This window comes from Thunnus maccoyii, chromosome 5 (assembly GCF_910596095.1).
Source record: "Thunnus maccoyii chromosome 5, fThuMac1.1, whole genome shotgun sequence".
Taxonomy (NCBI): domain Eukaryota; kingdom Metazoa; phylum Chordata; class Actinopteri; order Scombriformes; family Scombridae; genus Thunnus; species Thunnus maccoyii.
In genome coordinates this window covers 33,729,235-33,832,757 of record NC_056537.1, presented here as the reverse complement: position 1 = coordinate 33,832,757, position 103,523 = coordinate 33,729,235, and the positions used below count along the sequence as shown (strand labels likewise).

Below are 103,523 nucleotides of genomic sequence, written 5' to 3'. Positions count from 1 at the left end.
CTTCAGTGAAGTCAGCATTTAAGGAATAATCCAGTATTCTTACTCAGAGTGAGATGAGAAAATTGATATGCAACACAGATGTGGTTAGCCTAGTTTAGCACAAAGACAGGAAGCATGGGGTAACTGCTAACCTAGCTTTGTCAAAACAGAAACAATGTACACCTCTCAGCAACGCCAAAGCTGGAATAAAGTAGAATTGTAAAACAGCACATTGTTAGTTGAGGAGCAGTTAGCATTGGAGCTACTTCTTGACCAATGACTGCACCCCAGTGATGCTACGCACATAATGAGCATATTTGTACTAAAACCCCTAAATGTGCAGTAATTTTGACAGTCTCCATGCAACTCAATTTGTCTGATTATTAGGTTTAAGCTTTTATTAAACCATACTAAGCTTTGCTTAGTATTGTTTACAGTACAAAAAAAAGATTTATAGTACAAAAATGCTAGCTTCCAAGCTAACTGGTTACGTTGCATACAGCCTAATTCAGCTTCAGAGTTGTTGGAAGGTGTATTTCTTCTTATTTCCAGTCTTTTCACTAAGCTAGGCTAACAACGTCCTTGATCTATCTCTATCTCTGTCTGTCTCTCTCTCCAGACACAGATGATATCCATCTTTTGGTGTGTGGATAAGAGCACAACAATATCAGTATATATCTCAAAACATCAGACTGTTCCTTTAAAGTAACCTGGGTCAGTTTGATACTAGTTACTGTGATGAAGTACATGTTAAACAAATCTTTAAAAAAAAGCTTCTCCCTCCACTACAGTCCTGCTTGGAACAAAATGGCACAGGTGGAAGATTTGTTATTTAGTGCTGTCAAATAGGATATTGCTCTACTTGCTGAAGTGTGACTTAACAGCCAATCGGTGCTCATGGTGGTCATGTTGCCAAACGCCTCATTGTTTTAACTCTCTCTATATGTAGCCTGTTTACGTCATGACAGCAGGACTGCTTGCAGGCATTTTGGATGGTCATGCAAAAAAAAAAAAAAAAAAGAAACAAGGATGTCCTCCCCTGACTGTACAAGTTTTTAGAAAACAAAGGAAGTGCCTTTTTGAAATAAGGATACTTATGTTTCATTGGATGTCATGTTTGGCCTGGGTACAGCAGGTTGTGTCAGATGAAGATGTTGGTGGACAGCAGGACTTTGGTTGCTGCCTGATAATAAAAGCTGTGCAGATGTGTGTAACCTGCACTGAACACACAGCTGCTTTCTATAGGAGTCTATAGGCCTGGATGTAACTAAACTGTGAATGTCATTTGGAGATAAAATATGATGATTATCAAATTATAATATTATGGTAATAAAGTATTATTAAAAGGCATACAGATTTGTTTTGTGTTCATGTTTCATCTTCTGTTTTCCCTACCATACTTCCCTCTCTTTTTTCTTTGTCTAACATTCCATATCTTCCTTCTTTCTTCCCTTCTTGCCTTATTTTTTTCCGTACTTTCCTCCTTTCTTTCACTTCTCACATCTGTCTTCCCTTTCTTCAACTGATCTGTATGATTATTTATAACATTTCCTCTTTTCTTTCTTCTCTCCCTCTGATTTTATCTTTCTTTCCCTTCTTTTTTTATCTTTACTTCATTCTTTCAGTTCTTTCCTCCCTTCCCACCATCACTGTTTCTGATTGACTGTCCTTCCATATTTTGTGTACTTCCTTCCTTTCCATTCTTTTAATGATAATACTTTTCTTTCTTTCTTTCTTTTTCTTTCTTTTTTGTTTCCATCCTTTCTTTCTTGCTTGCTTATCTGTATTTTCGAATCAATGCATGTCACAAATAAGTGACAGAGCACAGAACATAGTGCAGAGGTGTGATCAGAAGTGCACCAGGGGTGAATACTGGATGTTTCAGCCAGCAGAGAGCAGTACAAGCAGCAGTCGTACTTCTCTCAGCAAGTCCACTGTTGATTTCTCAGGCTCTACAGTCAATCTCATACCTGCGTAAGGTCATTGTGGGGTTAAATTCACACCTTGGTCTCTCCCAGCCTCCCTGCTAAAGAAAAAAAGGAAGAAATGTCTAAACTCAATCCAGGAGCGGCGCGATGAAACCTTCCTGGGTTGGGTCGGCCAGAAATGTGATCAGTCTAAACAGAGGTTATATCCATTACAGGATTAGCTAAACCAAGCACTGCTGCTGTTTGTTTAACTGAGGCTGTTTATATGGCTGGAGGAAGTGTGGCTTTGAGTGGTGGAGGTTGTGAAGAGGACAGAGAGAGGAACAGAGTGGTCACAGTGTTCAGATGGAGGTTCTCTGTCTTTAATATCAGCCGCAACTGTGCTAATGTGCTTTCATTTAGAGCTGCAACGATTAATATGTTCATTGAAAATGAACTATTTGGATAATTGGTTGATCATTTTGAGTCTTTTTTTTTAAAAAGAAAAATAATCCAAAATCTCTGATTCCAGTTTCTCAAATGCAAATATTTTCTGTTTTTCTTTAGTCCTCTATGAAAGTAAACTGAGGACAAAACAAGACATTTTAGAACTTCATGTTGGGTTTTGGGAAACAGTGATCAACATGTTTCACATCTTTTTGACATTTTCTGGTCTAAACAACTAATCGATTAATCGAGAAAATAATCGACAGATTCAGCAATAATGACAATAATTGTTAGTTGCAGCCTTACTTTCATTCATTCAGTAATGTGGTCTGTAACCGCTGGACATACAATTAGCATGTTTTATTTTTAGCCATGTTAGCACATGGCTCTATGGATGGCAATGTCTGACAGTCCAACACTTTGGTCCAGACTGAAATATATCAACAATTATTGGATGGACACATCCTTATAATTAAATGACCAAACAGGTTGATTGTATCATGCACTCCAGAACGACCCATAGGAGCGTTTTCTAATATACCGCTTCTACTGGTTCTTTCCAAAACCGTTAAAAAAATCACGTTTTACGGTGTGACAACACTGTAGTTAAGGTCTGATTAGGTTTAGGGAAACTTAAGGCAACCATCATCGTCATGGCAACAGTAAGCATCATGAGAATTGTAGTTATGGTTTTTTAAAAACTGTCCCAACTTGTAGTTGGAAACAGGAAGCAAACAGCGGTCTCCTGCAGCTAATTCTACTTTTTGCTACCATCTATCTATCTAGCCACATATCCAACCTGCCACCTCCAAGTATGGACATTTGTCACGTATAATAGACATCAACTGCCTCACTCCTCTGGGTCATAATTACTACGGCCACTAGATGGCGTTTGTCACTCAAACATAACTATAGGTCGTTTTTTGCTACTGAATTTACAACCTATACTGTTGTTTTTCTTGAGAGGACAGGCTGTTAAGAACTTTGGTGATCCTCTGACTATTACTCCAGTGCCACCATCAGGTCAAAATTTTAATTTGTCCTACACTTTGGTTTATGACCATTTAAACTAAGATGATCAATCTCAGAAAGTTACAGAAATGGCCATACACAGAACTCCCTAATCTAATGTCAGAAAAGTGAGGTGGACAGGGTTTCTGAAGCTATTCAACCATCTGACAAGCAGTTCTGACTGAGTATTCTGACCCCTTTAAACTCAGATTGAAGGTGAACACAGAAACTTTCCTCCTTCAACAGATGAATGTGAAAACAGACTCTGCACAAACATCATTCTGCACAGAGAGGAGAACAACATCCAACTGGAGGAACTAGAAGAAAAACATGTTTGAGTGGAGGGGGACTTTAAATATGTTAAGTGAGCAGTCACATATGGTGGTATTCAGTGAAGAAAGAAAGGTAAATAATAACACAGATGCTGGTGTTTAATATTTCTGATCATGATGTTTCACATCAGTGTTTTCGTCACAAATGTCTTCCATCCTAGTGAAAACACCTGCAGAGGAAAACAGAAGTATTTCTTCTTCTTCTTCTTTCTCCATACAACACAGCAACCCAGTCCTCTACAGTCTACTGCTGCCCTCTAGTGGTCGACATGAGCAGCCAGATAGATTGAGACAAAAAAAGATGTAAAGACCATTTTCCATCATTTATTCAGAGCAGTTCCTTCATTCAATTCTGTCTTATCTGTTACTTTATATACAGCCAGTTGAAATATGTACAAAGAACAGCACAGATATTTTATTCATGCATGGAAAAAAATACAAAGAGATCAACAGAACAATTCACTGAGGAAACTCAGCAAAATGAAGTGAAATATTTACAGATCCGATTACTGTTACAGCTGCTGAGCTGCTGATAGTCTGGTTGGGTTTTAGCACCACTTATGTCTCATCGTCCTGCTCGTTCAGTAGAAGCTGGACTCTGACTCTGTGTTATTCTGGAAATGTGTTCAGTGAATTGTTCAGTTTATCTCCCATGTTGACAGTACGACTGAGTGTGTCTCATCTCTCCTGCTGGTAGTGGATCAGGACTTTCTCTGAGCTCACGATGCGACTCGGTTTGCTGATCTCCAGCTGCCTTTGGATGCCTGCACACACACATGTGCACACACACACACACACACACGTAATGCTGTGAGTTCATAGTAACACATCTATGGTGCATTATAATAACTAAAATGCACATATTATGTCTTACTCAACAACACAACAATACACATATGATGTATTATAATGGTGTCTGATGGATCTGGATGCTTTGTGACACATAATAATACCTGTGATGATAAATAAATATTCAAATAAATATCATAAATTCTTTATTTTATCAAACCAAAATGAAGTAAGTGGTTTTTTATTGCTAACAATTGGATCAGATGGCAAGTAATAATCTCAAATATATACAGTATATACTGTAGGTGTACATGTAGATGCATGTATCACAAAACAGAAGAGAATGATGTAGTCACATGGTGTTTATCTGAGAGTCACAGCACTCAGTAGTTTCAGTTATATCAGTTGACCTTGGGGACAGCTTGTATCACAGCTTGTAAAAGGGAATCATTTAATGTCACTAATATCAGCTGACGTTCTGATAACAGCCAGACATTAACCTGAGAGGAACAGGCCTTCCACAAATTCCACAAAAGGTGACCATGTCATGCTCAATGTTCTTTTTTTCATCTGTGTGTTTGGCAAGTGGTAATACTGACAGCACCAAAGCACCTGACGCTGGAAGGAGGGAGGTTTGTCTGACTTCCGCTGGAGAAGAATCAATCTCCTCTACGGTGTTTGCTTGTGGTGCCATGATTCTGTGTTTTGGGGGAGGGACTTCAAAACAGCAATGCTCAGAAGAGCTTCTATTTGTTTCCTGGATGTGTGTGTAAAGGTCTGGAAAACACACTCCCACAACCTGTTCAGACTGACAAGAGAAAACAAACTATGGTTTTAGAGTAGCTGGACTTCGGTGGCATCTTGTGACGAACTGCTAAACTAGTATGAGGATCCATTTTTGGCAAGTTTATCATTGCAGTAGTGTAAACAATGCAGTACTTTAAATTGCATAAGTCCATGTCTTATGCATTATGAAGATGAATGACAGCATTGTCAGACTTCCTCTGGAAGAACTATATTGAGATCATGTTCTCTTGCTGTCCAGGAGGGTTTTCTCATATTCTGTATCCAATCATGGATTATAGAGATGCTCTGTCATCTCTTTACTTTTGACTATCGAATAAATACATAAAAATGTCCACCACCACCCCAAGGCATTAAAAAAGGCCATGGCAGGCATGTGACTGAAACATTAACTTATCTTTCACATTCTTTGTCACCTTTTAGATATGTAAAAAATGGATCCGATATTTTTTGCATCTCAAGTCATTTGTCAGTGTGTGTGTGTGTGTGTGTGTGTGTTTGTGTGTGTGTGTGTGTGTACGGAAGCCCTGAAAGGCAAGCGAGAAAAAAAAAATTCTGGAGATCCAATTTCTAAGTCTGATCTTGATTCTTTTCTCTCTTGTGTTCAAGAGTTAAGGACAAGTGAAAAAAAGGTTTTACCAGGATAATCTTTCTAAGTTCCATAAAAAAAAAAATTAAAAAAATTTTTTCATCTATGAAACAGGTGAAAAAAAAGTTTTGCCAGGTTTTTTTTTTCTTCATCATCTGTGAAAGTAGTAGGTGAAAAAGTTTTTTTTTTTGGTCAGGATTTTTTTTAAGTGTTTGTTGTTGTAATACTCATTTTGGCCACAAGGTCACAAGGGGCCACAAGTGCAGAGAAAAAAAAAAATTTCTCGCTTGCCTTTCAGGTCTTCCGTATGTGTGTGTATGTGTGTGTGTGTGAATTTTTTCCTTTCACACTGGTGATGTTCAAACCTGCACACGCCTTTCTGGTACATCACACTTTAAAAGCAGTAACCTGCTTACATGTAAAGTTGTTGTTACATGTGATATATAACATATAAAAAAGATATGAAGACACAACATTAGCATTCCTTTGGAGTCGTGTTTATGTCCACCTGATGAATTGAAGTCCGATATTTATTCTTTTAGTTTTGTTTTTGTCTCCACCAACTCTGGAGAAAAATATCTGACTCTTTAGCTGCTAAATGCTCCACTATGTTCACCAGCTGATCACTAAGTGTGTCTGTTTGCCATTTGGTGCTGAGCAGGTAGTGTACAGCTGAATCTTACTACTGGGAACAAAGTTGAAGAGAGCGCTGAGAGTGAGCTATACATTAAAAGTGCTGTAAAACCAAAACTATCTAAACTTCTCACATGCTTTCATTTCAATAAATGTTCAAATGATCCAATATTTCACCAAAAATCAAAGATTAAAGAAAAAGTCCAAAAACTGAAAACAGATTTGTGTATCAGAACTTTGTTTTTTCTTCTTTCCTCTCCCATTAATCATCTCACCACCCCTCAGATTTATCTGCTGACCCTTTGGAGGGGCCCGACCCCTAGGTTGGGAACCACTGGACTAAACTAGCTAACTGTATATAAAGTAGTGTAAACTAGCTCCACCTCCAGCAGCTACAACAGTAACATGCTGCTCTAACACTGATGCTTCACTATTAATAATCTAATGATGTCATATATAATAATATATCAGTCAGAGGGACCAAACCACTACTTTTACTGCAATACTTTAACTACATCAAGCTCATAATACTTATGTACTTTTACTGCAATACTAATAACTAATACTTAAATACTATTACCTACTGTAAGTAGGATTTTTCATGCAGGACTTTTACTTGTAATGGAGTATTTTTACATTGATGAATTGGTACTGAATGCTTCTTCCACCAATGACAAAAAGCTCTGTAGACCAGTAGTTGGTGAGAATTCTCTGTGCGTTTGTCACCTCAAGCATCACAACACTCATTAATATAGAAAGAATATTGATGAGTGAAGGAAACAAATCCTAAGAAAACAAACATTCTGTCTTCAATGTGAAGTGAAGGGAAGTGGATATGATAAGCACAGACGTATGATAATGAGAGACTGAGATGAAATTAAATCACACTATACCTCTGAGCACTGCATACCAGCCCTGCAGATCCTGCTTCAGTACACTGTTGTCATCCTCCGACACAAACCTCCTGCCATCTGAAAACAAGAAGACAAGGACTGTCTGAGATTCTGAGGCTCAGTTCTGTCTGCAACCAGTAGAACTGCATTTGCTCTAGTTAGACCCATACAAAACATAACTCCACATCCAGATGTTGTCAAATTATTTACAGCTCCCACAGCATTACAGAGCGTGAACTCTTCCAGATCTTCAAATTAGCTTTGTGGTCAATCAGGGTAGATATTCTGACAAACATTTTTAACACAAATTCCAACCAGAACTGGTCGACAGCATCTGAGGAGAAGTTTTAAGTTTACTAGTTTACAGATGTTGTATTTGACAGTCTACTTTCAAAGTTTGAGGAGACGTGGCCTGAAATGAAATGCCAGAACTTTGTAATCCTCATAATTCAGTTCAGGTTACTTGTATGTTCGTTCAGATGACAGCAGAGAGTCTGCTTCATGGCTTCAACTCACGTTTGCCCTTCAAATACATCATGGACTGAGGACCCCAGTGGATGTTCAGCTGAGGGGAAAAAGATGACAACAGTTTGCTTCGGTTTGAGGTTGTGTTGCAGAAAAAGAAAGCGGAAGACGAGGAGCTGGTGAGTTTTACCTTCTGTGCGTGACAGGACTCAACAACCAGGGAGATGAGCAGAGTGCACGTCCAAACAACTGTAGCTTTTATCTTCTAGAACGACACCAAGCAAATAATACTACTCATATACAGTAGCTGCATGCATCCAGCCAGGCAATGTGTATGTATACAAATACAGGTTTGAAAAGTGTACATTTGTAGTCTTGATAATAATCTAGAATAGTAATTTCATTCTAGAAACTGTCAGAGCTTCACAATATCTACAAACTCTTTATTACATCAGTACTCCTACCGTAAAGAAGTATGTCTTTAGTCACATCTTCATATAATTGAACCAGCTAACTCATAATCTCATCACCACTGTACTCAAGTACTTAAGTACTTTTTGGCTTGTAACTCTTGTGTGTAGTTGTGGCTCCTTGTCATGTGATGGATGATAATTGTTCAAGGCTCAAGGAGGTAAAAACTTCCCAATATTTCACAAAAAAGCAAAGTTTAGAGAGAAGTCTGAAAAACGAATCAGCCTTTGTGAAGCTGACATCAGTCACAGTCACAGCAGCCCATTTTCTGAAAAATGAGTACTTTTACTTTAACAGAGTACTTCTTCTACCACTGCTGATCACTAAAAAAACACATATTGTAAGATAGAATAAGTAATACTATAAAAGCAATATATTCTTACGGAAATAAATAAATACAATGTTGATATACCAAAACAAAGATGAAGACTTGATAGTAAAGTTAGATACATGTAGAGGTGGATGATAGAGACATAGGATTATATGATATGATCATTTGTCCATCTCCTTTTTGTGAATGTAGTTGGGGAAAGAAACAGCATTAGAAACAGCTGCTCAGTGTCATGGAGTCAAAGTGAAGTCAATTTCATTTATATAACAAAATATAACAAATCACAGATTTGCCTCAAAGGGCTTTAGGATCTGTTCAGTGTAAGACTCAAAACCTCACAGACTCAATTCAGATGAGTAAAAAATGAGAGAAAGCTCAGTCCAACACATGAGTACACCACCTCATCATTATTCTATTTCTCTTCAAATATCAGCATCACATGAAATATAGAGGTCACTTCAGAAATACATTCATTTACTTCATTACATGTTGTCAAGATTCATCTGAAAACACATGACTGACAGTGTCAAATCATTCTTTTTATGTTTTTTTCTCATGCTTGTATTTGATTGAATGTTCCATTGTTTTACATTTCTTTGACCTGCTTTGTTTTGTCTTCTTTGTCTGATGTTTATGATTACACTTTTCTTTGAATTTTTGAAGATTTTTTTTTTCTTTTTTTCTTTTTTTTCTTATCATAAAATAAATTTGCCTCATGGCTCTCTTCCTCTTCTACATCTTTTAATGTTACTATTGTATATCTTTTATATGATGTTTTAATTGTGCAAACAAATAATCTAAATCTAATTATGATTTAATTGCAGGTATTTGCTTTCCTCCTTTCATTTCATACTTTGGTTTTGTTTTTTCTTCTCTGTTCTTTCTCTTTGTTTTGTTTTTCAGAAAAAAATGCAATTTCAAGACATCATTAGGCTGTGGTCATATATGTTGTTGTTTTTTTTTTAATTTTACATAATAAGACATAATAATGAAAAAAAAAGTAGATGAATCAGTAGATAACTAAAGAAAATCAAACTAAAATAATTGTTAGTTGAAGCCCTGTCATTAATATTATTATTATCATAGCATTAGCACCAGAGAGACTGATAACAGTGTGAACTGCCTGGTACAATTCATTTGACCTAAATGAAATTTAAATATTTAAGTTGAATATATTTCAATTACAGATAGTTACTGTATATAAGTTAATGAACTTATAATAACTTTAACAAAACAGCAATTAAAGTTACAAAAATCATGCACTTGATTGCACTTACCATGTCTGCTGCAGTGAGAGCAGCCGGGCCAGTAGCAGCATGAGTGTGTGGATGTTCCAGGCTGCTTATATCCTCCTGCAGCAGCAGCAGTAACAGGTTCGATCCCGACTCCCTGTGAGGCCTGGCGGGACTCCTGTTTACTAGAAGCTAAAAAAACAGCACAAAAACACTGGCTGACGTCACAACCGTGATCTGCACTGGAGAACATCAATAGTATGGACCTGCTGTGTGATTCCTACAAGGAGTGGCGTGTATGTGTGTGTGTGTGTGTGATGTTGTCCCGGTGAGTAACAGACAGAGGTATTTCATGTCGCTGCTGTTTTTATTAACATTAGATGTTTCCTAGTATCAGGAAATGATTTTATTTCTGAAAGCTCTTACAGCTGAGCGTCACTGATTATCCTCACGCAGCCTTCATCATCCATTCTACACGCTCTAATAAACCGGCTGTTGTACATGCGGAAGCTATTAGATATGAAGCAAAACAAACAATTTTCAATCCACAAGTCCACTTTACCAGCCGGGTCATTTCCCCACTGGTTCTCACTAAACTCTCTCTAAAAAGCATCCTCTGAATGTCCAGCAACATCTTTCTGTTGATATGCTCATCTGTTGCCACCGATAACTGCTGTGCACTCACAGCAATAAGATTTAAGAATAGTGTATTTTACCTGGATTCAGGCTCTGCACTAGTGCTGGTGTTACACTGTTAGCTGGTGAGCCATCGGATCCTGTGACCTGCCCTGATATTCTTACCCTAACCATGTCACTCTTCATGCCTTAACCTAACCAACACTGCACCTTACAGAATCTCATGAGTCACCAAATACACTCTATCACCAGGAAGTGAATGGTGAATACAAGGTGTTGGCCTGACCATCAGGAGTAATTTGAGGTTCATTTTCTTCCACAAGGACACTTTAACATGTAGACAGGAGGAGGTGGGGGTCAAACCACCAACCCCATATGCATCCTGAACCACAGCCACTCAAAGGGAAGTTAGAGTGTGATGTTGCCTCAATATATCCTCTGAATAGATCAAACTTTACAAGTATTCTGGGTATTAGATGCTTTCAGGCCACAAGAGTGGAAGTAAAAGAATATGTTTCATTATCCTCCAAGAATATTAGGCAGGAGGCTACATGAAGCTGATAACTTAAGTTAAATTGGTGCACTTTGTGTTCCAGTCCATTCATCTCAGTGTCCCTGTGTCGCCTCTTTAACAATTTATTGTGACACTATTTCATATAATGAATCATATAGCATTGTTCACTGAACTGATGACAGTACATTGTGTCCAGTACAGCCTGATCACTGTGCTGTTGCTGTTCAGACTCAGTGATCAACATGAATTATTGGCATTTATGTCTTCCACATGCTTGCAGGTGATGTGCTGCTGGCTGATCAGTCTGCTATCATGCTGTATTCATTCACATTGTAGTTTTTCATTTGCAAAAAGTTAAAAAAAAAATCATGTTATCAGTTGAGCTAATGTATTGTGCTGTTGTCTGGCATGTGCTTACCTTACTGCTGATGTCCAAATGATAAATCTCTCCTGTATGGGCTGAACTGGGTTTGGGCATATTTTCCTGTGCTGGTTTGAAGTGATCAGGTACATGACTTATGGTTACTCACATCATGATGGGATCTATAGCTGAACTCCTGATGGTTGCTACTATGGTTAGCTTAAAGAGAGAAGAGGAGGCATGGCTCGCATAAAAGTGACGTGTTTCTCAACATAAAATATTTTCCTTGTATCAGGATACTATTAGTGTCTCACCGTATGCTGATCTGAGATTACTTAATATAACTGAGTCACAACTCAGGTGAGAAGAGCTTTACAAGCTTTACAAGGGAAATTCCAACATACCTGTTGCTTCACATCTGTATTTTAGTTTAGAATATTTCCCTTGACTCTGAATACTGTTAGTATCTTACTATGTTTTCATCTGAGGCTAGCCAGCTGTTTGAGCTTCATCTCAGATGAGAAGGGTTTTTCTAGTATTTAAGGGAAAACACAACATGCTGCTGCATAGATTCAGGACTGTGGATTGCAGTGGCTCTTCCTGTTAATACTCAATAAACAGAAAACATTTTGTTTTGTGTGATTGGCTCTCAGCTCTCTAAAGCTCAAACAGCAAAGCCTTTTCCACCATCGAACTGTCTGATTGTTTGCTTTACATAGTCATTTCCTTCATGTAATATCTCTGACTGAATTTAACATAAAAGAGTGCTCAAGTGATTTAATATTGCACTTTCATATTTGGGGGACTCACAAGAGACAGAAAACTAGTCACAGCTCCAAAAACACAGCATCACTACACTAACCATCATGCAGCCTGATGGCATCGTCCTCACACTCTTGGCCTGGTCATCATGCACCAGTAAAGCTATTTTGATGTGTAAAATTGGTGGAAGTCCTCTTGAAGTTTCAAACAGGTATATGCTCCACGCTGTAGCTGAACTGAAAACTTGACTGACGCACTTTGAATAGCTGAGTTGACAGTTGACACATGACTTGGCAAGACAAGACGGTCAACACCCAGTACACTTACACACTGTGCATGTGTGAGTGTCAGTGAGTGATGGATCACTGGTTACTAACATTTTCAGGCAAATTGATGCTTATAGACAGTTTCAATTATATTCTAGACTCAGACATTAATTCCAGGCAGGTGTGAAGATGCCTTTGAAACAGCATTTAGACCGTCATGTTGGGAATGTCGTCAAATACAGTTGAATAGTTAACAAAATAAATAAAACGTGAAACATACAAATAATACAAATCATGTATTTTTTGTGGGAGCATCTGAGTGAGAACAGTGCAGGTGTCTGAACCAAACTGTATCAGCTGACACAGCGTTTATGATACACATTGTTTTACTTTCAATGAAAAGGAATATGAAGTAGTGTGAAGTAGGTCTTACATTAAAAAAAACAAAAGCAAGTGATGACTGCTTTCTGGTTATGATTTATTAACCTCCACTACACACCAGATGCCAGAAGTATTACTAAATATTATTTTTATGTGTTCTTGTTCTGCTTATAAATGAAATCATTTTCAAGGTTAATCTAAAAATGAATAAACATATTGAAAAACAAGTAAGTAGTAGTCATTACAACCACAACTTATATACAGAAGAATAAATAAGTTAAATAATTTCCAGTTTTAAAATATTTACATTCATTCACATGTATAGATTGTATTTGTTATTTCACAAGGAAGGCAATGGAGTACACCTGAGAGTTGAATGCTTGTGTTTCACAACCAGAGCTGCAACTCTGCTCTTAAGAAATCAGACACCGAAATGTAACAGCACAAATAATCTCATGACACCTCTCCAGTGAACTGTTTGATATGTTCAGTATTAACAGTCAGAGTGAGGTGTGTAATACAATAACCTCTAAAGCTCCCCAAGAACACAATACTGAGCTGTAACACTATGCTGTAATTAAACTGATACACAAGTAGTAGTTAACTCAAAACATGTTAGCGTGAGTCTGGGTCAGAGTGTAACTCTGAGGTGTCAGTATGTGTTGTACTTGGACATGGCTTTGACAATCTGTGTCAGACAGTGTCCGAACTCGTCCAGGATCATGTGCTCAGCCTGGGCGAGGCTCTGGGCCTCCATCTCAGCCTCCTCAGCCTGGGCAAGCAGACTGGCACACACAGCCTCCACCACAGCAGGGGTTATCACCGACACGTCCCATCTGGACACAGAAACATGCTCTTAAGCCTGTTCCTCTGGTACTAACATCACACTAAACATGCATTAATGAAGCACGGCAGCTGGGACGTGACCCCTTGAAAATCAGGAAATAGAGAAATGGTCATTCACGCTCTGCCTCATGCAAACATTTTGCATTTTTTTCTTCTAAATCTCTCGATTTTGTTTCTGTGAGTTTTTCTTGTACAGATGTTCTTCGTCAGACTCTCTCATTTCAACCTAATAGCCACCTGTTACAGGATTTGATTGGTGATTTTCTTTATTTTTCTTATTGTCTACAAATCTTATGTTTGGAGCCAACTAAGGCTGCGTTCAGAACAAATCAGGTGGTGTAGTGAAAACATAAGTCCTCCCATTCATTTGAATGGGGGTAGTGCGTTTCGGCTCCATTTTGACCACTGCGGAGCCAGAGTCAACTTTTGGAGAAACGCAACATCACTGCGGCTGAAGGCTGCGGTAGCCAATGACAGCCGGAGATCAGACTAAGCTGTAAACTCTGCCATGAGAGAAGACAAAGACATTACTAGGACGAGGGGAGGACATTTCTCTTTGTTTGATAACATTAAAAGTAAAGTTAGACTTCGCTGACTGCCTCCTGACTCATTTTAAAAAAGATAAAAGAGAGAGAGAGAGCACCAGCGAGAGAGAGAGAGAGAGCGGTGATCGAGCGAGCTAGAGAGTGAATGAAGAGAGGGAGCGCTGGTAGCGAGAAAGTCGGTGAATCAGATCAATAAAACGTTATTTTCTAATTGTTTCACAGCCATAAAGTTCTAGAGCACAAATAAACACACCCACACCCCCACACACACCTCCACTCAACCCTGATGCTGAACGCTGCACCGCCTGATTTAGTCTGAATATGGCCTAACAAGTATTGCATGTGTATCTAAAGCCTGGTATATCTTTATACTTCTGTCCAAACACTATTTAGGATTAGGGCCACATGTGAAAAATCAATTTGAGTTCTGAGTTTAAAGTGAGAATTGTGAGAAATAAGTCAGAAATCTGAGTTTAAAGTTATAGCTCTAGCCTGCTTCTCTCTATGTTAACCATCTGCTCACAAGTAATGACAACACAGCTTGAACACTACAATCAGAAAAGTTAACAAATGTGTTGACATTAGTTTTAGTATGAAAGAGCTGCTGGTACTGCTGATCCCACAGACAATCAACTGGCAAGTCAGCAGCCACACAGCTCATTGATGTCACTCAGTGGTCACCAAAGCCAGAACAATTCTACTCCATATCCAAAAGCTGCTCTCCAGGTGATTGTACATTACCTGCCTGGCAGAAAGTTTAAGTAAATGTCCAATAAAGTCAAACACCAGGCGAGATGCAGATATTTTTGGGAGTTAGTAGATCCAACCACAGCTAAATCACAGCTGAATACTTGGCTTACATTGGTCAGGTGGCCTGAAAGAAGCCTCCTACGGCAGTCACATTGTTTTGTTTCTAATGGATGTGTAAGGAGGTAACTTTGCTCACTCCTCACAGTGTCTACACAGCCTGCTCAGTGAAAGCAACATCTGCAGAGCAGCAGCAGCAGCGTCAGTCTTCTGTCAGTATGTCAACTCTGTCTCCCAGAAATTATGTTAATATACAACTAAATCACATTCCCAATTATGTTTGCTGGCTAAATCACAAAAAACTGTTGTTCATCAATGTGAGTAATTGTTGTTAATGAACGTATGAGTGAAATGTTCACATATAGATCTTTTCTTTTTTTCACCAAAATATCTGATTTTGTAGTACAATATGTGCTAGTTTGATCATGGTCTTGGTTTAGTACAGTAAAAAGTCTGCAGTGACTTGAAGCACAACATTATTAACATTTAAGCGAAACGACGATCTTTCACTCGGGTTGACTCAGGATGCGGACCCCCAGAACCTCCTCCCTCTGACTTAAGAGCAATATATAAATGTTACCTGTGAATATAATCCACGCAATGATTATGCCTTCAGAGCACAACTTATAATCACTGTAGTTATGCATATAAAAAAAAACAAAATAGGCTTGAGGCTTAAAAATACAGTTCTGTTTGCGGAACATTAGTTTTACAAATCTAAAGCAGTCATAATGTAGTATGATGCACTGTGTCAAACTCCACCAACTCACTTGTCCTTGACATGTACAGCCTTCTCGCCGGGACACATTTCTGAGCCGTCGTCATAGTTTCTACAGCCGACACATTTACAGCTGGAGGTGCACATGATGTTGGCCTGCAAACACAGACAACAGTATAACTCACTCTGAACTAAACTGGTCTAAATGTTGCATTTCTACACTTGCATGTTATTTGAGGTCACTGATTTTCTACTTTTAAAAAGAAATTCAATACAAGCGTGTGTAGAAATGGCTGAATTTATAGAGACACATGCCCACATGCTTACATATTAATCCATTTGTGTTTCCAATACTGCATTAATTCTCTGATTGGAGAGCAAGCAGCAACAACTGCACTGAGTACTGGAGCCTGACAGACCTGTCAGTCAAACAGCTGGAGGTGAAGTTAGCTAATGAGAAATGTGTTTATGTTGGACTGAGTGAGAGAATTTGTCTTTCAATGACTGAAACTAAAGTTTTAGCTTTGCTGGAGCCAACATCTAGCAACTCTTAGCAGAAATATAGCATAAGATCATGCTCACACCCACAACAGCACTGCACTGTGTGGACCAATCAAAGATGTGCAAGTGTCCAGTAAATTCTGCCTGAAAGAAGCTTAAAGTGCTGTGTGATTCCTCTGTGATACACCTTCAAACTGGATCTTCTGGTTCATATTTCATGTCCTCATGACTGTGTAGTGTTTCTCTAGAAGGCTGCTGTCTGTCTGAATCTGCTGATACTTCCAGTCTGGCTTCAGCACCAGGTCTTGGTGGTTGCTGCCTGGTTTATTTCAGTGCTTGAATCTGTGCAGAATATCTAAGTAAACCAGGTCACTTTGTAGGTGTGTGTGTGTGTGTGTGTGTGAACCTCATAGCACTCGCAGTAGTTCTTAAGGCAGCCAGAGCGTTTACAGTTGCAGCCTTTATTATGCCAACCTTTGACCTCTCCTGACTTCCCACCAGCAATTTTTGGCCTGAAGGCATCTGGGTTACGACCTAAACAGGACTACAGAATCACAATTACAGTAATGATTAGAACAAGAATGGGGAAGTGACTCATTAAAACTGTAAATATTCCTTAACCAATGGCAGGCAAAACTAGTGAAAAGTAAAAACATATAAAAATTAGATTTTTTTTCACTGCATCATTGTACACAACAGAGGAGAACAGCATGATAGACTCAATCATAAGGAAAGTGAAAGTTATTTCTTTCTTTGCATGTGAATCTGATGTTTTCACATCACAGATGGTGATCATCACTAGCAGCCAAAATAAGCTTCCAGCGCAGGGTGTCTGGGCTCAACCTTAAGGACAGTTTGAGGAGCTCAGATATCATTAATCCTCCTGTTGTCTTCCTGTCAACCACGCAACTTTTGTCCTCCCGGCTCAATTTTGACTCGGGAGGACAAAACCATCCATGTGATTTTCAGGTAATTAGATGAAAGGAATTCATATTTCTGATATTTGACCCGAAGACAACAGGAGGGTTAAGGATGAATAGAACTGCTGCTCCTTCACTTTGAAAGGACTTTGTCAAATGTCCCCACCAAAGAGTCACCTGTCACCACTTCCCAGGCAGAGGAGGGCGAATCAAACACTCCCACCTGAAAGGAACATCCCTCTCAACTGCAATCAACTTACTAAAGAGGCAATATATGCTGCCTTCCTCCCTTTGTTCTTCCTTTTTGACTCCATCCATGTGTTGTGTGCATCATGCCAGTGAGATTTATTCATTATTTGATTTTAATTAAACTCTCACATAACTTATATTCATATTTTGGTTTTGTTATCTATGCTTACCTGTTTTTTTTTTATATGATAGTCTTTTTGTTGTCTCTATGCAGAGCTTGCACCACATCTATCTGCTCTGGGTCTCTCACAGTCACTTCAGCCCAACCAAACATTTTAATAATAATAATAAGAGAAGATACCACTGGCAGTGCAGCAGTGTAGTGATGTCCTCCAACATGACAAACCACAATGTGAAATATCAGTCTCTGTATGTCTCCCCTTAAAATAACTTCTGACAAACATCTGCAGATTCATTCAAAACATTTGCAGTTTGTAAAGTTGCTGCTCAGATACTGAAAGCACATCATTTAATAACCCAGGTTATGATGAGCATGTCTCATTATTTTTAGGGATAATCTAAATTTGTAGATTAAAGATTTTAGAGAAAGTGGAAATATGTAAATATATCTCACATCACGTCAAAATATATCCTACCCGACCCGCTGTGAGAAAATCCTGCTCAGGGATTTTCAGCCTTACAGAAACTCATGCATTTTAACTAGATGAGGAATCAAAACTATCTAAATTTGGGTTTGATATTATCCCTGAGTTAGTGCTGTTATCTGTCCTTGTATAAAACTGTGTTAGGACATCACTATCTGCTGCAGCATCCCATCACTACAATTTATAATAATAAAGGGGTGTGTCGATTTGATAAAAGAAGTGAAGGATGGTCTCTCATTTCCTCATTCAAGACTCCTCCAGCCAGCCTCCAAATCACATCAGATCCATTTCCAGGTGAGGAAACATGAATAAGGTCATAAGAAGCACCGTGTTTCCCATGTGGCCTGAACACACCCTGGCTTCTCACGGGAGAGCTGGAGAACAACATCTGTACATACATAGTACAGAGTACATAGTACATATAATGTCCTCACAAGTGACAAAAATGAAAGTGTGTGTTTGAGACACACAGCAGAGAGTGAGGGAACATGTCTCCCCATGAGTGTTTTCCAGTAAGACTGCTGATGAATCAGATCCACTAATAGTGTGACACCTGTCACCCTGGCTGAAACACCAATTAGAAACAATCAATGCTGTCAGCCCAACTCACTGTGTACCCTCTGCATCAGCAACAATCCATAGTGTTTCAGCTGTTACTGATTGATTAGCCAGTCAGCTCACACAGCAGTCAGCCATCCTGTACCATCCCACAGCTGGATGATGCTTACATATATTGCTCACTATCAGTGCGCACTGCAAGCAATTTAATCGACGTTTTCTTTTGTCCTTTTCACTTCCTCTCTTTGTATCTGATACTCACTGTGCAAGTGACAAATTTCTAATTATTTCTTAAAATATTAAAATATTCCGTTTGTGCAAGACCAGTGTTTCAGTTTCTAATGAAAGCCTGGTGAAATCACTGAATACAGAGTGTTTACATTCACTTGATTCATGTCTTATTTCAGTAATAATGTCACAGCTTATTGATTCTAATGTAATTAGTCTATATGTTTTCCTTTGTTAGTCAGTGTGTGGTATTACTTAGTTGTTCAGCAATCTGGTGACAGTAGTATATCAACTACTCTACATTAAAGTAGTGGGAGTAATTATCTTACACAGTATGTACAAATCAGTACAGTTATTTGATACAGATAGACTACATGGCTTAGCTAAATTAACAGTGAATGGATCTAGACTCCTAGATGGTCTGGTCCTCATGGTGGACTTGCTATGTTTTCAAATGCTTGGACTGCCACATATTTACATTTACATGAAACCAAATTATACATACAATTAAGGGAGATTAAATTAAAATTAAACTAAATTAGAGAGTTGGAGTCTGCCAAATGTCCAATTTCATGATTGATCATCTGCTATATAAACATTGTGTCTTTTTCCATTGATTAAGTGACTTCATTTATTCTATTTCAATATGTTCTGATATTTTACAGGCACACTGTGAAGCACTTCACTAAACTGCCATAAAATGTGTTTGTAAAGTTGATGATATGAATGTGTTCACAGGAAGCGTCGCAAACCTTGATTGCTTTGTGACGCTTCAGCTCATGCTCTGCGTTGTTGTGACAGTTAGAACAGTCACAGTTGCTGCACATCACTCCATTGGCAAAACACTCACAGTAGCTGAAAGAGATAAAACACACACACACACACACAAATACACCGCATGACATTACAAGATGTAAAGTCTTCTGCTTCTCTTGTGGGTTTATGAGGAATAACAGAGTGAATTTGGGAGAGAGAATGAGACACAGGGATATTTACTAAGGCTAAAAGATGTTAATGAGGTCAGCTGCAGTTCATTTGATTTGCAGTAAGTGTTAAATAGGAGCTAAATAAGATGTGATATTGAACTGTGACAAAGCATGAAAGAACATATTTTCTGCTGTTGAACCTGGAAAATTTCTTGAAGAGAAGACATTTTGGGATTCACTCATTCAGACAATAAGATCAGTGATTGAATGACTCATGAAAAACAGGTGTGGGATATAGTTTTATATAGATTATAGCTGTAAACAGAAAATATCACGGCCTTCTAAATAAGTATTACTGGCTGCTTCAGTCATGTTGCACTGGACTGGAGCTGCTGCGAAACATTAAAAAACTCAGAATAACAGCAGGAGACAACTGCAGGAAACAGAAACACTACATCATACTATCAAGAAAACTAATGATAATACGAGGCTATACTCACAGTTTGAGGCACTGAGATCTGGTACAATGACAAGGTTTCCTGGACTTTGATTCACACAAAGTCCCAACAGTTCTACAGGAGTAAAAGGAGCAAATACACCTTTCAGTTTGAAGTCCATGTTAAATAAAGCTAAATGTAATACCAGTAATCTGCTACTGACCACAATGAGGGCTGAGGGTGCGTTGTTTTATACTATGTAGGACAGTGTACACACACACAGGCTATTAGTGAATGCAGCCTCACATTGTCAGCTCCAATACACTACTGACTCTCATTAGCTGAGACAAAACAGCAGTAAAAAACACTTGATCAATATAAATTAGACACAACTAGGATTGGTGCAAAGACCAACATTTCTTCCACTGCAAGAATCTTTTCATGTACTTGGGAATTAAGCTAATTTTGAAAAGGTAGCCAAATGTATTCAGCTGTCTTTTCCAACATAAAATCCTTGTTGACTGTGTCTCAGTTTCATATCTCAATACAATGCATAAGGACTGAGACATAAATTGTGCTTTTAACAATAACTGGATGGAGAAGGATGTTATTTTTCCATACTTTTAATCCACCATTACAATTTTCGTCATTGCAGTCTATTGTAACTGTCATGTATCAAGGTTGGGAATGCAATCCACAAAAAGCTTGAGATACTTTAGATACATTTTTCGTTGCCTTACGCTGTCAGTGCTGGACACGGTTCCACAGTTCTTACCGTGCTGGAGGGGCTTGAGGCTGCATGTTAGCTGTCTGATCTCTGGACTCATACAGAGGACAGGCTGTCTGGTGGTACTGGAGAAGGTATATATGAATGAATGATTCAATACAGGAAGAATCTATCAATCAATCACTGTGAAACTGGAGCTAGGGCTGGAGTTAATGAGCTTAAGTCCAACAAAGACTGGTGATCTCTAGATAGAAGAGGAACAAACTCTTTATTTCCCTACCTGGCTGGGAGTCCCCAAAACATCTGCTAAACACAAAGGAAAAGAGAATAATGGGCTAGCAAGTTATTGCTATGCAGTACACATTTTCATGTACTTCCTTGTTGGGATGTACAGGATCATTTAATCTGACAACAGGCAGGAGTTCTTCCTCTGTGGTGATTTTGTTCCGGTGCTTTGGTGGAGAGTCTCAGGAAAGAGACACTAAACCATGATCCATGTTCTTTCATTACCTACAGCACTCATTGATTTGTCTGACTTCATTCATTACCTGGCACAAAACTAAACTGAAGCTAACACATAACTCAGCCAAACTTGTCCTAACCTTTCCCCTGAATCTGCTCATCATGTCTTTGAGCTGGTGCAGACTCCAGGGTAAAGAACACAGGTCCTGGATCACAGGGGTTCACCAGCACAACCTGTCCACCTCCACTCACATTACACACCACCTATACACATAAGAGGAAGACTTTTATTAGGACAATTGAAAGAAATTTCATTACAACTATTTTGATAATTGTTTATGTAATTTTTCAAGCAGAAAGTATCCTCAAATCTGAGAATGTGTATTTATATCTTATCAGATATATCTAATAAGATGCATCAAACTTGCAAAGAAAAAGAGAGAGAGAGCGGGAGTGAGCAGCAGGTCATAAAATATAAAAGAGAGCAGAGTCAAAAGAGTGCAGTTAATGATGTATTGTGAAAGGTAAAATCAAGTTCATATTCAGGTTTACAACAACAAAAACAACACATCTCCCTGTTGCTTGTTTACTGTTTCAAAAATAATCACATATTGTATGTATGTAATGTTACTGTTCTCTAATTCTTCCTAAGAACAGCTGTTATCTATCTTTATAAATGTATGTATTTTCACATAATTGATTCAGTGCAGCTCTCTGGATGTTTTTGTGATGCGACTACCCTAACCCTAACCCTAACCCCCTCCTAACCCTAACCCTGTTTGATGTCATTGAGACTGCTGCTGAATAAAAGTAAAGTCATGTTTCTTTACCCACAGCAACGTTCCCCTTGTGACTTGTGTGAATTCCTTCTATTCTATTTATGCCTAACCCTAACCCTAACCCTAACCCTAATCCTGCCTAACACTAACCCTGCCTAACCCTAACCCCTAACCCTAACCCTAACCCTAATCCTGCCTAACACTAACCCTAACCCTGCCCAACCCTAACCCCTAACCCTGCCTAACCCTAACCTTAACCCCTAACCCTGCCTAACCCTAACCCCTAACCCTGCCTAACCCTAACCCTAACCCTAACCCTAACCCTAACCCTTACCCCTAACCCTAACCCTAACCCACATGTGGAGAATTTTCAACACAAAACTTACCATTGCAAATTGGGTAAAATTTTTATTGATTATTGTAAGGTTAATGTAACATTACTTGGACTAGCCCCCGACAGAGAAAAACAGGCAGGCAAGAACAGGAACATGTGAGTGTCACATAGTGCCCCCTGGGTAATGCAGTTTATTTGGGGCCATTATGAATCGCCCAGAGAACCTGATATGGAGAGGGCAGAAAAGAGAACCGGCAGTTTGTGAGAAGTGCCGGTGCATGTGAAAAAAGTCAAGGTACACCAAAGAGTAAAATGTAGACGTGCCGGTACTGCATATACTGCAAATAGGCTGTTATTGTGGGGCAATTCTCCACAATTTCTTTTTCCTTAAAAGACTACTCCACTGATTCAGCATTGCATTCCTACAACACTGTTGGACTCACAGTGGACATTTAGCATGACAAATATGAATGCAGCAGAACCAGAATTAATGTTGTTTTTAATTCCATCAAAACCTGACTCCGACATTACCCACAATGCATCTTGACCTGATCCACTCAACTGTACAGATTCAGGTGTATTATGCTAGTAGCGGCTAATGTAGCCTAGAGCTGCTAGCCTCAAGCGGAGATGAGGAGCAGCTACAGAGGTCTGGTAACCTCACTTCTTTCAGATTTTTTTAATTTTCAAACTTGTAGTCTTCAGCCCCACTGACTCAAGTGACATCATTTGAGGCAGTTTATCAGATTTCACACAGCTCGCTCTGGAGACACAAAAGGCTTTAAACACACTGAACTCCTGGAGACACACGCTGATGTGTAAAATCAGTGGAGATATCCTTTAAAGACATAATGGAAACAGATTGAAACTAAACTCTGATGAGATATTCTTTATTTTGAGTGGAATGAAATGCTAACAGTGGAACTTACAGGCTGTGTGATATGGGATGTGACTCCAGTCAGTCCATCCTGAAACTGCTGGTGGTCCATGGCCTGTGGTACACAGATACCAGCTACAGGGGCATGTAAATCCCCCTAAAAAACACACACACATAGAAACAAATGCACAATGTATGAACTCTATCATAATCCATATAAAAACGGTTGTATGTTTCTGAATGTTTGATCTCACCGGCATCATGCTGCATAGAATGGGTTCATTGGTAAACCAAGGAGCAGAAGCTGAGCTGTGATGGCTGCTGTCTGGTGGACCAGGTACAGGGCTGAGGAAACCAGGACCAACTCACGTCACCTTACAATTCCTAACACCAGCTCCAAAACATCATTACCCTCCCACATAGGCCTGCTACATACTCAGCATGGCTCAGACCCCCATGTCATTAAATCTACCACAGCTGCCACCACTACAACACAGGTTTATTTCTAATACTGAAATATATTATGTCTGTTCATTTACCTGATTTTGAATAGAGTCTGAGGAAGTGATGCAAATTAAAGTGATGGAAAGCATTTCACATTTTTTATACGAGTTTATACCATCTTTCAAATTAGAAGTTTCAGAAGTTTCATTGTAGAATAATGAAACAATCCCAGTAGGAATTGATGTATTTTATGTTGCTTTCATATGGAAGCAGAAACAGGTCATACAGAATTGAATCTTATGAGCAACTGAATACTTGATTATGAAATTTAACCATCACTGAATACTTAACGTTGAAATTTAAATGCCTTGGAATTTATGGCATTGAAATATTTTACTTTGAAAACCATCTATCTGAATGTATGTGGTTTGTTTTTTGTCATGTCAGAAAGTAGATTTAAAGCGATCTTTTTAGACAAATTCAGATAGAAAATTCAAATATCTACCGGACTGAGAATGGCGCCCATTCAGTCCTATAAGAATTGCTTGCCTGGCGCCTATGGCAAAAAAGGTTTCTAGCGTCCAGGTGTGTTGTGCAACCCACTGACTATGTTTCCCCTGCTTGGCACATAGACTCGAAGAAAGTTTTACAAATTTAAAAGCTTGATGGATCAAAATAGAAAATCATATTTGACCTTGTTTGCAGTTGGAGGTGTCCTGTCAACAGTTACAGACATCTCTTTTACAATGGTGGTCTATGGGGAAAATGCTTTTGGGCCACAGGGGGATTTTTCACTATAATACCACGATTGACCTCTGGGGAAAAATTGGCTGCAAGGCTGAGCAGCAGTGCTGTCTCTAGCTCTATAATACATCCTTGAGAAAAGTTCAGATGAACTAAAAGATTAGCTGGAAGTGCTACAGTATAAATTCAGTGATATTTAGATTTAAACATAAAGTTATTCAATGATGGTTACATTTTGCATTTAAGCATTCAGTTGCTTGGAAAATTCTAATTATTATGGGAACTTTTTGGTTCTATACTTTAAGCCCATTCATCTCAGCCTCTGTGTCAGTCTTGATATTGCCACCAGATGGCACCAAAGTAAGAAAACAATTAAAGCTTACACATACACATTTGCTGGAGGCAGCATATTTACTGCTACCTGACATTTGGTGTCACTTATTCTGTTAAAGGAACATGCTACAGTGGAATACAACCTATACACTGAAGTGAATTAGGACTTACCCAGTGAGGAGGTTATACTGGCTAGACTGGGGCTCTAGGAGGTAGTCTGGATAGGTCAGCTGACACTGAGAGGACTGATACAGACAGTGGAACCTGCAGTCAATCAATCAATTCATCAGTCTTTGCCCAGGAAAAATGTACATTCACCATATCTGTGTGAAAGCATGTGAAACCATGTGTATATTAGTCCTTTAGGACATGTTTCAAACATGTGGTGAAGGCAGGAGATGTGTATAATATAGTATAATAATGTATTTGGCCAGAGAGGCATTTGGTTATGGTTGACAGAGAAACAAAAAAAGAGAAGGTTTTCAAAGTAAACAAATGATCAAAGTCAGAAACGTGTTTGTGAAAGTGAATGATTGAACATTATACCTATAGCTGAGAGGATCCACCATTCCTGGCTGGGTGGAATGTTGGAGAGGTTGAGGAACCATTCCAGGCGGACTGACATCTGAAGGGGGCCCTGCCCATACCTGGGTCCCGACAGGGCCATGGGGGACATTACTGTCCCTCTCAGAGCCACAGTCATTTGAAGAAGGGTCATCAGCATCATTATTCTCCTCTTTGCTCTGAGTTGTGTTCTGCTCAGTCTCAGTACTGTCCATCCCGCCAGAGAAGAAGGCACCTGCAGAAATCGGTGAACATCAACGATGCCAGTCAGGGAACTGACAGAAATGTACTGTAACTGTCTATGAAGCCAATAAGATCTAACGCTAACTTTCAGTGAAGTTAACTTTCATTTCCGCATGACTTTTTTCTCCATATATTACGACGTTTTCTCAAATTATTATGATTTTTGTTTTTCTGGTGAAATATATAACTATATTCTCGGATTTTTTGCTAAATTTTTCATCAATTTCAGATTAGTTTTCCTCAACACTGGTATACGTTAGCTAACTTTATTAGCGTTAGCATTTGCCCAGTGTTAGCAAAATTGAAGTTATGTTAGTTAGCCAAATTTTAAAGCTGATTCAAATGTATTCATTTTAACTAAGGAATAAAAACATTATTGATTTACGTTACCAGTATTGATGTTTTTTTCCACACAGTGCTAACGTCGCTTGTTTTACGACTCCTTAGACCGAGCGCACTGTTGCTATGAACGACAGTCGGACTGATGCCTTCAGGGACTACGCAAGTGTAGAAATGACGATAATCTACATAGTAAAGCGAGAAAAGCAAGAGAAGACCGCAGGTAACTTCGGGACCCGATATGCTGACATGGGGCCTGAAGCACCAGCATGAACGTGTTTAACTGAAAAGGTCAACTCTATAGCACTCTTTTTAAAAACCGTTAGCTGTCACCTTGTCGTTTTACACTGTAAATTGGCTATTATGTTTCATATTGTCATATTTCTGTCTTTTGTTCTTTGAATAGCTCTTCCTTTGATTGGAAGGGGTTGAAAGGTCTGAAGAATTTAAATCAGAGCAAGGGTTTTAAATCTGTAGGCCTATGTCAAAGTAGTATGTGCTTATGATACACATTTCTCTTCTTAAATTATCTGAACATACAAACAAAAAAGCTGTTAAAACTTATAGCTCCTGTAAGCTTTACAAGATATGTATTTAATAATTTCTTTTTCTCTTTTCTTTTTCTTTTATTACAGCCTTTAGTCCCCCTGGCGTGTTTATAGACACAGGTTGTATACACAAGGTGCAGTTTACTTGCTGTATACTTGTCTCAATGAAGCTCTTATAAGAATAAAAATCAATTAAATTTTCTGCTGTAGCCGAAAACTCAGTTGTATTTAACCCATGAAAATTAGAGTCACTAAAAATCTATTTTCAATGGTGAATTTATTATTTCCGACAATACCTAAAGGCAACCTGATGCGTGTAAACTAAATACTTAGGTTTACGAGTATCAGTGAAGGCAGCATGCGCAACGTGTTTACGTTGAACTTCCAACCGTTACAGTTCAGTTGAGTAACTCGTGATAACTGTAGCTCGACATCCCTGCTCACACGGAGTCAGTGTGAAGATGAGTGCGAGTTTAAGGAAATGTCAATCCATTCTGATTACGGGCTCCAGCAGAGGAATAGGACTGCAGCTGGTGAAAGAGTTAGCTAAAAGCACCGACCGACCCGCTACGATAATAGCGACAGCCCGCAACCCGACTGGCTCCAAGGTAATGAATATCCACAGATGTCACTGTTTCAAATGTTGATCACCATCATCATGTCACAACCATAAAATGTATATAAACATCTTTATATACACCACACAGGCACGCGAGCTCCAAAATATTGTCTGTTTTGTCTCGTGAGGGACCGCGACACCAGACTCCTGTTAAAACTCAGTGAATTTAACGTCACAGCTACAGCTGAACGTCCTGAAATCAAAGTGTATATGTGTGTGTGTGTGTGTGTGTGTGTGTGTGTGTGTGTGTGTGTGTGTGTGTGTGTGTGTAAACACTCACTGGCCACTTCAGGTACAAGTGTGTAATGCTCTAATGCAATCCACTACAACAGCTCTGCCATAAATTCCACATTTACGAAACTTAGGCATTTTCAGTTTTTGTTGACATTGTCACAAAGTAGATAATTCTACTTTATGTTTATTATTGAGGTCGTAGTGGGTGACGGTGGTGTAATGGAGTGCATTAGATTGAATGGTGTTGCTAATATTTTGTCCTCTCCATTAACATACATGAGGAGGGCAAAATATAAGTAATATAATCACCTTAATGACAATGTCAACAAAAACTGAAAACGTATAAGCTTCATAAATGTATAATTTATGGATTGTATTAGATGTGTAGCTAGTGAGGTGGCCAGTGAGTGTACATGTATTTTACATACATACATACATACATATAAATGTGTGTATATCTATATATGTATGTATATGTGTGTGTATATATATATAGTAGTGAAAATGAGTTGTGCATCCAAACTATAAATTTATGCAAAATTGTCCTGAATAATCTATTCACTCAATTTCCTACTTAACTTAGGATCTGCAAGAGCTGTCCAGTGTCCCAGGTGTTCATATTGTGACACTAGGTGAGTCTGTATATACTGACTTATTGCTAAGATGTTAGGTATATCAGGTATATAGACCATGCATACAGTCTGTCATATCACTATAGTAGTTTTCCTTTTAAACAAATGATTGCTGAACAGTGGCATAATCTGTTTGAATGAACCTACTATACCAATACACATCTACCCATATTATTTATATCACTAATTCATTTTCTAGACTCACCGTCTGTTTAACTCATACATGTGATATTGCAGTATATAACATCTTTTGACAGTGTCAATCATGCTAACACTAACAATACTGATATTTACAGGGCTGAAACTGTAAATGATCTTCTGTCCTTTTTACAGACACAGACAGCCAGCAAAGTATCAGCTCAGCCTTGGAGGATGTCCAGTCCATCGTAGGAAGTAAGGGACTGAACTGTTTGATCAATAATGCTGCCATCAACATCTCTACAAACATAGACACTGTTACCCCGGAGGCCATGATGAAGACCTTCCAGACAAACAGTGTTGCACCACTGTTTGTCACAAAGGTACACCTGCAGTCTGCAAATGTGATACTGAGCATCAGACAGCGTTAAGCTTTGTTTACTTTGTTCTGTGTATCGCAACATTAAAAGAGTTGTTACAAAATTTTAAAATTATTTTGCTGTTTTGTTAGGTCATTTTCTGACAATAAGTAAAAGAGAACATGCGCTATAAAGACACAAAATGAACTACAATAGGAAGTTGTAGTGGAAGTAAAGGAAAGTAGGCTGCCTGGCAACAGTGGTAAACACCGATTTACCACCAAACATTGCATTTGTGTACTGTAATTACTGTCGCTTCCCTCCAAATTAAAATTGTTGCTCATCTCTCGATGTTTGATGGGACAGCCATCCCAGCTCCACCACTATCAGCAGGACCACTCACTTAGTGCTCTCCTAGTTATAAAAATTCAGAGGTGCACGACAACTTGCAGAGCTGGTTGAAAGATGCAAGGACACAAAAGATGCGATGACGTCATTTTCAGTGCATGCACCCTCTCGCTGGGGACACTGCAACAAGCATAAACCTAACTTCACGCTGATATTGGCCAGAATCACTGGATCAGGAACCTTTCCATCCCCGGGGGGGGGGGAAATACCTGTATGTTTCACTATCACTATATCCCCCAAATGATTACATTGCAGCCTGTTTCACAGCTGCCAGCTGAAGAGCTCTCACTCAATACTGGAACAGTTTTAAAAATTATTGTCCCCATTAGTCTCTTAGACACAAAATTATGGGAAATAGCGTCCAGGTTGAAAAATACTGAATTTTCCCTTTAATGCCTCAAACGCTAGCAGCAATGTCTAAAAGGCTTTTATGACTTCATGCAGTGTTTGACTGTGTTTTTTGCATACTGACATGCTGTACTGTATGTATGAAAGAATTACCGGTCAGTGTAATAATTCGTCCTCTCCACACTGATTATACTGTAAGAAATACTTGATCAAATCTACAAGTCCTTGTTCTGTATATCCCTCCACTGCAGCTCAGCAAGGAAACACAAATAAACACAAACTTTGCACTAAACAGATTAACATTGGAAGATACCCAAAGGGTAAAGGCACAGTAATGTACAGTAGTGTGCATCAACACAGTGCAGACTGCTGCAGGTTAGTCCAAGCAGACAAGTCAAGTGATGCAACACTGCCATCTGGTAACAATTCAACGTACCTGCACACTCACAGGTTACACACCTGTTCTTTTGTTTGATCATTTCTCACTCTTTGATCCTCAGCAAATAACAGATTCGACTGAAGTGTATTCCTCCCAAATTTGATATTTAATTTGTTTTCTCATGCACTGAGTAGTTGAAAAGAGAGGATCTGTGTTAATTGCAGGTCTGATCAACAAAAGAAGCATGAAAACTTTCTTCATTCATTAGAAAGATCTTTCTTCTCATGATCTTTTATTTCCCCCATGAACATTTATTATGGATAAATATTATAGTAGTCAGGTAGAGGACTAGATTTCCAGCAAGAAACACATTTTAATGTTTATTGTCATTTCTATTCAGTCACATGTGAGCCTGAAAATCTATGTGGGGCATTTGTGAGCACTGCTTACACACAGATCACAAATGTTGCCAGTTCCACATTTCACAAATGATTGTCACTCACAAATTGCAGATAAATTTGAGTCCTACATTCCTCTTGCATGCTCATGCAGGGGTCACCAGTAGATTAGTTAAACATGTCAAAATTAACATGAGAGGAAATAATTTCATGTTGCAAGTTGCAGTTGCAAATTTGGTGAAACACTACTGAGTATTGTGTGATATATTTTATTCCTCTAGTTCCCAACAACTGCACTGTTTCCTCCTGTTTGAGTAACATTTGTTAGAAACTACAGTGACCAGCTGTTTTAGGAAATTACTGAGTCTTTGAAAAAGTGAAACTATAAATTTGTTAGTAGTTTTCAAATATTTACATCTTCAGTAATACTGTATGCAAATAGTACTATTGATATATTTTTGTCAATGATTTCAATTAATATACTTGAATGTATTCGTCCAAATTATTTTCTACTTCTCTACTTTCTACATTCTTCCAAGCCTTGCTTTGTGATCTATTGACATCAGACTACATATCTGTAATCACCCCCAGCTGATCAGTTGTGCTTGTTGTGGTTCAGGCCTTCTTACCTCTGCTGCAGACTGCTGCACTTCAGTCCACGGGGATGGGACTGCACAGAGCAGCAGTGATCAACATCTCCTCCATCCTGGGCTCCATCTCATACACCTGTGGTGAAGGCGCTAGCTTTAAGAGCTACGCCTACCGCATCTCCAAGGTCAGACTCTCTCTTTTATTTTCTTTAGAGGCAATGTATGAAATTTTCATGAAGAATTTTGACAATTATGTGGTGTGTGTGTTTTTTTATTTCTGTCTCCACTTTCAAACAGTAGCTGAGGATGTAATGCTGGTATTTTTCTCAGCAAAACGTTGTTTTCTTATTGTGATAGGCGGCATTGAACATGGTGACGAGGTGTCTAGCTGCTGATCTGGGGTCAGATGGAATCCTTTGTATGTCTCTGCACCCCGGCTGGGTCAAGACTGACATGGGAGGGCCTCTCGTAAGTATCATTTCCTGTGGGTTAACAGGAAGTGGCATGTTGCAATGCAAATAGTTGGAAACATTTGGTATAATGTCGTTTTTAGACATTTTAATGCGAAATAGATACATATTAGAGCTTTCAGGCTTGAAGTTGTAAATGAGTGAGAGTGGTTGATGAGTTATTGAAGTCTTTCTGGGTCCATATTTCTGTGTGTTTCAGGCTGACTTGACAGTAGAGGAGAGTGTCTCTGGACTGCTGACTGTCCTCTCCAATCTCACAGATAATGACCATGGAGGATTCAAGGACCACCGTGGAAATGAATTACCATGGTAATTCATGAAACATCGGGTGTAAGATTGTAATCAAAAGTCTGCTCTGTTGAGGAAATATTCAAAGCAGCGTGTCCTGGTTTATTGTAAACAGATTGAAACAGAAAAAGTAGAATTTTTTTGGCTATTTCTCTTCTCCCCATCAAGAAACTGAACATATAGAGATAAAGGGCAAGCTGGTCATGAGTGTGTTATCACCGATGTCTCAAACATAAAACTTTTGTTTGATGAAGAAAACTGCTCAGCAAGATTTCAGATGTTTGCCCAGAGCGGAGCAAAATGTTGAGGTTTGCACTGGAATGTCAGTATTCTAAATCTACATGAATGTGTGATGTGTTTTTTAGGTCTCACCACATTTGTCCAATACATCTTTGACGTTTACATATTAGGCTTGGGCTGTATTAAGGTAGACCACGCTATTTATAAGTCCTAAAAGTATAATTTTCAATATCGTCCAAAACATATGCTTCCTTTTTCTTTTAAACTCAGAGACGTTCTATTAACATGATGTAGTGTAGTGCATAACACATGCCAACAGAAGTCAGTCAGTCATCATATAGGCAACTGATGGAAGAGGCAGACATCCGGACTGAGAAAGATGGTCATCATCTGTTGGAATGTTTTGTGTTCGGATCCAATGATGCAGGCGAGCCAGCCAACACAGACAAATCTCTAACCCTAAATCTAACCCAGATGAACATTAAAACATGTTTTTCTTGCTGTAATCATTCCTCCTGTTCATACTGACCATTAGAAGATCCCTTCATAATGACCTTACAATGGAAGTGATGGAGGACAAAATCCACAGTCCTCCTTCTGTGCAAAAATGTATTTAAAAGTTTATCTGAAGCTAGAATAAAACTTCAGCCGTTAAAATGAGTCAAATCAAGTAGATATCTTTCAACGTTACAGTCTTTTTGTTACTATACTTCCACCACAGCTCAACAGGGACACACTGTCTGAGGAAACACAAAGAGGAAATTTGATGCTAAAAAGACTGTAAATGTGGCAGATATCCACTTGATATGACTAACTCAGACTGATGAAGCCTCATATAAGCTTCACATCAACTTTTAAATGCATTTTTGCACTAAATGACTGTGTGGACACACTGTGGATTTTGCCCTCTATCACTTACAATGGAAGCACATTTGAAGGAGATCTTTTCATAGCCAGTATGAACATGTGGCAGAAAGGGGATGAGAAAAATAGAGCAGTATAGCCCTTTACATCCTGGAAGGAAAGGGAGGGGAAGTGGTACAAGAGAGGAGATAAATCAGACACACCTGTCAGCCAGGAGAAGGAGAAAACTGACAATAGCAGCATGGAGGAGAGCAGAGAGGACTGAGAGTGAAAGGGAGAAAATCAGTAAACTTAATCCAGTTTCTGAACAACCTGCCAAACCTCTTAAAAGAGAAATAGTGGACTACATAAAAGTAAAAGAGAGTGGAAGTAGTAAAAGAGAACCAACAACAATAATATTAAACAAGCTCACTACACGTGACTGTATACTCTGATGATATTTTGGAAGGTATCAAGGTATGAAAAAATAGATAAGGCCCAAGCATATTATGTATGCATACTGTATACTTTTAATTTCATCAAGTCATTATTCCAGCCAGACACTATCTGGATGTCATCATATCAATATCAATATTTTCATATCAATATTAAGACTTTTTAAAAACTTAACCATATGTCATTGCTTTTCTATATAATACAATGTATAATGTCATGAACTGTACTGTAGATTTACTTAAAATTGCAATAAAATCTGCTTTCTTATAAGTCAAATTTCTGCTTCACTTTGTATTGGACCCAATCCAGATTGGTGGTATGATTAATCTCTAACTGACTGTATTTTAAGAGGAAGATTTCCTTTGTCAATACAGTGATTTTAGAGCAAGCAGCCAATAGAAGAACTGCATATTATGACACCTCTGTATTAGCTTCAACATTTAGCCATGGTGGTTAAAGTGAGTATTTTGCTCCGGTCCAGAAGGTCCACAGCATCACAAGTCAGCTCTCGTTTAGTTGACACACTAACAAACTTTTATGGAAGGCCATTTCTGCCAGGTGTAGAAACAATGTATCGAAAGTTATGAGTGATGATAAGTCAAAATGACAAGATCTTCAGGCAGGATGTTTAGATGGTTAGTCACAATAAGGCTTACTATTTCTTTATACTATTTCATCAACAGTATTTTACTTTTGACATACCTCACTTTTCCTCTTTTTGTTTTCTTTTGCTGGCAGAAATGGGCTTCCATGTATTTTAGAGGCAGGGAAACAGACAGTAGTATGAACTTGAAGAAGTAATAGTGAATGAATACTGTATATAATCCACTATGATGTTTTCAGTGATTTTGATGATCAATATAATAGTCTTCAGAAACCTAATGATGAATCCAAAACGTGGAAAGGCTCTGAATAGATTATGAGATTATGAGTTTGAGACACTCCAGCATAGTTAACCATACTAGATAGTTGTGTTGCAATGATTAACTGATTCATAAGTTAGTTGTTGAACAGAAAACTATTTTGATAATTTATTGATAGCTGGTTCCAGCTTCTCAAATGTGAAATTTTGATGCTTTTGTTAGTCATATATGAAGGGAAACTGAATATCTTTGGGGTTTTGACCTGCTGGTCGAATAAAATGAGCAGTTAAAATACATCTTGGGATGTGGGAAAAATCATCACTAACTTCTTACATTTCATAGACAAAACAATTAATAGATGAATCGAGAAAATAATCAGCAGATTAATCAATAATGGACATAATCTTTAGTTGCAGGCCTAAACCAAAGCAAGTAGGTACAACCTCACTGTTCCCAAGGAAGTCTAACATTTTACCATGAAAAAACAAGGTGAAGTTATTGGGTGTGAAAACTTGTCATTTGCTTCTGAAATGAAAGCCATAAATATTGTGATTATGACTCAAGAAGAAATAAAATCAAGGTGTGAATCCAGTGCCATTTGTTTGTTTATTTCACTCCATTCTCTTAAATCAGGTGGTAATATATTAAGATGATAATGCAGTGTGGGGGATTCTGAACAGAGGTCCCTAATAGAACCACCTACAGTCAGTAGACTCTCACCCCGAGTCCCAGTGACTTTCAGTGGATGTAAAGTTTTATTTACACAGGAGCACAAAGATCTGATATTTATATTGAGGGACAATCAATCCCTGTCACAAAGAGTTAAAAAATCAGATCTTTGGTACCATGACAAATCCAGAGTCAGAATGTGAATTGAGCTACAGTAAGGTGACATTTAGGGCAGCAGGAGCCCACACAGCAGAAACATAGACTGGGGGGTAGAGGGAGAAGAACAGCAGAGAGGCAGACACATTAGGGATTGGCCAGTTCATCTGATGTCACAGAGGAAGGCAGGCTGTCCAAGGCTCCCATCTCTGCAACCACACACACAAACAGAGCACATTTAAAACTGTTTGTGTAGATATAACAGACTGGCAGTTTGTCAAATTCAATGATTAATGTTTTACTATAATATGCCTTTGCCCTGCTAACGGACAACATCTCAACAACAACTGGCCAGATTTCCATTCATGACCCTCTAAGGGAAGATTTCCGATCATTTTGGTGGCCTGCTGATCTTAAACTCAGAAAAATGCTCCACCTGTACACAATACATATCATAATCTAAAATATATATATATATATATATATCTGTAATAGATTTAATATCTCAGTCATCATCTCTTATGCACAAAAGTGAAAGATACAATTAGTCAATGAAAGCTATTTCCCCCCCTGCAGTGTGAAGTTAAAAAACCCTTACACAACCACAGTAGCCTAATAATCAGAACCAGCACACCCTCTCTGTATTTTCATTGATATCAACTGTTGAATAAATGAATATCCAGTGAAACATTTTACATCAATACAGCATGGGAGCGAATAGGAATTAAGTCCTGTCATTCAATGACTGTGCATGCAATGATAAGCTTACCTTTAAGTTTGAGGTACGACAGGAAGTCAATGATGGTGTGTATGATGTCTTCATCTGCTATTCTCAGGGCACCTGTGGAGGCAGAGCAACACAGAGTCTGTATTAAATGTCAAATCTACAGTTAGTGTTGTCTTTAACAGAAACTCTGGTGAAATATTCCAAGAAACCAAGATATCTTAAAGAATGCTTTAAAACATTTTGAGGAATTCAGAGATGTGAACTAGAGAGGAAACTGAACAGTAATGTATAATTAAGTAAATCAGCATTCTGTGAACTGACTTCAAGAAGAATGAAAAATGAACACTCATTAAAAATGGCTTTCCAAAGCTATTACGAGGTTTTCTAGGGTGTCACTAAGTTGCTGTAAGGGTTTTGTGGGTGTTGATAGGAGGTTGCTTTGATGATTCTTAGTGGTTTGCTAAGTTTCTTTTTCAAATACACTCCCAAATTCTGCTGGAACCCTCCTTCCAAGCATAGTTAAAAAATGCAAGAGTGGTAACTGTACTGTATGAGGCCTCATGCATATGTGATGTGGACACTTGACTGACAACAGCGTAGTGTAGCATTGATAGCAACATAAAGCTGGTAATCAGAGCTAACCAGCCATGAGCAGCTGCTGTCGGACTCTTTGTGTCTGCTGGAAAGACAGAGTCTGGTGGAGCTTTGACAGTCACTATGGCCCTTTGAGAGAGTTGCTGTTAGAGTACCTAAGGATGTTGTAGCTAGGCTAGTGGCTCTATTGTGAGACACTCTCCTGGTGTGTGTATGTGTGTGTGTGTGTGTCTGTCATCACAGTTGACTGTTCATCAACTACAATACAGTACAGTTATCAGCAGGCCCATGTGTTGTGTGTACTGCCTCAGAAGAGGAATAAATCTCTAGTTCATGTACATCATCATCTCTCCACCGTCACTTATCAGACTTGCTATCATTACCAGCAGCGACGTGTGAGAGGCACAATCTGAGGCTATAACCAGTGTTCCACTATGCACAGTTGGGGGGTCAATAGACAAAATAGAGTCTTGGCTATTACATCATAATTAGGGAGGGGCTAGTGAAGTTAGCTGAACTGAACCCTCAAATCCAATTAGACACATACATGCTAATTTGGCCAATATGCCAAAAAAAACATTTATATGAAGTTCCTCTTTAGTTACAAATATGATTTTGCTCAGTAGCACCCCAAACATTCCCAAATGTATTTCCATATTTCCAGGCCACTGCTGATATTTGAAACTCAATACAGCTCAGTTAAGTGAGCTGGAAGGACTCTCTGGATTTGGGGGCATTATTTGGGAGTTATATACTGCAACAAAATCAGAGAGTGTATCTGTTAACAGTTGATATCAGGAGTCCTGTTTCCATATGTAAGAGACAAACACACAGACCTGTTCTGAAGTCCTCCTCCTGGCCCATGTCTCTCTTGCCAGCCAGACCAGGCTTGTCTCCTAGTGTCCTGTGTCCATCTATGCCATCTGGACAATGAGGAGTGATCACAGCCGATACAGTCATACAAACAGCAAAGCATTTCATTCCACTTGGTGTAGCCCTAAGCTCAATTCACTTCCAATTCAACAATTTCATGATGTATTAAAAGTTAAACTGCATTTCAATGTGATAAAAGTAAGACAACAAATGTTTCATTTCAAGAAAATCATTTGCAGCTGCTTCAGGGTTTCCCTTGTTTCAGCTGTGTATGACATTCTTTATTTGTTTGAATTGAAAATGTCTATTTACAATAGAAACTGATGTGTATTTACCAGGCTTTAATTACTGAATTAATTGAAACATAACATAATAACTAGGGTTGGGAACAGGGAACACATACATTTCAGAAATATCTCACTGTATCAGAAACATCGTACTTTAGACACACATACATACACAGTGCACACATGGCACACCTCTACCTACAGTAGTTCTCGTAAGAAGGGCTAAAGGACATTGTTGTACACTCAGGTGGTTATTTCAGCATGGTGTTTTGTTTGTAATTGTTTGGTTCAATTTCCAAACTAGTACAGACCACCTGCAGGGCTTGGCTCATGGAATTGCCATAAGACAGAGATTGGACTGACAGAAGAAATGAAAAAAAGCACACATTTAAAGTAGGATGAGGTGAGTTTTTACACACAAGGAAAGGCATTAAAATAATATTTATGATAAAAATAAAAAACAGTCAAGCAAAGTGTTTTGCTTAGCCATAATGATGGATAGTTCATTAGCTGGCAACTTGTTTTTATAAGTGGTGTATGTATTAAGAGAATGCTGCTGAGATTACATGTCATAGTTTTTTTTAACTGTCCTCACCATTAACATACATGAGGGGGGCAAAATATTAGGAACACTTTTCAATATAATGCACTCCATTACACCACCACCGCCCACTACAACCTCAATAATAAACATATAGTAGAATTGTCACCTTTCTGACAATGTCAACAAAAACTGAAAATGTAGAAGCTTCGTAGAAGTAGCATTTATGGGAGAACTGTTGTATTGGATTGCATTAGATTGCACAAGTGTACCTAATAAAGTGGCCCGTAAGAATATGTATAAATATATATATATATATATATAATTTTTTTTTTTTTTTTTTTTTTTTTTTTTTTAAAGCAAATCATAGTGGTACTAATTTCCATGTGTCTTGAGCGCTCTGATGTATAACTGACCAGAACACACAAGAGGAAATAAACATGGCACCAATAAGGGTTTTTGAATGGCAATATGAGAATGCTGAGCTTAAAACTGAATATTTCTTATAATTTTTAAAAGAATATTTTAGAATTTTTGCTTGTACTCAGTTGAAAGATATCAGGTATGGGTCATTTTGTTGCATAAAGGGTCTAATGTATCAGAAAATTCTATCTTTTTCTCTCTGACTGAGACAATTGTAGGTCTGGGGTTGGGTTGTGTCTCAGATTTGGCAGTACCAGTCTGCTGTAGTTGGGTTGGGGTTTTAGTTTTTGGCCTGTGCAGAACTGTAGTGTCCAGTACAGTCTGATATTTATGTGCTTAGCCTTGCTTAGCACAAAGACTAGAAGTAGGGGGAAGGTGCTAGCCCAACTCAGCCAAAACGGAAATAATATGCCTTCCACAAATCCTAAACTGCCATATTTAGGCTACATTTGGTATCTGGTTAACTAGTCACCACAACATCTAAGAGTCCTCTGTGTTTTCCGACATCTGGAAATACTGAAGCTCAAAGGCTAACTGATTCTAAAACCACTATATCTTGTTTACTACCATCTCCAGTTTGTTACAGTCGAGTCACAGAGCTAAGGGGAAGGCAAAGATTTACACAGAAGGTTCTGAGGTACAGTATTTATGTATGTAGGAGGATATACATTCACTAAAGAAAATATCTTCCTTATCAAACTGCTTTCTTTGACTTTGCATTACTCACCAGTCTTTTTCAGGTATGCATCTTTAACTTTTAAATTCACGCATCAGTTCACCACTTGTCTCTATGAGAGGTCATGATCTGTGATTGAGGAGGAGGGACATTAAGTGGTCGAGATTGTTTGAGTCATCTCAGGAGCTTCCTCATTAGTTAAAGTAGTGCTTGAACTGCTACGCTCTGCACCTCTGTGTGCGTTCAAATATAAGCTTAAGAGTCCAATTAGAATATATGACATTGGAGTGACCCCCAAGAAAAAAATAATGTGTTTAAATGGTTTTCTCTTTCAGGTATAAATGTCTCCTGCTGTCTATATGTCTATATGCCTTTGGTGATTCAGTCAATATTTAATATTCTTCAACAATTAGTAGTAAATGGAATGCATTTTTATCAAAAATGTATGTAGTAAATATTTAAAAACTTTGTGAAACTTATTTTACAAAAGAGTGCAGTGGAAATATGGTTTATTACTATGTTAATTTTGTTAATTGCTGTAATAATTCACCATGAAAATATCCTGTTATCCAAGTATAACACAGGTTTTTGTTTTTGTGCTGTCAGCTTTGAGATTCCTGAATGCTCCCACAGAGGAACTATCTATCCATGTTTTCTGTCTGGCCAGATAATAACTATATGTGTTCAGCCAGCTTTCAGGTGAAGTGCAGTTGCTCCTGAAATTAGGATTCGGAGGATCACAATGGAAATAACACATCAGGCTTTATTGTGATTTGATCTTTGGTGATTGTAACTACAACTGTGCACAGTTATTATGCTTTTTTAATCAATTGATAAAACTATGACTATGAGTTTAGCCTGACTGCTGGCTTTCAGTTTTAAGGATCATGGAGGGTGTCCAGTGTCTTCTGATGTCTGCAGATCATAATCATGTGCTGGAAAGTATTCATAACCACAGATTCAATATAATGACTATTTAAGTTTATGTTTATTTGTCCAATTACTTTCTGTTTTCTAGAAACAGGGCTCAATTCCTACACTGTTGTTCTGATATGGAAGCGCCCTCAGCTAAAAATCAGAGTCAACACTAACCATTTCAAATCCAAAGCGACTCCGACTACCTGACTTTACGTAGGTCTGTTACACAAAAATACATGCAACAACTCCGAGGATGACATGAGGTGTCTTTCTCGTACTCTTATGTTGCAAACATTTCACAAAAACAACAAAACAAAAAGAATCACATAGCAGTTTAAGTGTAGGGACATTAAATTAAAATCCTACAACTCATGAAGAATATCATTTCCTGCGTAAATGAACAGTTTCATGGGGAATATGCTCCATATTTTGCATTCTTCACCTATTTAAGATATGTATGCATTCTTTGTCAAGACTGGCTTCATGCAGTGACAGAGAATGTATGTAATGTGTTTATAATAGTATTTATAGATAGCTCACTATAGCATAGTTTCTCCCTAAATTAGTGGTTTCTAAGCTCAAAATGAACCCACAGGAGTTGATACACACACATTTTCTATGTCAGCAGAGAGCCTATGTCCAGCACACGTCATATCTTATTTAACACATGCACAGCAATATGAAGGCATGACATGGTGGTTTAAGTTGCAAGATTACTAACTAAGATAATACAATATTATAAGACATCTTCAGAGTTGGTGGAAGGGGTATTTTTCACATCTTATTGAACTAGGCAGTTTTTACTAAGCTAGGTTAAACACATCCTGGAGTATATGTCTAAAAATGGTTTACTATTCATTTTTGGTAGATGAGTTGTTTAAAATATCTTCTGCATCAATTTCTGGTATGTTTTATGATATTTTTTAAAGACATCAAGGTCTGATTTATACCATGTTGGTTTCATTTCGTCAGTGGTGGAAAGTAACTAAGTACATTTACTCGAGTAGCTACTGTACTTTACTACAATTATGAGGTACTTGTACTTCCATTTGATGACTTTATACTTCCACTCCATTACATTTCAGAGGGCAATATTGTACTTTCTACTCCACTACATTTACTTCAATAAATGTTCAAATGATCCAATATTTCACCAAAAATCAAAGATTAGAGAAAAAGTCCAAAATCTGAAAACAGATTTGTGTATCAGAACTTTGTTTTTTCTTCTTTCCTCTCCCATTAATCATCTCATGATCCCAAAGATTTACCTGGTGACCTTTCGGAGGGGCCTGAACCCTAGGTTGGGAACCACTGGACTAAACTAGCTAACTGTATATAAAGTAGTGTAAACTAGCTCCACCTCCAGCAGCTACAACAGTAACATGCTGCTCTAACACTGATGCTTCACTATTAATAATCTAATGATGTCATATATAATAATATATCAGTCAGAGGGACCAAACCACTACTTTTACTGCAATACTTTAACTACATCAAGCTCATAATACTTATGTACTTTTACTGCAATACTTTAACTACATCAAGCTCATAATACTTATGTACTTTTACTGCAATACTTTAACTACATCAAGCTCATAATACTTATGTACTTTTACTGCAATACTTTAACTACATCAAGCTCATAATACTTATGTACTTTTACTGCAGTAGGATTTTTCATGCAGTACTTTTACTTGTAATGGAGTATTTTTTACTTAAGTAAAGGATCTGAATACTTAATACGTAATTACAAGCAACCCAATCGCAAAAAAATGAACTGTAATAATCTAGAACTCTGACAGGGATGCTATGATATCTCCCACTTGATCAAAATAACTACAGAAGTGTCAACAAATCTGCAGTAAGATAAAATTAGTTACTATCATTTATACAATTCAACTAATTTAAAAGGAGCCACACACTCATTGCATGTGTTTTACTTGTTAACTAACTGCCACAGCTAAATTAAACAACTTAATCTGGTGTGACTGGCTGGCAACGGTTGTTAACATCTTGGAATAATGTAAGAATGGTCCCAAGTAAAAGTCATAGGATGTTTTCCTCTTATTCCCACTCAGCTTGAGATCAACATGAGTTTCTTAGCGTAAAGCACACATAGAAATGCAGTGTTTGGATGCATAAGCACAGACAGCAGCAGGATGACAGGCGTCCTCTAAGCGACAGAAGCAGCTAAAAGGCGGGATGTTTGGACAGAGCAATTCCTGGCCTGACACCAAGGCCCTGCAGCAGCCGTATGTTTCTATCTTACATTGAGTGACCAGCTCGTCTCTGCCTCTGGCACTGGGAGAATCCTTTATCTGAATTAGGTGATCAATACGACCTGAAACACAGGATGAGGCAGGAGCAACCTTTACCTGGGCTTCACACACACACACACACACGTACACACACACACACACACACACACACAAACATACAAAGGGACAACATTTCCAGGGGCCTTTGTTCTGGAGTGATTTGAACCCCACAAATTGGTAAGAACATACACACACATGCACACACACACACACACATCTGGATACTCAGTGTTCACTTAATATGTCCTCTATAGGTAATGAGACCATCTTTAAATTATACTAAATTAGCTGACACAGTGGAGACAGCGGACAGGACAAAGAAAGATAACAACATTGATTCACAAAAGATGATCATCTCTTTTGTAAGTCATGTTACATAGGCAACATTTTCAAGCAATACATGTGAGTTCTGGAGTCAGAACTAGACACCTAATAAGCATCGCGAGGTCCTATCAATTCCCCACTCTCAGTTAAAGCTGCAGTAATCAATATTTTGATATTAACTATGGATCAAATTAGTGTGTGACCTGAAAGATGACACACGTCATGACAAACCCACAGTGAATTATCACCAATTCTGCAGTTCCCCTCAGCCCTACAGAGCTCTGTTTTGGTTTTCAGGCCCGCAAACTACACTCTCATCAACCTGGCTTTCAGCAGCGGCAGGCAGCTGTTTTCAATGAAAAACTCTGATAAACCCACTGTACTCTACCCGCTCAGCACCAAACAACAGACACACACAGTTAGAGACTAGCTGGTGAACTTAGTGGAGCATTTAGCAGCTAAAAAAACAGATATTTAAGAGCCAGGAGTTGGTTGAAACCAAACAGTGCTAAAAGAGAGTGAATATAGATTTTCATATACAAACACAACTCCAAATGAAGGTTAATGCTGCTCTGCATCTGCTGGATATGTAAATGCCCAATTATCAAAATCAGCTGTATAAAGGAGATAAATCAGATTTTGTGGTCAAAAAATCAACTACAGCAGCTTTAACCGTGAGAGAAGACTGTGATTAAAGGGCCAAACAAACTCTGAAATTCTAGTTTCCACTGACCATGAGAGCTATCATCTTACAATGTTCAGGGAAAGACTTGAAAATGTATTTTAAAAAAATGACTGCATGTGTTATGAATATTTAGAAATATTCATACATATTTTGTCAGGACTATGAAAAGTTTTGCAGCTCCAAAACAACATCATATCTACATTTATCTATCGTCACATTTCCTCCCGTCAGCCATTCCAGTGTTATCCTCTGTGACTCTCCTGAAGGTAATATTGCCTCTAAATGCTGCCAGTGTATCATCACTTTCATTCTAGGTTTTTCAGCCTAAAAGCACAGGTGTATAGCCTTCTAAGCCCCAGTTGTTTTTACATGTATATCAATCCAAATCCTTTTCCATCCACTACAATGCAGAAATTTGGTGCACATCAGCAGGTTTGTACATTTTGGTGGTAAATGAGATTAGCTTCTGGCACTTAATATTAACTTAGGGTTTCATCAGCTTTTATGCTTGTTTATATGAGGCTCAAAGACACAACAAGACAAACCAGATGCTGTCTGAGCACACAGTGGCAGAATGGAAGTGGTTGTTGATACCAGAGTATGTGATGAGGTTAGCGGCTGGCTAGAAAACAATGAGACCATCTTCTTAATAATAGTTTACAGTTTTCTCCAATGCTGGAAGTGTAATTTAGGACAAACACTAAATTAATGTGGGTTTTTTTTTTAAGGTGAATGCTGATATTTTAGAATAAAAGCTACAAATCAAATAAATTTGTTTTAACTTTTGATGCTCGCATGCCGTCATTGTGCACTAAAAACATTGACAGTCAGGAAAATAGTATAATGAACTATTCTGTATAATGATCTAAGCAAAGAAATAGATAATTTATACTTATTTGCATTGAAAAATAGTCATTTTATCACCATATATACTGTGCATCAATTTGGTAATTTACCTAAGTAGGTACAGTATGTTACCAATTCTGTTATTTGAAAACAAAAATGCAAAATTTGTGATATGTAAAATTTGTGGGTAATGACTGAGAATACATCATGATTTTTTTTAAGCGTGTTGTCCTAAACTACGTTTCCATCCGAGCCACATTGGAGCTGATTAGTGATGCAGTGTAACAGCAGGCTGGTCAGTGTGTGCACTCAGTACTTACGGGGACCTAACAGGTAGCCAGCGCTGTTCAGAGTCCAACCACGCTTCTCCTTCGCCTGCAGGATGAAGAGACAAAATGATCAGATCATGACAGGCTAATTCTTTACATTCAAATGTTGTCAGTGAGTGTTTTTGATTTCTTTTGCAACCCAATATCATTCTGCTACACTTCAGACATACGCATACGGTGTACAAACCCATGACACAACTTTTAACCAGACTGTCTAATATTATGTCAACCCAACTCCCATATAAATAGTGCTTCCTGACTTGAATTAATATTTATTCTATTGTTAATGTTGTGAGGTGCTGCCTGCCTTATCACCAATACTCTAACCCCTTTACCCCCTTTCCTTTCCTCAGACAGTGCTTCCCTGTTGAGCTGCAGTGGAAGTATAGTAACAAAAAGAGGGTCTTTAAAAAAGTCTGAAAAGATTGTAACGTTGAAAGATATCTGCTTGATTTGACTCATTTGGACGTTGAAACTTCATAATAGCTTCAGATAAACTTTTAAATACATTTTTGCATATAAAGCACTTACATTGTAAGGTCATTATGAAGGGATCTTCTAATGCTCAGTATGAACAGAAGGAATGATTACAGCAAGAAAAACATGTTTCACTGTTCATTTGGGCTCCTGACTGTTGTTTTAAGACAGACTTGAAATATTTGGACCCGTGCTTTAAGATTTCTCTTAGTCAAACTATTTCCAAGCGCAAAAATGATTTAAACTCGCCTTTGAGGGATTTTTGTGTCAGCTATGATATCAACTTTGTTATCAACCGTATTTCTTATATCTGCTTACAACCTACATTATAGACCGCTATAAGCTATTTATGAAGTGTTTATATATAAATAGTGCGCGGTTAAAGTAAAGTGTGACCGATATTTGGCCTCTTCTGAATGACTTGGCAACTGATCGGACATGCAGCTGCAATTTGGTTGTCTCTCGAATGTTGAACTGCAACAAAAGAACTGGAACCCAGTTAATAATTTAGAGCTCGTGCAACAACTTACCGCAATGACCAACCCGATGGTCTCAGAGAGAGTTGCGCAAAAGATGAGCGACACACAAAAAATCCCAAAGCACTTCTGCATCTAAGAAAGAGAGAAAAGAAAACACCAACATCAACTGAAAAGTATTGGAAACATTTCTAATGGAATTGAAATTCATCCGCGAGCACTTCTCCCCTCATGAGTCTAGTTTTTATTTGAACAAAACCAACTTTTCCAGAGAATAAAAATAAAAACAACATCAACTCTACAAAAGTAGTAACTTACCTTTGTTATATGACTTTTACACAACGTCTGTTTCTCTCTGAAGTCAGCAGCAGAAGTTGCTCGGTGTTTGCAGCACTCAGTGGTTCGGATGAAATGAGGACTCCATCCACCTTTTATTGTCATTCCAGCCCAACCCTGCTGCTGCCCGCCCGCGTCAGCAGCCCCTCCTGCAGACAGGATGGGCAGGTCACGAGGAGAACATATAATGAAATTCAATAATATCATATAATGCCAGCACCAGATTTTTCATTGTCGCCCTCGGAGACATGGGATTGGATTTAAAAAGGAGGTAAAAAAAAATGCGTCTGCGCTATTTTTCCGTCCTAACCTGATCTATGACCTTAACATGTTTATTCTAAATGCTTCAGAGGAGCAGGTCACACATTATTCTTCATGTTTCTGATCACCAACAATTTATGGTTTATGATCTTTATGATTTTATTCCTTTTTTTGTTTGTTTTATGTTTCCTTCTTGCTTTATATTGCGTTATTTTATTGAATTTCTGTATTTTATTTCATAAAAAGCATTGGTGACTGTAGCTGACCAATAATGCTGATACTGTATTTAACAAAGAGGGTAGAATAGGCTTATAATGATATCAATGTCTTTGTACCAGCCTAATATTGAATGCCTTAGCACATACATTAATACTTTACTAGACTGGAGTAACTCTCATGCCTTCAGTCTCCTCAAGACAAGAGGTGTAGAAAGATGCCAAAGGACTCCAGGGAATCACATTCTAAAAATCCTGTTTCACAGGAGGACATATTTGCTTTTATTGTCTCATGCAAGTAAACTCCACCAAGAAACCACCAGGAAGCTGTTGCAACAGTTCCAGAGACATACAATATATGATACAGCCTAATTAGTTGCACTATGAGATCTCTTAGGATTTCTGGACTGAGGCATGAAATAGCCTCAGTGTCTTCTTTTTAAAGGACAACTCACATTACAAGTACTGGCCCATATAAGCCAAGATGAAGGTTCAGGACTGTGGACAGAGGCAAACAGAGAGGGGGCTCAAACTTAATGATTAGTACCATGGACAGAGCGAGATGCATGGACAGGTTGCGGTGGGAAAACCTAAATGTCCACTGCTCACAAACTCAGACACCAGTGTCTGCCTTGAAGAACTACTTCTTTCGAGAGTACTTACTCACCACTTACTTACTCAGTACTTACTCATCTGCTAGGCACTTATGTTGAGGCAATTAGTCTTGAAGGCTTCTCTGATCTACTGTAGCTTGGATTGTGCCTCATTCGCTTTGGACAAAAGTGTCTTTCAAATGAATAAATGTAAATGTAATTAAATGTTGTAAATCTGCAGTCACAGCAGTGTGGAGAAAGTACAGTGGAGAGGAGCAGTAGCTGAGTGTTTACATGGAGAGGTAAGAGGCCAGTTTGTGTATAGCCTCTCATTCAGGACTGAATGAACTGAAAGAAAAAATCATCCTGAACGAATAAGAATTCGCTTTAGACAATTACTTACATACACACACCCTCCTTTGATTACTTTTGTTATTATAGAAAACACACAAATAATATGAATATATTTACCATCAACCCACTGCTCTGTCTGCCAGTTGTCCAACATGTGTTCAAGTGAAATATGGCGGTTCGTACTGTATAATAGGATATCATGTAACATTCCCTACTTTATTACAATACCAGTTTGTTGGCAATTCTAAGGGAACTTCCTGCTGGTTGTGTATTTAAGTATTATTTACTTCGTCAGTTGACCAAAACTACCTGAAAGCACAATTAGCGTCGGCCTCTATGAGGCAAGTGTTATTTAGTTATTTTTGTTATTTATTGTGGGGGTAATGCAGCCTCACCCTTGGGTCTTCAAAGGATACATTCACACAATTGAAATGATGTGACTCTTGAATTTGACATCAGTTTGAGATGTGGCCTTGGTTCACAAGATTAATTTGCAAAGCACCAACTCTACCACCACCTGTGTGATCCTCTGTATGTGGCTTGTGCGAATACAGTATCGTTATAAGCCACACAGACATTAATATAGATTACATAAAGATTCAGTGAATGGCTGTACAGTATGTTTCTGGAACTGAGACATACTATATATTCTGTAAATTAAGATTTGTGCAAGAGCAGATTTCAGCACCTTGGACAGCTACTTGCTTCTGTTACACTTTGTCTCGACTTCTCATGAGGATGAAGAATGAGAAGAGTTTAGCCTTTCAGTCACAAATAATCCAGCCATTGAAAGTCAGTGAAAACAAGATTTCATGACATTCCAAATCTTTCAAAACAACATCTGTAAACTGTATGTTACAATGTCATTTGATTTTACAAGCTCTTTCTTCCTCATAATTCAAGATTTCAGAGGGTCAAATTGATGATGTGGAAAAAATCCTGAATAGCTAAATGTACATGTCTAATTCCATTCTATAAGTGCATGTTTATTCTGGACAGGACAAGGTTTATGATAAAAATGACAAAGCATGACTTTTTTTTTTTTTTTTAAATATAAGCAATGCTAATGGTAGCCATGAAAGATTTGCATAGAGTGTCCCTAGAGACATTTAAACATATAGACATTTCTTTGACATTTAGTCAACCCAGCTTACAAGATCATGCATGAGCATCTCAGACAAACTCTGCACTAAAACTGTTTGTCAGGGAATACAGTTTACTGTGAGACTGTCTTTTAGTAAATTCACCTCATTCTGTGTATATTTCTTAGGAAAGAAATACCATAAACACAAGGCAGGTGAGACAATAGCCTATATCAGAAAAAAAAAAATTGACCGAAGCCAGTCCTGTTTTGATACCATATTTTAAATGACCAATCACACATTTTTCCATCCTTAATCTGAAAGTGATGCTTTTTGAAATCTTTACCTCAGGTTGCCACTTTAACACGGTGACAGTATTTCTAAGGAAAAGCAGAAGCAGGTTACCTATTGCCTAGAATTCATAAGGTTTATTTTATGTTAAAACTGAACATCTTACTTTGTAAGAAAAGGGGGTACAGTAGTTTGCATACTGATTGCAAGCTCCCCAAGAAACGTTTTGACCATTTCTGACATGTGCATACTACCTCTCTTTTTCCTTTGTATGCTGCTTTTGTCCTGAACTAGTACCTAACTGGTGATTTGATGTTCAGTTATCTGTAAGTTGTGGCACATCATGGTCCCACAAACAGTTTGACCTCACTAAGCCCCTTCTATCGGGCTTTGAAATGTGAATGCTTGTCTCAGCTTCCATGTGTTCAAATAATATGAATCCTATCTTGTGGGGAGCCATCAGACATGACAAGTTGCCTATGAAAAATAATTGTTATTTCCAATACATGTACATAGGTTCAAAGCCTCTGTAACTGTCATTTGATTAGATTATCTCTTAAATACTAATTTCTGTAATTTCTGTATAATTTTGTATACTAAAATAGATTCTGTTTCCTGGCAAGAAAAAACATACAACAGCAACATGATTATATTGTGGCACATGTTACAGACAAAAATTGTGAAATTAAACAATATTTCATTTCACTGACAACCCAGTGGGACCTCCTGATGAGGCTTTAAGGTTCCCTGGACACCACGTTGGGAGCTTCATGCAATAATCAATTCTAATAATGTTCACTTATTTTGGTGTTCAGGCACATCTCTGCAAAGCAAATAAATAAAACATCTGCACACACAATTACCAAACGCTTGAAACAAGGCAATTCAAACAGGGCTTCAACGGATCCTTGCAGAGTTCCAGTAAGTCCAATCAACTGTTTGCTGAAGGACACATTGCTGTAACTGCAGGGAGAAGGTTTTCTCACAAGGCTGTTTGAAATGACACACTGCGTAATATTTAATTTGCTATATTTATTTGTTTGCATGTATTATATAACAAACATGGGAAGAGATAATTGTTGACGTGAAAAAGGTCCATGATGTCAGTGTATGTCAGTACGATGCCCAACATTAGTTTGTAATGTTACTTTAGATGTACATACCATAGACATTTTTGTGCAAAGTGGCTCACCATAAGTGCATTCAAACTCTATAGGAACAATAGTGCCTTCCAAACAAACAACTTAAAGCATGTTCAGTGCTTCAGTACAAGCGATTAGAGTTGTTGCTTTTGATTTTTTTTTTTTTAATTAAATTTTAGTAAGTCACTGGCATGGTTTCTCTGGGTGTTGTATCCTGTGTTGCCCTGCGTTGTTTTATTGGAGCCCCCCTGCATTGACACCCTCATTGCATCAACTCACTGCCACCACTGAAGCGAATGAGAGGGCTGCATATTTTTCACACAGGGCTCAAGTCAGGCTGAACGTGGCCTTAGGTAATTTTGTGAAGTGATGTTCATGGTGGAAGGTAAATACATGGCCAGTCTACAGTAAAATCACAAGAAAAGTGTGTTTTTGTTTGTCTTGTCAATGTTGCCTGAAGTAACATGCCCACACCAACAACAACTTTTGCCTTTTTTTAAAAGACATTACCATTTAAAGTCTGAACATCTACTAAAGTGACTCCCTGCACCAAGCTAGCATGTGCCAAACAAGTCTGTCCACTGAAGACATAGAGACCAAACTGATATCAACCCTCCATCAAACTACCAGTCCCTGGTACGTCAGATGGCAAACAAGTGGATCCAAAGTAATGTAATTACTGAATTTAAAATTGCACAGAACTAGCTGATACTGAAAAAGGTTATCACACTATTGTGACACAATACAAAGTAATGCGTTACTGCCCAACATTGGTAATAACCAATCCATGGTGGAAACCCCAGGCTCAGTGATGTACGCTATAAACACTAAGATAAGATCCACTTCAAGAATATGAAGTACCACAAAAAAAAAACAACATAATTTAATTTGTAGAGGCAGGAGTACAGTTCATCCTGTGGCAATCCTAGACACATCAGTTAGAGATCTCCTGTTGTATCCTTGAAACTTCCATGGATTGTGGTACATGGACACCAGACACAGCTCATTCTCACTCCCAACTCGTCACATATTGAAGCTTGGTCAGGACCCCGTGGCGTCACTTTTTGACGCACTGGGTACCCCTTTAGTGTCATTTTTTAATCTGCAAGGTAGTCCGATAGACTCCAGTCAACATGTGTCAGTTTGCTTGAGTTTTACATTACCTCCAACTTTGTATATTGGTTTCTACTTTCTTGTACCAATAATTGTGTACTAGTTTTGTTGTTATCAGCACCAGAAAGACAAATTAAACTCCCACCAGAGTTCCAATGTTAATATAAATCATTGTACTGAATAATACTGTATCTATTCAGGCTTTTCTTTAGCTCATACATCAGGGTTTCATGCAGGGATGGTGGATTGAAGTCTCTGACAGCACATAACAGCCCTCAGTAACAGTAATACTGATTTGTTTTATTATTATCAGAGTTATATTTGAAGGTTATTATGAGCCATTCAGAAGCCCAGAGCAAGAAAACACACAAATTAAATTCATCCAGAAATTTTGCGAGAGGAAAATACAAAATATATTGCATATATTTTACACCTTCCCCATGGTGGTCAAAATAAACACTGACAGTTTAATAGCCAGGTGGAAAGTGTAGCCAATTACCCTCTCTCTATTCAACTCTTCACCCTCATTCTGTGATAACACAGATCACACAATGACCTGTGCAAGGGCCTTCCTGCCAGTGAGCTGGCCAGCTCCCACTGAGGAGTTACTGTCACTGGCAGTAATGAATGAACTGGAACCAGACATGATGATGGGCTGTACCACAGAGTCAGGGCACCTGATGGCAATGGAGCAGAGACACAGTGAGACATACTACAAAGAGAAATAGCAGTGTGTTGAAGGTGTCAAATAAGAGGGGGATGAAAGGAGAACAAGGAGGAGAGGGGAGAGCAGGTGAACAAGAGTGGAGTGGGTAAACAAAAGGAAGGTTAAAAGCAGGGACAATACATTGCAGCATGGTGAAAGTTCATATTAAAGCTGCTATAATAAGTATTCTGTGCAAAGTTATTCAAGTGTTAAGTGTTTCTCTCATAGTGAATTATCACCAACTCTGCAGTTCCCTTCACATCGTACAGAGTTTTTTAACCTCTTTTAGCTCATTGTTTTGGTTTGCGGGCCTGCAAACTCCACTCTCATCAACATGCAGCAGGCAGTAGCTGCAATGAAAAAGCTCTGATAAATCCAATGTACACTACCCGCCCAGCGCCAAAAAGCAGATAGACACAGTTGGAGGCTAGTTGAACACAGTGGAGTATTTAGCAGCTAAAGAGACAGATATTTTTCTCAAGAGGTGGTGGAGACCAAAACAGAGCTAAAAGGAGAATGAATATTAGACTTATAATTATCAGGTGGATTCAGGCATGACTTCAAATGAATGCTAATGTTGCTCTATGTCTGCTGGATGTGTAAATAACCAACACAACTGTGTTAGGTGGTGATGTGTCACTGTTGTGTTTTAAGCTTGTTCAACTGCCCAAAGTAGCCAAAAAATCAATGAATGCAGTTTTTAATTAATTTGTGTTTAATCAAATTATCACAAACTGAATGACACACTCAAATGGGTCCCACAGCTAATTTTTGCCCTAGGGCCCCCCAGCAGGTTAATCCGGCCCCACTGGCCTTAAGTTAATTGAATTCTCCCTATGTTTAATACAATATCAACAGAAAAAGTATTAGTTGAACACTATGAACATGCTTTACATCTATTGTAGTAAATGCAGATAAATTCACATGCATGTTACTCTGCTCCTTAGACCTACAAAAAACAAGGTAAGTGAATCAGTTCTAGTACAGGACAAACCCCCATCTGGGCAGCCTGAGAACCACAATTGCTCTGTTTGTTTGAGACTGTGCAGGTCGTTGGAGTAAACAAAATTCTCTATCATGTTCCTGGAACCATCTGAGACAGCGAGTGCTCTGTGACATTACACATCCATTTGGATAGAGTGCGGATAAAGGGTTGCACCTGTTCTGCAACAGCACCAAGGTACACTGTGGTCATTTGACTGATGCTCAGTTGAAGTGCTGAATGTGTGCCAACTAACTACTCCCCACACCATTAAAGTCAGCTGCTCAGAGCTCTGACACAAGAGTGAGTCCCTGGATTCAGGCTGTGCACACCAGATTCTGAGCCACAGATTGCATCTTACAACAGAAATCATAATTTATGTCCTCCTTTCAGTCGTCTGGTTTTGGGGGCTGATGTGTATCCTGAAGCCTCATCACGGCAGTGCAGGCAACCCAGTGAGCACCACTTTGATTATTTGCAGGTCACAAGATGTCTAAGTTAAGAAGCTGACTAAATTTCATTGTGATACTTAAGTTGTTTCAACAGCATTTTAATGACTATTTCAATGCATAGCAAGGACTGTCTTCCCACCCAATACAGTCATTAAAATTCTGTTGAAACAACTGTATGGATGTCTTAAAAATGTTCACTTTTCAACCAAATTCAGCCCAGTTTTAATCCAGAGCAGTAGTTTCCAACATGGGGGATGTGTCCCATGATAAATCTGAAGGGTTCATCCCACAGACTGTATAAAAAGCTGGACATAGTGAAGTGTGATGTCACCTAGTGGTTTCACTGGAGCTGGTTTGAAGCCCAGAGTTGCAGTTTATGTTCAGCACCATCTTTTCCATTTGGAGCCAGTACTTTCCAAATAAGGAGTATAGGATGTTAACTTTCATGCTCTAGGAATATGCCCTGTGACCTCAGACCCATGCTAATGCTAGCTTACTGGGAACATTAAACAGTGCACACTTGGGCTAATATTAGCTACTTTAGTTAAATTATGATAACACAGCAGTTATCATAATCATGTAACATTAAACTTAGAGAAATATGGTGACAATAGTGTGACTAGAGCTGGGGAGTGCAGCAGGTGAGCCAACTGTAAACCTAACTGTCTACTATAACTCTTCACATCTTATTGACGGAGCAATAATTTCCAAAATGACTACCAGCACACTTATTAGAGGGTCTGAATTTAGAGATTGAGACCATAATGACTCATAGATTGGAGTATATAGCGGCCGTTGGTGGTGTTGCACTTTAAGGTACTTCTGCATTGGCTTCAGCCTCAAGCTGTGGTAGTTGGCACTTGGTCTAACCCTGCTTGAGAAGGAGGATCAGCTGACTACTGCCGATACAACTGTCTCTGCCTTGGTCTGAATGGAGTATTAGTGTAAAACAATTATATGAGCCATGTTTGGAAAGGTAACATATAAACAATGTATTTGTATATGTAATGTTTTGTACAAAAATCACAGGAGTGATTAAAACTACCATTTCAACTATCACACCAAACTTAACATCACTTGACACCATGTGTCTTGCCAGTTCTAATGTTTAGTCAAACACTGAGTGAACCTCTTGACTCTGTCTGTATGATTTATCATGAGTCTGCAGCCACATGGTTCGCAGTTTGGCAGAGCTGGTGGTGAAGTGGCTACTGAGTGCACACCAGGAAATGTCATGATAGCGGACACTTCCACTTAAAAGTTCCATAGTCTCACTTTGATATTAACCTTTGTTTTATATGTTTGATCACTGATTGGGCCTTTAATTTCTTGCTCAGCCATACTGAGAACTTACTTAAGGGCAATGTGATGTTGGTCAGTAAGACAAAAAAAGACAAACAAAGCTGCTGTATCTCTATCAGCCTGGATTCAACATCATCATGGAGCTGGATGAATTAAGTTACAATTGGTTGGAGTGTCGCATTAGTGCTCTGAACCTGATCTTCCTGCTCTGGTTTGACTCAATCTTGTCTCACTGCTGTCAACAGAGACCACTGTGGAGGTCTGAATTGGGTTAAAGTGACAGTTATGAATAGTTCTTCTGCACTGCAAACTATTGACCTGTCTGGATCCATGTCTTCAAATAAGGTTTGGTATAACTTAGTGTGTAAGAAATCAATCTTCAACATGAGTTTTCCCCAAAGGATCAGGACATGTAGGTCCAGATAATGTCAGTGGAGGTCGGTTGAAGCTCTGTGACAACCAGTTGTCAGAGGTTCCTGTAAGTTCTCATACCACTCACCATGTTAACACCCCACACAGGACTGTAGTGCTCCAGTCCTTTCAGGGTCTGGGGCCCAGGCTCAAGGCAGTCTTTCTATTGTTTCAGCCTTGTCTTGCTCTTGTAGTTATTTAGTCACAGTAGAGAGTGGCACTAGGGATGGCAGCGTTGGTCAGTCCACCACTTTGGTCCAGACTACAATATCTGGACAACTATTAGAATAAGTCCTGAGAGGATAAATTGTAATATCTGTAGTGATCTCTCAACTTTTCATCTAGCAACATCACCAGGTCAGTGTTTTCATTTGTCCAATGCATGGGTTTATGACCAAATTAGAGCTTCAATGATTAGTTTGGTAAGTTATTAATCAAACACCAGAAAATTAGTCAGTAATTCTTTTGACCAATTGTTTAAGATATTTTTTTTCATTGAAGTAAAAATGACAAAATTCTCTGGTTCCAGCTCCTCGAGTGTGCGGAATTGCTGCTTTTCTTTGTTTTATATTTACTTTACATTCTAAACTGAGTATCTTTGGGTTCTGGACTGCTGGTCAGACAAAATAAGCCATCACCTATAGGACATTGGGAAAATGTGATGGACCTTTTTATTTTTGATTAATGCTTATTTGTATAGGGATAAGTATATAGCATGAGCTAACGCCACATACCACAGTACTTATAGCCTAAGCTTTGCAATGCCTGTCCCTAGATGGGCCTTTAAAATAAAATACATATGGAACTGGACAAAACACAAAATACATATAGTGTACATACATTGAAGCACAAAACACAAAACTCAACAAGACACATAAATGCATGAAACGCAAACAATTCACAAACAATGATACAATATCATAAAACAACAAGCAGCAGATCCCTCATGACTATGTGACTGGTTCCTCTTTTAAAAAACTGTTTAAATTTGAGTTTAAAATGTCCCAAGTCATGATCCATTCTGAGTTAAGTGGGTAAAAAGTTCCACATGTTGAACCCCTGAACAGAAAAAGTGATTTGTGCAAATGAGGATTTACAAAAAGGCACCTTACAATTCCCAGTACCTTGTATTACATGCCAGAAACCCTGAGAGGTAAGGCCAGCTCACTGAGCACCTTAGGATGTTCAGTTTCAATATTTTCTGATATCTTACACACAAAACGATCAATCGATGAATCTAAAAAAGACTGGCAGATGAATCGATAATGAAAATAATTGCTAGTTGCAGCCCGAGACCAGATACTTGCAAAACTAATGAGCCCCCTTAAGGCTCAGCTGTGTATTGTGTTAAGTGCTGACTAGCAAATGCTAACATGCTAACATTCTAAACTAAGGCAGTGATCATGTTAATAGCATACCTGCCAGACATCAGTAGCCTATGTTAACATTGACATTGTGAGCATGTCACCATGATAGCATTAGCATTTAGCTCAAAGCACTGCAGTGCCAAAGTGCGGTCTGATAGAGCAGCTAGTGTGGCTGTAGACTAGTCTTGCTTGGCTCAGACTTGCTTTCCTAATGGTTTTTAGGGCTTGATTGGGTCCAGGTAGGGTTGTTTTTTTAGCACAGTTTCCCCCAACCCACCCTGTATTCTGAAGACTGTGGTCACAGAAGCCAATACAAAGACAGTTCCCCTCTCTCTTCCATTGTTTTGTCATTGCAGGGAAACCTAGTAGCTATTTTCTGTTGTGCGTCTCTCCAAGGGACCTATCTTTAAATCTGCAGTGCGGAACTTAAATTAAAATGAAGTTCACACAATGCTGATTAAGCCTATTACCGCCAGATAAATCTCTCTGTATTTCACAGTATATGGAATTTTTAAATCTCATGTTGGGGGTGACATTCCTGCGCTGGCCATTTGGCCGTTAATCGTGCTGCTCTTCTAGACTTTCCAAACGTTATTGGACTGAATGGATCAAATTCTGATAGTGAAGCAAGTCATTTTGTAGGGGTTGTGTGACACTCAAAACAGTTCGTAGACCATGGGATGGCTGTGGCTCAGGAGGTAGAGCGGGTCGTTCATTAATTGGAATATCAGTGGTTCGATTCCTGGCTCCTCCAGTCCGCATGTCGATGTGTCCTTGGGCAAGATACTGAACCCCTAATTGCTCCTGATGGCTGTGTCATCTGTGTGTGAATGATTAGCTTTCCTGTGATGGGCAGGTTGGGACTTTGCATGGTAGCCCCTATGCCCATTCATCATATGGATGAATGTGATTCATAGTGTAAAAAGTGCTTTGAGTGGTCAGAAGACTAGGGAGGCGCTATATACAGTCCTTTTACCATTTTGCAGCCACAACAGTAGGTTATGGTCTGTGGTGTACTGGCATACTGGGACAAATCCCGGTGGGCCAATGAACCATCAGAAAATATGTTTTTGGAGCGGTGGACCATCAAAACATATTTTTACCAGCCCTCTCTGTGTGCCTGTCATTCAGGGTGTATGTGAGAGCATGCTGCATGCCTGTGTCAGGCCAGCCGATTTAGACCAAATCAGGTGGTGCGTTGCCCCGCTGCAGGGTTGAGCGGAGGTGTGTTGGGGTGTTGGCATGTTTATTTGTGCCCTAGAAAGTAACTGCCGTGAAACAACTTTTTATTGATCTGATTCACCGGCTTTCTCGCAACCACCACTCCCTCTCTTCATGCACTCTCTAGCTCATTCGACCACAGATACTCTCTCTCATACTTGCTGGTGCTTTCAGCTCTCTCTCTCTCTCTTTGTACTCAGGCAATCACAGCTGAGCGCCTCCCTTTACCGTCATTGCCAGAAGGGGGAGACCAAAGTCCCTCACTCCAGCTTTAACCAAACATTCTCATTTTGGATTATACAACAATATACTGCATTAAATGTGGCTGCTATAATGAATAATGCTGTTGTCATAGATAGACATTTTTGCAAACATTTGCAAAGCCGATTCTTCTTAAAAGTTTAAATCCATTGCTTACATCCATGCATACTTGCTAGCAGTCCTCTTTTTCTTCCCTGTCTTTGTTGGCTGTTGCCACCACCATTCAAACAGTAGAATAGTGTGAAACATGCGCTGGTCTGCGTGTGCGTCCTCCTTGCAGTACATTAAATGCACTTTTCAACAATCCTCCTTGAGATTATATACTACTAGTTTGTTCTGCTGCCTGGGTTATGTTCTGTGACAATGTTTTTTGGAGTCAATGTAAAACTACAAAATACATAAATTCTATGATATAGGGTCGTTTTCAATGACATTGATTTAACTGCAGCTACATGGTTTGCAGAGTGGTGTTAAATCAGGATCTGGGTATTATTCAGGTGCCAATGTGGAAGTCAAATGATGTAACTCTAGTGGAACATTATCAAGCAGCAGATTATAAAGATCAGCTGCAATGTACTTGGGATATCTCCCCCAGAATACAACAGCTGTAAATTATTGTTTTAGTATTAACAAAAAAATCAAACAAAGTAGGTTTGCTGAGGCACAGTTTGCAGTCTTAGTTAATGCTGACAGATATTCATATATAGAGAAACTAAATGAAAAGAGGCGTACCTTGTTACATAAAAAGAAAACAAACAAATTACACATTAAGACTCATGATGAACATATGATGGTGTTCTGAATAAGTGCTAGGTCTTAGTTTGAGATGATGAGCACCTTGTGGGCATGTAGTAACACATACATCCACATTTTGAAGTTCTGGAAGGAGGAAACTGAGGAAAAGTCATTTTTTCTTCACAATTCACAATTACCAAGTGGTGACTGTTTGAGGGTAGGGGGGCATCAGGGCTCCAGTTTCATCTGCTTTCATATCCACCTCTGCTGTCCTCAGCATCAAAGGAGACGCAGCAGCAGCGGAGCAGAACAGACCTCTGTTCTTTGAGCAGGAACAGAGGTCTTGCTGAGAAGAAAGAGAAAAGGATGTGACTAGTGAGCTATTACAGCATCATTGACAAGTCCAGGCAAAGGTAGATGAGAGCTACAATAGCACAGCCTCAGCAGGACACAAAGACATACAAGGCAGAATATGTCAGTCTTAGAATGGGTTTTCATCCTGTATTCTGATTTCTCAAGTTTTTAAAAGGAAAATCACACCATTGCAATGGCAGAGCAGTAAGCTGATATAGTTCTATAGTCAAACATGTTTAAATGAAACTGTCTTAAAGCAGCTCAAACAAGAGGATTATAACCATCATGACTTAAATAAAATCTTAATACAAAGAGTAATAATTGACCCTATTTGCATTTGGAGACATCCTATCAACAGTTTTACAGACGTCTCTTTTATAATGATGGGCAATGTGGAAAACGCTTTTGGGCCGCAGGAAAAAATTTTTTCACTTTTTTCACTAGGAAAAATCGGCAGTAGCAACGGCAACACCGTATCCAGTTCTCTTAATACATCCATGGCTCTCACTCAAGAAAACTGTGTGTACACAACTACAGTCAGTAGTAAACTAGGATGAAACTTTGATTGGAACTGTAAACTGTGATTAACAGATAGTAGTTCGGGTACTATGTTTATCTTTCTTAGTTTTCTCTTCAAAATAAGTTTGGCTATGCTAAAGGTTTGTTTAACCCTCTGACTACTTGTGTCTCTTGACTTCCTTTTAGTGATGTCATCATGTTCCCAGATCTCAGCAAATAACTTGGTGAGTACAAAGTCATTATTACTGATAAGAATCAAAACTGCCAAAATAAGACCCAGTTGTAATAAAGCAAAGGTCTCCTCGGGTAATACACCTCCTAAATCTGAAGCTAAAATTAAAATGCTTACTGGGTCATTGTGATGATTTAGCAGTGAAATGATGGATAGGTCAATTATGTTGCTTGTGCCTCCCTGCTGGCCCAAAGCCAGAGCTCCCTGGAAACTCTATCACTCACCAACACACATCATTAGCATTTAGAGAGGCTGGGATCAGCCTGGGATCCACACCAACACACAAACACTTGAGATCCATCAGAGGTCTTAAGACTCACATACAAAAGCAAAAACAGGAAAATCACAGCAGAAATTTCAGATTAAAATTCTATTTCTGTTGAATGACGAGCATTCGTCATTGAGCAGGATTGCATCCTCAGTGTGACATGAGGCCAGATCAGAGGCCTGTACTACAAAGCAGGATTTGGGGTTAGTGAGGTAACTTCAGGTTTAACCCTAGGTTTTCAGGTTTACAACGATTACTTCTCACTGGGGTACATCACCATGGTAACTTATGCTGAACAGCTCCATCAGATCCATAAGATTTAAGTTAACCTGCTCCAGAGCAGGTTAGGGTTAGGGTTAGGGTTATCACAGCCTGTCAATACCCCAACCACTGACCAATCAGATCACTGGAAAAAAAGGAGTTGTCATTCCTATTGGATCCCGACATGGACAAAAGTCCTGAGTTTACAATGAAGAGAAAAGTAAAAAAAAAGAGCATTATACAACAGTTGGTTCCAACCAAGTAATTTGATTGGACGAGAGGCTTTCCATGAGTGCTGACACTGAGTACAACAGCACTGAGACTTTTAACTATACATGTATCACTCCGTTTTACAGGTGTTCTAATTACCATTAATTACATTAACAGTCATTATCTAGCTTATATTAACAAACTTTGCACCACAAAGATGAACATATTTCCACAAATAACATTTGAGTTAAATTATGAATGGTCTTCAGAAGAGAGTGAAGAAGAAGAAGCCTGGATACCTCAGTGCAAACATCCAGGTGTGCTCATATGACATCAGCTGACCTAGATAAGTTAGAGAAGAGCAAAAATGAAGCTAACACTGTAAGGCAAACAACATGGGCTTTGAACTGCTTTCACAATTCTCAAAAACATAAACATCAACATTCAGTCCGTTAAGAAAACCAAGCTGAATACAGTCTTGAGGCAGTATTAAGGATCTATCTGGACAACTAAAGGGGAGCTCTACAGCATCAGCAGCTACCTTGGGCTGGTTTAAATTGTTAAATCAACAAGCCTGTGGCTAGCTGTTCATGGAGTTTAATGCAGGACCCAGAATTCATATCAGCCAATACTGTTTGCAAAGGTGTTGTAAAAGAGATTAGAGGGGCAGGGAAAGACAAAACAACACGCCAACCTGAAGACAAGCACATTTCAAAATATTCTGCAACACTAAGTTCAGACAATCCAAAAGGTTTACTGAATGAGGTCTGATACGATATTCAGTTGCAGTTAAGACGCAGGGGCAAAGAGAGGAATTGGGATCTCAAACCCGACTCATTCATCCTAAAACATGACGAGAATGGAGCAAAGTATTTCACCATGACATTCAATGAAGAAACAAAAATCATAAAGACAATCAAACAAACAATAGAAAATCGGAGGAGCGCTGTGCTTGAGGTGCAAGGAAATCCCCTCTGCCCGGTAGAGTCTCTCGAAAAATTCCTGAGCAAAATTTTGCCTGATGCAAAAGCCCTCTATCTGCAGCCCAGGAGGGTTACAGCTCCAACAGACAGCTTCTGGTATACCACTGTTCCCCTGGGAGTAAACCAACTGTCATGGATGTTACCCAGGATGTGTTGTGGGAAATCTTCAGATGGGCCAATAAATCTTCAGGTCACCCACAACTTAGTATTAAACTCAAAACTTATAAGAGAAAGACTCAAAGAAATACACTGGAAACTGATAGAGTTCAATGTGAACAGGTTTACTCTGCATAAAGAGCAATACAAAGCAAACCGAGGCCTTAATCCCGGAATAAAGAACCTAATGAAAAATCATGAAACATTCAATTATATACCTCTCATAACGCCTCCTAATGTGGGGCTTATTCACTGAACCCCACCCTGTTTGATCTTAACACTTTGGTAATAACCCAAACATGACTCATCTCAGAAAACAATGGTGTCTCACACTTCTCTAACATGTATCAGTTGTACTTGGTATCTTCCGCATCTCTCCCAATACACATGGCCTAGCGGCCTTCGCTCATCACACACAGAAAATTAAAATGTGACCTCATTGATCCTCCCCTTCCGAGTTCCCTTGGGAACTATCTCTTATTGACAGAAATGTTATCTTTGCACAATTACTGGCCTATTCATGGAAGGACAGTTTTCCACCACAGATGTGCAAAGCAGCGGGGACACACACGTCTTACACCAACCATAGCCTTAGCCATACAGAAACTGCCTGATGTGGGACTCGAGGCAAGGGCAATCATGGCAGTGAGTGGGCATAGGTGAGATGCTTTATATAAACATACAGAGACTATGATGTGAATTTTCATTTATAATGAATAAATGGAAACATACAGGTACAAACTAGCTGACCAACAGTAACATGTAGACCTACACAAAGTAACAAGCTAGTGTGCAGGAAAATGTTTATGTGTTGTGTAACCCTTTACGTGCTTGTCCCTGCAATGTCACTGCTTTCATTCACAACACACCTGTGCTGGCATTTTCCCTGAAATGTTACTAGGTCTTGAGGTGGGAAATTGGCGTTACAGATTTCCCTGAATATCGATCCCTGCTCCCATTCACACATGACCCCATGCAGGAAATGTTCCTGAACATTTCCCGGATAGACTACATGTATGAAAGGGGCTCTAGTATCATTTCAGGGAAAATGCCGGCATTCCCGCCATCTGCTGGACTGGCCCTTGCCCCATATATTCCGGCATTGCCATGACATGTGTGAAAAAGGTGCAAGATGTAAACGCTCCTTAATGTAGCTACATGTGTGAATAGTGAAAATCACTAGTGGTGCCTGAAAGGTTATCTCAGTAATTTACAGGGAAGTATGTGTGAAAGAGGCTTATGAACAAACAAATACTATGTTTCATTTCAAAAGTTGAAGTGCTGGACACAAGGTGTCCCCCACTAAGTCCATGCTCAGTGTTTGTGCACTGCAGGCTTCAAGTTTCCACATCATACTTGTATAAGTTGCATACTAGATCATCACTGGACCATGAATGTCTCCAAACTAGTTGTGATGTCACAAATCATAGGTACATGTATAAAACTGAGATTTAAGGTGAACACAGAGGCGCTTTCCCCCTTCAGCAGATGAATGTGAAAACAATCTCTGGACATACATCATTCAGCAAAGAGAAGAGAACAACATCCAAGAGGAGGAGCAATAAACAATAGACATTTTAAGTGGCCGGGGACATAAAACACATATATAAATTTCAGGAATTTACAATTATTATTTCAGTTACCTTTATTTTAGTGTTGTTTTTGGATGAGTGTTAATGTTTTATATTGTTCATTCTCTTGTCTAGCATTTTAATTCCTTACTCACAACCCAAAGCACCTTGAGATGCATTTTGTGTATGAAAGGAGAATAATAAATTGTACTGATGTTATTGTTTTCATTTGTTAAAAAAGAAATCTAATCATTACTATTGGTAATATTGTTATAAGAAATATCACATTATCAAGTTTAAAAATGTTAGAGAGGATTTTGATCATTGAGCTCTCTTTAAGCTAATGGGCATCATAATCAAAAAAAAACAACTAACTATCAGGTAATTTCACTTGGTTTATATATTTGATCACAGAGCTAATCGACTGTTCTCCACACTACACCCAGGAGATGACTAGCACCACCCCGTCACCTCCTGCTATTAATAATATGTGCAAATTACACTTAATCACTCGTCATTTAGGTCATCTTCAAATGGAGCTGCACGCCAGCCATCTAAACACATTACATCGTGACACGGCAATTATGTGTTATTTGGGAAGAGAAGGTATAATGGCTCTCTCTCTTTGTGGTAGCATCTCTCTTTGCTTCTTATGATCTTTACTGTCTAATACACTGTCTGTGTTCTTCCTTTAAACACAAATGGGCGACTGTGACTTCCAAGACTTTTGTTTGGAAGACAAAGTCAAACTTACTAACCTACATGAAGTCTACATTTGTAATGCCGAGCAGAAAGTGAAATATAATCCTAAAACCTTAGTCAGGGGAATTTGAGAGACAAGAAAACATTTTTGGGAGTGTTAGGATGGCCGTGTAGCGGCTGGACTTTAAAGCAGGAGGCTTGAGGCAGAGGTTAGATGCAGACCAACCAGGTGTTTATTTCAACCACAATGAAGACATAGTACAATAACAGTCATAATTCTCCATATAAAACATGTGGACCACAGGCAGCATGTGATCCTGACAACAGCAGCACTTGATGGAAACTCGCAGCCTTATAGCCTGCCACTGGTAATGACCTTGACCCCTACCGCAGTAAAGGGAAATCTGCCCCTCACCCGACATCAAAACTACACAAAAAACAAATACATTGAAATACATTTATACTATACTAATGTCAAATACATGATCTCAATTTATGTTACACATTACAATAGAATCATTGAAAACCTCAACAGCAGATTAAAGTACACTAACAACCCTACACTAATTACCACATGGTATCTCCTGGAACTTTTAAATTGGGGCTCAGATACCCTGGGGACTCTTTTAGCCCTAACACCCTGAAGAAGAGACACAACAGAGCTGAGTGACCTACACAAATATTACACATTATATTATTGCACAATCATGCAACAGTTAACACTACATTAAATCCACCATCATTTTGGCAAAGGTTATACTACAATAAGCTTATCACGTGGAGGTAACCAAACTTGCCACACGCATGTGTTTGTCTCCACAGGGTCGGCCTTCAATTGATTCCAGCTGAGAGGCAGCCACAATATCTACAAGACACACATCATTGATACATGCAGCAATTTCAATAAAAAAAATATTCAACTCTTCAAGTTTGTGCCTTATTTCTTTTACAGGTACTGCATACAATTTGTGCAACAAAATACTAGTAATGAAGAGGACCCTCGTTACAGGTAGTCATGACAACACAAACAGCTGCTCTTCTGGTCCACAAGACATCTCCCCCAGTGTCTCTGGAGCAGCTCCAGTTTGAATTTGTAGAGCTATACATGAATCCTTTAGTGGTATCCCCCTTTAAACCCCCTCTCTTTTTTTCTCCCATTGATAGTAATTTTTTGTCCTGGACCTGGACTGATCAGCTCGAGTCACGACCAGTAATTTAGCCCTGTATAACAGCCAACAACATTCATTTGCTGACTCATATGCACAAGCACATTCAAGTAAAGGTGCTTACTGCATATGGTCAGCCTTAATCCATGGAGCCCTTGATCATTGTTCTACAAAACAAGACACATTATCCCATCGTCTGTAAAGATTCTCAGTCATCCAGGTCATGGTTATCCATGGAGAGTTGAATGGAGGGTAACTTGACTTCTTGGTTGTAGATGCTTGGTTGAAGATGTTATGCCTCTTATCCAAGGGGCTTCTTCACTTTTAACTGACTGGTGGGGAGTTCCAGGTATTCAACCTCTGTGGGGTCGTTATCAAGGTCATTGATACCACTTGGTTTGCTAGTGTTCCAGGCTGTTGTAACGATCGTCATTAGAGTTGTTGTACTGTAATATTGATTAACCAAATAAAATACAGAATAAAAGCAATAAACCTTCATTTTCTAATCTGTAATTAAATGTATTAAAGCATTATACCAGCAATCAAACCATGTAATATTATGTGTAACTTATAATTAACAGATTTTGAAGCAGAGTTTGAATTTCCATAATGTCAAACTAACTTAATTGTTAAATCAAGATATATATTTACACATTTAGTAGCATTTTCTGACCAATTCATACACTTTTTGTGCATTAAAAAAACAGAGGAGGAGAGGGAGCAACTCAAAGGAATGTGGCTTCTCCTAAAACTTATGACTTTCGAGATGGTGAGCTAGCAGAAGAAGGAAGGATGGTTCATTCCTGTTGGTTCCAGTCTGTTTGTATCTGAAAAGAAGTTGTTAATTCCAACTGTCCATTTTCCTCCCGTGGCTGAGGGAGGAGTGCACAGGTTCTTAGTCCTTGACATCCTTATGACTTTAGGTCAGAGGTCATTGGGTCTGTGTGTGTGTGTGTGTGTGTGTGTGTGTGTGTGTGTGTGTGTGTGTGTGTGTGTTCCCGCACCTACACAGAGAGACTGTTAGGTGAAAAGGAATCATAATGTTTTTTTTTAATAATTTAACTTTTCTTCTGTTCTTGGGTTTGTTCTCCTACAGTGAAGAGGGCTTTGAAATGGCATTCATAATATAATGTAGTGCTGCTAATGTAGTTCAGTTGTTGTTTTAAGTAAATGACATTTTAATGAAGCACTGTATTAAGGTCTTTGGTTATAGTAACTTAAACATTTTATACACAAGAGCAATTCAAAGGGATTTATGTAATGCATCAAAAACATTATAAAAGCAACATAAACATTGAAAGGCAGCCCAAGAGAATAGAAAAAATGTAAAGGAAATTAAAAAGTTAAGAAAAGAGACATAAATACAGAATAAGTAATAGACTAGAAGTACAGTTACAGTGCAGTAATAAGTTGTAAGTTGCCCCAAATGCATCAAAGGAAGTAAAAGCACCGTAGAGTAATCAGTCAATCAAAGGCACAGGAGAACAGCAGAGTTTTTAACTTCGATTTGAAAGAGGCTAGTGTTGGAGCTGCATTTAAAATCACCAGGAAGTTGGTTCCATCTGAGTGCAGCATCGTAGCTCGGTTCTGACTCAAGGTTTTACCATTTGACTACTTCTTAAAGATCTAATGGCCTTACTGGGTTAATATTCTTCCAGGAGATCAGAAATATATTTTGGCCTGAGGGTTCAGCACTTTGAAATCAATTCTATGGAATCCAGTGTAAAGATTTGAGAACAGGAAATGTTCTCAGTTCTACTGGTTTTTGTTAGACACTCAAACTTCAGGGACCAGTGACTGGACGTGCTTAATTAAGCTTTACCTGTCAGCTGGGTTAGCTTCAGTTGTTAGATGTAGTTATTAGAGTCAACTGATAATATGAAAACAAACAAAGTGAGAAATTAGAAATATTACACAGGGCAGACATCAGGTCTGTCCCAACAGCCATATTTCATTCAACATAATACTATCATAAACCTTGGTGCAATAAATTATAAGTTTGCCCTGCAGTGTGCAAACTTATTTCAAATGAGTGGATGAAGCACAGGTGTGCATGGCAGAGGGCATACAGACATCTTCAACTCTTCAAATAACCTCACTGAATAAAAAATGTATTTTTATGTTCAAAATATTCAAATAATGAACATGTTTAAGCCAATAACACTGTGTATGAGATAATATCAAGTAAAAGGAGATATGTAGATGAAAATGGTGTGTTTTAAGTGTGCTTTGTGTCTCTATTAAGCCTCTTTAATGTGCCTACAAAGTCTCAGCTAATTTAACCAAACAGCATCCTCTGCTGGTCAGAGGATATTTCTAAACTTCAGGTTTACTGAAGTCAAATTGAAACTCCTGTCTGTACAGTGAAGGTGAATGGTTCTCAGTGACATCCAGACTGGAACTATGCAAAGTTATTAGCTGGAAATTAACCTTTTTATGTAACTAACCATTAACTCTGTCCACCATATGCACATAACTACTTTAACAAAGAATGAATGATGACCTTGATGAGGATGATTGAAAGGGTTCAGAGACCTACTAGTCCCATAAAGGAAATGCTCCTGTTTTAGTATAACTAGTAGAACTATCAGAACTGAAATTTACATTGGCCAGTATTGTACCTGTGAATTGTGCTTATGGTGACAATGATCATCATTCTTTATTTGATTTGTGTCTGTAACTCTAATTATTATAATATCATAATTGTATTAACAAAGGAGGTCAAACAGTACATTAACTAATTCATTCCTCCATAATCAAAAAGTTAGTACAATTATAAAGACCTGTATTTTGTTAAAGACTAACAGAACTTGTAAAACTTGTATTCTGTTTTGTTTTGTTGTTTTGACATAGTCCAAAATGCTATTCTGCTGTTACTGAGAGGATGAGGATAAAATATATCTTATACCATCATTTGAACTTAAAATATTTACATTTCAAATATTCTAGGGCCATAACCAATAATAATCTGTCGATTATATTCTCTATTAATTGATTAGTTGTTAGGTTCATAAAATGTCAGAAAATGGTGAAAAATGTAGGTCACTGTTTCCCAGAGTCCAAAGTGACGTCCTCAAATGTCTTGTTTTGTCCCGACCAACAGTCCACAACCCAAAGATATTCAGTTTACTGTCACAGACTAAAGAAACCAGAAAATATTCACATTTGAGATGCTGGAATCAGAGAATTTGGACGTTTTTGGTTTTTTTTTCTTCTTAAAAAATGACTGCAAACGATGAAAAAAATATCTGAATAGTTACTGATTAATTTATTTGTTGGCAACTAATTGACTAATTATTGCAGCTCTAAAATATTCTATTCTAAAGTAATTTGGATTATTAAAATGGCTTATTTGCTTATTGAAGCTTTCTGTCTGATAGGGCTTCGCGCGTGCGCACTGATCAGCTGGAAGGCAGTCATATTCTCGGGGTTATTGCTTTAATATCAAATTTTATAAATACAGTATTCATATACAATACAAAACTTGAATGTCGCAAAACTCATATACACTCCAGTCATGTAGATGGCGGTAATGCATCTTCATAGTATTTGCGAAACTACGAAAATTACAAAAGAAAAGAAGAACTGCGCAATAGGCGAACACTTTTGAACCTTTGAGCTTGCCGTCGTCACCACAGGAAATCACATTGTATTCCCCATTTCTAGAAAAGCTACAAAGGAAAGTAGCCAGCACAGTGAGTTTATTCAAATTTATCACAGAATTGACAGAACATAATTTTAACTTTATTCTGTTAGTAAGGAGGCGTTTGTCGCCAGTGAGGCAACGTGTGTAACGTTGTGAAAGCAGTAAATAATCTAGTAGGAAACATACTGGCGCCTTGCAGCCGCCTTCATTTACTTCACCATCAGTCTGAAGCTTTTCCTCCAAAATTATGAACTATTCTGACTACGACTCTGATGGATATTCGTCTCATGAAGATGCAGACTACGTCCCATCAGGTGAGGACTGTAAGCAGCTCGGGTGGTGTGAAAAGTGTATAACGTTACTACATCAAATATCACATGGAGGTTCCACCAGTGTGTTGAATAATGTGTCGCTGTCACATAAGGTGACTATCATTAGCTCACCCTCAAACAGTATGCATTAAACATGATAAACCAGCCAGAGTTTATGAATCATTTACGGTAACGTCTGTGTGTTTAGGCTGTATGCTAAACTCCGTTAAGAAAAAACTCGTTTAATGGTGCATAGCTTCATTGCTTTTACACGACTCAATGAGCATGACTTCAGACCAACTACCAAACAGACAACAGTCTGTTATTCTTTGAATACATTTTCTGTCTCTTCGACTGGTTCACTCTGTTTGTGTCGTATAGTTTGTTTGACGAGTTATTTGTTATGTCGATATCGATGACCGTTATTAAGAGTCACTTCCACAGTGTTTGTCAATTCTTACAAACTCTCTTCCCCCACGGTCAGGTTTACATCTCATTGGTCAGTTCGTGCAACTGTAACTGATGACAAAATCTCATTCAGTTTACCACCAAATCAATGTCAACCATCAATCAACCACATTCATACATTGTTTGGGATCAAGCTGATATTTGGCCACTGTGATCAATTATTAGATGTAGACACTGACAAAATATGATTGTTAGTTACGTTATCTATTTCACAAGATCACCAGTTAAGCTGCAGTCCATTTGAGTTTGAGTCCACACTTGATCCGTGGTGGAAAGTACTTAAGTACAATTTAGAGGTACTTGTACTTTACTTGAGTATTTCCATGTGATGCTACTTTATACTTCCACTCCACTACATTTCAGAGGGAAATATTGTACTTTCTACTCCACTACATTTATTTGACAGCTTTAGTTACTTTTCAGATGAAGGTTTGACACAATGGATAATATAACAAGCTTTTAAAATACAACACATTGTTAAAGATGAAACCAGTGGTTTCCAACCTTTTTGGCTTTTGACGTCTTACAAAAAGCAGTGTGTAGTCGGGGTCACATTTCACATGTCTGAGTTGTTAACAGCTCCACCAAATAGTGATTTTTCCCTCCAAACTTCTCACATGCTTTCATTTCAATAAATGTTCAAATGATCCAATATTTCAGCAAAAATCAAAGATTAGAGAAAAAGTCCAAAAACTGAAAACAGATTTGTGTATCAGAACTTTGTTTTTTCTTCTTTCCTCTCCCATTAATCATCTCACGACCCCTTAGATTTATCTGCTGACCCGTTGGAGGGGCCTGACCCCTAGGTTGGGAACCACTGGACTAAACTAGCTAACTGTATATAAAGTAGTGTAAACTAGCTCCACCTCCAGCAGCTACAACAGTAACATGCTGCTCTAACACTGATGCTTCACTATTAATAATCTAATGATGTCATATATAATAATATATCAGTCAGAGGGACGAAATGAGAATGATTGATTGATATAGTTGATCCATTAAGTTTCTATTCTTTTAATACATTTTCTATCTTAATTACAGGGTACTCAAAATTTTGACAGCTAAATTTATGATAGTGAATGATAACATAATAAGATCATACCATCACATAATATAACTGTAATGATATTATATTAATATTTGATATTGTAATCATAATGTTGAATTATTGCTCACCTCTATTTGTTAATCAGCCTCTCTGTGTATCTGTTGTGTGTTCACGTTCTATTCTTCTTATTCTTAATGCTTCCTTTTCTCTGTCTCCTCAGATGACAACCTCAGTGAGGATGACATTAACGAGTGTGAAAAGGAAGACCCACTGCACGAGGGTGACGACGTGCCACATCCTGACAACGTCACCAAGAAGAAGAAGAAGAAAAAGGACATCAGTATGAGGTGAGTGGGTTTTTCAGAATCATGGCATCAAAGGGGACAGCATTCCCAGAATAGTGAAGATCTGGATTTCCTTGTGTTCTCTGAGACTTTCACGACTACAGCGTCAGTTGTTATCTAGTTTTTGTGTTTATTTTCTTTGTTTTTGGCACTATTGAAAAGCCTCTGACACAGAAATTCGACCAGTTTCTCAACCTTGGAGTTTGGACCCCACATGGAATTGCAGTTGATAATTTTTAATTTGGTTTGGATATGAAAGGACAAGAAGGTGAAACCCTTATGTAGATCTCTCATACACAATATAATGACAGAAATGAAATATGTACATGCATAGTTGTTTGGATTACACTCATAATTTCACATTAGAATGAATTTAGATAAAGAGTTTGACTTATTACAATAATATGATGTTTATTTAATAAATGGCCAATATGGGTCAAAAACCTGTACAACCCTAATGATGAATATATAATATAATATTAAACTTACATATGAAATACCTTAGGATTTTTCTTGATAAAAGGAGGTGATACTAATGATGATAACCTTTATTCACTGCTATCCTTGAAAAAAAATCTACAGAAAGAGGAAAAAAGGAGTCCTGAAAGTAGACAAAGAGGAGGATGGAGGTGAAGCAGAAGAGGCACCTCAGGAAGAGGTGGAAAAACCCACAGCGAAACAGGAGGATGATGATGTAAAACAGAAGAAAAAGTCAGATGAACTCTGGGCCAGTTTCTTGTCTGACGTTGGATCTAGACCCAAAGATTCCACACCTGCTTCACAGTCTAGCACCACACAGAAGGTAACTATGTTGTAAATTAAATATTTAACTCAGATTCTGAACCTAAACATACAGAGGGTACAGTGTTCTAAACCCAAACATACAGAGAATACAGTGTCCTAAACCCAAACATACAGAGAATACAGTGTCCTAAACCCAAACATACAGAGGATACAGTGTTCAAAACCCAAACATACAGAGGATACAGTGTTCTAAACCCAAACATACAGAGAATACAGTGTCCTAAACCCAAACATACAGAGAATACAGTGTCCTAAACCCAAACATACAGAGGATACAGTGTTCAAAACCCAAACATACAGAGAATACAGTGTTCTAAACCCAAACATACAGAGGATACAGTGTTCAAAACCCAAACATACAGAGAATACAGTGTTCTAAACCCAAACATACAGAGAATACAGTGTTCAAAACCCAAACATACAGAGAATACAGTGTTCTAAACCCAAACATACAGAGAATACAGTGTTCAAAACCCAAACATACAGAGAATACAGTGTTCTAAACCCAAACATACAGAGAATACAGTGTTCAAAACCCAAACATACAGAGAATACAGTGTTCTAAACCCAAACATACAGAGGGTACAGTGTTCTAAACCCAAACATACAGAGAATACAGTGTTCAAAACCCAAACCTACAGAGAATACAGTGTTCAAAACCCAAACATACAGAGGGTACAGTGTTCTAAACCCAAACATACAGAGAATACAGTGTTCAAAACCCAAACATACAGAGAATACAGTGTTCAAAACCCAAACACACAGAGAATACAGTGTTCAAAACCCAAACCTACAGAAGATACCATGTTTAAAACCCAAACATACAGAGAACACAGTGTCCTAAACCCAAACATACAGATGGTACCATCTTCTAAACCCAAACATTCATAGCACACAGTGTTCTAAACCCAAACATACAGAGGATACAGTGTTCTAAACCCAAACATACAGATGGTACCATCTTCTAAACCCAAACATTCACAGCACACAGTGTTCTAAACCTAAACATACAGAAGGTACAGAACAGTTTTCACAATGCAGTATCTGGGGAAGAGGCCTTCATGTCCTCTGAAGGATCCAACTCCATGGGCCCCTGACTTTGGACACAACTGATGTCAAGATGATTAAGAATACAGCCCAGATCATCAAAATGTTAACCATCAAATTTACAATAGTTTTCTGTGTGTCTCTTAATTCTTTCTTTTTCTCAAGTTGATCTTTTTTTTTAATCCTCAGGCTGATTCTTCAGCAACAAAGGTTGCTCCTTTGAGAACAGAAACAAAAGCACCAGAACCTGCTAAAGTCACCATCACTAGAGTTTTTGACTTTGCTGGAGAAGAAGTCAGGTATGGCTCTGTATCATCCTCACATTTTGAGACAGTTTGACTACCTTTCTGCCAATCAGTGCACCAATAAATTATCCTTTTTAATGATAATGTATTTTTTCACTTCACGTTGAACAATAGAAAAGACTGCAATAAAGGCATTCTTTAACACACCAAATGGAAAAGTTTCATACAGTTCCTGATTGCAGCTACATAACCATATGACCATAATATAATAATCGTGCAACATGAGGGTAAACTTGTAATTCTATGTAATATCTGTTTAAACATATAAGGCCAGCAGATTTGTTTTTTCAACCTCCAAAAAATAAAATAAAATAAAAACTGTCAAGCTAATGATAATTTGCAACACGAAAAACAGTAAATAGTTAAGATAAACCTTACCCTTTGTGGGTAACTCATTCATTCATATTATCCTGAGTACTTCATGTTCTGTGTGAATATAATTCTCCTTTTCCATCCAGTGCAATCCCATAGTATGCAACAACAGAAAAGACTTGACAAATCCTGCTGTCATTGAGCAAGTGAAGTTAAGCTGAAGCTGCAGATGCTGATCTCAAGTTAGTTGTCATGCCATTTTCACATTAACCAGTAGGTGGTGCCACACACACAAATGCAGTGTGGATGAGCAGCAAGCTTTAAGCACAGTTTGATGGCAGTACACTGTTGGCTGGTTGTAGTGAGATGTGAGTGTGGTCCTATAAGTGATACATGCGGCTCTGACTACACATTTTAACCGCCCCACAGTCCTTAGCTGAATAAGTTTATTGTCATGGATTGAACTTGATGTTAGTGTCCGAGCAAGAACTACTGACCAGATTGCAATGAAGTATGGACATCAAAGTCCACAGCATCCAAGATCAAAGTTTCCTCCTGACCTCAAGTGTAGCCACCAACAGGTCAAAATGTCCTCTTGTAGACAACATGTCAACATCAGGAACAGCCAGATGATCATCATTTACTGAGCACATTTATGCTCCCCTCAGGATAAATCCTTTAGATTTTATAGACCTTCTATCACACCACTATCATGGAAAACTGCTTTGCCTTATGATCAGTATCATGACTCACTATAATTAACCATCAGATTGACATTCACATTGATTTAAAAAAAAGGTAAATGTGTTAAAACATGCAGCCTTTAAAATACATTCCACAATGCCAGCAATCATCCCATGCCTTAATTACATATAGCTTTAAATGGGAACAGTTTATGGAACCCCTGGGACAGCGTTTGTTTGCAGTCATATCTGAGGAACCTGGGTAATTATCATATCTCATGACATTTCTTCAATAAGACCTGCATAAACAGCGCAGTGTTTCCCATAAAAACAGTGTAATTATCACAGTGTAAGATGAACATATTGTATATCACACAGACAGCCACACCCCTGTAGCCATAAAGGATGCTAGTTATGTGGAGCAAGTCATGCCCCACCCTAAATGTTTACATCTGAGTGGGCTTCACTCACAAACCAAATACGATCATCGCTATAATTCATTCATGATTCATTATGCATGAGGCTGCATGCTCTGTAATTACAGAAGCATGAGATAAGTACATATATCATGCCTGTAACCTATCCCCAGAGCCACAATAAATGCTGCTGGCTCTAATGTGTGACGTGACCATTGTAGACAATACTTGTCTGAACGTTTGCAACATGACCCAAATAATCACCAGAGCCAGAAAATCACCTGAGCCTGCTGTTGCACTTATTCTCCATGGCACTCAGATATCTTTATCTTGTCTTAGACGAGACTCGCCCCTTTTAAAATGCTCTTCCTCATCATCTCCGGAGCTGTGCACTCTGTGTAATTACGGCTGCATATAATTAGCATACATAAAAGGGGAGGCCTTTCAGTGCCGCCATGAAGGATGCAAGTGGTTGTGGAGTCTGTGCAGAGCTGATGTTCCCAGAGGATGCAGCGGTTGTTCCTTATATAGCATGCCTTTCTTACCCCACAGTGAGCAACAGACAGATGTGTGTGTGTGTGTGTGTGTGTGTGTGTGTGTGTGTGTGTGTGTGTGTGTTTGTGTGCGCCTACATCCTGTTTTATTATTTACTTTTTAAGACAAAGGTTTAGATGCAGAATGGGCTCAGCAGCTGTTTAGATTAGATATGTGTTGATGGACCTTGGTCTTGCCTTGGCTTCTGGAATAAATGTATTACGTTTTTGTATTTTTATCACTGTATTTGTCAGGAACCGTGCAGATAAATGAATTTAAATGTGGCAGAATTGACTGAGATTATATACGAGGGGGGACCCAAAAATTCCCAGAATATATTAGGAAAAAACTGTCATAAATCTTTCAGAAGTACCTTTCTAATCCCCTTCAAAATACTCTGCTTGAGATGCAATACACTTGTCCCAGAGCTTCTCTCATCCCTGGAAACTTTTTTCCTGTAGTCATTGTGTTGTCACCGTGTCCAGAGCCTCCTGCGTCTCTCGGGGCAAATCTTCTCCCTTTCAGCAAACAAGGAACAACAGGAACAAAAAGAAGTCACAGGGAGTGAGATCTGGCGCGTACGGGGCATGTAAAGCAACAAACATGTTGTTTTTGATCAAAAAGACTTGTTCAAGCGTAGTCACTGGTTCAGCAGCGGTTTTACCAAGCAAAAAAACAACATTTCATACAAACTGTTTCCTCTTTACAATCTGCCATGGTAGCTTGAGGAGAAAAAAGAAATTATGTTCACAGTTGAAGAAAAAAACGGCCTGAAATACAAATCAGCGATCCACTCAGCAGACTGACTCTCAAACTGTAGGCTTACGCTACGATAACTACAGCCTACTCCCATGCTATCAATGGCCTCCAGGAATTTTTGGGTCCTCCCTCATGTATGTTAATGGGGTGGACAAAATATTAGGAACAGTTTTCAATTTAATGCACTCCAGTTTACCAACACTAACCACTACAACCTCAATAATAAACATAAAGTAGAATTATCACCTTGTAAACTGTAAATGTACAAGCTAATGTAATGTATAAGCTTTGTAAATGTAGAATTGATGGCAGAGCTGTTGAATAGGATTACATTATTTCACAGGTGTTCCTAATAAAGTGTTTAGTGAGTGTGTGTATAGTTAGTCACAGAGTTGATATTAATTAGTGACAGCTGATATGATCGACATTTATCATTTGAACCAGTGAAAGGGACTTTCAGCACTGGCTGAAAATGAGCAGCTGCTCACTTCTACTCTTCGCTCATGAGGAAAGGGAGAGTTCGGCCCCAAACATGTTTCTCGCAAGTACGCAAATGGAAGCGCCAAGCCCAGGCTAGTTAAAACTAATCAGAGCGTTTCCATAACTCCAGAATGGAGTCTGTAAAGGAATGTGTTCTGCTGTACTTACTGCAAAGAGAAAAAAAAAAGAGGAAAGCATGGAAGATGTGATTTGCGACCTTTGAATTGCTCACAGAGGAAGGATGGAGAATGTCTGTCTAAATGAAGAGGAGACAAAGTTCAGCTGGAGCTTCATCCAACTGCTCAGCATGATTGTTAGAGCGGAGGAGGACTGAAGGGGGTCACCTTTCTCGTGTTGTTTCATGCTATAGTGACCCTAACTGTAACACTCATCACCGTTGAAGGTGGCACACTCCAGAACACAACAACATGTCAAATCTTATGTAACTTGCAGCGTGTGGATTCATGTACTTGTGTGAAGCATGTTTTGGGCCTTACAGCGTCCGTTTGACTGATCGCTGCCACTCTAGTCAATGCTTTTGATCCGACCAGACGCGTCACAGCGTGTTTCAGAAGCAGCTCTCCGCTCTGCTCCACTAAACATACACACCTAGTCTATTTATGATGGAAACCGCATCAAGCTGCACACAGCAGGTCGAGCTGGGCAGGAAGTCAGACACAAGAACAGCATAGACCATCCGGTCAATTTTCAAAATAAATCACCCTGTGCAAACTCCCAATCATATATCAACAATAAACACAATTAAAACAGACAAATTATGCAAACATTTAACAACGTAACCTACTTACCCATAGAAGAAGAACAAAAATCAAGGAAAAATGACCAAATCAACAAAATCTGAGCAAGTCAACATAATTGGGCAGTTCAGTTGCACTACTACTGCACTAATTACAGCGGTCTAGCACTTGTTGAACTTTGCCTTGAGGCTACTGTAATTATTGTAGAAGGAGCGCAACTGTATTTAAAAGGCGTGTGGCTTCACGGCAGTCAAAACGCTCTGCTTCTGAAATGCTCCCTGTGGGATAAGGAGCCTCGCAGAGGATAAAACAATCCCGTGTCGCAGCCGGAATGCATCGCAGCCGTGCCCAGTGGGACCAAGGCATTACAGTCAGAGTTTAGTGAATCCATGGATTTTGCCAACCAGGATGTTGGAATTCAGAGTCACTCAGCCAGGCTGTTGTAAAGGAGAGCAGCACACAGCAATACTAGCAGGCTGACATGGACAAAACACAGTAGGGTAAAGAAAGAATCACCATTTGATCAGCTTAATCTTATAAATATAATCCTTTATAATCCTTTAAAATATGCCCGGATCAGTGACCTTTAGGATGGGATCGAGACTTCTATTCATTCTGTTTCTTTTGACTTTTTTTTATACCCAGAAGTTAACACAGGTAAAAAGTGTTGGTACATTTGTACAACAGTTGCACAGGACAAAAAACTCTGAGAGGACAGAAATCTAACTAATCAATCATCACATGATAAACAATGGCAGGAGCAGATAAAATGTAGTCATTCAGTTGTCATACTTAAAATTAACTTCTTTCTAAGCCTAAAAGTTCAACAATGAGAGATTTTCATATCAACCCCACATACAGTAACAGTCAAAAGTTTGGACACACTTTCTCATTAGGAAGGGGAAGATGTGTCCAAACTTTAGACTGGTACCATATACTAGCTGTGAAACTCTGTCCCAACACTGACAATATGTCATTCCCACCTGTTGTTTTTCAATAGCATATGTAGCACACTGTGTTTGTGTCTCCCTCTGTCAGTGTGAATAAAGAAGTATCAGCAGACTCCAGAGAAGCAAAGAGTTATCTGAAGCGCCTCAACACAAACCAGGAGGAGGATAAAGAAGAAGAAGAAAATGGCTCATTGCCCAGCCAAAGAGCTCTTCCTGGCCCCAGGTACACACACACACACATGCACACACACACTAACCCTCACACCCCACACCAGCAGGATCAGGCTGATATATATTTGTTTGCTGATGTATTACACTGCAAGATTTGTCTTTACGGAGATGATTTGTGTGGTGATGGATGTGAATATTAAGTATTGTCTTGTTGAGAATTCTGATATTATTCACAAAGTTATTGAATTTCCCTTTATATGAACTGTGTGTGTGTGTGTGTGTGTGTGTGTGTGTGTGTGTGTGTGTGTGTGTGTGTGTGTGTGTGTGTGTGTGTGTGTGTGTGTGCGCGCGCGCGTGCGCGCACGCAAGGTTAATGAGGGAGTGGTGCTGATGGTTCTTTCCTGTTGTGCTGGGTGTCCCTTATCCACACACACACACACACACACACATACATACACACACACACACACACACACACACACTGGACTGAGATAAATAGGAAATAGTTTGTGGACACACTGTACTTCCTGTCTGTTGGGAGATGATTTTCTGTTTCCTGTCTGGGATTTCGAAGGGAAGATGTGCACATCCCCAAACGATTTATTTCCATGGCAACACAAGGTATTAAAGTAGGTGGGGGGCACAGAAACAAACACAAATACATAAAACAGGCATACGCATGCACACTCATGTTGTCCTAGGTGACTTTTGGGGACATTACGTAGACTTACTCTAAACATAACTAGTACTTTCCTAAGCCTAACCATCACCACTACTTTACTGAACCTAACCCCAAACCTTAACCACTGACCCGAAAATCAGTTTTTTCCCAGCTGGAGACAGGGCTTTTATCTCCAGTTGGACAAGCTGTCCCCCATTAACTGGTCCCAAGTCTGAAATTTGTCCCCAAAGGTGGCCTATGACAGACCACACAAACACACACACGCACACAGATGGAGCTCGTGAAGTTAGTGTTTGTTTGTTGCAGATTGAGATAGTAGCATTGCTGTTATGTAACTTACAGTAGCACCCTGGGCCTCTCAGATGAAAGCTGATAACTGTGAGAGAAATGTGGGGAAGTATCAACCAAAAACTGTGATCTTAAAGTGTCCAAATCAGTGTTTGAGGTGATAAACTTGTCGCGTTTACCTGTTGATTCACTTTTTATTAACACAAAAAATCGAAGCGAACCAAAGTACATCAGTAAAGCCAGGTGAGAATGTTCTCTCCTCTCATTGGTTAGTGTTGTCTGGTGCAGAAGTGACAACGTAAACACAAGAAGAATCTGCTTCAAGAAGGCAACCTACTTTGTTGTGCTAGTCCAGGTTGGACCTCAATTCACTCTCCAGCTAGCTGCTAGCAACCGTTGATTTCCCTCATCCACATCCCAGCATTCAAAGCATATCAGGCCATAGGAGCCATTTACTTCAAACTTTTAGCCTTGTAGTCGGTCAGATGGAAGTTGGATCATGTTCCCACCACAAACGAACTGCTCCAGAATTCATTTGTGATGGGACCGAGACCACTTCCTCTAAATGGTCTCTGCACGGTTGTTTTGATCCAAGTATGGTTGCTGTTTTCAGATCTGCCCAAACTAATCGTACCGAAGAGGAAAATCAACCAGAGTCCCAGTCAACCAGATTAAACTACACAGGTTTGAAAACACCCATAGATGTCACTGTGACATAGCTCCAACAAAGGCCAACTGTAGGACCAAACTCTAACGATGTGGCTTCTGCTGCGACCAACGTCACTAACCAACCAATCTCAATACAACGTGACAGGATGCAGAATATACTGGTGAGCGAGCTCACTTTGCAAAAACCATGTTCCATGTTGGCCTCTTTTCCCTGGCCACAGCTGGCTGCTCCTCCTCCTCTTTTGAGCTTTTTCATTGCATAGAGTTGCCAGCTCTGAGGCCAAACTTTGTTCATTGTTTTGCTACATTTTCAAATTAGGAGAACGGCACAAATGAATGGCACAAGTTGATGTTGTGTCTCCACTTGCACTTACATTGCAGAGCTATGATTCACCAGATACTCTATCTGACATGCTTTAAAACTGAAAACTATGCCTTGCACAGTCTGACATAGATTGTGACCAAGATTTTATTAGACCCATCTTACACCTGCAGTCTAAAGACACCTTTACTCAGACTGCTGAAGCCCCATATTAACTTCATCTGAATTTTGAAAGTCATTTTTGCAGAGGAGTAGGACTGTGGATTTCAGCCCCCATCTCTACATTGCAGACATTTGGAAGGGATCACCTCACAGTCAGTATGAACAGGAGGAATGATAACTCTTAACTCAGTGTACATATGGCATGCAAGTAATCCAAACCTCTCTTTAATTAGGGTGTCTGGAGGTCCTTAGAAAGTGTCTTGAACTCAATTCTATAAAATATCAGCTCTTAAATAATCATTAAAATAAACTTGTATATATTTTTGTTAGATTCATTCTTCAACAACAGAGTCAGAAGTTAACCTAAAACTTAGCTCTGTAGTCATCTTCATGTGTTTACTTTTATAAATCCCTGCTGCTCTTACCTGTAGGGAAAGCACCTGCTTTAGATAAATATGACACAGAATGAAAGTGTAGACTTTCTTCTTGTCATTGTTTGGTTATACATTGTTCAGAAAGGTCCAGGATGTTCAGAAAATAGAATCACTACATTGGTCTTAAAAAGGTCTGAAAAACATTAAATATAACTCTGATATCTACAAACAGCCTGTTTGAACCGTAAAAGAATCGTCCACAAAAACAAAATTGATACAGCAGAAGCAGAGATATTGTCTTGTTTTCCTCTTCCTTGTCAAAACCTGGCTCATTACCTACGTTACCCACAATGCAAGTCGACCTCAACAGGTCTGGTAATCCTTTCTAACTCCACACCCCCCAGATGTTTTGATTTTCAGACTTGTGGGTTCAGTCCCAACCGACTCTTGACTAAAGTGACATCACTTGATTTCACACAGCTCCCTCTGAAGACACAAAAGACTTGATACTACTTATTACACATGTGCAGTAGTACTCCCCAACATCTGGAAACACAAGTTGATGTAGCAAATCAATGAAGTTACCCTTTAATACAAAATCATTCTTTTTTAGGCTTATGGTGCTGAAATACAGCAGTAATGAACATGTTTAGTGCAGTTTGGTGCAAAGTGGCTTTACCATCACTGCTAGTCATTCAGTAATACATGTTCCATGAGGATGCCTAATGCAGACACATAGGTAAGAATTACAAACAAGACAAAAAAACAGGAGCCACACGTGCTATTTAGCTCATAGGAAGAAGACATTTTAATGCATGAATATATTAATAGTATGATAAAGTGTCTGGAGTAGAAGTGATTTCTCTATTCATGGACAGGAAGGAAGCCTCAGCCTGCAGCAGGAGCCCTCCAGCAGCTGGCTTGGCACTCAGGATAGATCCACAACAGGACAAAGAACCATGATGTTAAGTGGAGGAGAGAGTTTCGACTCAGGCCTGGACATCCTATTGGATCCTATTGGATCTTGAAATATGAAATTGTGACTCACTATTCACTGCAAGATTTCCACATAAAATATTCCAAACAAGTTTGGAATTTTGGCCTTTAGTGGCACTGAACGGTCCGAGCAAACCAAACATCAACACACTGCAATTACCGTGCATTAATGTGAGGTTCTCATGGCCTGTATGTAATTGTGAAATACCAAAATGACTGGTGTTTAAATGGTTCACAGTAATTAACAACGTCTGCATCCAGTCATGCAGCAGTAAATGAAAAGCTGGCTCTGCTGTGGTCTCCAGTGGAACATCATTATGCTTTCACACAATGATTAATAGCTTCTTCTTTAACAGATACTCTCTTTATACAGCATAAATCACTTCACTTTTACTAACTCATACGTACCATAAAATATCTACCAAAAAAAGGATTAGTAATGTGTGAGACCAGTAGTGTTACAAGAATGAAAGTGTGATGAAAATAATTTGAAAAAAAAAAGACTAATCCTGAGCAGCACAAATAGATTTAACAAAGCTAAACTCTTTTTGTTTTAATAGAAAATGACACCAGAGAGTTAAACAGATCAATTTCTTATAGTTGTGACATTTAAACCACATCTCATTAAATCAATATGTGAAAGGCCAGTGAGTCTATGAAATTAGCCCACCTGACTGATTGCATTCACTCTTGTCCATCCTGGATGGATGAACCTTTAGTGTGTGTGTGTGTGTGTGTGTGTGTGTGTGTGTGTGTGTGTGTGTGAGTGTGTGTGAGTGTGTAAATGGGACATTACATTAGCAGCTTGTCATACCAGCCTGTCTACGGAGTGGAACACCATATAAACAGAATCATTAATCACATGCTTCACTAGATGGGTAGATGCTGAGCCTATTTGTTCTGCACCTCAGCATGTCTTTAATGTTTTGTGTACCGCAAAGTTGTTGGCTGTGTACATGCGTTTGTATGTGTGTGAACCAGCGTTGACCTTACGTGACTTTTAACCAGGGCTGCAAGAAACAATTATTTTCTTGGTTAATGGTTTAGCCTTTAAAACATCAGTACATTGATTGTCTTGTTTTGCCGGACTAACATCCACAACCCAAAGATACTCAATTTACTATCATGTTAAAACGAGTAAAAGCAGCACACTAGAAATGTGAAATGTGTGAACATGATATTATATCTTTGTTTGAAAAATGATAATTGATAATGAAAATTGATCAACTAAACTTATCGACTGAAACTAAACATTGCAGCTCAACTTTAAACCAATATGATTTCTGGGCTACATTCAAAAATGCCTCAATGCTATGGTTTAACATGCTTTACCGCAAGATGCTCCAAGCCAGAAAGTATCAGACCAACAGCAGAGACGGAAGATTTGGAGAAAATTGAATTTTAATACTATAAGCATTGTTTCAGTAGCTATAGAGACTGTATATCACAGCATCATGAGTCTGAGTCTGTTCCAGTGTGGCTCAGATGTTGACAGTCAGGAAATAAAATCATACAGTATGATGTGTTTAATGATCTCTGTCTGTTGACCTAATTAAGATTATTTTAAACATGTGTAATAACTGGAATCATGACCATCAGCATCATGTAGCTTCAGGTTAGGGTTAGGGTTAGGGCTGTGAGTGAAGGAGTATTATTTTCTAATCCCCATTCTTCAGCTTTCAGCACGGAGCCTCAGCTCAGCATAAGTCCACCTCACCCTGAAGTCTTTCAGCTCTCTGCACAGTGACTTTTCTCCATTTATTAAATGTGTTTCCATCCACCAGTTTTTTTAATGCTATACTTTCAAAACCTAAGTGGAAGCGCTGGAAAAGAAAAACATTGAAACATCACAAATGGGTTTTTATGCTTTTCTGTGGTGTAAAAGTTGGTTTGTGGATAAAAAAGCAAATGTAAACAGACTTAATGAATAAATGATGACTCATACGAAGCATGTGACCGAAACATCACTCAGGCTTCCACTGAAGAGACGAAACCATCAGAGCTGTTTGGAGCGATGAGGAGACTGTAACGTTCCTCAAGTTAAAGGTAGAGTTAGCGATTCGAATCCGATACACTTTTTGTCAAATTCAACGAATATCTCCTCACAATCCTCTAGCTGTCCGACCAGTCTCACAGAGTTCCGACGTGTTCTTTAAGCTGTCACGTTTAGTGAAGCGTAATCTGAGCAGGCAGCTGTTGGAATCACACAAATATCCTGATGTACATGTGTTTTCAACTTATTTTACGTTTCAATGAATCAATAAATACAAACACTGTCGATTTCAAGCCAACATACAAACGCATCGCTCTGGATTCTGCCATATTTCTCTTTCGGTTGTTGCCATGGCAATATGCATCCATGAATTTGGAGGGGGGTAGAGCTTCTTAAGGGGCACGAGGGGAGGGGTGTATTTGTTTGGGTGTTTAGTTCAAATATCAACAATCTTTCTCCAGAATGACTGACTCTACCTTTAATATACAAAACAAATAGAAATATCATATTTCCATCATGTTTTCCACATTCCGCATTTGAGATTTTAATAACACCATCTGCATTTCTGCAATGGCATTGACTGGAGAATTAGCAACATCAACTGTTTATCTTGATAAGCATCTCTTAATATTGACATAATAGATGGAAATGTGCATGAGTTCACATTTTCTTTTGCTGATTATCTGGATATTTTGTTAAACATTTGCGCTACATTTAGATGGAAACTGAGCTTTTTTTTTTTTAATCCATTTCATGCCTTCTTCCTGCAAACAGCTGCATAAATTAGTGAGGTAAACCATTTTTGTTGGTTGTCTGTTTCTGTTTAGGTACAGAGACATGAACATATTCATGTCAGATAACAAACATGAACATGTTCACACAATATTCTGGGGGTAGCCTGGTGATGACACTCTAATCATAGTCTGCCTTTTATTTTGACAATGAACCTTAGTGATCAGCTGTTTGTGCCCAAATGTGCCACTATCCAGCTACTATTTTGCTTAAATATTGCATTCAATTTTGATGACTCTCATCAAATTTGATGACTCTAGGACACACTGTGAGGATGAAAAGGAAAATAAAAAGAATTCATCAATAATCGGTGCACAGCTACGGCTTTTTTAAAAATATAAGTCTTCTTCCAGGTGTCTTCATCTGTGGCAGCTGCAGCTACTTTTTGATTTCACAGAAAAACATTTTCCCTTCACATTGTCCCAGAAAACCGAATCAACATGTTAATTGTAGAGTGAGCGCTCTTTCCCAACATGTGTTGGATTCAGTATGATTTAGGTTGAGCTTATACATTTTCATCACTTGCTCTCTTTACACAACCTTTGCTGTCTCATTGTCTTAACAAAACTCAGTGAAAAAGGGGAGCAGAAATAGTTGATGCTTAAACACGTCTCTGTCTTCTACACTGTGTAATTCTTTCATACCTGTTCACTTGAATAGATTTGCCAGACTTTGCATCAGTGACATGCTGCTGCTGGTATTGTGTGCATAAGAATAATTCATGTTTTGTTCATGTACAGTAATGGAATGTGGACCAGGCTGATAGTGAACTGTCAGCAGCAGCATCCTAAATCATGTTTCTATGCAAGACGTGCATGCTGCTATGTCAGTGTGTCACCTTTTTAAAGGTTCCCCCTCTTGTGTCTGCAGTGCGAAGCGGCCAGCAGGCATGTCCAACATCCTGAGTCGTATCGGGGGAAAGAAACAGAAGATGAGCACGCTGGAGAAGTCAAAGATGGACTGGGATGCTTTCAAATCGGAAGAGGGCATCTCTGAGGAGTTGGCCATACACAACAGAGGCAAAGAGGGGTAAGACACTGTCACAGTGTGAGTGGTGGGGGGTGTAAATTGGGACTTCGATTTTTTTTAACATAGAGAATAAAAAGTTTTTAATATGTGATTTTGATAGATTATTGAGGAAATATGTGTGTGTGTGTGTGTGTGAGAGAGAGAGAGAGAGAGAGGGAGAGATGGTGGGTTAACAGTGGTTAAGGCTGCAGGGTGTCCATGACAACGAAGCAGTGTTGTCATGGCTAATTAACAACATCTCTATGTACACAGGTGATTGACAGTCTTCATGGTGTTTGTATCCATTAGACACCCTTTTCGGGTCACAACAGCTCACAAATCTTGCTACTGTGTGTGCACATTAAAGGGGACCTATTATTAGACATATGTATAATGTCACAGTGTTGGATGTTGATGTCAAATAATAAGGTAAACGTGTGTAGAAGTAATCCCTGTGAGCAAAAAGCACAGCTTCATTCTGCATTGAATGCTTAGTTTCCAGCATTTTTTTCTACTTTCAGCTCGAGCCGATGTCATCTCGTTACAGGTTTCTTTATATGGTCATCTGCTCCACGCACAGCGCGCCAGTTCACTGCTCCACTCTGCTAACATTATGGTGTTTTTCCATTGTTTTGGGGGCAGTCACACTGAGTCATGACTCCATTACACAGCACAGCAAAGTAAAATAAGTAGTTTACCTGTTGGAGGTGTGCTGGTTGTCTGCAGCTCTTCATCAAACATCATCATCACAGTGGCTGTTTCCGCTTGTACTTTTCCTCCCTGCATTATTTCTAACTGGTCCACTCAGTAGAGAGCTCCAAATATCTCCATATGTTGTTGTTTTGACCGTTTTTTAGCACCGCTAATGAAGTTACGCTAATTCAGTGAGGAACATGTCTCACTTCCTGTAAGTTCTTCACAATAAAAGTGTCCTGTTATTTAGTCATTTAAAAACTTTTAATTTGAAGCAGTAAAGCAGGAAATGTTGGGTTTGTATCAGTGGTAACTTTACACAACTCTGGTACATAAAGTTGGCCAATCAGAACAGAGTGGGCTCAGCAGGAGGAGGGCCTTACAGAGACAGGAGCTCAAATACTTTAAAAAGACACAGTGTATACTGAAAGGCTGCATAAAGGGCCAGTATAAGATAAATAAGGAGTTTTTTGAACTGTGTCATGCAAAGCTACTCTAGTGAAGTCTAAAAATAAAATTTAGAGCTGGAAATCAGCACAATAGGACCTCTTTAATTATTTATATAGCACCTTTAAAAACAGAGTTTATCAAGTGTTTTGACAGATAAAGCAAAAGCATGATACTCAGAAGGCAATATAATAATAGAAAGCCAAACAGTAAGGCCAAACAAAAGCAAGACAAAAATAAGGTTAAGTCAAGATACAGTTAAAGCAAGACGACATTGCTGTATTTCACCCAGCTGATATTGAAGTTTTTAGTTGAAATTTTTCTTATTAGCCATGTTTTCAAAGTCCTTTTAGGTGGTATAGGCTACTTTTTTTGTATGTTCTAGAGCAATGTTATCTAGAAAGAATTTATATTTGTGGTTTTGGAGGCTGGGTCTTTTTTGGAATATCATAACTTTTGTCTTGGTTAGATTCACTGTCAAGGCCCAGGTTTTGGAGAATTGGTGCAGTAGATCAGTTTGCTGTTGTAGCCATTCTTTGGTTGGAGACAGGAGCACCAGATCATCTGCAAACAGTAGACATTTGACTTCTGTGTCTGCAAGGCTGATGCCAGGCACTGCAGACTGTTCTAATGCCTTCGCCAGTTCATTGATATATATGTTGAAGAGGGTTGGACAAGCTGTATTCTTATCTGACCCCCTGGTTTTGGGGAAAGAAGTATGTGTGACTTTTGCCAATCTTGACAGCGCACTTGTTTGTGTACATTGAGTTAATGATATCATGGGTTTTTCCCTCCAACACCACTTCCTAACAGTTTATACAGAAGAACCTCATGCCAAATTGAATCAAAGGTTATTTTGGTAAAAAAGTCCATTTGGGATTTATCTCTAAAGAAGTAAAACACCAATCCTTACCTCAGCTGTTATTATTCAAAGACTTTTTTATCTTTACTCTTGCACAGTACAGTAGGCATTGACTGATGCATCAGTTATATAGTTTTAAATTACAACCCATTATAACTGGGAATAACTGCCCCCATGAAGCAGAGGAAAACTGGCAAAACCAACCACAGAAAATGTAAAAAATATTCCAAAAATGTGTAGCTACTTGCTAACTGTGTACCCATATAACTAAGGATGACAGTTGGTCTGTCTGTCTGTTCATCCAGTGGTTTGTGCAGTGACAGAATAGATAGTGAGACACTGGGCCAGTTTTAATCCCCCCCCCCCTAAGCACTGGACCCTCACAGACGTTATACAACACCACCTGAGACAATACAGCAAGTGTGTGAGTGTAGGAGAGTGCCAGCATGTCACCTGGACGGAGACATATCTGTGCACTGTAAAGTGTGAGGCTGATATTTCACACTGTATGTAGTTGAATGAAGTTGTTGTTTGCTCCTTGTTAATAAGTCAAACAGCTCTGTACTCAATTAACATATTTGAAGTTGAAATCCAGCCATCATAAGACAAACAACTGCTATGATCCAGACATATTTTAATGGATAAATTGGATCTCATGCCACAATCAGTGTTTTTGTTCAAAGAAACTCAAAACAGAGTGATCATCTTCTCTCTAGTGGGTCGCACCACAATTTCAGGTGTCACATCCTCCAGTTAAACATTCATTCATATCATATCTATAATTTCAGTTGATCAGCTTAATAGTATTAAACCAGGATCTTTTGGTATTTGGATCAAGTAGTTCATGAAAAATAAGGTGTGCCAAATTTAGTAGCTACAGCTGTTATTTAACTGTGCCAGATACATATTTAATCAACACTGCATTTCTTCTGCTGCTATGCATGTATTTATTTTTATCTATTCTGAGCATCTTTGTCACAAAAATATTTTCAGGATAAATTTAGTTCTGTTATCTTATTTTCAGGTTGTAGCTTGAGCGTGCACTGGGCGGCTGTGACATTTAGATAAATAGAGGTATTGGATCAGTAGATACTCAGTATTTTTTTTTACTTTTGAGCAATTCCACTGTCATTGCTCATTGCAATGCATTGTGAATTTTTCCTATTAAAGGGAACATATTCTGCTCATTTCCAGGTCTATATTTATATTCTGGGGCTCTACTGGAATATCTTTGCATGATTATTTATCTTATACTGGACCTGCATGCAGCCCCTCAGTTCAGCCTCTGTCTGAATCAGGCTGTTTTAGCTGGAGACACGACTGGATCGTCTGTCCGTACAAAAATAAAGCAGATTTTCAACATGTTCTACAGTGGATTGTATTTGCATTATTAAACCACAGCTGTTAGTTTTTTCATATGGCTCATTAATTTACTCTGCAAATTCAGGACACTTCCACCCTACATTACATGTCAATAATCACATTGTAGAAAATGCTGACATCAATCAACCGCAGTGAGTAGACCCAATGGAAAACACACACACAGGTTTTAATTATGAACCACCAGCTGGAAAGTAGTGAGTGTAAATGGAGGGAAACATAGGTCTGGATGGAGGGAGAGAATGAGAGAGCCAGTGGAAGACTAGTGACCCCAGGGAAATAACATGAGCTGTATGCACACTGTTAGCTCCTTCATTGTCATTCTGTACCTCACACACACACATACACACACACACACACATACACACACACACAGAGCGTAGGAAAAGTTGTGTAACTACCTCCTGTGCTGAAATGGAGAGAGGTAGTATTGTGATGGGAAAATCTCTGCGTGTGTGCGTGTGGGATGTGCACGTTTTCTCTATACTTTGTTATCTTAATTGTATTTTCACTCTTTGTTACTGCTTGTGATGATAAAAGTAGGTCTAACTCTCTCTCTCTCTCTCTCTCTCTCTCTCTCTCTCTCTCTCTCTCTCTCTCTCTTTGTGTGTGTGTGTTTAGGTATGTGGAGCGGAAGAACTTCTTGGAACGCGTCGACCACCGACAGTTTGAGTTAGAAAAAGCAGTGCGACTGAGCAACATGAAACAATGACACAGACTGACAGGACACAGACACACACACACACACACAGACAGACAGGAGCAGATGTATAGATGTCCTGTATCTTGCTTTCTCTCTCTCTCTCTCTCTCTCTCTATAATGACTGAGTTGGTATTCCCTCAGCAAAGTGAACTCAAACTGGTGCTGTGGAGTGAGTCTATTTCAGGACGGGGGATATTAATAGCCTGACTTTGTGTAATGGTGGGGTGTTGAGTGTATGTGTTAGGCTTCCTGTACTTCCGTCTTTGTGAGAACCAATTAAAGTTTTGAACCTTCACTCTAGGCATGTTTTTGGGAAGTGAGGTCATGTTTGCCAGTCCTACTTCCTCCAAGGGGTTGATTTAGGACTAGGAATATGGTTTAGGGGTGAAGGATCTAGTTTATTTCAACGTGGCTCTTATTTTCATACTTTCATTCATCATTTCTATCAGTGATAATAACATTGTGCTGACCAATGTTCATCGCTGACATCTTGGAATGCAGTGACATAGCTGTTGGGTCAATCCTGAGCAGACAGGTTGTAAACAAAGCTTCCAGTTAGTCAAATGTATCTGAAGAGAAAACAAAGGTGAATAGTAAAATTATCATTACAACTGTCTGTTGTAAACACAGTCACAGTTTACAGACCCACTTCATCTTTGCTGTACTTACTGCAGTTGTGTGCATGCAGTTTTTTCCGTAAAACAGAGGTGCATTGTGGGAAAGGCCAGTGGGTTTTTTTCCCCCATTCTGTATTCCTATTTCAAAATTTTCAATAAACGATATCCCCAGTGTTATTTAACATAGATACATAGGACTCTCCTGGATTATGATCACCAGTTTCAATGATTACAACTTTGTCTTTGAGAAATCATGTTTTGTCATTTAAAGCTTAAAATACTACAATACCAGTCTAAGTCACTGTTGCTATGGAGAAATAATACACTGCAGGTTGTAAAATCTGTTTTTTCCACATTGAAATCTTTAGCTTCTGCCCTCCGTTAGCTATGGGCAGAACATCTGATCATCTGACTTGTGTTTCTTGATCTGTTGGACCTTTTTTTTGTTTTGTTTTGTTTTTTTTGTTATGTGACTGTGTTCCCAGATCTCCACTATTAACTTGGTGAGTTTAATGGGTTAGGGTTAAGGTTACCCTAACCCTAACCCTGGCCCTGACCCTAACCCTAATATTACTAATACAGTGACCGAAACAACAAAAATAAGAGGCAAGTTGTAATGAAGAGAGAGTGTGCTGTCCTGCTTCCCTTCACTTGGTGCTCATTATGATTGTTGACAAGTCTTTCAGGTCTGCCCATCAAAGTTGCATGTTTTGATTTATCATTATGTGATCACAACACTTTGAACAGCAGGTGTGAATGCAAAGGCTCATGAGATTAGATGTCATTATCCATATACTGATCACATTTAATAGCAGGTGGATATTTGCAGGGTGTGGAGGATAACTTCCATGTTCTTCAACACAGAAACTCAAGAAAATGATAATTGAAGAATACTGTGGGGGATATGTTATAAACCATTTCACTTTTTACCTTGAAATCATGTTTTGATCCAGGAATGATCCAAAATCTAAAAGGGAATTGATTCAAATTGCAAAAAAAAAATCTTCATCCCAAAATTTGAGGCTTTTTGACTGAATGGTTTGTTTGTTTTTCTACCTGTGCTCTGTGGAACATGTACCTGTCTCGCACCATCAACTTTTTTTCAATGAAAACTTTTTGTAATTATTTATACTAATGATTTGGTCTCCATCAGTGCTCCAATGCTCCATCAGATAGTCACCCACCATGATGAAAAAATGACCAGAGCTGCCCACCCTGTACACTACCTGACGTAGTTGTGACGGTTGAAGCTCCTGTGTTTAGGTTTACAACATTTCATCTCTGACTTCTCAGCTCCAACAAATCCAACCCACCAACTCTGAGATGGACAGGCTAAAAGAAACACAGTCTGCACCAATTTATTCACCAGGATCATCTTATTTTCTACAAAATTCAACTCATGCCATCAGAATAATACGGAAGATGTTACGATCACATTCAAATCTACACAGAGGCTTTAATAAGGAGACAGGAAATGAATGTTGGGTATGGAGTCTCCTCATAAAGGCTGTCAAGGTCCTTGTGGTAAATGTTTAGTTAGCTCTGATTCGTGCCATTGTTTGTATATATATTTGACTCTTTTTTAATGTTTAACCAATATTTTTTGAAACAGCAAAAAAGGTTTCAATTTGAGTATTTTGATGGTTTGTAATCATCATGAAACACTGAAACACCCTGAAATGATGGTACCATGTTTCCATGAATTCAGGTGAGAATCTGTCTGTAAACACTGTCATGATGATCAATACCACAGTAGAAGTGTAATCAATCAAACTGCATCGCATCCATCATACCAGAGGAGGACCACAGTGAGTGGAGCAGCTCCCTCAGGTGTTTGTCCCCAAACATTGAAGAGAGGGAAGAGTGGGGAGAGATGGATTGATGTGAAAGAGGGAGAGAAAGTGATTTTATTTCTTGTTAGTTTGGAGTCTTGATACAGTTCTCTGTTCATTCATGTAAATATAAATATTCAATAAACACAAACAGATCATTTTATGTCTGCTGCTTGATTTATTGTTTGTTAGCAGAAATGTCAACAGGCTCCACAATGATCATCAGTCTTCCATCATCCCTGCTGACTGCACTCATCACCTGCTTTATGTTGTTGGACTGCAGGAGGAATCAGGTTGTTTGTATATCACATCATTGCATCGTTGTTCTAATATGGTATGACAGTTGCATTCATTATTGCACTCCAAGGGCCATACCATACCAGTGAGTTTAATGTAATATGTATCAGTCTAGTTTTCCATTTAAAAAATCAATAGCAAATAGAAACAAATCTATTTAAAAGCAACTTAACTCAAGGTCTTCTTACTAGGTTTTTTTCCAGAGCTTTCAACAGCATCTCACAGTCTTCATCAGTAAATTGCATTTCACTCATGGAGATGACTCAGGTTTTATCATATGAGCCAACTACAATTTGCAGAGAGGTGTGGTTGAAAGCACCAGGGAAAGCTTGGGGACCTTAACTATTCACAAGGCCAGAACTGAACTCTGATACTCAAATAGCACTTTTGATTTGTCAGATCAGTGAGATCAAAGATCTAATCCCTGGCTCAAAAATTGAAAAGACAAGTCTAAATGTGAAAGGTTCCCTGTGACCCAGGATATGTTCTATCTCCTTTGCTTTTCTCCACCTACATTAACGAGTTTACATCTTACTATAGCTCAGTCAAAATATTCAAGTCCATGGACAACACCACTATCATTGGACTTACCAATAACTAGACCGCCACTGCCAAGAGGTGAATTGGGCTGTACATTGGTGCAGGAACAACAACCTCATACTCAATACCTAAAAACAGTGGAAACAGCTGTAGACGTCAGGAAGAGAACAAACACCAAAGCCCCAGTTCATATCTCTGACCAACCCATAACCCTGACAGACTCCTTTAAAATCCTCCACACCTACATCATTAACTGCCTCAAATGGATCATCAACACCAACCACATCATTAAAATTAGATTATTAATAGTGAAGCATCAGTGTTAGAGCAGCATGTTACTGTTGTAGCTGCTGGAGGTGGAGCTAGTTTACACTACTTTATATACAGTTAGCTAGTTTAGTCCAGTGGTTCCCAACCTAGGGGTTGGGCCCCTCCAAAGGGTCAGCAGATAAATCTGAGGGGTCGTGAGATGATTAATGAGAGAGGAAAGAAGAAAAAACAAAGTTCTGATACACAAATCTGTTTTCAGTTTTTGGACTTTTTCTCTAATCTTTGATTTTTGCTGAAATATTGGATCATTTGAACATTTATTGAAATGAAAGCATGTGAGAAGTTTAGAGGGAAAAATCACTATTTGGTGAAGCTGTTAACAACTCATAGACATGTGAAATGTGACCCCGACTACACACTGCTTTTTGTAAGACGTCAAAAGCCAAAAAGGTTGGAAACCACTGGTTTCATCTTTAACAATGTGTTGTATTTTAAAAGCTTGTTATATTATCCATTGTGTCAAATCTTCATCTGAAAAGTAACTAAAGCTGTCAAATAAATGTAGTGGAGTAGAAAGTACAATATTTCCCTCTGAAATGTAGTGGAGTGGAAGTATAAAGTAGCATGAAATGGAAATACTCAAGTAAAGTACAAGTACCTCAAAGTTGTGGTAAAGTACAGTATCTACTTGAGTAAAGTACTTATTTACTTTCCACCCCTGAGTATACTGTAGCATATTCTGCATTCAGAAAACAATCTTTAATAATGTGAAATTTGATCACAGTGTATTCAGTATGTTCCACAGTATTTGTTTTGTTGTACTCTAGGGTGTCAGCAGTAAATCCTGAGCTATTTACCATAATTTCTGTTTACCAACTGCGCTTCTAAATCAGCATCCTGTGGTGACTGAAGAAGAAGGTAAAATCTGCAAGTATCCAGAGTAAAGCAGTTCTATTATACTTTAAAGACCAATCTGCCTTCCTGACAGCTCCCTAAAAACTGCTTTTGATTCACTAAAGCCTTCCCTCGCTACACACACACACACACACACACACACACACTCACACACAGGCAGATAGTGGGATTTTTATGGCGTAGGGCTGACAGGAGATTATCCTCACACATGTTCACACAGCTTATCGTGGCTGAAGGTGTCTATGGGTGTGACAAGTGTGTTGGCATAATTTTATACTTGTCAGGATGGAGTCTTCTCTGAAATAGCATTTACATATCATGGGATGCTGAAACTCCACTCCAATCAAAATGTCTCAGCAGAGGCAATCCACTTTAATGGTGTCTCATAGGCAGCCAGTGCATGTGGAGGTAGGTAATCTCCAATAATGATGGAATCAATCAATCAGCTGCATTGCGTCAGAGGTGGACCACGATGATCAGAATTTACTGAGAGGATATCAGCCCTGTGCATCAACAAGCTCATGCACATAACGTCAGTCCCCTCTCATGTTTGATTTCATTGCCAGAGGGCTGATCATTTTAACATGAAGCTGCTGCTGTAATTATTTATGGACACGTGATATCTTAACCATTGCTAAATCTTTCAGAGTGAGCACTCTGTTTCAGTGTAACTGGATATGAGTCTCATTAAGACCGAGGACATGCATCATATTTAAATACATATCTCATTATGTTTGACATCACCTACAGGTTTTTAAAGGGACTCTTTGAAACCTGGATTAAGTCACCACCGCCTCCTGAAAAGCAAGCAAACATGTTTAAACAGTACTTCACAGATTAAGCACTGCACTCCTACTCCTACTGCACTCCTCGGACAGTTTTTTTAAAAAAAAAAAAAATCCATGTCTAAACCTGGTGCCTACATTATCCACAATGCAACTCAACCACAGACAGCTCAGTCAGAGGTTTGGGTGTGTTATACTAGTAGCGGCTAATGTAGCCTGGAGCTGCTAGAGGTGATTAGCAGGCTACAGAGGTCTGGTAACCTCACTTCTTTCATGGTAAATGGTAAATAGACTGCACTTATATAGCACCTTTCTAGTCTTCCGACCACTCAAAGCACTTTACAATACATGTCAACATTCACCCATTCACACACACACATTCATACGCTGATGGCAGAAGCTGCAATGTAGGGTGCCAACCTGCTCATCCATATTTAATCTAATGCTCATTCACACACACTCACACACACCGCTGGCACAGTCATCGGTAGCAATTTGGGGTTCAGTATCTTGCCCAAGGACACTCCGACATGTGGACTGGAGGAGCCGGGAATCGAACCACCGATCTTGTGATTAGTGGACGACCTGCTCTACCTCCTAATGATCCGCTCTACCTTTACCTCCTGAACCACAGCCACCACAGTAGTTTTTTTCCCGATTTGTTTCATTTTCAAACTTGTAATCTTTATCCCCAACCGACACTGACTCAAGTGACATCACTTGAGGCAGTTTATCAGATTTCACACAGCTCCCTCTGGAGGCACAAAAGGCTTTATACTACTACTTTTTACACATAGCCTATACAGTAGTAAAAAAAAAAAAATCAGTGGAGTTCACCTTTAATAATCATAATTGCTGACACTGCTCTAGAGTACATTGACTAAGCTTTGCTTGAAATCTGATGCCTGCTTAATTCTAATTTACCTTCTTGCTGTGGACACCTTCATTTTTTTTTTTTTTTTAGTGCCATGATTCTGACAATGATTATGATTTTTTTTTTTTTTTTTACAATTTGAGCCTTATTTTCATCATTGTGGCCATCATTCCTGTCACTAATACAAACATTGTACTCACCAAGTTAATATCTGAGATGCAGGAACAAGCTGATGTCCACAAAAGGAAAGTCTGTCTCTGAACTGACTCTGACAGAAGAATACATTTTAAGTATATAATTTATAATTTTTTGGTAAAATCAGCTTCTTGAAAATCTTATACACAGTTAGATTCAGATTTGCAGACTCTGCCTTGACATTTGGTGCAAAACTGAAAAGCAGCCAACCTCCAGACATTGTGTTCTTTCTAGTGACAAACTTCACCTTTTTGCCCCCTCTTACTGAATCTGTGGAGAAGCACACACACACATCGCTATCATCTACAACTCCAGTGTAACATATTACTGTATGACTAGCCAGCCCAAGCTGGGGGTGGGCATGCATATTTGACTTGTAAGAGTGTGAGGTGCATGGATGAAAATAGCTGCAGATATGTAGACCACAGCAGGGAGCCTGATTATATTCCTGCAGAGAACACACACACACACACACACACACACACACACTCAGGGGTGACACACACGCATGCACACACAAAGATGAGTCAGAAAGAAAGACAGAGAGCTCAACTATTTATACTGCACATCATCTTGACAATCCTTCTATTCCAATGACCCAGTGATTTCAAACAGCTCACTGTTCTGTGGGGTGTGTTTATGAATAACAAAACTTTGATTTTTGTCATTGTCAGTGTTTTAAAATGATCAAAGCTGGGCCACATTGTTAAAATAAGCAGAATAATGCAACTGAGAAACTTCTGATAGTTCCTGCACAAATAAGTGCACAGCCTCAGAAGACGGGATATTGAGAAAATTCACAAGTATATTCACTTTATGTATGATAATGAAATGAATGCTTGTTATTCGCTGTGATGGAATACAAAACTGAAGTTTTCATATTGTAAGTGTGATAGGTAACCTATGGCCTTGGCCTTCTCCTGTCTGCAGGCAATCAGACACTGCCTAATGACTGGCAAGTAGTCAGCCTCTAGAAAGGTGTGTCTGTTCAGGCAGTGTTAATGTCCTGACACATAGCCAGAGCTGCCTGGCTGACTGTAGATGGTTCTTCCTCTTCCTTGCAGTTGTGAGGTATATAACTATAGTCACACTGACAGTTCTGTTTGATTGTAGGCTCACACCTCGGACATGCTGAGCCCATGTGAAGTTGTGTGCAAACTACAGGTTGTGAGGTAGTGTCTGTTGTAATTTTGTTTTTTTTTAAATCATTGCATTTAATAGTATTTTGCAGCTGCTCTGTAGGGGTGTCTGTGTCGCAGGGTCCTGTAGTCCTCTAGACTTGTGCTGGACCTTTTGTATGCTTCTACTGGTGTAGAAATCTTGAGCGTAAAAGCCAAACTTGTTGTTGTTAACCCTTTTTTTTCATTCCTTAAAAAATCGACTTCCTGCAGGTGTGTGTTTGTGTGGCTGAAGGTGGGCTGGAGTTTAGGGTCTCTCTCCCACTACACTGGCTTGTGGTGAAACTATGGACATTTTAATAGGTAATTTTTGGCTTTAGGTTTGCAGTGGCACACACACAGCTGGTGGTGGCAGGCAGGCTTCTCCTCAAAGCATAGGTCTTAGTAGCCTGTATGTCTTTAATTTGTATTGTTTGTGACATCTTGTATTTATTTCATTTCCAGTGTACTATATAGTAGCCTATGGTAGTTGTTCTATATAATGTAGTAATATGTAAATATGTTGTCTTTCTTTTAGAACTGCAGTGATTCGTCAATTTATGAATTACTCAATTGACTTAAAATTAATCAGCAACTACCCAGATAGCAAAAATGATATGGCCCAGATCCGGCCTAGAGCCTCCATAAGTTGTGGGCCAGATCTGTAAAATGGACCCGGGCCGGTGTCCTTTGGCACAACGGGCCAATAACGGTGCGGATCCGTTTTTTCGCTTTTGGGCCGGCACTGGGCCAGCTCCAGAACGGATGAGATTATTTTGTAGTCATTTGTCCGAAGGTGGGCCAGATCCGGTTCAGTTCTGTACTAGATCCGGCCCAGAGCTTCCATAAGTTCTGGGCCAGATCTGTAAAATGGACCTGGGCCGGCGTCCTTTCTTATCTGGGCCGGTACTCGGCCAGCTCCAGATCGGATCACTTTCTAGCCATTTTGCTCAAATATTTGCTGTATCTGAATTAGTTCTGGGCTAACCTTTATCTTTTCCATAACTAAATTCAAACTAAAAAAAAGTATCTCTGGATATAAATTTCTAGAACTATAGTTGCATCATCATAACTGGTTGTTTAAAAACAAAAACAAAAACAAAAAAACAGAAATCATAAGTTACTGAGATGGAGACAGGAGATGCTGCTTTGTTGATCGTTCACTGTACACTCATCAGTCAAAATCTGTAATGAAGTGTACTCTACTCATGGTGGATTAACTCCAGAAAAAAGTGAATGAAGCATGACATGACATCACTTGGGTTTACCTGTGCATGTTGAGTGTAAACTGAGTAAATATAAAATAGTGTAATTATGTCATATGACAATAGCATATGGCATATGAAGAAGAGACAAAGTCCTTTTAAACCCGTAATTTAGAGTGTAACAGAAGTATAAAAACTGACCTTTGACACACCAAAGCACACTGGGAAGAACTAATGTAATTGTCAGGGACCAAGCAGTAAGGCTCAAGAACACCAGGTGTGTAGCATAAAACATTGTTATTTATTTACAATTTAATTTAATCTTAAAATTCAAATTCAAAATACAAAGATCACTAGAGAAAAGTCAAACAGCATAATGACCTCAACCGGGTTGGCAGGAATAAACAATTAACTAACAAACTTAATAGCAACAACAATACCAACATTATTCACAACCAAACTAACCCTGACCCCTACCCCCTCAAAAAAAACAAACAAAAAAAACAAACAACAAAACTTAAAATTTAACTGAATCCCAAACATATCCCCACCCATATGACCTCTCCCACTGCCTGCTGTCACTTCCACTTCCTCGTGCCACTTCTTTTGCTGGATCCATGAAAAACAAAAACGTATGTCCCTTCAGACCCTTAGCTCTGTTCTGTACAGTAGATATGGTTTTAGTCTGGCTGGAGATGCATGCTATGAGCACAAACTGCCAGATAAGGTGCTGCAGCTCTTTGGCACTTCAGCTGCCTATTTATTTAAGTCATGTCCTGCAGCAGGTTCTAGCTCTTCCTCTGCATCTAACATCACCCCACAGGGGGAGAGCACTGACGGTATGGATCTTGTGGATGATGATGAATTCTGTCTCAGCACCCCCATGGAGTGATCTGGAATCACATCAGAATCACAAACAGGTTTACAATATTGTTTTTTTTTCCACATTCATTGAATTTGCTTTGTTGTTGTGAGGTAGTCTATTAGTCCAGTATAAAAAAACCCCAAAGAAACAAACAAAAAAACCTTAAAAAAAAAAATGTAGGCTATCCACATTTATACACACTCTGTTTCTTAAGGTTGGCATAGAGATTACTTTAGCTCACAGAGACAGCTGTGATAAATAGGTAGAGGTCTGTCTGCAATGAGATGATGAGTAAAGTTTTAGCTCAGTAGTCAAGTCTATGATCTGAGAGACTTCAGTTCCAGACCCGGTGTGGGGACCTCCTTCATAAGGTAGTTTATTCATGAACACTTATTGTAACACTTTAATTTTCTAAAATTAAAAGCGTAATAAAACAAAAACAGAATTTTTAGGCCTCTTTGCACTTTCATTCAAATACAAAATAGAAACAGTAGAAATACAAATAATTTTGCTGCCTCAACAAATACAGATACAAATACAATACTGGACTCTCGGCACATCCCTAATACACATACTGTTGTTCTTTTGGAACGGCTCTTGGTGGGCGGCCATCTGCTTTGACCAGTTGGGTTGAGAGAGAGAAAGAGAGAGGGAAAGGGGGAGGGGGGACAGAAGAACAACAATCATAACAATAACAATAAGTTTAAGCAGCAATAGACAGGGAAGGATGCCATCAGGACTGTGAAGGACCGCGAAGGCTTGGCCCAGAACCCAGAGGAGCTCAGTGCATCATGGGAAGTCCCCCAGCAGTCTAGGCCTATAGCAGCATAACTAAGGGCTGATCCAAGGCGAGCTTGGTCGGCCCTAACTATAAGCTTTATCAAAAAGGAAAGTTTTAAGCCTACTTTTAAACATAGAGAGCACCTGGCCTGTTTCACTCCGCTACTCTGTGCTGCGACTCTCAGATATGATGATAAGATTTTTTACAGTACTTTGATCCCCATGGGGAAACTGATCCTCTGCATTTGGCCCATCCTGTATACACACTACTACACACTGTTGGCAACAGTGCCAACCACATTGAAACCCAGCCTTACTTACGGGGTGGTGGTGGTTGTGGCCTCACTTGTGTTCCGTAGACCTTAATGGGAGGATGGGGGGTGATCTTCGATCCATCCTCTGGCTTCTTCTCAGAGTGGAGCTGGGACTTTTTGGAAATGGGAGGCAAAGGTTTGTTACTTGATTTGTCTCTCATATACAATTCCTTTAACTCACCTTTCAGCCTGCCGTTCGCCTCTGTCACACTAGAGTACTTATCCATGAATACCCAGGCTTCTGCCGTCGATGCCTTTAACTTATCTTTAAGCTCTCTGATCGCCCTCTGACTCTCTTGGAACTTCCGGGTTGCATCATCTGGCCGCCGAGCCAACATGCTCTTCAAATTGGCAATCTCCTGGTCTTTTTCTGCCAACTTAGCCGACATGCGCTCAAGATTCTTCATCAACTGGGAGTTGTAGTCATGGAGCCGCTGAAGGCGCATAATGTCACTAACATTATTGTCTTGCGGATTCTTTAACTGCAAACTTGCGACCTTCCTCATAAGTGTCAGCTCATTATGTCTACTGATCGATAACTCAAGATTCATGTGATCAAGCTCTGCCTGGTACTGGTTGAATTTTATTTCGCAGTCTTTGAGCTCTTGTTTTAGCGTCTCCTCTGCATGTTTCTGTTGGTCCATCTTCAGCTGCTGCTGCAATACCGTGTTATCGCTGTAAGTTGACTTTTTTATAAATATGTCCCTTTCTTCAGTCACATGGTCCAATTCTTTCCTCAGCCGGCTCTGTTCCCTATCAGCTGAAACTACTAATTCTTCATGTGTTTGCTTTATTTCTGTCAGTTGCTTCTCCATGACTATCACCCTGTTCTGCAAACATTTTTCACTTCTCTGAACAGTTTCCAGCTCTTGGTTCTTCCTGTTAAGCTCAGTACCCCGGTTTCTGATTCCATCAGTTAGCTTTTTAATTGTTTTGTTCTTGTCTTCTATTTCCAAATTAACCTTGTCCAAGTTTTTCTGTAGCAGCATGATCTCACCCACGGCAGCTTCGGTCTGCACTTTTTGCTGCCTCATCTTCTTCTCTGACTCATGAACCAAAAGTCTACTATTGGTCACCTCGTCTTCTCTGTTCTTTATGATCCGAGTGTCTTTGTCGCACTTATCTTCAAGTTGAGTTTTTTTATTGTTGACCTTGTTCAGCTTCATTTTGACATATTCAATGCTGTTGTACTGTTTTTCTACCTTTTCCTCTAGCTGTACTATTTTCGCTGCTAAGGAAGATTTGTCATCCTCTAGACAGCATATCCTTTCTTGGAGTTCCACATTTTTCTGAAAAAGTTTTTCTTTCTCATATGTTATTACTTTAATTTGTTTGTCTCTTTTATGTATTTCTAGCTTACCATCATCAATTTTCTTTTTGTATCTTCTAACGTTTTCCAACGACTTCTCTCTTTTTTTTAGTTCATTCTGAAATGCTTCTTTCTCACGGTGCATTAGTTTTTCAACGTTGATGCCGTGTGTTACTTGTTCTTTTAATGAAGCATTGTCATCGTGTAACTGTTTGTTTTCTTTGTCAATCTTTTTTAACAGCTCTCTCTGTTCATTAATTATTTTATCTGCAGCCCTCTTCTGCCCCTCGAGCTCTTTTACGCAGTGAGCCAACCCTTCAACCTGTTTTTTAAACTTATTTTTTTCTTTTAGAAGAACCTGCACCCTAAACAAAGTGTCACCCTCTTTCTTCTGGGCCAGTTCATCATTTTTGGCCTGCTCTTCTTTAGCTTTCTCTTTTTTCAAAGACCTCTCAACTGCAATGAGTTTTGCAGTCAGTCTTTTCTGCACTGTTTTTTTGTCCATGACTGATTTCTCAGGTTTCTTTGTCTATCTAACTGTTGCTTGAGTTATTCTATAATTTTAGAATTATTTTATAGAGTTTCAAAATGAAATTAAGGTCTAAACACAGTCTCTTATTTCACATCAAAACGACTTTGATCTGCCAAGAGGCTTTCATCTTTGATCCATAATTATGATGATGTCATATATATTTATTATTATTAACTTGTTATTATTAATATAATATCATATACATGGATTAGTATGACTATGACATCATAGTGATATATAAAGGTTCCTTTCAACATCAAAGGCAACTTTGATCTATGATGACATCATAGTCCAAAAAAAAAAAAAAAAAAGGCAAAACACCTTGATTCATGATTATGTCATCGCATCGTTCTAGAACATTCTTAAATTTTCAAAAGTTTCTGTTATGATGTAAAAAGAGGCCAGACATGATGACATGATGACATCTGCTGAAACATGGCCTCCAGATTAACATCATTGGCTCAGGCCAAGTAGTTGTAGTAGCAACAATGATAGCATGAAATGATTTCAGCCAAGAATAATGAAAGTGTAAATAGACTTAGTTCAATGGACTTTTCTCACTATAAATTCTTTAACTGCAAACTTGCGACCTTCCTCATAAGTGTCAGCTCATTATGTCTACTGAACGATAACTCAAAATTCATGTGATCAAGCTCTGCCTGGTACTGGTTGAATTTTATTTCACAGTCTTTGAGCTCTTGTTTTAGCGTCTCCTCTGCATGTTTCTGTTGGTCCATCTTCAGCTGCTGCTGCAATACCGTGTTATCGCTGTAAGTTGACTTTTTTATAAATATGTCCCTTTCTTCAGTCACATGGTCCAATTCTTTCCTCAGCCGGCTCTGTTCCCTATCAGCTGAAAATCATCAATTTTCTTTTTGTAACAAAAAGTTACAACATAATTTAAAGCAAGCAAGAAATGACAAAATGTGTGCATACAAATTAGCAAACTGTCAAAAAATAAAGTGTGTGCTGTAGGAAAAACAAAAGGCTATGTGTACTGTCATTACTTAAAATGTTTGTATGTTAACGGTGCTAAAAAGAAAACCACTGACACTCAGTATCGGTGTTTAGTGCGGCTGCCACAGTAATCAAGAATGCAAAATATATGTAAAATATACAGTACCTTTATGAAGTCAGCCACTGCTGCTCGGCGGAATGTTGTGATGCCTATAAACAACCAATTGTGAAGTTTAAAACACAAAACATAAGTGCTGCTGCAAAAGACTAACACAATGCTTTATCTGAAATTTACCATGGTTAATGCCTCTTTAGCCTTGGCACGGTCTTTGCGGCCACCTCCCCGGTCAGATGCCAAGTTAAACCATCTGATAGCGTATGAGTCGATCTCACTGTCTGGAGCACTGCTAGCAGCTTGGTTCTTCCTTACAGCACCTGTTGAGAGAGAATGTCCATCACATTGTAAGACAAATAAGCTGTCAGCGACCGAAATTCTCCATTTTCCACTTAGCCATTCTAATAACCCACTGTTTTTATAGCTGTTTTAAAGGGGTGAAAAAAGTGTCCAATGGGTCAATTAAGTGATAAACAGATTATGCAACAGCTAAGGATGTCAACAATTAATTACAGAATTTCCTCAAATAGCACCTGAACTGCAGAGGCTACCCAGCCTTATATTAGTGATAGGCCTTTATTTCTAATTCCCTCTCTTTGTATTTTAGTACGAATCCTCCTCTTCTTCTGATCCGCTCCTGTTTGCCTGTTTTAAAGTTTTGTTACTGCATTATGCTGTTACATATAAACTCAAGACTTCCTGTATCCATCTCAAATTACAAGCCCTCTAGCATTTCTGTGGACAGCATCTCTTCATTTCTTAATGTTTAAGGCTTTTATTTTGAAATATTTGCAGGAATGTGTTGTGGAAATAAAAATAGCATGGTTATATTGTTAAATTTATTAAATTAATTATTAAATTAAAGCGATAGAAATGTATGTACATTATGCTTAGTTGGCATGCACATTATACGAGTCATTCTACCAAACGGGTGCCATTTGCGTCTGCAATGTTTGATGAGGTGCATAAGGCACAAAACATGTGCCAAAATGTGTTTCCAAAGCTTAAAGCTAGTAATTCAATTGTTCTTGTTAACAAGATATATGAGAAAATGCTATTCTTAAAGAGTAACATACTATTTCTTGATAAGTTTTTATTAGTACAGGGCCATTTTCACATGTCTGGATTGACCAACATGACATTTACATCTAAAATATCACCAAATAAATGTTATATTTTTATCAAACCTT

At 38.8% G+C, this 103,523-nt stretch overlaps 5 protein-coding genes and 1 long non-coding RNA gene across 10 annotated transcripts; 3 read left to right on the top strand and 3 right to left on the bottom strand.

The window, feature by feature from the left end:
• Positions 1-12,879: 12,879 nt before the first annotated feature.
• tesmin (testis expressed metallothionein like protein) lies at positions 12,880-26,216 on the bottom strand. Of its 2 annotated transcripts, none has more exons than XM_042411627.1 (13): positions 26,041-26,216; positions 25,390-25,642; positions 25,015-25,107; positions 23,577-23,667; positions 23,375-23,479; positions 21,473-21,596; positions 21,151-21,176; positions 20,919-20,995; positions 20,207-20,278; positions 19,533-19,635; positions 16,627-16,764; positions 15,772-15,875; positions 12,880-13,639 (listed from the first exon to the last, which is right to left on the bottom strand). In XM_042411627.1, exons 2-13 carry the CDS (start codon positions 25,620-25,622, stop codon positions 13,456-13,458), a joined length of 1,350 nt encoding a protein of 449 aa, XP_042267561.1. In that variant the 5' UTR covers positions 25,623-25,642; positions 26,041-26,216; the 3' UTR covers positions 12,880-13,455. The 2 variants fall into 2 exon arrangements, with proteins under 2 accessions (XP_042267561.1, XP_042267562.1); XM_042411628.1 differs by having other exon boundaries at positions 21,151-21,173; positions 26,041-26,214.
• A 275-nt stretch (positions 26,217-26,491) lies between these two features.
• On the top strand, positions 26,492-32,188 carry zgc:110339 (uncharacterized protein LOC550490 homolog). The gene is made up of 6 exons (XM_042411629.1): positions 26,492-27,145; positions 27,974-28,022; positions 28,356-28,543; positions 30,672-30,827; positions 31,000-31,110; positions 31,312-32,188. Exons 1-6 carry the CDS (start codon positions 26,999-27,001, stop codon positions 31,423-31,425), a joined length of 765 nt encoding a protein of 254 aa, XP_042267563.1. The 5' UTR covers positions 26,492-26,998; the 3' UTR covers positions 31,426-32,188.
• A 2,213-nt stretch (positions 32,189-34,401) lies between these two features.
• On the bottom strand, positions 34,402-45,719 carry gal (galanin/GMAP prepropeptide). Of its 2 annotated transcripts, XM_042412423.1 has the most exons (7): positions 45,440-45,719; positions 45,176-45,256; positions 44,160-44,214; positions 41,936-42,007; positions 36,785-36,871; positions 35,397-35,468; positions 34,402-34,836 (listed from the first exon to the last, which is right to left on the bottom strand). In XM_042412423.1, the coding sequence occupies exons 1-7, from the start codon at positions 45,662-45,664 to the stop codon at positions 34,775-34,777; spliced, it is 654 nt and encodes a 217-aa protein (XP_042268357.1). In that variant the 5' UTR covers positions 45,665-45,719; the 3' UTR covers positions 34,402-34,774. The 2 variants fall into 2 exon arrangements, with proteins under 2 accessions (XP_042268357.1, XP_042268358.1); XM_042412424.1 differs by lacking the exon at positions 41,936-42,007 and having other exon boundaries at positions 45,440-45,714.
• A 12,512-nt stretch (positions 45,720-58,231) lies between these two features.
• LOC121896690 lies at positions 58,232-64,097 on the top strand. The gene is made up of 3 exons (XR_006096085.1): positions 58,232-58,358; positions 59,005-59,042; positions 64,024-64,097. It is a non-coding gene; the product is annotated as an uncharacterized LOC121896690 (long non-coding RNA).
• Positions 64,098-67,983: 3,886 nt separating this feature from the next.
• cfdp1 (craniofacial development protein 1) lies at positions 67,984-89,069 on the top strand. Of its 3 annotated transcripts, none has more exons than XM_042412148.1 (7): positions 67,984-68,327; positions 70,061-70,187; positions 70,767-70,986; positions 72,225-72,334; positions 77,321-77,455; positions 78,987-79,057; positions 80,779-80,852. In XM_042412148.1, exons 1-7 carry the CDS (start codon positions 68,261-68,263, stop codon positions 80,835-80,837), a joined length of 789 nt encoding a protein of 262 aa, XP_042268082.1. In that variant the 5' UTR covers positions 67,984-68,260; the 3' UTR covers positions 80,838-80,852. The 3 variants fall into 3 exon arrangements, with proteins under 3 accessions (XP_042268082.1, XP_042268083.1, XP_042268081.1); XM_042412149.1 differs by lacking the exon at positions 80,779-80,852 and adding an exon at positions 84,552-84,675 and having other exon boundaries at positions 67,985-68,327; XM_042412147.1 differs by lacking the exons at positions 78,987-79,057; positions 80,779-80,852 and adding exons at positions 84,552-84,710; positions 88,693-89,069 and having other exon boundaries at positions 67,987-68,327.
• Positions 89,070-97,741: 8,672 nt separating this feature from the next.
• On the bottom strand, positions 97,742-102,607 carry LOC121897031 (myosin-2 heavy chain-like). The gene is made up of 4 exons (XM_042411272.1): positions 102,514-102,607; positions 102,385-102,428; positions 99,428-102,114; positions 97,742-98,354 (listed from the first exon to the last, which is right to left on the bottom strand). Exons 3-4 carry the CDS (start codon positions 101,232-101,234, stop codon positions 98,218-98,220), a joined length of 1,944 nt encoding a protein of 647 aa, XP_042267206.1. The 5' UTR covers positions 101,235-102,114; positions 102,385-102,428; positions 102,514-102,607; the 3' UTR covers positions 97,742-98,217.
• Positions 102,608-103,523: the final 916 nt, after the last annotated feature.

What these genes read in the sequence shown, in the direction of transcription:
- tesmin (XM_042411627.1), bottom strand. Translation starts at nt 25,622, where the DNA reads ATGGACAGTACTGAGACTGAGCAGAACACAACTCAGAGCAAAGAGGAG. An exon ending in ACTACTGCGAGTGCTATGAG is followed by an intron (nt 15,876 to 16,626) that starts GTTCACACACAC and finishes CTGTGTTTGCAG; the next exon opens with GCCAACATCATGTGCACCTC. An exon ending in GCTGTACATGTCAAGGACAA is followed by an intron (nt 13,640 to 15,771) that starts GTGAGTTGGTGG and finishes TTCTGTGTCCAG; the next exon opens with ATGGGACGTGTCGGTGATAA.
- zgc:110339 (XM_042411629.1), top strand. Translation starts at nt 26,999, where the DNA reads ATGAGTGCGAGTTTAAGGAAATGTCAATCCATTCTGATTACGGGCTCC. An exon ending in ACGCCTACCGCATCTCCAAG is followed by an intron (nt 30,828 to 30,999) that starts GTCAGACTCTCT and finishes TTATTGTGATAG; the next exon opens with GCGGCATTGAACATGGTGAC. An exon ending in CTGACATGGGAGGGCCTCTC is followed by an intron (nt 31,111 to 31,311) that starts GTAAGTATCATT and finishes TGTGTGTTTCAG; the next exon opens with GCTGACTTGACAGTAGAGGA.
- gal (XM_042412423.1), bottom strand. Translation starts at nt 45,664, where the DNA reads ATGATATTATTGAATTTCATTATATGTTCTCCTCGTGACCTGCCCATC. An exon ending in GTAAAAGTCATATAACAAAG is followed by an intron (nt 45,257 to 45,439) that starts GTAAGTTACTAC and finishes TCTCTTTCTTAG; the next exon opens with ATGCAGAAGTGCTTTGGGAT. An exon ending in GGAGGAGGACTTCAGAACAG is followed by an intron (nt 35,469 to 36,784) that starts GTCTGTGTGTTT and finishes CTGCCTCCACAG; the next exon opens with GTGCCCTGAGAATAGCAGAT.
- cfdp1 (XM_042412147.1), top strand. Translation starts at nt 68,261, where the DNA reads ATGAACTATTCTGACTACGACTCTGATGGATATTCGTCTCATGAAGAT. An exon ending in AGTCTAGCACCACACAGAAG is followed by an intron (nt 70,987 to 72,224) that starts GTAACTATGTTG and finishes TTTAATCCTCAG; the next exon opens with GCTGATTCTTCAGCAACAAA. An exon ending in AGAGCTCTTCCTGGCCCCAG is followed by an intron (nt 77,456 to 84,551) that starts GTACACACACAC and finishes TTGTGTCTGCAG; the next exon opens with TGCGAAGCGGCCAGCAGGCA.
- LOC121897031 (XM_042411272.1), bottom strand. Translation starts at nt 101,234, where the DNA reads ATGGACAAAAAAACAGTGCAGAAAAGACTGACTGCAAAACTCATTGCA. An exon ending in GCCACAACCACCACCACCCC is followed by an intron (nt 98,355 to 99,427) that starts GTAAGTAAGGCT and finishes ATGTGATTCCAG; the next exon opens with ATCACTCCATGGGGGTGCTG.